Consider the following 103,310-nt stretch of genomic DNA (forward strand, 5'->3'; position numbering starts at 1 on the left):
TTTCATCTTTTGAGCCTTTAACTTGTAACTGTTTTTATTTCACTTTATCCTTTTCATCTTACTTTAGCTCAAACTTTATTTTTCATCTTTAGCCTTTAACTTGTAACTCTTTTTATTTGACTTTATCTTTTTCATCTCACTTTAGGCTTTTAACTTTTATCTCTTTTTCACTTTACTTTCTTCTTTTTCATCTTTATTCATATCATTTTATTTTGAGTCAATTCCCCTGGCCAGGGTTATTTCCCCTGGTTTTTTCCTACCTAGATTTGACTATATTATATCTTCATTCGGCCAACTTTCACACAGCATTTAATGTACACATGTCTTACTGTTTAACGAGATACGGGCCCTGTCTTCGTTTATCTTGCATGGTTATTTAAATAACTTTTGGCTACTAGTTCTGCCATTCTACAATTACTTTTTATTTCTACTTTCTCCACATCTTTTAAGCCTTTAACTTTTACTTTTAACTTCATTTTTCATTTCTCTCATCCCTATTCTCTATTTCAACTTTTAACTTTTAGCTTTTATTTCTCTCGTCTCTATTCTCTATTTCAACTTCTAACTTTTATTTCTCTTGTCTCTATTCTCTATTTCAACTTAATTCTCTTTTTCTTCACTTATTATTCTCTTATTCCCCTTATTTACGTCTTTTACATCTTAATTAACCCCAATTTAGACGGAAACTCACTTCAAACATCAACACATCATCTCCATCTCCGCATAATCTCAGTGTAGTCTCCCTGCCAAAAACATACTGCTCCAGCCCACATAACAGCTCAATTTTGTGAGAGGTCACTCACCCTGAGAGCGGCAGTTCGCTGGAGCAGGCAGCATCGGCAGATGAGGCCCAACAGATCCTGTTCGTGACGCCACTTTGTAGTTTAGTTTCTAGATGGGTGTGATGTGTTGAAGAATGAAGGAGTGACTGCTGACACTGACTCGAATAAAATAATGATTTTATTACACAAATCAGCATCAAACCAGACTTGCCATGGATGTCCTGGGAGAGACCCGAGCCGGATGGAATCTCTCCCAAGTGACGCTCTGCACTCGCTTTTAAAGCTGTACAAAGATAACATACCACATCTGGTTCCAATCCATAGGTGCCCGCTCAGCCTATATCCTGTCCTAAATGTAAACCTTTCCTCCTCTGGTCGAGCTGGAAGAATCAACAAAATTCCTCTCCCATAGGACCTCTCAATAGACCCATTGTTGTTTTCGTTCTTCGTATGACATCGAGGCAATAAATCTAATACTAACATAGTTAATATTATGACCGCACTATATCTCAGCTTTGGGAGCTCAGTAACCTATTCACCTCAAACCTTCCAGACACCTCACTACCTAATAGAATCTAACACGAGAAATAAAATATAAAACATTGAACTTCTTCCCAGCCATGACATTGTGCCATGACATTGTGCCGGTTGCTTATCCATTTCGTAAGCTTAAATCCACCCTTAGCACAGATGGCGATAAGTTCCTCCGTGCTGCATTCCGGGAAATCTGTCTTAAACTGCTGCTGCCAAAGTTCATCCAGGTTCACGACAGACACCCTGTTCACACATACCTCTGCCTGCTGACAATCAATTGCATCATCACCCAGCATTGTCCTGATTGCATAAGGACCATTATTGACACTGCGAATCACTTGCAATGGCTCTAATGCTGCTGGAACGTTTGTGCCTATCAATAGCCCAATGTCAGCGTCAATCTCCGGCAGGTGAACATGTCTCAAGTGAGGCCATCTCTGAAGATCCTTCTGTCTCGGGATATTTCCCTTGTAAACAGGCATACACGCCTGTGTGTAAGCCTTGGGAAGTTCACAGAAGTGCTCCTCATTCAATCCGGCCACTTCCAGTCCTGGCACACTGTAGCTAGGAACAACTTTCTCTTGGCCCATTGTCCGCAGGAGAATATGTACCTTCCTTCCTGTAAGGTTAAGTTTGTGCATTAAAGCTTCGGTACAGAACACAGCGGAACTTCCTGGGTCCAAGAAAGCATATGTGGTGACAATTTTACTGCCCTTCTTGGATTTCACATGTACTGGTACAATAGGGAATTTACAATCGTCACCAGCCCCAGTAAGGCCACTTGATACTAGCGTACTGTCCACTGATATCCCTGGTTCTCTCACAGATTGGTCAGAGTCTTTGTCCTTCTCTCTCGGAGTGATGTGAAGTACGGTAGGATGTCTTAGACCACATGTTCCACAGGCAATGTCAGTTTACGGCAATGTTTGCTTAAATGACCAATACATAAACAGCCGAAACATACCCCCTTTTCTCTCAAGAAGCCAATCTTCTCTTTATGAGGTCTTTTACCCAACTGGGGGCACGAATCCAACACATGTCGTTCTCCACAGCAAAGACATTCTTTCCTTACTGAAACATGTTCCTTCTCTTTAGTTTCAAACTGAGTTGTGGACTTCACAGGGCTCACAGTAGTGACAAAGCTAGTTCCTTTCATTCCCGTTTGTGGTGGTGGTGTATATTTGCTCCCACTTTTAGTTATGATTGGTGGTGGAGCATCCTGTATGTTTCCAAAGATTGGGTCGGTCAAGATCTTCACTTGTTTCCCAATAAAACTTGTGATATCCATAAATGTAGCTCTGCACTTTTGTTTTTCCTGTAACTCGCATGCTGCGTTCCTCCACTTGTCGCGGTATTTGTATGGCAGTTTCCTTATGATGGTCAGCATGTTTTCAGCCATGTTCAGCTCATGCAAATACTCCACCTCTTCCATGGCGTTAGAGCAGCCCTTAAGGAAAAGGCTGTACTCTTGAAGAGCTTTCACATCTTCATTCTTAATAGGCGGCCATGACAGGGCCTTGTCCATGTATGCTGATGCAATTTTTTGCTCATTTCCAAATTGCTCTCTCACTAGAGCTTTTGCTTTTGCATACCCTCTTGCAGGGTCCAGTTGCTGGCAGCTCCTTACCAGTTCCATAGGAAGACCTTTTGTGTGCTGCTCCAGGTAATATAAACGATCACTGAAATTCTTGGTATTGTTTTCCACTCCGTTTTCGAAAGCCTTCATAAAAGCATGGTATTTTAATGGATCTCCATCAAAGATGGGTACCTCCCTTTTAGGCAATGATGACATGCATTGTTGCTGTATCAATAGGGTTGTGATTTCATTTTGTTGCCGCATAATGCCCAGCATGTCATTTTGGTAGTCATTTGCATATTCAGAATCAACATTTGCATGGTAAGTATTGGCAGTTGACACACATTGCATTGGTGCATATTCATGAGAGCTTTGCTGAAGTGCGCGTGACTTAGGATCCGAGCGCATAGCTGTCAGAGGCTGTGATTTTGAATGAATGAGCTGAGAGTCTTTAGGCTTTGTTCCTGTGTTTGCATGATTTTGTGACATTTTTGGTGTGAATGGATTTGCATTGGCACTGAGGGTTTGTGGTTTTCCTTGTGCCTTTTCCACATAAGAAGTCATTCCATCCCCATGATTTGCTTTAGAAGATTTTCCACTAATGACACTTTGCGTTTTCAACACATTTAATTTGGCCATTTGTACTGCAATCCCCTCATCCAGTTGCTGTTGCTCTTTCCTTTTTCGCAACATTTCCTCCTCGGCTTCCAGCGCATGTTTGTCCTTTAACAGTTTCTGTTTGATCTGTAATGCTGCCAAGTCAGCTTGAGCCTTTAAACATGCAGATGAAACTTTTGAGACAGATGAAACTTTAGAGGCAGTAGATTTTCTCCCGACATTTGACACTGTCATTTGGGTGCACATCATCATCATCATGCATTATGATTACTGATGCCGCTGATGCGGGCCTGGCCTGTTCATTCACACTTTCAGGTTCCAACTGTGCACTCGTTTTTCCTTTCCAATTTAGGCTATTTGTGCCATTAAACAACACATCCACATTCCACAGAGAAAGGACACTTATTCAGAAATCATCATCATTTTCGGTGTTCACACATCAGCGCAGCAGCGCAGTTAAAGAGACCAGCGGAGTTAAAGAGACCAGCGGAGTTAAAGAGACCAGCGGAGTTAAAGAGACCAGCGGAGTTAAAGAGACCAGCGGAGTTAAAGAGACCAGCGGAGATTCCTTTGTTATAGCTGCAGCAGAGTATCTTAGCCAACTTTAACTCTCTGAGCGTCAACTCAACCCTTGATCAGGTATTCACTTCGTCCCCAATGGACTATATATGCAGTGTTCCTTCCATTAAACAGCTTACAATTGTACCTGACTTTCAAGGATGACTTTGACCGTGGGCTCAGGAAAGTTTGTGGTCAGCTGTTCCTCTGTCTGTATCGCCGCCCGGCTTTCGTTCATTCCTGTCCGCTTGATCCGTGTTTGATTTCTTCTGCTGATGTTGCCTTGATGCCGTCGATAATACTGTACATTTTCGTTGACAATTGTATGCGACTCCAAAACGAACTAAATAAGCCGCTGAGAGGCGATGATAAGGGGCCTATTGTCCGACGCGCTTCTAAACAAACAAATGTCGATGCGCTGAATCCAACGAATGCGTTTAAGGGTGTTTATTAAATCAACATAAGGAAACTTAAATAAACGGTGCCTTTAACTCGTAATACAGCGATCAAAACAAATAAACGAAATCAAACTAAAGCGGTCAAGGAAAGTGTGGGTTCCCCAAACACCCCCTCTCACTCTGATTCTCAGCAGGAGATCAGCTGGTGCCTTTTAAAGTGACGCCCATATGCCTGTCAATCATTCATCCCACACACGTGATAGTAAACTCATTCATTGACCAAATAAAACCCAAAACATAATCATAATAACTCATAATAAATTCATATACAATAAACCTGATAATAATAAATCAATTAATAGCAAACCAATGCATGGCTCCTACACATTCTCTTTTATTATGTTTCATTATGTTTTTATACAATATTTGTTATTTACAAATATATTTTTCTTATTTAAAAACACGGGGTTTGGGGCTGGAACGGATTAATGGACTTTCAATTAATTTCCATGGGGAAAATGGATTTGCTGTACGAGCAGATTGAATTACGAGCTCTGTCACGGAACGAATTCAACTCGTAAGTCAAGGTACCACCGTGTAGCTTTTTGCTGTCATACGTTTCACCGCCACAACAACCCCGTCGCGTAGTGAAGAGCGTGGGCCCGTGTTCTCCCCTTCGGCCCCGCTGGTGTCTTCGCAGAACACCAACGCGTTCCGGGGAGTGAGACGCCTGATCCCGGGTAGCTCGGCCGAGTTTGTCCCCGTCGGTGTCGCCGATCTCCAGCGAAACGTGAGTCGTATCCCGACGCACTTTGACCAATTCAGCCGCAGCGTCAGAAGAACCGGGCGGGAAGTATTGACACGTATCACGGAAGGTTTTAATTTATTTATCTATTTATTTATTTAGAGAGCTATTCTTAAAGATGTGCAAACACAGGTCATTCCAAAATGTCGTTGTTACTAAACAATTATATGAAAGAAAGTGATGAATCAATGTTTCGACACTATTCATACAAAAAAAAACCTTCAAGAACTATTGGAAAATTTGGATGGAATTGAATTTACAGGGTAAACATTTTGAAGTGGACTTGTGCTTTATGTGAAATGCAACACTTATAATGTAGCAATCACGCCTTTCTCCAGGATAAGTCCTCAATATGTGTTCTCCAGGTAAATGTACCTTTTGGGGTTATTTTATTAATATTTAAAAAAAATTGGTGTACATGTTTATTATTACATTTTCTGTCAGATATTTCACATCCATCTAGCTGTAATTAGGGTGAGGTTGGAATTTGGCCAAGATGAGAGGGAGTTTATTTGGTAAGTTATTACATTTCAAAAGAAAATGAAGGCCACTGGCGAAAACAAATTGTATTTATCTCCTTTGCGGTTTGCTCGGGCAAACAGGTTTTGTTTAAACAAAGAGCGAAATGCGTAAACAAAACCTGTTTGCCCGGTTTTGTTTACATGTTTCCCTCTTAATAATTACCTCATTACCTCATTACAAAACATGTAAACAATACCGGGTAAACAAAACGAGAGGCCTTTCTGCCGGAGAAGAAGTGTACTGGTACCCATCTTCAAGAATAAGGGAGATGTACAGAGCTGTAGTAACTACAGGGGAATAAAGTTGACCAGCCACAGCATGAAGCTATGGGAAAGGGTAGTGGAGGCTAGGTTAAGAGGAGAGGTGGGGATCAGCGAGCAGCAGTATGGTTTCATGCCAGGAAAGAGTACTACGGATGCAATGTTTGCTTTAAGAATGCTGATGGAAAAGTACAGGGAAGGCCAGAGGGAGTTGCACTGCGTCTTTGTAGATTTATAGAACGCATATGATTGGGTGCTGAGAGAGGAAGTGTGGTATTGCATGAGGAAGTCAGGGTGGCAGAGAAGTACGTTAGAGTGGTACAGGATATGTATGAGGACAGACAGTAGTAAGGTGCGCAGTAGGCGTGATGAAGGCATTCAAAGTGGAGGTGGGATTGCATCAAGGATCAGCTCTGAGCCCTTTCCTGTTTGCAATGGTGATGGACAGGTTAACGGATTAAATCAGGCAGGAGTCTCTGTGGACTATGATGTTCGCGGATGACATTATGATCTGTAGTGAAAGTAGGGAGCAGGTTGAGGAGAGCTTGCAGAAGTGGAGGCATGCATTAGAGAGAAGAGGAATGAATGAGAGTACATGTAGGGTGGAGCGGGTGGAGAAGAGTGTCCAGAGTGATCTGTGACAGAAGGTTCCAGCAAGAGTGAAAGGGAAGGTCTAAATGACGGTAGTGAGACCAGCTATGTTGTACGGTTTAGAGGCGGTGGGACTGACAATAAGACAGGTGGCTGGACTGGAGGTGGCAGACTTGAGGATGTTGAGATTTTCATTGGGAGAGACAAGGATGGACAGGATTAAGAATGAGTACATTAGAGGGACAGCACAGGTTGGACAGTTTGGTGGAAAAGTGAGAGAGGCCAGATTGAGATGGTTTGGACACATACAGTATGTAGGAGAGATGAGAGTTACATTGAGAGAAGGATGCTGAGGATGGAGCTGACAGGCAAGAGGAAAAGAGGAAGGGCGAAGAGAAGGTTTATGGATGTGGTGAGGAAGGACATGCAGGCGGTTGGTATAAGGGAGGAAGATGCACAGAACAGAAGGTATTGGAGGCAGATGATCCGCTGTGGCGACCCCTAATGGGAGCAGCCGAAAGAGAAAGAAGATCCATGTATCATTCGACAATTTCATATCCGATTTAGAATCCAAAATCAGACGTTATTGATTTTTTTCCGCATGGAAGACCATGAAATGTTTGTGAGACGAGTGTAGAGATGCTCCGTGGAGAGCACAGTGGCGAACCTCCATGCTCCCCACCCGGCTCTGAGCCGCTCCCCACTGCTGAAGGACCAGTGCGCGCACCGGGTGGTGCACAGTTGCACATGCTGCCGGTGCTCCATGCTGGTTCTCCTGTAGTTTTGGGTCGTTAATGAACGATCTGTTTCTTTTGAACGGCTCAAAACACTTTTGTTTCAAGTTTTACAGTTTAATGTCACTGTTTGTTTCTACTGTGTTGTTCCCAATCACACTGGCATCATGACACGCCCCTTCAATAGCCCAATGTCAGCGTCAATCTCCGGCAGGTGAACATGTCTCAAGTGAGGCCATCTCTGAAGATCCTTCTGTCTCGGGATATTTCCATTGTAAACAGGCATACACGCCTGTGTGTAAGCCTTGGGAAGTTCACAGAAGTGCTCCTCATTCAATCCGGCCACTTCCAGTCCTGGCACACTGTAGCTAGGAACAACTTTCTCTTGGCCCATTGTCCGCAGGAGAATATGTACCTTCCTTCCTGTAAGGTTAAGTTTGTGCATTAAAGCTTCGGTACAGAACACAGCGGAACTTCCTGGGTCCAAGAAAGCATATGTGGTGACAATTTTACTGCCCTTCTTGGATTTCACATGTACTGGTACAATAGGGAATTTACAATCGTCACCAGCCCCAGTAAGGCCACTTGATACTAGCGTACTGTCCACTGATATCCCTGGTTCTCTCACAGATTGGTCAGAGTCTTTGTCCTTCTCTCTCGGAGTGATGTGAAGTACGGTAGGATGTCTTAGACCACATGTTCCACAGGCAATGTCAGTTTACGGCAATGTTTGCTTAAATGACCAATACATAAACAGCCGAAACATACCCCCTTTTCTCTCAAGAAGCCAATCTTCTCTTTATGAAGTCTTTTACCCAACTGGGGGCACGAATCCAATACATGTCGTTCTCCACAGCAAAGACATTCTTTCCTTACTGAAACATGTTCCTTCTCTTTAGTTTCAAACTGAGTTGTGGACTTCACAGGGCTCACAGTAGTGACAAAGCTAGTTCCTTTCATTCCCGTTTGTGGTGGTGGTGTATATTTGCTCCCACTTTTAGTTATGATTGGTGGTGGAGCATCCTGTATGTTTCCAAAGATTGGGTCGGTCAAGATCTTCACTTGTTTCCCAATAAAACTTGTGATATCCATAAATGTAGCTCTGCACTTTTGTTTTTCCTGTAACTCGCATGCTGCGTTCCTCCACTTGTCGCCGTATTTGTATGGCAGTTTCCTTATGATGGTCAGCATGTTTTCAGCCATGTTCAGCTCATGCAAATACTCCACCTCTTCCATGGCGTTAGAGCAGCCCTTAAGGAAAAGGCTGTACTCTTGAAGAGCTTTCACATCTTCATTCTTAATAGGCGGCCATGACAGGGCCTTGTCCATGTATGCTGATGCAATTTTTTGCTCATTTCCAAATTGCTCTCTCACTAGAGCTTTTGCTTTTGCATACCCTCTTGCAGGGTCCAGTTGCTGGCAGCTCCTTACCAGTTCCATAGGAAGACCTTTTGTGTGCTGCTCCAGGTAATATAAACGATCACTGAAATTCTTGGTATTGTTTTCCACTCCGTTTTCGAAAGCCTTCATAAAAGCATGGTATTTTAATGGATCTCCATTAAAGATGGGTACCTCCCTTTTAGGCAATGATGACATGCATTGTTGCTGTATCAATAGGGTTGTGATTTCATTTTGTTGCCGCATAATGCCCAGCATGTCATTTTGGTAGTCATTTGCATATTCAGAATCAACATTTGCATGGTAAGTATTGGCAGTTGACACACATTGCATTGGTGCATATTCATGAGAGCTTTGCTGAAGTGCGCGTGACTTAGGATCCGAGCGCATAGCTGTCAGAGGCTGTGATTTTGAATGAATGAGCTGAGAGTCTTTAGGCTTTGTTCCTGTGTTTGCATGATTTTGTGACATTTTTGGTGTGAATGGATTTGCATTGGCACTGAGGGTTTGTGGTTTTCCTTGTGCCTTTTCCACATAAGAAGTCATTCCATCCCCATGATTTGCTTTAGAAGATTTTCCACTAATGACACTTTGCGTTTTCAACACATTTGATTTGGCCATTTGTACTGCAATCCCCTCATCCAGTTGCTGTTGCTCTTTCCTTTTTCGCAACATTTCCTCCTCGGCTTCCAGCGCATGTTTGTCCTTTAACAGTTTCTGTTTGATCTGTAATGCTGCCAAATCAGCTTGAGCCTTTAAACATGCAGATGAAACTTTTGAGACAGATGAAACTTTAGAGGCAGTAGATTTTCTCCCGACATTTGACACTGTCATTTGGGTGCACATCATCATCATGCATTATGATTACTGATGCCGCTGATGCGGGCCTGGCCTGTCCATTCACACTTTCAGGTTCCAACTGTGCACTCGTTTTTCCTTTCCAATTTAGGCTATTTGTGCCATTAAACAACACATCCACATTCCACAGTGAAAGGACACTTATTCAGAAATCATCATCATTTTCGGTATTCACACATCAGCGCAGCAGCGCAGTTAAAGAGACCAGCGGAGTTAAAGAGACCAGCGGAGTTAAAGAGACCAGCGGAGTTAAAGAGACCAGCGGAGATTCCTTTGTTATAGCTGCAGCAGAGTATCTTAGCCAACTTTAACTCTCTGAGCGTCAACTCAACCCTTGATCAGGTATTCACTTCGTCCCCAATGGACTATATATGCAGTGTTCCTTCCATTAAACAGCTTACAATTGTACCTGACTTTCAAGGATGACTTTGACCGTGGGCTCAGGAAAGTTTGTTGTCAGCTGTTCCTCTGTCTGTATCGCCGCCCGGCTTTCGTTCATTCCTGTCCGCTTGATCCGTGTTTGATTTCTTCTGCTGATGTTGCCTTGATGCCGTCGATAATACCGTACATTTTCGTTGACAATTGTATGCGACTCCAAAACGAACTAAATAAGCCGCTGAGAGGCGATGATAAGGGGCCTATTGTCCGACGCGCTTCTAAACAAACAAATGTCGATGCGCTGAATCCAACGAATGCGTTTAAGGGTGTTTATTAAATCAACATAAGGAAACTTAAATAAACGGTGCCTTTAACTCGTAATACAGCGATCAAAACAAATAAACGAAATCAAACTAAAGCGGTCAAGGAAAGTGTGGGTTCCCCAAACACCCCCTCTCACTCTGATTCTCAGCAGGAGATCAGCTGGTGCCTTTTAAAGTGACGCCCATATGCCTGTCAATCATTCATCCCACACCCGTGATAGTAAACTCATTCATTGACCAAATACAACCCAAAACATAATCATAATAACTCATAATAAATTCATATACAATAAACCTGATAATAATAAATCAATTAATAGCAAACCAATTCATGGCTCCTACACATTCTCTTTTATTATGTTTCATTATGTTTTTATACAATATTTGTTATTTACAAATATATTTTTCTTATTTAAAAACACGGGGTTTGGGGCTGGAACGGATTAATGGACTTTCAATTAATTTCCATGGGGAAAATTGATTTGCTGTACGAGCAGATTGAATTACGAGCTCTGTCACGGAACGAATTCAACTCGTAAGTCAAGGTACCACCGTGTAGCTTTTTGCTGTCATACGTTTCACCGCCACAACAACCCCGTCGCGTAGTGAAGAGCGTGGGCCCGTGTCCTCCCCTTCGGCCCCCGCTGGTGTCTTCGCAGAACACCAACGCGTTCCGGGGAGTGAGACGCCTGATCCCGGGTAGCTCGGCCGAGTTTGTCCCCGTCGGTGTCGCCGATCTCCAGCGAAACGTGAGTCGTATCCCGACGCACTTTGACCAATTCAGCCGCAGCGTCAGAAGAACCGGGCGGGAAGTATTGACACGTATCACGGAAGGTTTTAAATTATTTATCTATTTATTTATTTAGAGAGCTATTCTTAAAGATGTGCAAACACAGGTCATTCCAAAATGTCGTTGTTACTAAACAATTATATGAAAGAAAGTGATGAATCAATGTTTCGACACTATTCATACAAAAAAAAACCTTCAAGAACTATTGGAAAATTTGGATGGAATTGAATTTACAGGGTAAACATTTTGAAGTGGACTTGTGCTATATGTGAAATGCAACACTTATAATGCAGCAATCACGCCTTTCTCCAGGATAAGTCCTCAATATGTGTTCTCCAGGTAAATGTACCTTTTGGGGTTATTTTATTAATATTTAAAAAAAATTGGTGTACATGTTTATTATTACATTTTCTGTCAGATATTTCACATCCATCTAGCTGTAATTAGGGTGAGGTTGGAATTTGGCCAAGATGAGAGGGAGTTTATTTGGTAAGTTATTACATTTCAAAAGAAAATGAAGGCCACTGGCGAAAACAAATTGTATTTATCTCCTTTGCGGTTTGCTCGGGCAAACAGGTTTTGTTTAAACAAAGAGCGAAATGCGTAAACAAAACCTGTTTGCCCGGTTTTGTTTACATGTTTCACTCTTAATAATTACCTCATTACCTCATTACAAAACATGTAAACAATACCGGGTAAAAAAAACGAGAGGCCTTTCTGCCGGAGAAGAAGTGTACTGGTATGCATCTTCAAGAATAAGGGAGATGTACAGAGCTGTAGTAACTACAGGGGAATAAAGTTGACCAGCCACAGCATGAAGCTATGGGAAAGGGTAGTGGAGGCTAGGTTAAGAGGAGAGGTGGGGATCAGCGAGCAGCAGTATGGTTTCATGCCAGGAAAGAGTACTACAGTTGCAATGTTTGCTATAAGAATACTGATGGAAAAATAGAGGGAAGGCCAGAGGGAGTTGCACTGCGTCTTTGTAGATTTATAGAACGCATATGATTGGGTGCTGAGAGAGGAAGTGTGGTATTGCATGAGGAAGTCAGGGTGGCAGAGAAGTACGTTAGAGTGGTACAGGATATGTATGAGGGCAGTCAGACAGTAGTAAGGTGCGCAGTAGGCGTGATGAAGGCATTCAAAGTGGAGGTGGGATTGCATCAAGGATCAGCTCTGAACCCTTTTCTGTTTGCAATGGTGATGGACAGGTTAACAGATGAAATCAGGCAGGAGTCTCTGTGGACTATGATGTTCGCGGATGACATTATGATCTGTAGTGAAAGTAGGGAGCAGGTTGAGGAGAGCTTGCAGAAGTGGAGGCATGCATTAGAGAGAAGAGGAATGAATGAGAGTACATGTAGGGTGGAGTGGGTGGAGAAGAGTGTCCAGAGTGATCTGTGACAGAAGGTTCCAGCAAGAGTGAAAGGGAAGGTCTAAATGACGGTAGTGAGACCAGCTATGTTGTACGGTTTAGAGGCGGTGGGACTGACAGTAAGACAGGTGGCTGGAGACTTGAGGTGGCAGACTTGAGGATGTTGAGATTTTCATTGGGAGTGACAAGGATGGACAGGATTAAGAATGAGTACATTAGAGGGACAGCACAGGTTGTACAGTTTGGTGGAAAAGTGAGAGAGGCCAGATTGAGATGGTTTGGACACATACAGTATGTAGGAGAGATGAGAGTTACATTGAGAGAAGGATGCTGAGGATGGAGCTGACAGGCAAGAGGAAAAGAGGAAGGGCGAAGAGAAGGTTTATGGATGTGGTGAGGAAGGACATGCAGGCGGTTGGTATAAGGGAGGAAGATGCACAGAACAGAAGGTATTGGAGGCAGATGATCCGCTGTGGCGTCCCCTAATGGGAGCAGCCGAAAGAGAAAGAAGATCCATGTATCATTCGACAATTTCATATCCGATTTAGAATCCAAAATCAGACGTTATTGATTTTTTTCCGCATGGAAGACCATGAAATGTTTGTGAGACGAGTGTAGAGATGCTCCGTGGAAAGCACAGTGGCGAACCTCCATGCTCCCCACCCGGCTCTGAGCCGCTCCCCACTGCTGAAGGACCAGTGCGCACACCGGGTGGTGCACAGTTGCACATGCTGCCGGTGCGCCATGCTGGTTCTCCTGTAGTTTTGGGTCGTTAATGAACGATCTGTTTCTTTTGAACGGCTCAAAACACTTTTGTTTCAAGTTTTACAGTTTAATGTCACTGTTTGTTTCTACTGTGTTGTTCCCAATCACACTGGCATCATGACACGCCCCTTTTCCAACGGTTAGGTATGTCTCTCAAAACTGTGTGTAATATATTAATCCACATATGCCAGTTCGTTCACAACTTCAAATTGGATTCTTAAATACCAATTTGAAAGCTGTATGTTTTTCACTTATTTATAAATTAATTGAATGTGTTCATGGACCTTTTATAGTATAATGTGAGTTTTTTTTTGTGTAATGTGTGGTGGTCTACCATATGGCAAGAATGCTGGTTTATTAATTGTGCTTTAATTAAGATGATACAAAGAGCGTTTTTTTTTGTCTTGCAGAATAAGTGCCTTGGAATCCAATAAGCCATCATGAGCATTCCTAGCCACACCCCAGTGAACCCAGATGAAACTAAAAAGAAGGACGACCTTGTGCCTGACCTTCCCAGCGGGCCCCTCGACACATACAGACAAAAAGCATCTTTTAATTGGAAGGATATGGTCTTATTCCTCGAGGGAGAGGACCAGCTGCTGTTCAAGGTAGCCATAATACTAACTTTCAAATAACCTGTTTACCCGCGCTTATTTTAGTGTGTGTGTGTGTGTGTGTGTGTGTGTGTGTGTGTGTGTGTTCTAATAATAGAATACAGAATACAAATAATTAATAATAAAAGAATGGCGTTAAGCGTAGTGAAGATGGTACGGTAGTGGAAAAACTTTGTGCGTGTATTTGTGTTCCCACATGGCTGCAGCAACGTGTATTCACAGCCCTGGAGAATGATCCACTTTTTGCCCGTCAACCTGGAGAAGACCTACTCCTGGAGCAAACCAGAGAACTCACTTTCCTGAGGTAACTGCAGAAGCAAACAGCCCTCAAGTGTTTATATTTCACAAATCTTATTCACAAATATAATTTCAACAACTTGTGATCTTTTCATTTGCATAAAATATTTTTTTAGAATTTTAAACTTTTATATGAATTATTCACAGGGTCAAACAGCTATTCCGTTACAACTTTGTAAGTCGCGATGAAGCCATGATGAACCCGTGGAAGACTGTTGCCCTCATGAATTGTCTGGGAATGTATGACTGGTCTTTGACCAACAAGTCCTTCCTCAACCTTGGGGTAAGAGTTTCTGGAACAGGATGCCCAGGATGTGTCTGGGTCTTGGTTTGAGAATCACTCAGAGGAACAGCGCTGAAAGTTTGACTAGGACTTAAAATATTCCTACCTCAGCAGAGGAATATTCACAGGTCTGAGCTGCAAAATTGAAATATTGATGGCATCTTGTATTTTTTATTTGTTTATTTTGCTTTTATTTTTTTAGAACATATGCATGCTGCGCCGATGGGGCAGTGATCTTAAAAACGTGACACCTACAGTTCAACGCAGCAATGCAAAAATATGTGTTATGTAATAATATGCTTGTTGTAATGGGCATGAACCATCACTGACGCAAAATTACATCTTCCATGTCTACCCCAAAATGTAAAGTTACAAGAACTTTTGTTTCTGCAGAATTGGAACTTGATCTTGGTAGGTGGGGTAATCACTTCCCATGCAAGATGGTCACAAAAATCATTCCATCGCTATTCTAATGTGACTTTTAATAAGTTGATAATTGTCAAGCTTTCCCAACACATCTCTGCTGACTCGGAATGTATGTGCTCGTCTGTGACCTAACGCCATCTGTGGGAAACTTCTCACCGCTGAGGAGAATTCTGTGCTTTTTTTTTGTCACATGCCAATTTTGATCAAAATATATTTTCCAAGTCACTTCCTAGTCTGTGAACAAGTTTGCATTTCATGCCTTTTGTTTTTTGTTTAGATGTTTAGTCAAATGGTCGCCGTGTCAGGGTCAGAGAGACAGAGCAAGTTGTTGCAGGACGTTGAGGATATGAAGGTAAGTCTTCATCACAACATCCCACTGCTACCTGGTGTGTCTGGCTAATCCCTCAGTGTGAGGTAGAGTGGGACTCATTTATTTTTACTTTGCTTGCTTAATTACATTACATTTAGCAGACGCTTTTATCCAAAGCGACTCACAATTATTCAAACACCGACAGACGCAGCCATCAGGAGCTAAGTGTCTTGCTCAAGGACACTACAGCATGCTAGCAGGAGGAGCCTGGGATCGAACCAGCAACCTTTAGATTACTAGACAACCAGCTCTCCCTTCCTTAATGTATTAATATTTTGATTTTATTGGATACTCTGTTTTTTTTTTCGTAGACAGCACGTCCATCATTGTACTTGAAACCTCGAGCACAGTTACCATGACAACCTATGTCCTATTTCGACATTACTCCTCACATTTTGCCAAAATCAACCAAGTAAACAAACTTCCCTTACAATTGCCCCACAAGTTTTTGTTTTTTTCTTAAGATATTCGGAAGCTTTGCATTGACGGAGCTGAGCCATGGCAGCAACACCAGGGCCATGAGGACAACTGCCACCTATGACCCCAGCACCCAGGTGAGTTGAACGAATAGGACCCACATGGGGGCTGGTGCGCACTGTCCCATACAAGTAAAAACACAATTCCTAGCATGTGTGTGAAAATGTTCTGCCTTTGCGTGCAGAAAAGGTAGTTATGAAAAGCCTGTGCTGAAGTAAAGACGCGTGTGTACCAGCCAGATTTGTTCTTTCCCATGTGTGTAAGTTGATAAATCCCAATAAATCTAAATGTGACAGCCGTGTGTCTTCAGTTAATTACTATCAAAGTAAGAACAAATTCAAATGACAATATGTAGATGAATCCTGATTTTCTTTTCTCAAACGTGCGTGACACTGGGGCACTTGTTCTTGAATGAGGCCCATTCTAATTGCATCTTTGAGCTCAAATGTTTCATTGTCAGTATAACATACCTGAGCCCTGGAGAATAAGCCTGAAAATGTTGGTTCCCATCATTTATAACTATTGTTCTTAAAGCCGCAGTGTTAGGAATTTAGAGGCATCTAGCCGTGAGGTTGCAAATCTCAACCAACTGAATACCCCTCCCCATGGAGGTGCAACAGAGATCGTGGCTGAAAAAATTCTCGAAAAACGCGACAGGCCCTCTCTAGAGCCAGTGTTTGGTTTGTCCGTTTTGGGTTACAGTAGAAGAAACATGACGGCCTCCATGAAGCGTACTTACGCCCTGTGCAGTCATTCTAAGGTCAGGTAGTAGAGGGGGCCGTGTAGTAATCGGAAGATTGACGGTTGGATCCCCGGCTCCTGATGTGTCCTTGAGCCAAACACTTAACCCCTTAACTGCTCTCCGGGCGCCATATTCAATTCGTTGAATCGAATCTAATTATACACTAATTAAAACATTGTTATGAATATAATATTATTTTCTGCCAATTCTGTTCTGTAAATTCTGCAGACTGCACTTTTTTTTTTTCTCGGTAGTAGAAGAAGGATCTTTATTCGTCATGTGACACACCGCACATATAACAGATGATAACACATGCATATACACACACTTTTTTTTTGGGTGGTGGCCAGTGAAATGTGGCCTGTGCATTTCTCCCATCCTGGCTTGTCCTTCCTCCGGGGGGGTTCCTTCAGTTCACAGTTGAAAGCATGAAACAAATGCAACATTTTGTTCAATAAAAAAACCCTAAGCGTTAAAAACAGACTGGGAATACAAGTTGTCTTCCATCAGCGAGCAGATGATGTCATTGAAACACCACAGTTTGATAAAAACATCCAGACTCTTCATCAGTTTGTGAAAAGTTAAATCAATTGAGACTGTCGCTCTGACTAATGCAACAAACACTTTTTTAAAAATACCTTATTTTCCTCTCAGTTTGTTTCTTCTTGTGATGTAAATTGCCTTTGCTTCTCTTAGTAAAAAGTTTAACAGTCGCCATTTCTCTGCGTTGGTTTTGTAATATTTTACCCCAAGAATAAAAGCATTTTTTGACCACTCGTCTTTAAAGAGATTAGAAGTGAGATTAACAGTGAAAAATTGACTCTGGCAGCTTACAAAAGGGACATTCATTTTTGACCATGTGATTAAAAACAGAAACAAAACTATTTACTGCTATTCACTGCGACAAACGCTCACATACGCCGCTCGCTCACGCCACGCGAGAGAGCGAGAGAGAGAGAGAGAGAGAGAGAGAGAGAGAGAGAGAGAGCGAGAGAGAGAGAGAGAGCGAAGGGGAGAGAGAGAGAGAGAGAGAGAGAGAGGGGGAGAGAGAGAGAGAGAGAGAGATTTTTAAAGCATCTTTATTTTAACATTTTCTCTAGTTCACAGTTACAGACAATACAACAAACACACTTGGTTCACTAACAGAGCCCTACACATTAAAAACAGACTGGAAGCACAGGTCGTCCTCCACCAGGGAACAGATGGCGTCATTAAAACACCACAGCTTGATGAAGACGTCCAGACTCTTCATCAGGCTGTGAAAGTTAAAATCAATCAAGACTCTGGCCCTGACCAACGCTACAAACACTCTTCCTAAACCACTTTCCTTTCCCCTCAGTTTGTTCCTCCTCGTGAGGTAGATGGCCATCGCTTCCCCTACTAGAAAATGAAGCAGTCGCCATTTCTCTGCGTTGGCCCTGTAGTATCTCACCCCAAAAATAAAAACGTTTCTGGACCACTCCTCCTTAAAGAGCTTAAAACTTTCCTTTAAAAGACTAAAAAGCTCTAAAAGTCTGTCGCACTCTGCAAAACAGTGAAACACGGACTCTGGCAGTTTGCAGAATGGACATTCATTTGCGACCGTGAGATTAAAAACAGAAACAAAGCTGTTGACAGCTATGGCTCCATGTAGGACTCTCCATTGGAGGTCCCCCGTCCTTTTCTTGGAGGGAGCTTTGTAAAAACTCCTCCAACATGGCTCCTCCTGTCCCCCCATCTGGAGCTGTCCTCTCCAGACAGTGTCCTGCCGCCCCTCCAGTCCCTTCCTATTTAAAACAACCACACACTCTTTGTAAAAAGCCTTCCCGCTGGCTGTGTGCAGGTCCAGTTCTGCATAACGTGCCCTGTGCAGCAGCTTCCCGGAGGACCCCTCCAGGTTGGGGGTCAGGGTCATCTCCGGGAAGGGATCCTCCGAGTTTGGCTCCTCCGCGCCTTCGCCGTACTCCTTCAGCAGGGCCAGCTCCTCCTCCGTGAGCCTCTCCCTCCACCTCTTGAGCACCAGGTGTACGATCCTGGTGGACCTCACCCCCAGCCGCTCCGCCATGGCCTCGCCGTCCTGCAAGGTCGCTCCCCGCCGCCGCCACCACCTGCCTCAGGGTCAGGACCCCCACCTCCCTCAGGATACTCCTCAGTCCTGGAGTGGCCCCGTCCTGCACATCCAGCCTGGCTCCTCTGATCACCGGCTCCTCCAGGAGCCAGTGGAGGGAATCTGCGGCCTCCCTTTTCCTGTTCTTAAAAAACCCCCATGCTTTAAAAAGCTCCTGATAAAACCGGGGTAAGCTCGACGTGTTTAGAAGACTCGTGTCCATTAAAAACAACGAGCGGTCAAGTCCCATCCTCCCAGTCCTCTTTAAGACCAAGCCCGCCACGTCCTTCCAAACGTTAAAGTACCCCGTTAAAAACTTCTGCACAAACTGTAACCTAAAAGTTGCCACCCTGCTTCTGATGTCCACCACACTGTGCCCCCCTTTCTCTTTAGGCAGAAAGACCTTTTCCTTCCTGACCCAGTGGAAATTCCGCCCCCAAAAGAAATCCATCAGCTCGGCCTGTATCTTCCTTAATAGCAGGTCTGGTGGTTGGACGCAGGCCACTCTGTGCCACAGCTGTGAGGCCACCAGGTTGTAAATGATGAGCGTCCTGCCCCTGTAGGACAGCTGTGGCAGTGCCCACCTCCATTTTCTTAGCTTGCCCTGTATCTTTCCTAAAAGTCCTTCCCAATTCTTCCCCACCATACTTTCACTCCCTAAAAACACTCCCAAATACTTAAAACCATCCCTTCGCCACCGTAAGCCTCCTGGCAGTTTTAAAAGTCCCCCCCTCCATCCGCCCACAGCCAGCGCTTCGCTTTTGCCCCAGTTGACTTTCGCTGCTGATAGCAGCCCAAAGTCCCTGACGATCCCCTCCAGTTTGCTGATTTCATCCTGTTTCTTTATTAAAACAATGACGTTGTCCGCGTAGGCTGATAAAATGTGGCTTCTCTCAAGACCGTTTAAAAACACACCCTCGATGTTCGTCCTTAATTGACACAGCAATGGTTCTATGGCCAGAGAGCACAACATCCCTGAGCGGGAGCAGCCCTGTCTCACCCCTCTACGCACTTTAAAAGGGCCGCTCAGCCCTCCATTAATCTTCAGTACACTCTCGATGTCCTGGTACAAAACCTGGATCATGGCTATCAGACCAGGGCTGAGGCCGAAATCCTCCAGAGTTTTCCAGAGGTAAGGGTGCTCAACCCGGTCAAACGCCTTTTCCTGGTCTAGCGAAATGAGTCCAGTTTCAATGCCCAAAGAACTAGAGACGTCCAAAATATCCCGAATTAAGGACACATTGTCCAGAATAGACCTACCAGGCACACAGTACGTTTGGTCCTGATGGACTACCAGGTCCATCACCTCCCTCAGCCTGTTGGCCAGCGCCCTCGACAGGATTTTGTAGTCCGTGCACAGAAGGGACACAGGACGCCAGTTCTTTATCTCCTGCAGGTCTCCTTTCTTGGGTAGGAGAGTGATGAATGCCCTCCTGCAGCTGACTGGCAATAACTTATCTTTAAAAACTTCATTAAAAACCATTAAAAGGTCCTCCCGTAACTCCTCCCAGAACTCCTTGTAAAACTCCGCAGGAATCCCGTCGATGCCGGGGGCCTTACCCCCCTTCATGCTCTGCAGGGCCGTGGAAAGATCCTGCAGGGTCAGAGGTTCCCCCAGCACCGCACTGACGTCTTCTGGGACCCTGGGCAGATTTCCACAAAAGGAGTAAAACAGTTATTTTTGGTCCTTGTACTCACTTCTGTACAGTTCTGTGTAAAAGTCCACGGCTCTCGTCCGGATCTCCTCCGGCCTCCTGAGCTCCTGTCCTGTGTCTGATCTCAGGGCGTGGATGAACCTGCTCTGCCCGTTCCTCTTCTCCAGGCTAAAAAAGAAACTAGATGGTGCGCCCATCAGTGCTGCGCTCTGGAAGCGAGAGCGGACCAGCGCCCCCTGCGCCTTGGTGCCTAGTAGGTCTGCGAGAGCAGCTCTTTTAGACTTGAGATCCTTAATATGATCTCGATTTCCAGTGGGTTCCACTACACCCTGTAACTCCACAATGTCAGTCTCCAGATCCCTCATAGATCTGGTGATGTCCCGTGTGACATTGAGAGTGTACTGTCGACAGAGCTGCTCTATCTCCCTCTTCCCATAGTCCCACCACAGTCTTAAGGAAATAGAATCCTGCTTTCTGTTTCTAAAACCTTCCCAAAAAAACCTAAAAGCATCCTTAAAGTTGGAGTCACATAGTAGGGTGGTGTTAAAATGCCAATATGCGCTTTTGGGCTTTACATTGGCGATAAAAACACGGCAAACAACCAGGGAGTGATCGGTAAAACCAACAGGCACCATTCTACATTCCTTAAAAATGTTAAAATGGTGCTTAAAACAGTAAAACCGGTCTAGTCTGGCCAACGATAAAAAGGTGCCTCTGCAGTGCACCCAGGTGTACTGCCTTCCATCCCCGTTGGTTCTCCTCCACACGTCCGTTAGCTCGTTCTCGCTTGAGAGCAGCCTCATCGCGTTCTGCGATGCTCTGTGAGGCTCACAGTGGTTCTTGTCTAAAAGGTCGTTCTCGGTGCAGTTAAAGTCTCCTCCTAAAAACAAAAACTCCCCTGAACGAACTTTGCCTAAAACCCCATTTAAAACTTGCAAAAAAGTGACTCTGTGTGGTCCTGTGGTGGGAGCGTACACATTTATAAAGACAAACTTATAATGCTCAACTGCTGCCCTCACCACCATCAGTCTGCCCTCCACCACCTCCTCCACCTCAAAGGATGCTGGGGCAAAGCTCTTAGAAAAGAGAAGAGCCACCCCCCCGCTGGTGGTGCTCTTGTGGCTTAGCACCACCAACCCCCCCCACTCCCTCTTTCAGTCAGCCTCATTGCCAGAGTCACTGTGGGTCTCCTGCACCAACAGCACATTCAGCCTCTTCTGCTCCATCAGCTCGTACAGCAGAGACCTCTTCGCTGCGTCTCTAGCCCCGTTCGCGTTCAGCGTGCTGATGTTAAAATCACTCATTGTAACGGAAAAGGGATTCAGCCCGAACAGCGGCACCCGCCTCCACCTCCTCTCCATCCTCTCTGTTGTTCAGCTCCTTCCTGATCTTTTGCACTATTTTCTTGAGCCTGTACACCTCCTGGTCCGTGAACCCTCCTCTCCCCTTACCCCTCATCTGTTGCTGGGCTGCGTTTGCCAGCAACTCCTTATCTGAGAAGAAGTCCTCCACTTTTATCCCTTTCACGTTCTTCGTTCTGTGCAAAAACGCTTTTATTTTGCCCACACTGTAGCTTTTTTTTGCCCTTTTTCTTCTTGACGCCTAGAAAAACTTGCCCCTCACTGTCTGCAGCAGAGTCCTCCTCCATCCAGGACTCTGATTCCGAGCCTCCCTGCTCCACCCCCTGACTTGCCTTCCCCTGGCTTGCTGTCCCTCTTTTCGCCTGAGAGTCTCCCCCCATTTTGTTTGACTTCCTTTTGAGGCGAGGGACTCTCAACCGATCGTCCTCATCCCCCATCTCAAAGTCACTTCCTTCCAGTGCCTCCTCCTCCCTAGCTACGTCACCTGCACTCCTTTGACTTTGTTCTGTAGCTTCCTTTCCTTCACCAGTCCCCTCCTGTCCCCCCCGCACCCACCTGCCTGTCTTCGGACCCTCCTCCTTCCCCTCCTGTCCTCCCACCCTTACCTGCCTGCTTTCCAGACCCTCGCCTGCCTCCCCTGGTGTTTCCACGCTCACCTGGCTGCACTGTCTACCTCCACCCGTTCCCTCCTGCGGCTCCACATTCCCTTGCCCCCCCCCCCCCCCCCCCTTTTTCCCCTGCCCTTCACCTGCCCCCTCCTGTGCCCCCACCTCCACCTGTCTTTCCCCTGCCTCCTTCTGGCCCTCACCTGCCTCTCCCTGTGCCCCCACCTTCACCTGCTTTTCCCCTCTTTCCTTCTGGCCCTCCCCCGCCTCCTCCTGTGCCCCCTTCTTTGCCTGTTTTCCCCCCTCTTGACCCCCCCCGCCCCCTCCTGTGCCCCCACCTTCGCCTGCTTTTCCCCTTCCTGACCCTCACCTGCCCCCTCCTGTGCTCCCTCCTTGTCCTGTCCACCCTTCTGCCCCTCACCTGTCTCGCCGTCTGCCTTCTTCCCTGGGCATGCCCTGACCTGGTGTCCCTCCCCACTGCACCCAAAGCACTTGTTGGTGTCAGTATTGACAAACACCACGTAGTCAAACTCGTCTGCCCTGATTTTAAAAGCTACGTTCAGCTCCGCAGCCCTGTTGTTTAACACCATCAGGACGTGCCTCCTGTGCGACACCACATGCTTAAGCAGCGGCGACTTGCACCCCGACGGGACTTTTTTAACTGGCAACGCCACCTTCCCGTGCCTCGCCAGTTCCCTAGTGAGGGTCTCGTTCTTAATGAACGGCGGAACATTCGCCAGGTTCACCCTCCTCGCCGGTGTGGAGAGAGGCAGGACGGGAACAAACATTTGGTTCACCGTGACGCCGCTCGCCACCACCGCGTTCACCTTGTCCACACTATCCAGGAAGATGACCACCACGCTGTTCATCTGCGCTGCGGACACAACGCTGCTGTAGCCGACAGCCTTCCCCATTGCCAGGCTGCAGTCCTCCACCGAGACCGAGGAAGACACAGGCAACTTAATGCCGTGCTTCCTCGTTAGCTTGGTGAGGTCCGACATGGTTGCGGACCTGCACCACCACCACCACCACTCCCCACCCGCTGTGCGCACACCCTACAACCAATAGAAAACAAAAAACTAACACCGTCACCAACAAATAATTATAAACATACAATTGATAGAAAAGTTAGAGAGAAATCACTCTCTACCAAACGCTCGCACGCTCCGCTCGCTCACGCCTCCAATCACTCAGAGAGAGAGAGAGAGAGAGAGAGAGAGAGAGAGAGAGAATTGGGGGGTCTGACCCTGCTAATGAAGACTTGGAAGCGGTAAATATTGGGAGGTTGAAAATATTTATCCTGTCATTACATGTAATCGTAAATATTACAATATATTTCCATATTTATGCCTGAAAGAATCTTGTAGTACGATTTCAGACACCCATATAGTGTACCATACCATTACGCTGAGCATGCGTATTGACTGAATGATTGCACAGGTGAGATGGAGAAAGGACGCAGCGCGCACGCCGCAGTATTGTACACAGTGTACAATACCGACTGGTCAGAGAGCTGGTCGTAAGTCCGAACAGTCGTTAAACAGGTAGGTCGTTAAGTGAAGAGTACCTGTACTCACTTAAAAATGCGCAAGAATACATAAGTAACACCATAGTTTTGTGATAGAACTTTCACCTCAGTGATTTTGTTTCGCCAATAGTCCTTAATTTGAAATATTGGATCCGGCACCTCAGCACCCCGCAAGCTCCGCCCTGCCCGGCCTTAAATGCACCCCCCCCCACCATGTGAATTATGGGAATACCTGTTTCTCCAAACAAAACAAATAGTGTGTTTTTATTTGAAATTATTATTTTTTATTTCCTAATTGAAAGAAACAAAAAAAAAGCTGTGTGTCCCCTGCCATCTTCTAATTACCTTAATCCTCACCTGCAGATGGTACCAGAACCACACCCACTACCACTGACTGCCTTTAGGGAAGTTCCATTACTCATTTTTAATTCAAATTGCATAAGTGAACTCATTTGGTTGTGAGAGCCACCGTTTAACACACAAGAAGAAGAAGAGAACTCTGAATATGGTTTCTCCCAAGAATCCTTAAAGGCAGGTTCTTCAAGAACCCTCAATGGCTATTCTTCCGAGAACCCTTAAAGGCAGGTTCTTCAAGAACCCTCAGAAGGGATTTCCTCAAGAACCCTTAAAGACAGGATCTTTGTAGAGCTCGTAAAGGAACTTGACCTGGAAACTGTTTCCTCTATCGCCCTTGATGCAGTTTTCTTCCATGACCTCCAGTGTATGAGGGTTTCCCCCTTGAACCTGCTTTGGTTTAAGGGGTAAAGCTATTTTCAGAGCCCTAGAGCCAGGGGTTTTCTTGGAAGCCTTTTGGTTTTTCAAAGGTTGCTCCAACAACATTTATGAACTCTTCTGTGGTTGAACAATTCTTCCGCAAGCCCTCAAAAGGGTTCCATCTGGAAATATTCTACATTAAAGGGATTTGTCCTCAAAGCCACAATAAGGGTCACTTGTGAAGATGCACGTTGAGATTCTTGCCGCTGCGACGCCGCGCACCCAGCGCGCACGCCGCATTATTGTACGCAGCGCACAATACAGACTGGTCGGAGAGCTGGTCGTAAGTCGGTTTAACGGTTGTTAAACAGGTAGGTCGGTACAGGGTACAAGGTACAGGATTACCTGTAATATAATAGGCAGATTAAAGATTCATCTAGTTGTGGTTTTCTTTCAAGCCACTGGCACACCACATTGCATATCCACATTTTGTAACCCAACCCTCTCTCTATAAGGGTCAAGACAAGACAGGAACAGGAACTCTTTTTCAAAAACACAGAAATTAATGAAGGTTACTGGTCAAAAATCCCACCATTTATCAAAGAAATTGATAAAGACCTCTTAGTGCAAGTTACGCTAAGTGTTTTCAGTTGTTTGTAAGATCCATGGTTGAAGGCAGCAACTATGCTCAATTGGCTTCCAAAAAATAACAAAAGAACCTTATATCTTATATTATCTCATATCCCAAAAACAGTTTGTGGGTGCAAAGGGTTCTAGATGAAACCTTTTTCCTTTTTATGTAAAACAACTCTTGAAGGATTTTTTTCGTGGGGGGGGGGCACAGTTCAGGCAACGGACGCCAGCAAACACCAAAGAGAAACAGACTTTATTTATCACGCAACACACCACACTACAACACATGCTTGCACACACACACACACATGCACATGCTTTGATTGTGGCCGGTGAAATGGATTCTCTGCTTTTGACCCCTCGGGGGGCACAGCCAGGAGCAGTGGGCAGCATACGTGGACGTGCCCAGGGACCAGGTGATAAATGTCCATCGCTGGTCAGACGATGATGGGTGCATGTTTTTGGTGGGGGTCCTTACTGACGTGAGGTGGAGGAAACCCCATGTGAGCATGGAGAGAACATGCAAACTCCACACAGAAAGGCTCCTATTTGGGAGATAACCCGCCGGAGCACGGTGCCAACAGCGCCCCAGGCGGGAATCGAACCCAGGACCTTCTGTGAGGCAGCAGTGCAATGCACTGCGCCACCGTGCCACGTAGAGAGAGAACAAATAGATTCAGTGTTTTGCAGTCTTGGTCCAAATATCAAATGGTTGTTGGCATGGTGTAAAATCACATTTTGTATAATTTTCTATTGAATATAGTGACAATGGTGTCTGCAGACACATCGCAGTATTTCTGGCCTAGAATTATCAGGTCATACATAACGTACTTTGGTGCATACCAGATACCCTACATGTAAGAGTGTCTTTGCACAAAAAGTTAGGATCCACCGCAAGCATCACATTAACGTTGACTTGCCCACTGTCATAAAAGGTGATTTAAAAACTCCCCTGATGGATTCTCCTGACAATGACTTACCTGTAACTTTTAACCGAGCTCCCTTTCAAACTCTGGAACGAATGACGGGAGAACTATACCACCTGAGAAACTTAAATTAGTAAACAAGTAAGCTGTACTCTGAAAAATTTAAAACTTAACCTAGAAATGCCGGCAAAACACAACCTGAGACAATGACTGTTTCTACCTAGCAAATGGTCAAAGCCGTCTCCCAAAAAAGCGGGAGCTTTTTTCTTCTTCTTTTTTAAAGGGGATATTTTATGAAAAACTCACCTTTATTAGTGCTTGTGCACATACATTTGGACCTCTAATGGGTCTACTAAAACACAAACTGTGAAATAAGACAACCCAATCAGTTTTTTGTAGGCTCCCTATTTCAGAAAACGTGCCGTTCAGATTTGCCTCACCTTCCTACGTCAAGTGGTGGCTTATTAGAATTAGAACTGCCCCCCATTTGAGTAACTCCAATCTCGGCTTGAGAAATACCTAGTGCCAGACCGCTAGAATTATGCTGAAGCTAAGAGCTAAGAATGGGAACAGCTGTTGTTGGTTGCACAGACCAGCACAAATCTTCTAAAATAAATCAATAGGAACTGTCTGTGACAAAACTGCAGATGAGGGAAATTGTAAGTATTTTAAAGATAATTCTGCTGTGTGTCTTTTGCTGTTTTTGAGGAATACCTGTCAACCCTCCTGTTTTTCCTGGAATTCGCCCATATTTTACCCCTCTCTCCCACTGTCCTCCCGTTTAAACATTTTCTTGTAAATCTCCCGTATTTTAAACCTTTCTGGAAATAAAAAGAATAATAAAAAAAAAAAAAAGGTTTGCCGGTAACGTTGACAGTAGGCAGCACTACGTGATCCGCTGCGTGTTTCTCCAAACAAAACCAATAAGAGCAGTATGTTTATTGTATATGTATTTTTTATTTTCCTCCGTATCCTAATTGAATAAAACAAAAACAAAAAAAAGCCCTGTGCGTAATGGGGTGATATAGAGAGCGCCCCCCTAGTTCTGGAGTGGGGCATGGGCAGCAGCAGCTCATTTGCAATTAAAGTGATACACAGGAAACAGCAGGAACAGAGGGGGTATAGAGGCATGTTATAATGTCTAGAATACATTATCTGAGTGGTATTTTCAGCAAAAAACTTCAGAGACATGTTTTGGGGACCTCAGAGACCTATATGTGTCAGTTTCTCCTACCACACGCCACCCGAGTGGCATTTTCAGGGCCCTCTGGCACAGAGACACAAAACACGATGGGTTGAAGACACCAGTTTATTGTAGAGAGGAGGCTCGGTGGAATTAGCCGGGAGCAGATCGAACATGTCATGACAGGGCTCCCATCCTGAGTGTGTGTGAGGATGGCAGTGTTACCTGTTACTCGTTATTTGGTCTAACGAGCAACAGGTATGCAGCCATCTGAGCCAATCACCTACATCCAGGTCAGGTGTGGCTGCTCAGCCAGACCACCCCCAACACCACACTATATTAACTGGTTGAAAAGGAGTATAATACGGGACCTCATTGTTTCCCCTAGCGCTGCGCAGCAGATGGACTGCAATAATGTTTGCATTAAAACTTTTGTTCCCTTGGTATATTCAAGACTTAGAACAAAGTGATCACAAGGAGAGGATGGCTGAATAAGCCACATTTATTGCATTAAAATAAGCTGTGTAACCAATGACCTTTGCAAAACATTAGCACATCATGAACACAGTGTGCATTCATTGCTGCATCTTCATCTTCCTTGGCTTGGAGAAAATGCCACCATGGCATCAGGATGTGGAAATTTTGCCATAGGAGGCCCATTTATTGAAGTCGTTGTTCACACTGCTCACAGGAACGGTGAGTGCAGTAATTTAAAGGTGCAGTGCGTAGAATTTAGTGGCATCTAGCTGTGAGGTTGCAGATCGAGACCAACTATGGTGGCACATACACACACTCACACATACACAGGTAGACTCATCACAGGCGCAAACACACAACCAGCACCTGCTTTGAACACACCCCCGAACACCCTCCTGATTACATCCCTTTCCTCTTCCTCATTTACTGCCATAGACACCACAGGAAGAGGCCACATGCTGAATTGATGTTCCTATTTTCCTGGGCTTAATGAACTCTTTGTCGATACAATGTTTTGTCGTCTGATGTTTCTATGTTTACGGTTTTCCATGTAGTTGTTTGGTTTTATGTTTATTTGTCCCACCCGTGGCGATTCTCCCCTCTTGGAGTAGTAGCGATTAGTTGTTTATAGATGGTGGTAAGATGGTTCTTCAAAGAAGGGGATTGGTGTCAAAAAAGCTGTGCTCTTGTCTTCCCACAGGTCGTCCACAGGACAGAGCATTTGCAGCAGTTCTTGATGATTTAAGAATTAATAAAGAGTTGCATTGCAGGTTGAGAAGTTGAACTCTACTTGCAGACTAACTCTGGTTTAGATGCAATGGCGTACAAATACTCTGTGCATGCCCAGCATGCTGACAGCACAGGTTAAAAAAAACAACAATCCACTTTGTCAAATTGCAATATCGTCCACCCAATAGGAGTTTGTGATCAACTCCCCCGACTTTGAGGCCGCCAAGTTCTGGGTGGGCAACATGGGAAAGACCGCCACACACACCATCGTGTTCGCCCAGCTGTACACTCCGGACGGGGTGTGCCACGGCCTCCACTCGTTCATTGTCCAGGTGCTTGTATTTTCTGTTAACTAACTGTTGACGGCAGCAATGCAATTCCTTCTACTGATTGTCTTGCCCAAAAAACTGCTGCTCTTTAAAGTGAGCGACTTGGACAGTGGCAAAACAACAAATGACTTATTATCAAACTGTTGGCTGAACAGTAAAGCAAGATGTATGTTTTCTACAATTTACATTCAGCTCAGAGATCCCAAAACCTTGCTCTCCCTGCCTGGCGTCATGGTGGGTGATATGGGCAAGAAGCTGGGACAGAACGGGCTGGATAATGGGTAAGTGCTTAAGGAATTTTTTGATAAGGAACAATTTGTGTGTTGTCTTTTTTTGGCGAGAGACAGAGAAATTATGAGAAAAATGATGGTTGTAAAAATGCTATTGGAATTCTTTCTTCATTTCACTGCAGTGTGTGCTAGACATTTACTTACAAAGAACAAATCTAAATCAAACAAACTATCTGAACTCGCCTGTCTGATTTCATTATAGAGTATTATCAATATTGTTTACCATAGATACATAGACAGGAAGGCTCTGAAGATAGAACAGAGCCAGGACAGTCCCCGGGGGGGTGTCAGTGCTGCACACCACCAAGTCTGATAAGACACCCCTGACAAATTTGATGTGTGGTGTGTGTGTATTGGTCAGATAGTCTGTAATCCAGGAAACAATGAGGGAGCCCACCTACATCTTATAGCTTCCTTGTTAAATGTCTTCAGCTCCTTCTGCATCCGCGTTAGTTTGACCTGATTGGTTCTGAGTGCTGTTTGTGCTCTCTCGTTTGGCAGGTTTGCAATGTTCACCAATGTAAGGATCCCTAGGGAAAACTTGCTAAATCAAACAGGTGATGTCACGCCGGAGGGAGTCTACGTAACGCCTATCAAGGTTTGTCGACACGTTCGATGCTGTTTCAACTCTAGCAGATTTGTAATCTCAATTTGGGCATGTCTCCATCTTAACGGAGCTTTTTTCTTTTATTTTTTTTATTTTTATTTTTTCCAGATTACCGTATTTTCCGGACTATAGAGCGCACCTGTATATAAGCCGCATCCGCTCTATTTAAAAAAAAAAGAGATATATAAGCCGCAGATATCTATGTTGAAAAATTAGATATTTACTGCATGTACAGAACGATTTTGAACTGTAAATGTACATGTATGTACCTGAACAGATTCTTTCCGAACAGTGCCTTTTAACACGGCAGCAACTTTGCTGATTATTTATTTACCTTCATTTCTCCTGTGTTTGAAACCACAAGTCACTTTAATCATCTTCGCTGAAACCCATGAAGTCGTCTTCTTCAGTGTCGGAGTTGAACAGCCTCAGAAGCGCTTCGTCACATCTGTCTCCATCAGTCTCGCTAGCAGTCCAGCCTTTTGGAACCCGTTGGTGATGGTGGATTTTTTCACAGCACTCCACGCTGTTAGGGTCCACTGACAGACATCAGAAAAAGATACTTTTCGCATGGGGCCAGTTTTTGTGAATGACTTCTCACCACTTGTCATCCAAGCCTCCCACTCAACCCGGAATGCAGCTTTAAATGCCCGATTCACACTGATGTCGATGGCCTTCAACTTAAAACTTGCATCATACGAACTTCTTCGTGTGGGTTCCATGATGAAGGGGCGAGGATTTGAAAATAAGTACCAGTTGGTAATTTATCGTCCGCGTTCTATCTGCTATAGAAAAAGTAGTATAAGCCGCATGGTTCAAAACCTAGGAAAAAAGTAGCGGCTTATAGTCCGGAAAATACGGTAGGTAACTAGGTGTTATGTTAGCTGTCGGGTCAGTCCATTTACAATGCAAAACAAAAAGATGTCCTGTCCATTTAGAATGGTTCAGATTTATCAACATACACAGGTGTTTAGGAACAAATGTAGCCGGTGCTCACGCATCATAAATGCAGTGCTGACTTTGCATATCCAGCTCTTTTGCGCACAAAGTCAGAACATTTCTATGCACAAATTCATGAATGAGGCCCAATGTAGTCCGTAAGTCTTTATATGTTATGCATTTGATCATGTTCCTCAGGGTTTTATTGAGTCTTTTGTAGGGCTGGGTATAAGTACTCAATACCTTTACGGTATCGACCGAAATAACCCAATACCAACTAGTATCGATACTTCTCCAGTCAAACAATACCTGCATTGTCCTTACCTTTTGTCCCCAGATCTAGAAAAAAATGGCTATTTGTATAGTTTTGCTCGCAGCCAATCACGGCAAGCTTTTTTCGATTTTATGTAACGTGTTTGACGGGCTCATGGCAGCAGCAGCTACAACAGTCTTTTAAAGGATAACAGGGCTGCCCCCTGAAAGTCAACGATTTGAATCATCATTCAGAAACCCGTTAGTCGACTGTGATTCTTCAAGTTGATCAGTCGTTTTTTTGTTTTGATCCGGTCATTCAGTGTGCATTACAGTAACAGGATAAAACAGAAGCTTAAAAAATGCATTGGGATAACATTTCAATGAGGAATTTAAAAAAGGGGAGTCATAAATATATTTTTAACTATGTGAACACGGCTCTCCATGGCCCTGATCACTGTGCCCTGTTCCTCCACATAAATCAACTAAAACCTTAATGATACTGGCATTGATACTTGTATCATCATTTTTAAACAATACCTATCTCTAATATTTGTACATCTGCGAATCAGCTGACATCCATTAAAAAAAAACCATTAAAAAACAAAAGACAACTGAAATTTGTACCAGTTGTTGGGCAGCACATGTACTCTCAGTGGTGGTAAGATGAAGAAAATCCATGTAATTTTTTCTTTAAGTTATAAAGTTGAAGGTTTATTAGATTTCCCACATGGAACTTATAAAGTTGGTGGTCTAGTAATCTAAAGGTTGCTGGTTCGATCCCAGGCTCCTGCTAGCATGCTGTAGTGTCCTTGAGCAAGACACTTAACCCCTAATTGCTCCTGATGGCTGCATCGTTGGTGTTTGAATAATTGCAAGTCACTTTGGATAAAAGCATCTGCTAAATGTAAATAACATATTGATGGTTTTTTATGTGGGGTGACTAGATTTAATCATAACAGGTTACTAATTAAACCACAACACACGTGTAGTGTCATTTTTAAGAAGAAAAATAATAACATTTAAGAATATAAAGACCTGCTTCCGTAGAGACTGGAAGTGTTTCAGTTAAAAAATGGTGAGTTGGATCAGACTCGCCATATTTCCGAATGTTTTTTTTTTTTTTGTTTGTTTGTTTTTTGGCTTCCGAAAACAAATAACATTTGTTCGACCAGAAATGATACTAGCTCAAGAGTGGGGAAAAATGTCCAACATGATGCCAATATGGAACATTGCCGGGAGATTTATGGCTTTCGGTGCAAGTGGGAAAGGGGCTTATGGTGAAGATTACAGGGTATGAAAAATCTGACTAAATTACCTAAAATAAAAATGAATTGAGGTAATAGGGGGGCATGGGTGGATACTAAAAATCTTAAAGATGGTCTAGAAAAATGCATCTTAATGTGGCTTAATGTAGTTTCATTCATATATCAATTAAAAAATGTCTCTTATACCCGTCTACTTTGGTTCATATCTAAATCATATGACCTGAAGTTTCTGGTACAACTTTGAAATGTTGTTTTTTTTTCTTCTGTCCAGTAGTAGCTCATTAAGCGACATTAAGCTGCCTATTTTGACATATGCAGCCTAATAAAATCAAAATTTGATAATAAAATAATTTATTGTCATTTTCTTGACAATAAGTGGTAATAAGATCATTTTGATCAGTGTTAAAGGTGTTTTTTTTAACCTCATTAAGCTTTTTTAGAATGTCCCCAAATCGCCAAAATGATTGCTTGAACTTTAATTTTCGTGAAAGTTGGGGGTTGTTGGTTGGCTTGTTGAAATTACCAACACAATGTGTTTACACCTTCAAGCCACATGAGGGAGCAAACATTTTGTTTGTCTTAGAAATGGTCGGTTCACCTATTCAAGCTACAACATCAGTGCTAAATGCAGAAATGGCTATGAAAAATGTGGGTTGTGTGGCCTGGTGCTGCTGTGAGAGTTATTACTCTAATGTTACAATATCAGTTTTGACAGTTTATTTGCCCCGTTTTCCAGGAGGCTGAAGAGAGAGAGGCTTGTCAGCAAATGACTCTTTGCCACAGTCAGAGATGGAAAATTCCACATTTCTCCCAGAGATGTAAATAACTAAGACAGCAGTGTTCTTGGCGAGGGGGGGATTCCAGTAACATCGTAGTATCTATGTACCACTTAAGAACAAAATGATTCACCATTTTTACAAAGGAAAGCAAAACACATTTATCAAAGTTTGTGTTTCTTTCTTTCTTTCTTTCTTTCTTTCTTTTAATCTATCAATTATTCCTCTCCATCCTCTTTTCTTTAGGATCCCAGAAAGCGGTTCGGGGAGTCCCTTGGCGCCCTATCTGGAGGCAGGCTAAGCATCTCCAGGATGTCCTGCATCAACCTGCAGCTGGCCCTTACTGTGGCTTTGCGGTTCTCTGCTGTGAGGCGTCAGTTCGGACCCAAGAACGGAGAGGAGGTCCCTCTCCTGGAGTACCAGCTGCAGGTACCACATGAAGATCGGAAGTTTTCTTGCGGGCAGGGCAGGCTAGACTGGGCTAGTACAGTGGTGGTGTATCATTTTCCAACCTTTTTTAGAATTTAATATATGGGCTTGAAGAAACGTCGGCCCATTGCTCCTTGCAAAGTTGCTTCATCTCAGTGACGTTAGTGATGAGCTCCTCAGTTCCTCAGTTCCCAGTTCTGTTGGATAAGGGTTTGGACTTTGGCTGGCTATTTCTGAAACACTGAATTTCTTCTCCTTTAACCGTTCTTTGGTAGACCGACTTGTGTGTTTAAGGTCGCGTTGCTGCTTGAACCACATCCGTCCAGAGAAAATTCTTCCAATAACCTTCTGGTTCAGCCAAGTGATCTTTAGCAAACTTAAGACGGGCAGCAATGTTCTTTTGGAGAGCAGTGGCTACCTCCTTGCCCTTGTTCCATGTTTGCTTGATGGTGGACCCATGAACAGTGACATTAGCCCATGCAAGAAAGGCCTGCAGATCTCAAGACTTTAGCCTGGGGTTCTTTGTGACCTGGAATCTTCTACGCCTTGCTTTTTGTGATTTTTTGTTTGACCACCACTCCAAGGGAGGGCAACAATTGTGTTGTATTTTCTCAACTTCTACACTATCTGCCTGACAGCGGACTGGTGGAGCCCAAACTCTTTAGAAATTATTCTTTAACCTTTTCCAGCCTGTTGAGCAACGATGACTCTTTTTCTAAGGTCCTCAGGTCCTCCTTTGAGGCATGGTGTGCTCTGGTATACATTTAATATTTCTATTAATAATAAATGACCACACTTTTGTAGGAAAGACTCATCTTTACTTTTTTTAAGTAAGGTAGTGCCAGCCAAGCTTACACCTTATTGTCATCCCATTGTTTGAAACACATGACTCTAATTATCACTTACGTGAATGAGTAATACAACAGGTTCACATACTTTGTACGACATTTAATGTTGGTTCATAATTGGGGATTCAAGCTCCTGGGGCTTCTTGTAAAATTCCCAGAAATGTTTGTTTCCTAGAATGTTTTGTTCTACAGAAATGCTTGCGCAATTACCCGTGAGATGGTAAATGATAGCAACATGAAATTTGGCACATGCACAGATATTCTCTTGCAAATGGTTCACAAACTAAAATGATCCAGATCGGTCAAATGGTGGCACTATAATTAAAAGTCAAGTCAAGTCACACTTTATTTATAAAGTGCATTTCATATCACAATGTGCTTTACAGAGAAATACAATCAAAGAAAATATACAGTATAACATGTCTGTGCAATCATAAGAACAGTCAGTGCAGAATAAACAAATCACAGACACACGGACACACACACACACACACACACACACACACACACACACACAGAATTTTGTCAGAGACTGTAATGAACAGCAAGGTTTTTAACCTGGTTTTAAAAGTGGTCAGTGTGGGGGCCTCTTTCAGGTCCTCAGGCAGGATGTTCTTTCTACTTGGGGCATAGATACAGAAGGCAGCCTCCCCTGCTCTAGAGTTAGTACGAGGGATGGTAAAAAGACCACTGCCTGTGGACCTGAGAGTTCTTGCTGGTTTGTGTGTAATGAGCATTTATTTTATATACTGAGGTGCAAGGCCATTTATAGCTTTATATACAAGTAGCAGAACCTTATAATCAATCCTAGTTTTAACAGGGAGCCAATGTAGAGATCTAAGAAAAGGTGTGATGTGTTCAAACTTTTTTGTCCCAGTGAGAACGTGTGCAGTCGCATTTTGGATTAACTGTAGCCGAGGCACAGCTGATTTTGGGAGGCGGGTGAATAGGCCATTACAGTAGTCTAATCTACTTGTTATGAATGCGTAGATTAATTGGAGTCTGCTTTTGACAGGAAGCCTCTTAATTTTGAAATGTTTTTAGATGGTAGAAGGCTGATTTTGTCATGTGATTGATATAGCTCTTAAAATTTGGATCACCGTCTATGATTACACAAAGATTTCTGGCTTAATTCTTGCTCTCCAGAGACAGTGATCTGAGATGAGCTGCAATTTTCTGTCCCTGAGCTTTTGCACCAAAGATGAGTATTTCTGTTTTATCTTTGTTCAGTTGTAAAAAGTTCTGTGACATCCATACATTAATATCATAAATACACTGAGTGAGGTAGTGTATGGGGAGAATGTCATCAGGGGATATGTACAGTTGTGAATCATCTGCATAATTATAGTAATTTAGTTTGTGTTTCTTTATAATACGTGCAAGTGGGAGCATATAGAGATTAAACAAGAATGGTCCAAAAATCGAACCTTGGGACACTCCACATAATAATATCCACTATGTTCAAGACAAAATCTCCAATGGACACAAATAACTGCATGTCCTGTAGGTAGGTTCTGAACCAGTTTAGAACCGGCCAGGTAGGCCAACCCATTTTTTTAATCTCTCCAATAAAATATGATGGTCAACAGTGTCAAAGGCAGCGCTGAGATCCAGGAGCAGAAGAACAGATAGTTTTTTAGAAACAGTATTTATATGCAGATCATTCACAACTTTAGTGCTGTGTCTGTGTTCTATGGTGAGTTTGAAAACCAGATTGATCAACAGTGGAAAAGAGGACTTTACCATTGTTGATATTTTCATGAATGTTTTTTGAGAAGAAGGACTGTCTGGCCTGTTTAATTTCTATGTCGTATTGATTGAGTCTATCCTTGTAAATTTCATGGTGAACCTAAAGTTTTGTTTTTCTCCATTTTGGTTCTGCTTGGCGACACTCTCTCTTAAGCTGCCTAACAACTGCTCAATTTCTCCACGGAGCTTTTTGTTTTTCTGTTTTGAGTTTTAACAGGTGCAATGTTATCAATGATATTTTGTATTTTTGAGTTTAAGTTGTTCACAGGATCCTCAGTTGATGATGCCATGAACAGCGATAACTCATTTACAATTCTCTTAAAGGTTTCAATGGTTTTATCGTTAATGATGTGTTTTTTTAATTGTCCCCCTCTGTTGTACAGGAAAGCAGACACGTCAAAAAATATGCAATAGTGATCTGAAATAGCAACATCCATGACACAGCGTACAGTGATATCAAGTCCTTTTGATATTTTGATAAGTCCAGAGGATGCCCCTTATTGTGGGTGGGTCCAGAAAAACATGCTGAGTGAGGTCAAATGCCTCCAACAGGCCAATGAAGTGTTGAGCATCTGGGCCTGTTTGATTGTCAACACGAATATTAAAATCACCTGAGATTATTACACAATCATAATCAGTGGAGACCTTGGATACTATTTCAGAGAATTCATCAAGAAAGCCACATTTAGATTTTGGTGGCCAATGGGCTGTGATGATTTATAAAAACAGAGCACTGCAGTTTATGGACAAAGCAATGTGTTCAAAAGACGTGAATTCCCGAAGGGGGATTTCCTTGCAGCTGTAACTATCAGAGAAGACAGCAGCTATTCCACCACCTCTCTTATCAGTTCTAGTGGTTTGGATGAATTTGAAATTAGGAGGTGTTGTCTCAATGAGTGAGACTTTGCCATTTCTGTCCAGCCAGTCTCAGTCAGTAGAGTGAAATCCAGGTTATGGGCACTTCTCAGAACATTAACTAAAAATGATTTATTTGTTATGATCTGACATTTAATAAAGCCATTTTTATTGTTCTGGGTTCATGGCTTTGTGGGGGACTGAAAGTTGAAGTTCAAACTGGTAATAAATTGTTTAGATTCCTGTATGTTACAGGGAAGTTACGTGATTTGGGTCTATAGTTTATAATTACAGGAATTTGTAAAGCAGATTGACAGTCATTAATGTTCGTAGAGTACCACTACCACTACCAAATATCAGTAGTGAAGACAAGATTTCAACGTAAGTTCCATGTTCATGGCGAGGAGAAATCAAAAATTTGATATTTAACAAGGCCATAACGAGGGCTGTGACAATATGAAAAAATTAAATATTGTGCTCTTTTTTTTAATTGGAATTTAAAGTCAATTTATGCTATTTAAAAACATGTACAAACAACATCAACTGTATGGGCATTAATTAATCTAACTCCCAACTGCTTACTTCACGCTTCTTTCTTTAAGTCTGTGTATTGTGTGTGTGTATGTATTCAATTGAACGCTATCTTTAGATATCACAAGTACTGAAGCCTAGAAATAATTAGTCAACTCGGATTTTTCAAGTCGAATAGTCTTTTTAGTTTTGTTTTGTTTGGCCTTTCAGTGTGCGTTACAATAGCAGGATAAAACAGAAAGAACCTTCCAAAAATGTACAGGGATAACATTTCAACAAGAAATTAGAAATTAGGGGAGTCATAAATACATTTTTTATGTGTGAATCCTCCCCCATTTATTTAATATGGGGGATGCGTGCGGTGCACAAAGCTGAAGTTACAAGCAGAGCGACTCAAAAGTTTTGTTGCTCCAGAAGGCCTTGAACATAGGATGGAAGACAGTTAATGAGGATAACTCAACAATGATGATCATGTTTATATTTCACATCACACACCATATTCACTCCTGTAACTTTCACCAGCAAAAAAATGAAATACAAAAAAATATATTATTTTATTTATTACGCCAGCTGCAGGTACTCCCTGGGAAAAACGAAACAAACCTGATGAATGAAACAACCAGGGAGATTCCGGTTGTTTCATTTATCATGTTGAAACTTATCGGCCCGTGATCGGAAATTACAATAGGGTGGATTTCAGGATTAGTGATTCGCTAGAAACTTTGGTGGGGTGGTGAATAATATGTGTATTCTCTAAAATGTGGGTTATTTGATCGCCAACAATCCCCAAGAGCAAGATCACTCATGTATTGTTTTATAGTGTCCGACGAATGCCAGGATCTGTGAATATTTCTGGCTTGAGAACGGTCTAAATTTAGATCCAGTACAGTGTTGAAGTCTCCTTCCAATATGATAATTGATTCAGAGAATTCTAAGAGTTTTGAAAATATATTGTGAAAGAAATTTGGGTCATCCTCATTGGGGCCATAAATATTAGCTATGGGTAATTTGATGTTACCTAAAATCCCATTAATCATTATGAAACGCCCTTCTAGGTCTGATATTGTGGTTTCATTTTGATATGGGATACTTTTATTGATCAATATAGAGACGCCTCTTTTTTTTGAGTTGTATGATGCGGAAAAAATCTGATTAATCCATTTAGCTTTGAGTTTGAGGTGCTCAGATGCAGTGAGGTGGGTTTCTTGCAGTAGACAGAAGCTGGGGTTCATCTTGGTGAAGTGAGTTAGGATTTTGCTATGTTTAGCAGGTGAGCCCAAGCCTCTCACATTCCAACTAACAAACTTAATGGGTGTCATTGAAGCTAGTTAGGGGGTGATGGCACAGTGCATCCAAGGCAATAGCTATACTACCGTTCCCATGCTTTTAGATTAGTCGGAAATGTCCTCCTTTACATTCCTTTTCACTGCCATAGTATTGTAGGAAGTTTGTAGGGATACATAACTACACAAACACATGACAAGTAGACAAAGATAAACACAGAACATCGCCGGATTAGACATACATAAAGTGAAAGACAGTATAGAGTGAGAGTGATAGGAGAAGTAAGGAGAGAGGAATTAGGGAGGTGAGATGATGAGAGAAGTATGGAGGGGGAATTAGGAAGGTGAAGCGATATTTTAAATCTGGGAGTTTCAGGGTGGTGTGGAGAAAGTCTTTCATCATATTATCTGGGGACTCGGTGTTGTTCTCTGGGATCCCAGAAAAGATGAGGTTGTCCCGCATTCCTGCAGGATTGTATATCCAGGATTTACATTTACATTTACATTTAGTCATTTAGCAGACGCTTTTATCCAAAGCGACTTACAAGGGAGAATAACATTCAAGCTACATTGCGATAGTCTCTTTCATTATTTTATTAGATTTTTTTTACAACTTCCATCTCCGCTGTGATGCGCTTCGTGGAGGTTTTTAGATCTGCGTTGTCTTTTTGCATCCCGCCGACTGTGCGGTGCAGGAAATCAAGACTAGCTTTGATCTTGGTAACGTCTCGGAGAAGTGGACCAAGCATGTCCAGCTTCCTGTTAATCTCATCCAAGACACTCACCTCTACAGCACCCGGTATGAGATCGTCTGTGTCCGTTGCTGAGTCAGTCTTCTTCCTTTTCGTGGTTGCTCCCCGGCCTGCTGCGCCCCTGGATCAATCCGGTCGCAACTCGCCTATCTCTCCCAGTGCCAACACTCATACTCAGCACATACACCACACAATAGACCGAGGGCTTGCGGGATGGCGGGGTGCAGGCTATGTGTGTGGGGGTGCGGCGGGCAGCTGCCATCTTGCCTGTCACGCTCCTGCCCAAGCGTGCTTCTCGTCCGTCCCAAAATTTTAATTCCACTCACATTAGCTTCGAACGCACGCGCATTGGCACACCAATCCTACTCCAAACAACACTCCATCGTACCAGGGTCTGTGAGACAGGAGGGGTGCGAGGGATTTGGGTTCGACCTGCCTGAAGGACTCGCACCCCCAGCCCCGCAATTTTAACTGCAGTTACCAACAGCACACATTGAGCACTGGGGTTTTCCGGGGTGGCCGGTCGCTGGCAGGTCGGTGTGGGGGCGTGGTTGGCCAGGGGGCGGTCGAGTGATCCCCGCCTCCCGGCCTGGCTGGAGTCCTGACGGCTTGCGCCTGGTGGCTTGGGATGTGCTGCGACCTGGTGGGGCTGCGGAGAGCACCGCCGGGTGCCTTCTGGTGCCCCTGGGGGGACTGCTTGTCGTTGGGGGTGTGGGTTGAGGTGTGGGGGGCGGCTGTTGGACTTTTGCTTCTGCGGCGGGGCTTCTCTGCGAAAGGGGCCCCTGGTGCTGGGGGTGGCGAAGGGCCTGTATACCTGGTGGCCTGCCGGCATCGCCGGGGGGGGTGTAACATCGAGGTGCCCCGCCCTGGACACTTGCTGCTACGTGTATGGTCACTTGGCACTCACGCCGGGCGGGGCGCCTGGTCGGCTGCGGTGGGGCGGGAACCCCGGCCTTGTGCGGGGCGTGGGTGTTCGTGGGGGTCTTGCCAGCCTGCCCATGGGGCGGGCTGCTCGGGCGGGGTGTCGGTCTGTCACCACGGGGCCGTGATCTGGGCCTGCAGTCTGTGCCTTGCGCCCGTGGCCCGATTTCTGTGCCGGCGACTGCGTCTTGTGCCTGCGCCCGGGGGTTCAAGATTCAAGATTTTTATTTGTCACATTGGTTGGTTGTATGTGTGCGCCCCTTGGGTGCAGGGCCTCCTCGTGCTCCCTGGGACTTGGTCATGGTCCACGGCCCTCTGGCTTCTCTGGGGGCCCGGGGGTCTTCCGTGGACGCAGGGCGGGGTACCCGGGGATCTCCTGCAGCCCGGGGTTGTGGAGTTCGGGGGGCTTCGGGGCCCCTTGCGCTGCTTGGAGGTGCCACAACATAATACCGACCTTCTACACCAGTACCAATGGGGATCATGTACGGGTCATGTACACTCACCGGTGGACATCTTACACACACACACACCCACGCACGCATGCACACACGCACACATGCACACACGCACCCCTGCTTGGAGTGCACCCCAGCAACTGGGGGTGCTTTATTTACTGCCACGGGACCAGTTGTAGTTCCAGTTTTCCTGAACCTAATTCAGTTTTTCAATACATGTTGTTGTCAAATGTTCATGTTTTTGTGTAAATGTTGTTTGTTTCTATGTTTATTTGTCTCACCGTGGTGATTCTCCCCCTCTTGGAGTAGTGATCAGTTGTTTATAAACCCAAACATGATCTACCAACCCCCAACCACCACCAACCCCCCCCAAAGAGGGGGGTTGGTGGTGGCTCTCCATTACCAAAACTGTGCTCTTGTCATTCTACAGGGCATCCACAGGACAGAGTTATTGCAGCAGTTCTCGATGATTTAAGAATTAATAAAGAGTTGCATTGCAGGTTGAGAACTTGAACTCCACTTGCAGACTAACTCTGTCCTGGATGCAAATGGCATTCAAATACCCTGTGTTGTATGCCCAGCATGCTGACAGCACAGGTAAAACAAATGTGATTAGTGGAATTTCACGAAACTTGCTGTACATGCTTTATAGACTATTATAAGTCGAAATATGCGGTTTAGTTGTTATCGTTAAATACCTGGGCATATTTACGTATGGCCAATCACATGATGGCTTATAACTCAAGTTGGGTTAAGGCAATAATCATGACACGAGGGTAACATGTTAAGACTTCTATGTGTTAGTGACTGTTTAGTGACTGACTGTTAGTGTAAATATTACATGTCTGTGGACACCTTTAATATTTATCCAGCATGTGGCAGTATTGTGGTGATCACTCTAATCCTTTGACCAGTCATCTCAATTCTTGGAACCCTTTAGGACTAACCCTTTGGAACTTCCCTCACAGCTTGCACCATAAGATCTAAATGAGCTATATTTTATAATGTTTTTTTGTGTTTTTGGAGTTTATGAAAATCTGATCCCAGGTTATTGTCAAATGTATGAAGCAATTCAGAGAATTCTAGAGGGTTCACAATCTTTCCAGCACACTGTAGATGAGCAGTTGCCTTAGGGGGTACTCGACTAACTACTGCGGACTTGTAGCTTTATTTTTTTTTATTCAGTATTGAAGAAAAATGGATGAAATCTGGAATGCTTTTAAAACTGGATTTTGTTTAAAGCAATTTGGAAAGTTTCAAATAATATTTAGATGTGTGTGTGTCTTTCACCTCAATTCATATTAACTTCAGATGACAATAATTGACTGCAAGGAATAGTTCAAAGTGCAAGTCTGTCTTTCTTGTGAGCAAGGAAGGGGTATAAGGAGAGAACAGAAGAAGCATTCACCTAGAGATGTCTGTAAACAGCAGTGTATCTCAAAAGTCCCATATACCTTATTTCCTCAAGTAGTGACTGGGGCCTTTATTTACCTCTTCTGCAGAGGGTACAAGGCCTTTATTTGAAGCAGGTTTATATTAAAGGTAGGCTTTAAAAAAAATCGAATTCCCTCCGTTTAACAAGTCTGTTGATTTATATTTTTGTATGAATTTCAAATACATTTTCTGTCTGGGTGGCATGCCATGCAAACACACGTATGTTGAAAAAAGAGAGAGCATGTAGCTACCTTAATGTGGCACTAGCTGACTGGGGAAATTGTTTTCCAAGTTCGCCTTAAACACACCACTTCCTGCTTGGAACAGTGGAGAGCGAGCGCACTCAGAGCGGGGCTTTTGCCCCATGAAGCGATCTGCGATCTGCTATGCATCAGTAGGGAATGATGTAAATCTACAATAAAAACACACTGTTTTTATTTGCTTTGTTTGGGAGTAGAGCACCGCACTGGAACAGCACTGCAGCTCCATTCAGTTTTTGCCCCGGTCTTTATTTGAGGCAGGCTTTTATTTGATCATGTAGACCACGCCCCTAGCGGTTATTTGAGGCCCGGTTTTTATTTGACTAATGGATTATATTTTAGGAACTACAGTAATTAATATAAATCCATAATCTGCCACTGACTTTGAACAGTGGAGTAGGTTGAAACATTGCATGCAAGTATATTAAAAAAAAAAGGGGCTTGGTACACTGTAGGCTATGACTTAAGTAAAGTCCATATATATCGCTTACCTCAACAATGAACTAGCTTTTAGCTAGCTAGCCTAGAACAATACTCTGTTTATCGATAATTTATAGCCTTAACTAGTCGTTTTATTGAGCACTTTTTATTTCAAGCAAATTTGCATCTGTAGTCCCTGGACAGGGAGTGCAAACAAGACATACAGTCACAATCGAATATGATACAATACAGTACATAATGCAATGCAATAATACACACATGCAAATCCAACAGTGTACAATAGTTGATTTACAAGATTATAGCTAAACAAGGCACTTGTGTTGTACATTTCAATTTGCTACTTATTTAGCCAGGAAAGCAATGAAAGTCGCTGGAGAGTGGGTAAATGATCTATGATTATAGAAGCTACCGCTGAAAATGAGTGGCATTGTGAGTAATTAGAGGTATTGCGGCGGGGAACATAAACATTCTATGTTGGGTGAAACATTTCCCTATCCCTTTAAAAAGGAAAGCAGCTAGATAGACATGGGTTAATTCTGTGTGTGTGTGTGTGTGTGTGTGTGTGTGTGTGTGTGTTTACAGCAATGGCGGCTACTCCCCTATCTTGCGGCAGTGTATGCCATAAATAGCTACTTCAAATTCTCCTTCACAAAATTTGGGGAATTCTCGAGTGGACAGATGATGAAGAACAAGGACCAGAGCCACGTGAGTAAGCCAAAGGTTGAGAAGACAAAACCAAGATGGCTGTGGGGGCTTCATAGTCCCACTTACACTGTGAACCGTAGAACAACTTGTACTTTTCATTAAAAAAAAAGCCTGTTTCCTCGCCAGCATGATGGTTGAGGTCGTCAAATGGGAGCAGACTCCATTCGTCCATGGAAATGAATTGGGTTGAAAGTGTTTCCTGTGTCCAGGCGGAGCTGGGGCGTGAGATCCACGCAGTGTCCTGCGCTATAAAGCCTCTGGGATCCTGGACCGCTCAGAAGGGGATTCAAGAGTGCAGAGAGGCATGCGGTGGACACGGATACCTTTCCAGTAAGCCTCACTTTCTCTCTCTCTTACACACACGCACGCATGCACGCACGGACACGCATATATATACAGTATATATATACTTTCATGCGCACTTTTCTACAATAACTTTTGAAAGCGCTCCACTCTAGCAAAAAAAAGCAGCCAGACTGCAGCTGCCTTTTAAGACTTACGCTGTGTCCAGAATGGTATACTACAAATAACATTCTACATACATTCTCTTACATAATACATACTATTTTGTGTGAGTAAAAAAACTCCTTAGACACGCTGCACCGTAACTTTCAGCCATTTGCGGGTTGATGGCGACACTCTATAGAGTTACTGAAGCTATGTAACTCCAGTTCTATGAAGGAGGCATAGCCCTTGAGGGGTATGGTGGTGGTATATATCCAATCCTGCATAGTGGAACTACTGAAATTCATCATGTGCACTTGCATCAGCCAATCAGGATGGAGCAGCATAGCCTATATAAAGCACCTTTGTCCTCTAAAACCAATTCAGCAAGACTGCCAGCAGCCCAAACAGTTTCATGATGGTCAGTGCTGTCTTTGGCCCAACCGGACAAGTCCGAGGACGGAAATAAAGTCCACGCTCCGTTGTTTGGACAACCGGGCCCTCATCTGCATGGTGTCTAACTGTAGACCCAGATAGACCACCTGCTGACTGGGTGTGGGAGTGCTCTTCTCCCAGTTTATCGGGAACCCCAAGTCTGTGAGGTGTTCGATCACAAGCTTGACCGCGAGCGACTGCTAGTGCCACAGAGGGAGCCAGGATCAGGATGTCGTCCAGATATATCAGAATTCGGACCCCTTGACGACACAGTGGCAAAAGTGCTGCCTCGACACAGCAGGAAAACGCAGGGAGCGAGCTTGTAGCTGAACGGTACCCTGGTGTACTTGTAGGGTATTATATAGAAATGGAGAAACCTTTTGTGTTTCGGCGCTGTCGAGATGTGGAAGAAGGGGTCGTTCACGTCGATGCTTGAAGAGTAATTACCCCCTTGGATCGCCTGCAGCAGCACTTTCACGGTGAGCATGCAAAATGGATGAGTTGTTATGTGGCAATTCAGTGTGCGTAGGAGGTGGAAGTAGTTTGAATAGAACCCCCTGTTCCGAAGCTCCGTGGGCACCACTCTCACGGCTCCCTTGCTGAGTGGAACTGCTATCTCTGCGCTCAGAGCTGCAGCCTTCTCCGGTGACATCATCATTGTCCACACAACGTCGGGGTTGGACGAAATTGCAGCACGTAACCCCCTCGCAGTGTCCTCTGCAGAACACAGCCGGGGCATATTGGCAAAGCACTCCGCCGCTGGTCGAAGCCTGACTGCAGGGACACAACCCAAGGGGGCCCCGTCATAAAAGGGATTATTGTGTGCTCCCAGGAACGTGTGCATCTCCGTGGAGTGCGATGCAGCCATAGACATGGCACGCATAGCCATGCACCCGGACCCTGGTCTCGTCGGTGGACCAGGGGTTCAGGTGCTTGTTGTGTTCTGCCAACTGAGGGGCAGTGTGTCCCGTGAGGGGCGCTGCCCTCATGCAGCTGTGGGAGTCCCACGAGGGCACGGCACGCGCACCCGGTGAGGTACTGTGTGCAAGCAGCCTTCAGTTACATTCACCTCCTTGTGCAAGCGAAGTGAAGGATGATAGACAGTGTTTCCCCTGGGGGTTTTTTCAGGCCTGGAGGTACGCACCGAAAAAACCCTAAACAGACGAGGCATGCAGGATGGCATATTGACGCGGTCAGCTTCAGTCAGATGGCGCAGCAGGCGTTCTGCCAAGGGATCACAAGGAGAGGATGACTTAATAAGTTTCATTTATTGCACAAAAATAAGGAGGAGGCCCATTTATTAAAATCTTCATGCAGGCCCCCAAGTGCTCTCCTTGCAGCCTGTTCCTGAAGTCTGTTTTCACCTACCCAAAGTGAAGATTTGTCATTATTTAGAAAATTCTTAAATTTAAAGATAATAGTAATTTCAAGTCACTGATAGCGGTGGCACTCACATGACGTCAAAAGTTGTGGGTATGTGTGTTAACTTGCTGTCAAGCTCAGCTGGTACCGGTTAATAAATCGATATTTGGCGTCATTTTTGGTGTTAATTTTATTTTATTTTTTTCTCGTTGGCCTAGAGGCCCAATATTTATTTATTTCATGAAGGAAAGGCTCCATGCTTCCTCCATGGAGGCGGGTGGGGGTGTGAAGCGACTTGCCTTAATGCATGCTTTTAAGGGCATGGATCAGAGGACTCAGAGCTCACCGTGTGTGTGGGAGAGAGTCTGGAGTCACTCGCTTTGTTGTGTGCCCCAGGCGCTGTTGGCGAGAGGTGTCAGTTACTCAGTTACTCCCCGGCGTCACGGACGGACAACTCTAGGGCTACCGCACACAATCTGTGCCAGAGCCCCTCGTGTCAGCACGCTGAGGAAAAGCAGAGAGGGAAGAGACCTGACCATCATTTGAAGAATACTCCTAAACAACTGGATTGGAAACAAATAACAGTGTTTTTTTAACACACACTCCCTGTCAGTCCGAGAGGAGGAAACAGCCAGAATGGCTTGCATCTGGGTGAGCACCTGGGTGCACCTCAATCACGTGCTGGTGCGACAGAGGCCTGGTCCTCGTTGAACTGCTTGCAGCCAATGCCCGAAGAGAGGTGGGGACGTCCTTCCCCTCGGTGGCGTTGGGTGGTGACGGTGACGCCATCATCTCTACAGTAGCCTAGCACGTCGGCACGAGATCCATGAAGAATTCACTCCGACAGACCAGCTCGACAGCCAAGACGGAACAGAAGACGTCATGCCGGAGGCAGCATGCTCGGCTCCCAGACAGATGAGGCATTTGTCGTGGGCGTCGCCCACTACTGTCAGCCCCATGCATAAGCAGGTGGTTCTACTCGGTAGAAGAGAAACCTTCAAGACGCTGACTAAAAATCTACTCTGTGACGTTATCTTGAACTTGAACTGTAATTAGAAGGAGAGTACTCATGTATCAGTCGCTGCTGAATTGGAAAAGAGGACAAAGGGGGGCACTTCTAGGGTTGATATAGGCTGTGCTGCTCATGGGCTGAAGTGAGTGACCGTGATGAATTTCAATAGTTTGCTATGCGAGGTTGAATGTAAACCAATCGGAGCATAGCCCCAGAGGGGCAGAACTTCCTGTCATTGAACCTTTGCCGCTGTGTCCATTTTGGATGTATTTTGTACATTTAGACTCGTGAAACCGGTTGCAGTCTTGTTTTTGGCACACACTACTTCAACAATCCAGATGGCGTGGAGACTCACTCGCTGTCATTGCTTACGTGGGTTGATTTTCTGGTTTTATCTCCTTTTTCAGTGAACCGCTTGGGCGACCTCCGAGATGATAATGACCCCAACTGTACGTATGAGGGGGACAACAATGTGCTACTGCAGCAGACCAGCAAATACCTACTGTCTCTTTTTCAGGCCAAGGAGCACGGTGGGTCCCAAATCCCTTTTGTTTTTTTTCTGAACTATTTAATGCTTTTCTAGGCTGTCTGGTGCAATATAGCTATTGCAGCAAATTAACCATCTCTGGATGTGTGTGCTGCTGACATGAACCCTAATAGACGAATAATGATCACTACCTGCAGAGGGCGGCAGTGTTCAACTGTTACCACTATAGCGTTTTGACGAGGGGTTGATAGTGTGGCTCTCATGGAGTGAGAGACAGCACAAGAATATCTTCTAGATAGAACAATATTATCATACCTCTCCTTCGAAGTCCATTCAGTGCCGTATCCACCCACTTCGAAAAGGTGCATGGGGCTAGGGAACAACTGAACGGTATCAGCTGGTACTCGTAGGTTATTCCCATAATGGCAAAGCAAAGAAACCACTTGTGTGCCGGTAGGATGGGTATTTGAAAATACGCATCCTTGAGATCGACTGAAGTAAACCAATCCCCTGGCATGATGTTACGCAGCAGACACTGTTGTCGGCATGCGGAACAGTCTCTTCACAATCAGTTTGTTGAGAGCTCGTAAATCCAGGTCTTTTTGGGAACCAAGAAGTATTGGAAATAAATGCCGGTCTGACTGTTTACTGGCGGAACAACTGATATTGCCCCCTTTCTTACTGGTGGTGCAATCTCCACTGATAAGGCAGACGCTGCCATGGTATTTGACAACACCATCTGTCTGATCCCGTCTCAGTGTTCTGTCTAGCCATAGCGGTTTGAGCACCTGAGACACCACTCGGGTAGTATAGGGAGAGGGTGGATGCTGCCAGCGTTTCCCATAAAGTCCTCGTAACTCTCCTTAGCCCTCACGGCCGCAGACAGGTAATGTGCCTGTCCTGCCTAAAAGCGTGGGAGAACAGCGTTGATAGTCCATCACACGGTTCCTTATCTCACTCAGACGGAAGGGTGGGAGGGCATGCTTATCAGCAGAGATTCTGTTTGCGAGACCTGCCTAGTTTTCCAACTTCCTGAGTTTCTCATCTGTCTATACCGTCAGGATCTCAAGCGCTAGAAGCCCTCCCCGTGGGAATCAGCATAGAAACGCGCGGGGGCTGTTGATGTCGCAGGAGTGGGTAGCCCCGTTTGGGTCTAGCGGGGAAGCCAACTTGGAGAACTGGCCCAAGTACCTCTATTTATCACATCGCCACTTCCTTTTTCTGTAAAGGAAGAGGCAGTAAAGTCACAAGGCAAGCAGTAAGCCGCACAGCAGAATCATTGACTGCTGTGAAGACCCCCGGTGGCTTGAAGGGGATGCTCTTCCTCACTGCTGATGAGCGAATGAGCCTGTGGAGTTGTCGCGGAGCAGTTAAAGCGGGGCCACACTGACCTCCAACGCCAGGGAGATTACAGAGGCTCTGGGTGAACCCACCTTCTCATACTCATCCATGGTGTACTCCATCTGGGTTATGATGGATGAGCCGGTGGGGGTTTCACCTCGTGGAGGATGAACAGAAGGGCGGAGCAGATCCTGCTCCGGCTCCTCATCCCCTGCTCAGTACAAGGCAAGAGCCTCCTCCTGTGGAACGCTGTCATTGAAGTACAAGTGAGTGAGACGGTGGTCTCGTTGACCCTGCGGCAAGGCTGCGCACGATGTGTAGACCGCCGGATCTCCGGCTCCCTGTTTGGCGTGGAGGGAGCCCAGGCACTCGCAGCAGCGGATGTGCTGGTCTCCTGGTGGCATGTATGCTGGACAACTATCCCTCCACCCAAGGGAAGCCTGGCCATGAAAAGGGCCGCTCATGGTTGAAAGCTAATCTTCGGGTACTTCTTAGCTTCGTTATTTAGCGAATGGTCACTGAGGAAAATGGGGAGGATAACTGCTGGCACAGGGCCCTTTATATACCTGCTGCTATATTTATAGCAGCAGGTCACAACTGGTAGGCTGTGACCTGCTGGGGGAAAAAAATAAAAATAAAATGGCAGGGCGAGCACATGTGCTGCAGAAGCAAAGAAGGACAAAGCTAGAGGGCAGAGCCTATCTGAAATAGAACAATGCGTTGAGTTTCACAGGTGGCGCACAGCTGATAGTCACTGCGCCCAGTGGTGTTTAACAGACAACACGCAAATACATTCAATGTATTTGCGAAAGAAAACATTTTATTCTTTCATTATTGTATCCAGATGTTTTTTGGATGTATCTATGGATGTAATGCATCCACCTCAGTGGGGTCTCCATAAGAAATTGTGCATCTCCGGTTGTAGATGGAGTTCCCATCAGGTCTCCGATGCAATCTGTGAATTTCTTGGACGATTACGACAGGATCATGAAGAACAGACTCACGGCGGTCACCATCGATGAGTTTCAGGACTCGGCTGGTAAGTCGCACTGCAAATATTCCACATACACAGCGATGTAGTGATTTGTTTTTTTTTTGGCTTATCTGCCTAATAACAACTCAGTGTATACAACCTTTTTGAACCCTCCCCCAGAACTGATTCCCTGATTGTATGTGTATATACTGTATATGTATGTATGTATGTGTGTGTGTTTGTGTGTGTGTGTGTGTGTGTGTGTGTATACACATATATATATATATATATATATATATATTGCATCCTTTGAAAGTGGAGAATCAGAGCTTCCAAACAAGGTGTCACTTGTGCAAATCAAGCAAATATTTTTAAAGCTATGACTATGACGTTAATGACAAGGGTGTGGCAAACTGTGTTTCTGAGATAATCACCTCCAAAGTTTTACCCACACCAGGTTCATTCAGCCAGCTCCCAGAATGCAAATGGGGTTGGCGGACAAACAAAGCCTCATGGCTAATTAACATACCGCTCAATGGGCCAATCAAAAACAGCTCAACGACACCCAACTAATTTTGCTTTTAAAAAATGCTTGTATTTTACAGTAAGAATACACATGTTTTATAAAAGTGGAATTATTTTGGAGTTTAAAAGTACGGACAACACAACAAAATGTAGAGTCTATCAATATTATGAGTCTGTCACCAACCTCAACGGACTTCATCACGTCATCTACAGATGATACAGAATGCGGCGACGCGACTGGTGTTCAACCAGCCAAAGAGGGCACATGTTACTCCGCTGCTCATCGAGCTCCACTGGTTACCTGTAGCCGCTCGCATCAAGTTCAAGTCTCTTATGCTGGCCTACAGAGTGATTGCTGGGAATGCTCCCGCCTACTTAAATGCTCTTGTAAAAGCACGTTACTCCGCTGCTTATCGAGCTCCACTGGTTACCTGTAGCCGCTCGCATCAAGTTCCAGTCTGTGATGCTTGCCTATAGAGTGATTGCTGGGAATGCTCCCATTTACTTAAATGCTCTTGTAAGAGCACGTTACCCCCCGATGCTGCGTTCGTCAAATGAGCATCGCCTGGCTCTGCCGGCCATACAGCCACGGCAATCCAGGCTATTCTCAATTGTAGTTCCACGTTGGTGGAACGAACTGCCAAAAACCACCAGAGCAGGGACCTCCCTCTCTGTCTTTAAGAAGCACTTGAAGACCTAGCTCTTCAGAGAGCACCTCCTCTCCTAACTTACAATTACTTAGCACTACTTAGCAGTATTTATTTATTGTTACACTAATGTTTCTGTTGCAATGTAGCTTGAATGTTATTCTCCCTTGTAAGTCGCTTTGGATAAAAGCGTCTGATAAATGACAAAATGTCAATGTAATGTAATGTACTATTTATAAATCAAACTCTGTTTTGAAAATATGTTGAGAGATAAAAAAACACAAAGCAAAACGAATCTGGAAAAATCTAATTTTCCTTCAAGAAAGGTTTTTTCAACTTATTTGGCTGCTCCTGGCGATTTTAGAAATGCGCGAGGTGGTGGCTTTTGCTATGGTGAGACACAAATATTTAAGCTGCCCCGTTTGTCCCCCATGTGTTCCCTGTTTCCCGCCTTGAAGCATAAACCGTATTTGGTAAATGCACTACATTTGATCATATAGTCACCAACCTGCTTATCGAGAGCATTTCTGTCTGTTTGTAAACAGTTGTTAACTAGATTAAATAATGTGATGGTAAATAATTATCAAATTTTCCATTAGTGTGCGTCTCTTTTCAGCTATGAAAAACATTTTCTCCCCTCCAGCCACCGCACCATCGTATGTTTGTCATTACTCCTGATTCTAACATCTCTAGTGCTTCCCGCTTTAGGCCCTGAAAGCCCTTCAAACACAGCTGCTCCCCTGCCTAAATTAGCCCTCGTAAACATACATTTTTGACAATGACTGATCTTGGCAACAAAAGTTCCAAAATTTAGGCTTTTTGCGAAAATGGTACTTTGCAAAAAGGGACATGATCATCCAGATGTAATTCTGCCTCTTTGAGATTGAGCGAGTGTGTGTGTGTGTGTGTGTGTGTGTGTGTGTGTGTGTGTGTGTGTGTGTATGTGTGTGTGTGTGTGTGTGTGTGTGTGTGTGTACAGTATATCTTGAATCTTGATATCTTGAATCAGTATATCAAAAATCTTGAATCTTGAATATATAACTCCATTAACAGTATGTTGCGATGTCACAAGAAGGTCCATAGAGGGATGGCACATTCTCCTCCTGCTAGTTGTGCAACTACAAAACAACATTTATTCCCTATACTGGACTCCAAGAGCAGGGAAAGGGAGAACTGTTTTGAGTTTTTGTTGGAGAAAGAGACACCAACCCCTTAGTTTTATTATTACTAATCTCTACTAAAGGTGAAGTCCTTCAATTTTGAGTTTGCTTCATTTTGATAGTTGGAATACCTGTAAGAGAAATAAACTGACTTTTTTTTCCCCTCTGAACCTTCATTTTGCCTCCTCTTTGCTGTACCCACTTCAGAAGACATTACTAGCAGTTTTCCATAGAGGGGCAACAGCCAGCCATGTGCCTGTTAGCATCTTTCTATTCTGTCCCAACCAAATTTTCATCTACGTCTTTTTCTCTGTTAGTGCCATTGGCGGCCTTTAAGTGGCTGGTGTGCTTCCTCCTGGATAAGAGCCGGAAGACATTGGCCAAGATGAAGGCTTCTGGAAAGGATGACTTTGAAGTACACAATGAAAGCCAGGTAAATCAAATACAAACGCAGACTCAGAAATGACACAGACTCGTAGATGGGGATGTTTAGATTACTTTTTGACTATTGATCACACTGGAAAAAACATTGTTATCGAAACCATAACAATTTCAGAAGCTAACATGTCTCTCTATGGTTATCAACCTTGTGTATGAAAATGTTATGAATGTGAATGAACATGAATATGTTGTGTGTGCCCTTTTGAAAACTTCTCTCGCATTCTAACTGTTGTTAGTGTAACTGGCTGACGTGTGAGGCCAAATGGCAGTGGCTTAACACCAACAATATGGTTGTATGTGCAGTCTTAAGACAACCGTTGTGCCTCAGCATCTGTAAGCCTAAGTCTGGGTAAAAAAAAAAGAATTCTAAGCAGCCAATCTTAGCTAAGTTTTGATCTGCCCCCAAAGTTAAAAACACTGTTCAGCTCACCCTGAAGCAATTCACAGTTACCTGCTTTTGCATTTCAGTTTTGTGGGGATAGGGCATTGTTTTCAGAGATACAGTTCATCCAATGGCATCAAAAGAAGATCCACCTTCACCTTACATCAAGCACCCGATCTAAACCTTCCCTACCCCTCATCTCAGATCCTTCTGGAAGGAAGCCCTTGCAAGTTTGCAGTGGAAAGGTTTCCCGCCCTGTGGGGCTATAGTACCGAAAAGAAACTCCTTTGCGAGTGACAAGCTGGAGCTTACAGATGAGAATTGTATTTCTCATCTGCATTGTATTTCTGCAGTGGCTAATCAACACGGTGTTCACCTTTTACAGAAACTTTTGTCAAAGAAAATTGGTGTCCGGACAGGGTGTTTTAACTTGTCTTCCCAATGGCTACAGGAAAAGGTTGATTTATCAGTGTTGACTGAGTTTGTGTTCGGTATTAGACAAGGAGTAAATCTTGGATCCCAGCGGCCCTATTCTAAAAGTGTTTTAAGTCCCTGGCAATTGACGGAAAGTCGTGTCACATTTCGATGAGCATGTTATTGTTATGGTTTCGCTGGTTAGGTTGTTTCCAGTAGGAACACATTCCACGTAAAGCATGCTAACAGAGCCCCGACCCCAGCACCATGATTGGTCGAAACATATAGGAAACGAAAGAAAGTGAAATGCCCCATTTACACGAATTGATTTGTGAGACTACCCTAACCCGAACCCTTAATAATCGTAAAATCTTAAATTGGGACGTATGACTCACTTACCAGGACATTCCTACTGACAGCAAAGTGCACTCACTTTTCTGAGAACTTGATACTATCGCATAGTGCAGTAAAAAGTATTTCCCCACTTCCTGCTTACCTCAAATATACCTTTATTACAAAGGGAACTTGAGTAAACAGATTCCAATTATTATTTCATTTGTTTAATGAGATAGTTACGAAAGTTATCCTAGTTATTAGTTTGAACACAAAAGCTAGTCCACATCTGAATGGCTGAAAAAAAACAAAATCAAAGGAGTTGCCAAGTGTCCTGGCTTCAATCCAATTGAGATTTTGTGACAGTACCTGAAACAAGCAATCTCTCTCTCTCTCTCTCTCTCTCTCTCTCTCTCTCTCTCTCTCTCTCTCTCTCTCTCTCAGGTGTATAACTGCCGTTCCTTGTCCATTGCCTACATCGAGCACACTGTCCTCCAACACTTCCATGACTTCACCCACAGTCCAGGGGTACCAGTTGGACTCAGAGCAGTCCTGAAGAAGCTCTGCGCCCTCTATGGACTCTGGACCCTCAGCAACCACATGACAACACTCTATCAGGGTAAGTTCTATCACCTGACATGACATGAGATCACATCACACTACATCAACCTTGCCGAAACCATGCCAACTATCTGCTTCAGTTTCAGTGTTTAAATTTAGTCCAGTGGGGCAAACAACAATAGGTTGGCATGAGGAAGTGCCACAATTTACAGAAACCAAAAAATTGTGTCTTCTATGCCCCCTGTTAGCCCCAGGCCCCTGGCCCTGGGGTGGGAAGGGAGGTGAGGGTTCTGCGGAAGAGTAACCAAGCAGAGATCATGTGGCGAAATGGCTAACAGACAACCAACAACTAAAGGCTGCTTTATAGTTCTGCGTTGAATAGCTGCTGATGGTATGGCGTTGGTGTCTATGCCGGTGCTTGGTTTATGGTTCTGCGTTGGTGATTACGCACGTAGCCCACTGAAATGCGAGAGGGCAGTGTCGAGCCTATTTTAGCACAGACGTAATAAAAACGGAACATGCTGTCACATCCGATGTTTGCAGATATTTCACACCACAAATTATAACTAAATATAATTAGAAATATAGCCGCAAGCAGCAATTCACAGGTTCAAACCTGTTTGCGCCCAACAGAAGGAAGCAGCTCAATCGGCCAAAATTAAAGCGGTGAGCAGCAACTGGCGGGTTTGGAGTTGGGACTAGTGCAGGTTAGACTATGGAGCTAGTTGAAAATAAATGAAGCACACATAACGGTGTTTAACGGTTGTATTGCATATTCAGGGACAGAACAAAAAACAATTCAAATAAATCAAGGGGAAAAAAAACTAACAAAGAAAATATAAGGAATAAGGCTTCTCAAAACAGGAAGGTTGTGGTATTACAAGCTAAGGTATATTGTATGTTCAGCTTCTATCAGTTATAACAATTCTCTTGAAGGTACACTTGTAAAATATCACAGCACCCAATACTCAATCAGTCCATCAATTGATATATTCAAATTCCTCTCAATCAGTGATTTCGGTTAGATAAATCCATCAATACCGACATTACCATAATTGCACAATCCCATTCAATTCTTCAGTTCAATACACTTAGTGTTTTACGTGACTATAGTGTAAGTCACTTAAAAGTGATCACAGCGCAGACATTTGTTTCCAGAGTGGCAGTCCCATTAAAGTTGAATTCATTATTTTAAAGTGCAAAAGTTGGTTTTAGTAATTGTCAGTAATGTCAGTAATTGCACAGTCCCATACAAGTTCTTAGCTCACTGTAAAGTGAATATGTGACCCACCGCATACTTTAGGGTCATTTGGCACCTTTTGACTTTTTTTGCATCATTTGAAAGAGGAGAATCAGAGCTTCCAAACAAGGTGTCACTTGTGCAGATCAAGCAAATATTTTCAAAGCTATGACTTGTTAATGACAAGGCAGTGGCAAACCGTGTTTCTGAGATAATCACCTTAAAAGTTTCGCCGAGAGTTGGCTTCATTCACCTAGCTCACAGAATGCAAATAGGGGAGCCAAAGCCACATGGCTACTTAACATATGGGCCAATCACTGCTTTGTTCTTGTGTTTTGAGGGAACGTTGAACGTATTTTTGTTCTGAGAAAAGCTTTTATTTAACAGTAAGAATATTCATGTTTTATAAAAGTGGAATTTAGTGGTTCTTGAAAATATTCAGTTTCATAGTCACATTCAGGTTGAAATCCGCTGTTTAAAATGTTCTCCATGTCCAGAGTAATATCAGATTCCGTCTTGTTGACGGAAGTGACGGTGACGTCAGTGACACGCCCCCTCCACAACGTTGTCTCCGTGTGTGTATAAAACACGTAATATTTAAAGGCTCAACTCTATCAAAACAGTTTCACATTGTGACTTCACATCACATGGAATATGGATGATCTTCACCTTGACGGTCGCTTTAAACGATCGATCTGCGTCGTTCAGCGCTGTTCACTCGGTAAGTGAACTGCGTTTCCCTCTGTAATCTAACGGGAATATTTAACTCCACGGTTTAACATTTTTCTACTATTTATAAATCAAACTCGGTTTTGAAAATACGTTGAGAATTTAAAAAAAATAATAATGAAACATGAATCTGGAAAAATCACATTTTCCTTCAAGAATGTTTTTTTCAACTTATTTGGGTGCTTCTGGCGATTAGGAACGAGTAGGTTCAGGACATAGTGTGGGAGTTCAATCAGGATAGCTTTAAGACAGCTTGAGTTATGGCCTATTTCCTGCTAAGCCGCACCCTGTGCAAATATATTTTGATGATAATGTTTTTCGATCGATCTTGCTCATTTATAATAGTTGTATCTATCAATCCTACAATGTTGTATACCAAATTCTGGTGTTGATACAGTCAAAAACAAAATGCCTCTTGTACCATAAAAGTCTGTCATGATGGATTTTTTGCAAATTTACATAAACTGAAAAAGATATTTGGATTTTGACTATATCAACACCAAATTTGGTATACAGCACAGTGGGATTGAGATACACATTTCTATTAGAAATGAGAAAGCTCGGTCCAAAAACCTGGCCACCCTCCACCAAAAAAGATGTGTACGCCCACATGCACTAATCAATATGGCAGCTCAGATTTTGGTTAATCCTTGACCTCAGAGCGTGTGCACCAAATTTGGTGGTGGGCATTTGTCGTGCCCCCTATGGGTCAGGCTCAAAATGTTTTGCTAAACCTATTCCCAATCACGGACTGAAGATATCTACCAAGATTTCTGATGATTGGGGAAATGGTTAATGAGTTATGGCCAATTGTCTGCTAAGCCCCACCTTTCGCAACGTTTTTTTGGTTGATGATCTTGCACATTTCTAATAGAAATGTGTATCTCAGAGCCGCAATGCTGTATACCAAATTTGGTGTTGATACAGTCAAAATGTAGATGTGACGTTACTGTTTTTCACATGATGTAAATTGGCAAAAAATCCATCATTACGGACTTTAATGGTCCAAGAGGCTTTTTTGGAGAGCACATTGAGCTGTACCCTTGTGTTTCAAATCAATCATAGTCACAGTGTGAGGGGCGTGGCCTTTCCAAAATTGTGCTTTTGATCCTTAATTACCGTGTCACCATCTGGCCAGTTGGTATATTGAGAAAAGAACATGTGAGAAATGTTTCTTGGGAAGTATTTGCACGTCATTTCCAGTTATTTGGCCAAGTTTCATGGTTCTAGCTAATTCCAGATCACAGCAATTTGAGACGCGGCATAAGTGAACAAAGGATAATAAACCGGCAGAAAAACAAGACACCCACAGTGTACTTATGGTGGCTATTTCAGGCAGAACTATAAAGCAGCCCCCAGCCTGTGGTTTGTTTAATGGAGAGTGAAGACAAGTTAATATCAATTAAATATTCAGCTGAACCAAAGTAATCCAAGGAAAGTGGTGTACAACAAATCCTGTTGTCGTTTCAATATTGGAGGGAATGTTGAAAAGTGCAGAGTTGTGAAAGCATCAAAACATTTAGAGAGTGGTGTAGGTAACACGGATTGATATACTAAGAAACACCAGAAAATGGCCTGAGCTTGTGTGGTGGCCTCAGTGGAAGGAAGGGGGCCAAAATAATTTTATAGAATTTTTAGAATTACATTTTAGAATACAACATTTGCTACGATTCTATGACTTGAATGCGGTTTCATTGCCGTGCACAAACGCCAAAGGGCACTCGTGTCTCGTTTTGACAAAATTGTATTATTTATTTGAGAAACACTGTCCCTTTCCAAAAGCACATACTGTACGTTTGTTCTAGGAGGAACAAACTTGTAAGGTTTCCCAAAACTGAATGCTGGGATAACTAAGCACACAAGTCTATTCATGAATGGCTCCCTCGTATTTTGGGCAGAGCAGCAACAAATCGGGGCGTTCGAGGCATAAATTGGATTTGGGCAAATTTCAGTTCGAAACAGTACTTAGGCCGCGAAAAATCTTGTCAACCATATCCACAAGAAAGCACAGACATGTGATGATATTGATGGTCAGTCACTGTTTTAATTGGATAATAGATACATACTTAATGGGACAATCTTTAAACCAGTGAACAATAAAATAATGATATTCATTTTAGTGATAATAATAATTTTGCTTGTTTGAAAAATCACACTTTATCTGTAAATGTACTATTCTCCTTAACTTAACATCTCGCAAGCAAGTCATTTCTATTCTTGGCTATTGTGGCGGACAGGTGGATACTTCTATGGAAGAGAGCATGCGGAGTTGGTCCAGACAGCCATTCTCACTCTTTGCTCTCAGGTACGTGTGTGTGTGTGTGTGTGTGCGTGTGAATCAGAACAGCAAATTCATCCTGATTTTCTTTTCTAAATTCATCTGACAGTCTTCTCCTACAACAGTGTATTTTTCAATCCTCTGTCTCTGCAGTTGAAGAATGATGCTGTTGCACTGGTGGATGTTTTTGCACCCCCCGATTTCATCCTTAACTCCTCTATTGGCAAGGCCGATGGTCAGGTAAGGCCCTAAGGAGTGTTTGCGGAAACCAGGAGGACTGGTTTGCGCTCTGGGGTGTGAGTGGGTGTTGCTCTTTGTGCTCTTTGCTTCACTGTGGGTTAGGGGTTCTTCTGCAGCTGTAATGCTTTGTCTTGGGGTGTTCTTGGAGCCTTGGGATGTCTCCGGGGCAGGAGAAAGGCTTTTTTTTTTTCTGTCAGCAGGCTGGACATATAGCACAGGGTATATCTATGACATTGCATCCAAGACAGTCTCAACCTGGAAAGCCAATCTTTATTCATCAAGAGCTGCATACAATAACTCATTTGGATGACCTGTGGGATGACAAGAGCACAGCTGTTCTGTTTCTGTTGTACATTTATGACCGGCACCAATCCCCCTCTTTGGAGAAGAGTCCACCCTTGGGTGCACAGGATTGGTCCCAATTAGTTCTGGTGTATGAGTTTCGAATTATAGAATTATATACTTATTTATACTGGTGTCCCAATCCTCTCTACATATATCTGTCTGTACTTCAGACTTCTATCTCCATTCCTTCTTCCACCCCTTGTTTACGGTAGGGATCAGTCTCTAAGTTGGAAGATGACTTGCTCTGTCTGTTCCAGGAAAGCAACACGCTTACACTACTTAACACAACATACACCACAGACACTACAGACACACTCTCACACTCAAACTCTACACCCCCCCCCCAACACATTCATGTGGAGTCTAAACAAAGCAAAAGGCTCTGAACAATTGATGTATGGTGTGTACGATGCCAATTGATTTTAATCAGAGCTGTGAACTCATATCACCTGTAGAATGTGGTTTTAATGATCCTGATCCGTACATGGCATTCAGTACCTCGCTCTTGGCTCGAGCAAACACTCTTAACTGATTTAGGCCTATGTTCCCTATTGACACTGTCATACCTGTACTGCTCCACACTGATGCCTTGCCTTTATCTCTCATTCCATCTATTATTACTGTGCAGAAAAAATGTAGGCCTGGGCCTAACGCTGGTTGCAATTTCAGTAAATTATCTAACATCTAAGTAATAACCTTGATCCATACAAAGTTAGACATGAATATCAAAATGGCACTTTCAAATGTAAGATCACTCACAAATAAGAGTTTTTTTAAATACATATTTATCTCTGATTTTATCTCTTAAAAAAAATCATAACTATAATAAACGAAAAGTTCTTTCAATCAGTAAGACGGGACAAAGGGGGGGTGGTAGCTGCTATCTTCTCCAATCAGTTCTGTTTTACTGAGATTGATTTTGGAAAATCTTCATCTTTTTAATATCTTGCCATTGTGCTCAAAGCTGAATCAGATGTGCTTATTTTAACTCTATACAGACCACTTAAGCAATCCTCAGTATTTCTTCCTGAATTTTCTGAGCTTATGTCTATTACTCTTATTAGTTACCAAATAACCCTCACTGGCGATATGAATTTTGATATCAGTGATAATACTGACTCGAAGACTATGGGATTTCTGAATCTCTTAGATAGCCTAGGATTACCACAACACGTTACTGAAGCTACCCATCGACTGGTTAATGTACTTAACCTCGTAGTATCACAAGGGATAAGAATCAGTAATATTTCTGACATTACTTATCATAACTCTGTGTTCTTTGATGCTCTGTTTAATACATCTAGTTACAAAAGAGAATTTACAATTCAAAAACGGTTCTTAGGATGCCACAGCAAAACGATTTTCTGAACCTCCAGTTTTCTGAACCTACAAACTCCTTTAATCCCTATAATGTACACTGTTCGATAAATAAAATTGTTGACGGCTTAAACAGTAACTTAAGTAACGCATCGGACAGCATTCCACTATTGCAATATCACCATGGATAAATAGCACTATTCGTGAGTTTAAGAAATTGTGTAGCTGAACAGGCATGGAGAATAACTAAACTAGAGATCCACTGTAACATTTTGAAGGAGCACATTTCTACTTATGGCAATGCTGTCTGTACCGAGAGAAGAACCCACTTTTCAAAGATCATTGCAGACAATTGCAGCAATCCTCGGAAACTGTTCTCAACTACTGACCGATTATTAAATCCCACTCCAGCCTCTAACATTCTTAGCCTGGCTTCTGCCTTCAAATGTGAAGAATTTGCACAATTCTTTAACAACAAAATGAAAACGGTTTTACCTTTTAATCAACTACAATCAACGTTTTAAATGAAAACAGTATGCTAGAGAAGTTAGTCCGGTTTTAAATCTAATCTAAACTATCAAAGTACAGAGACTGCTCTAACTAAAATAGTCAGTTATCTTAGATTCAGTGCTGCTGCAAACAAGGTCTCAGTTCTTATTCACTTAGATTTGAGTACTGCATTTGACACAATTGGCCCCAGCATTCTCATCAATCGTCTAGAACAGGCCTGGCCAACCCGCGGCTCGCGAGCCTCATGCGGCTCTTTGGCTGGTTTCATGCAGCTCTTAAGGGGCTTTCACATGACAAGCGTCAAAAACGCAGAAAAAAAAAAAGCGCAGCCATTCATTCCCTATTATGATTATAAAATCGCTACGATGTATCACTCGTTTTCCACCGCGGATCACTTCCTCATTTACTCAAAGCGGACAGCAGCAGGAGTCATGTCCCATTAACGCCTGTTTTATTAGTCCTAATGCCGCGTTTACACCAAAAGCGCCGGGGCGGCGCGCCTCCATACAAAGTCAACGTAAAGACGCATTCCAGGCGACTGGAATGCGTCTAACACGGCATTAGGACTAATAAATCACCAAATAAGATTCTAAAAGCTTTGGAAGTTTATTTTCAACACTATTGACATGGTTAGTAGTCAACATATAAGATGGATCGGCCGGTGAATTGCGTTGCGTATACGACATCCCCGATGGAGAACTGTGAAGGCTGGAGGGGTGTGTGTGTGTGTGTGTGTGTGTGTGTGTGTGTGTGTGTGTGTGTGTGTGTGTGTGTGTGTGTGTGTGTGTGTGTGTGTGTGTGTGTGTGTGTGTGTGTGTGTGTGTGTGTGTGTGTGTGTGTGTGTGTGTCGATGTCGCGACTCGCGAGCGACACGCGAGCTGCAGCCAGTGTTGCCAGATTGGGCCAATCTGACAACACTGATTTCTACGGTCGCAAGCGGACCACGAGATCATTTCAGTAGTAAACAATGTGTCAAGTTCGCTCTCATAATGGCAGGGAGAAAAAGCACAGCAAAACGAAAATATGAAGATGAACACAGGACGTTTTTGACAGAGTGGGAGAGTTTATATTTTTTTGTTGAACGTAATGGCAAGCCATTCTGCCTTATATGTCAGGCGTCATTAGCGCATTTCAAAACTTCAAATCTTCAGCGCCACTTCAGCTCACTCCATGCTAACATCGACCAGGAATTTCCAAAAGGGACTGAACTTCGCAAGCACAAGTTGGTCACTTTGAAAAATCAGGCAGAAAAGCAGATACAGTTTTTCCAAAAATTTACAAAGCACTCAGAGACCGTAACGCTTGCATCATATCAACTGGCTTGGAACATTGCAAAGGCTAAACAGCCATACAATGAAGGGGACTTCGTTAAAAAATGCCTCAGTGACGCTGTTGAAATCATGTCTCCTGAAGACCACAAACTAAAACGAAGTGTATCAGACATCCAACTGTCCCGCCACACTGTTGAACGCAGAATATCGGACATTCACACGGCTATTGAATCACAGTTGATCTGACCTTCAAGCATGTGAGTATTTTAGTGTCGCATTGGATGAGAGTTGTGACATACAAGACAAGCCTCAGTTGGCAATATTTGTACGGTCTGTGTCAAACGATTGTGTGATCAAAGAAGAACTCCTTGATATAGTGCCATTAAAAGACAGATCCCGTGGCATTGATGTGAAAGAAACAATGATGGCTGCATTTACAAAAGCAAATCTGCCCATACAGAAACTAACTGCAATAGCCACGGATGGAGCGCCAGCCATGATCGGATCTGTGAATGGGCTTGTGCGGCTGTGCAAAGCTGACCAAACATTTCCAGTGTTTTGGAATTTCCACTGCATCATCCGCAGGGAGCAACTCGTGTCTAAATCATTGAATTTAGACAACGTCATGAAGCCCGTGATGGAAATCGTCAACTACATCCGCACACATGCGCTTAACCACAGGTAATTCAGGAATCTTATCGCTGAGCTGGACCAAGGGCTTCCAGGTGACCTGCCGCTGCACTGCACTGTGAGGTGGCTGTCAAAAGGCAAGGTACTCTCTCGCTTCTTTGAGCTTTTGGATGCCGTGAAACTGTTCATGGAAGAGAAGGACAAGGACTATCCTGAGCTCTCGGACCTCGAGTGGATTATGGATCTGGCTTTTTTGGTCGACTTGCTGTGTCACTTGGACAGACTGAACCTGACCCTGCAGGGTAAGTTAACCCTGACCTGATGCAAAGTGTGTTTGCGTTTGTCAACAAACTGAAGCTGTTCAAGACGCATTTTCAAAAGGGAGATTTAACGCATTTTCCCACTCTGCTAAAAGCCAGCGGGCAAGTCACCAGCGCCGCCCTGAAAAAGAAAAGAGACAGATATGCAACACTGGTTGAAAACCTGCACGAAAGCTTTGTGACCCGGTTCCGTGATCTATAACTGAAAAGGCCACAGATTACGTTCCTCGTCGACCCATTTAATGCGGATACGGACTGTTTGAAAGCCTCGCTCGTCACAGATGAGGCTACGGCTGAGTTGGAGATGATCGATTTTTGTGAGGAGGACCGACTGAAAGCTGCTTTAAGGGAAGGGACCATTGAGTTCTGGAAAAGTGTGCCAATGGAAAAATACCCCAATGTCAAACGGGCTGCGCTTAAGATACTTTCAATGTTTGGGTCAACATACGTCTGCGAGTCTGTGTTTTCTACCCTAAAACATGTGAAATCAAAGCATCGATCTGTTCTGACTGACACCCATGTGAAAGAATTGCTTCGAGTGGCAACAACGGAATACAAGATTTGACGAGGATTCTTCAAGACAAGGAATGCCAGAAGTCCCACTAAGCAACATGCATAGTCAGAGAAAAACGCTGTTGTTAATTATTATATTTTTGTTTGTGGACTTGGTTGAACTGAGAGGTATACCGCGGAAACGCAGTACTTTCATTTAGGAGTCCTGGCTCAATGGTAGCGGCTTTGAACTCGAGATCCGATAGCGATCCTCGTAACCACACATTTTCAAAAATGTGGCTAGGGCTCCGGAACACCTAGTCCCAGGTATATGTGGATGGCCAAAGCATCGGATCGTGTATGGTAGGCAAGAGCCAAAACTGATTCTTAAAGGTTAGGGTTTAAGGGACACTATTGAATAAATTGACCCAACATGAAAAAAATACATCCTTATCATTAAACTCGAAGTCCATTTCCCCCCTCTATGAATAAATAAACAACAGTACTTTTTGAACTGAGAGTTTGTGTGTGTGAGACAGTAACTAACTGGCCTGTGGTCTTAGTAATCCATCCATCCATCCATCTTCAACCGATTATCCTTAGTCGGGTCGCGGGGGCTAGGAGTCAATTTCTGTCATTATCATGTTGGTGTGTGACATTTACAATAAATCTGGCTGAGCAGAGGTCTGTGTGTGTGTGTGTGTGTGTGTGTGTGTGTGTGTGTGTGTGTGTGTGTGTGTGTGTGTGTGTGTGTGTGTGTGTGTGTGTGTGTGTGAGTGTGTGTGTGTGTGTGTGTGTGTGTGTGTGTGTGTGTGTGTGTGTGTGTGTGTGTGTGTGTGTGTGTGTGTGTGTGTGTGTGTGTGTGTGTGTGTGTGTGTGTGTGTGTGTGTGTGTTCATGTGTGCCCATGTGTATGATGTGGCTCTTTGCAGTAACAGTAAAAAAAAGTGGCTCTTAGTCTCTGACTGGTTGGCCACCCCTGGTCTAGAAAACTGGGTTGGTCTCTGAGAATGTGCTCTTTGTATCAAAGAAATATGACATTTATTTTGGTGTTGCACAAGGAAGATGTCTTGGTCCCCTTCTTTTCTCACTATATTGTTATATATATATATACTGCAAGGTAATATCATCAGAGAACACAATGTTAATTTTCATAGCTATGCTGATGATACACAATTATACATTTCTGTCAAGCCAAATTACATAAATGCCTTATGCTCTGTGATTATCTGTCAGGCCGCAATGAGTGAATGAATGATCAATACGTTTTTTTTTAATAAAATGAAGATCAGACTGAAGATTCAAGATTCAAGATTTTTATTCAAGATTCAAGATTTTTATTTGTCACATACATATAAATACTTTCATACATATATGCAGTGAAATGTAATGCAACGCACCCGGTAATAGCACACAATATGTCCTAGGAAAAAATAAAAATAAAAAAATGTCTTTCTATAGGCCGACTAACTGACTCCTAAAACGTAATACAGTAAGTTGAATACTTATAGAATAAAATAAAAATATATAGAATAAAATACAATAAAAATAAAAAGAAATAAAATTGATATAGTAGTATACATATAGTACAGTAGGTAGTGGAGCCTATGTGTGTGGCTCAGTTAGGACCCCTGGTGAGGTCAGCATTGACAGTTCTAATGGCTTGCGGAAAAAAACTCCGTCTCAGTCTCTCTGTTCTAGCTGTGTGACTACGGAGGCGCATGTCTGACCGCAGCAGCTGGAAAAGTCGTTGTTGGGGTGATGAGGATCCTTCATGATCCTGCGGTCTCTGCTAATACACCTACTGGTGTATAAGTCCTGCAGGGAGGGGAGGGTAGTTCCAGTGGTACGGTGGGCTGAATGCATCCCCCTCTGCCTGTCCTGAGCAGTACAGTTCCCAAACCAGGCAGTGATGTTGCCTGTCAGGATGTTCTCCACTGCTCCAGAGTAGAAGGACTTGGGGATCCTCACCGAGACCCGGAATTTCCTCAGCTGCCTGAGGTGGTAAAGACGCTGCCTCGCCTTTCTCACCAGAGTGTCTGTGTGTACAGTCCATGTTAAGTCCTCTGTGATGTGGACTCCCAGATATCTGAAGCTGCTCAGCCTGTCGACAGAAGTCCCATTAATCCACAAGGGCGCGTGCGTCCTGAAATACTCTTAGTTGGTCCCAAAGCCAAAAGAGATGCACTTTCTAATGGTTAAGGAAGTTTTGGTCATCAGAATAAAATGGAAGTAACAAATCTAGGTGTCGTTTCAGACTGATTCAAGTTTGAAATCCTACATACAGTAAACAGGGTGACCAAAACAGCATTTTTCCACCTTTTCCAGAAATATTGCCAATTCAACTGGATGCTGAGAAGCTCATTCATGCATTTATTTCAAGTAGACTGGACCACTGTAATGCTCTTTTTATCACAGCAAATTATTTTTATTGAGTTATCTACAGACATGGAGAAGTCAGTACATTAAATCCAAGACAAGGTAAGGTGTCTGCAACAGAAAAAGCAAAGAAAAAGAACCACCCCAATAAATAAACATATGTAGTAAATGCGATTAACTGTAGCGAATAACAAATTGATAAATGAAAAGTGAATAGTAATAGTTATAATAATAATAATAATAATAATTTGAATTAAAGTAGGTGAAATGGAAAATGCATATAGTAGAACAGGCAATAGATAAAGAGGATCCCTCTCTCCCACTCTGGCGAGCTCCAACTCTGAAACACCATCAGCATCAGAAGAGATAGTGAGGTCCCTGATAAAGAATAGTAGGGGACTCAAGGTCTTGTGGAAGGATTTCAGAGATCCTTTCAGTGAGAATTATAACTTTTCCAGTTGTATGCATTGTAAGACATCCTGTATCCACCTGTCTTGTGTTTGGGGTGGGTGGACATGTTTCCATTTAGGAGGGATGGAACGTCTGGCTAACAAAGTGGTGAAGGCCATGACACGCTGTAATGTAGTGGGCATATTCTGAGTTTGGGGGAGGCCGAACAAAGCAGTCAGGGGGTTAGGGTGTTATTTGTGTTGAAGGCCTGTTCAATAGTTTTAAAATGGAACAAAAGTCAGTCAGCCCCGGGCATGTCCAAAACATATGTATAGTCAGCTGGAGATTGCTGACATCTATTAGAGGCATTCTTTCTATCTGCATATATTTTTGCCAATTTAGCGTTGGTAAAGTGGGCTCTGTGGGGCACCTTGCACTGCAGTAGGCCATGCCTGGCCCACTTAGATGACGAGTGCACAAGACCGAAAATGTCACTCCACTGGCCGTCTGAGATATTGATACCTACAGTAAGTTGCTCCCCCAGGAGTACTTGAGAGGTGCAGTAGTGGGGTGGGATTCATGGAGTCGATTTTGCCATAGATAATAGATATCAGCAGCTCAAAATAAAGGGTGAGAAACTAGTAAATGTTCGATTCAGTTGGCGGTTGGGGAAATGGGGGAACTGCTTTTGAACAAATGCCTTATTTGGAAAAAATGGAAGAGAGGCTATTGGGCAAGTTAAATTTAACTGACAGGGATGCAAAGGATGAAAAGACCCCATCCTCATATACTGTAGGTCATTAAGTGTTAAAAGACCATTGACCAACTGGAAGGCGGGGTCAGAGCAGGACAGGGAGAATAGGTGATTATTTAAAATCGGCCCATGAATAGAAGCTCTATGTAGACTGTTTCCTGAATTAGAGCCAAGTCTTAATAGTACGATTGAAAACTGGGTTGTTTGAAATTTTGTAGGCCACTATGGGAAGCTGAGAGCAAATGATGGAGTATAAAAAAAAATAAGATGATATCTCAGTATGAACCCAGGGCGGGCAGGGGTCAGAAAGTTTGCAGTTGGCCCAATAAAGGAGTTTAATGTTACAGGCCCAAAAGTGGTGTCAGAGATTCGGAAGTGCAAGGCCCTCTTCAGACTTGCGGAGCTGGAGAATTTATCTCTTAAAATGGACAGGCTTGTTATTCCAGATGAACGCATTCAGCTGCCGATCAAAACTAGTGAAAAAGGATTTTGTGGGAGTCTCTGCCCACAGGTACGGGTTTAGGGAGGGATACTCTTTCAGGCAGTGGGGCACCAACATGGAGAGTGTTTTATTCACAACCATAAACAAAAAAAGCCTTAAATAATTGTATAATAAAATAATCAGAGTCTGGGTTTCCTTGGTCTGGTCTGCAGGCGTGGCAGCGTCCTGCCCCACGCCATCTCTACTGTAAGACAAGACAACACATAAGAAAGCTATCCCAGCTGGGTCCAACCAATCATGGCGGGAAAACACCAGCGCCGTCTGTGGCTTAACCACCACCACCCCCCACAGCCACTACCATCTGCGCCATACCATCTCCGACATATGGAACAAAAAGGGAGAGAAAAGTTAGGTGTACACAGCACTGGCTTCCCACAAAGAGCTGTTTTTACTTTATCAAATGTCTGCTGGTATTTCTCCGTCCACTGGCCGGGATCTGACACACAACAGGATGGTCAGCTTCAAATAGTCGGCTACAAACCTCCTGTAGTGACTGGAAAGCCCCAAGAACTGCGAGCTGCGATAACCAACTCCGACCACCCCAACTGCGAGCTGCGATGAAAAAGGAGGTAAACTCCTTTTTCATCTTAGGTCTCAGACTGTTCGCGACTGTGGCAGTTTAATCTGTCCGGGGTCGGACCAGTACTCCACCAATGTGGTACCCCAGATACTGTACCTCCTCCGCCCAACCACACACTTCTTAGGGTTGGCAGTGAGCCCTGCCAGCCTCAGGGACTCAAAGCACTGCACCCACTTGCTGCATGTGCCTCCCCCAGGTGTCACTGTGAATAATTACGTCACCTAAGTAGACAGCGTGTATGCTGCATGCGGACGCAGGACCTGGTCCATGAGTCTCTGTATGTGGCTGGGGCCCGGAACAACCTGAACCGAAGGGTTACAAATTGGTCCAATCCCCGCGGAGTGGAGAAAGCCTATCTTTACTTGAGCTATGGCGAAATGTGAATATGCCATCCGCCCTTTGTTAAATCCAATGTCATAAAAAATGGAGCCATGCCTAGCCTGTCAAGGAGTTTGTCGAGCCAGGCCATTGGATATGCATCAAATTAGAACACCGCATTGACTTTTCGGTAGTCTACACAGTAGTGGACCGACCCATCAGGCTTACCTACCAGCACAATGGGACTACACCAGTCGCTCGTAGACTCCTCTATCACCTATGTCCAGTGTGGCCTTCAATTCTACCTGCACGACTTTGCGTTCATGTTCAGGCAGGCGGTACGGCCGAGGGCCTACTTTCACTTTCACCATGTTGGCGTTGGACTTGAGCGAAGCAATCTTCTGAACATGGTCCTACACTATAATTCGAATGAGTTCTAGCTTTGCTTGGAGTGTCGAGATGGTTGCCCAAAAGTCAGGGGAGAAGGCTTTTTGGTGTTCTTCTAGGAGGCTAGCTATGGTCGCCATGTTGAGTTTGTTGCTGGCTTTCCCGGAGAGATTGGATTTTACGGTTTGTTATTCTTCGCTTTGTTTGGTTGATTGGGCTGCCATATTTCGGTGATATGTTGCTCAAAATAACAATATCATCCACTTGGTGGCAAGTCAAAGTGAAATTACGGGGTTTTGCAAGGTTAGACAAATAAAAGTTCCAGGATCGATACTCAGCGTGTCTACTCCATCCGGAAGTCAATGCTCTTTTAACTGGTCTTCCAAAACAGTAAGTTGAGAAACTACAGCTAATTCAGAACACTGTCACTTGACTTTAAACGAAAACAAGGAAGAGAGCAAATTACTCCTGTTTTAGCTACATTGCACTGGCTGCCTTTATCTTTTAGAATTGATTCCTTCTTCCTTCTTCTACTTCCTTGAGACCTTCTTCTCTTATGCAGAGCTCTTCATGGTTCAGCTCCCTCTTACGTGTCTTCATGTCTTTTAAACATTCCAAAAAACCCCCAAAATAAAATTGGGGAATCTGCCTTCTTCCACGATGCAGCTAAATTGTGGAACACGGTACCGAAAAAGTATTAGAGAGGTGGGCTCAGTGGACATTTTTAAACAGCAACGGAAAATATACATTTTTAATTTATCTTATAATCATCAACAAGCTTTTTATTATTTTAAATTATTTATATCTTTAAATGTAATTATTTTACTTATATGATCTTCCCTGTTTTATGCCCCTTGGATTGTATTTTTTAGTCTTTTCTATTATTGTGTATTATTGTATTTATATTTTTGGTGTTTGCTGAAACAAAAAACACTTTGTGAGCTGCATTCTCTGCATGAAAACTGCTATACAAATGTTTATTTTTACGATTAAACGCTAGGCCACAACTGTGTGTCATGGATCTCCTTCACTTTTTCAACCTCTCCAGCATGACTAGAGCAGGGGTGGGCAAACTTTTTGACTCAGGGGCCACAATGGGTTTTAAAATTTGACAGACGGGCCGGGCCAGTAGCAGATAGATGGAGAGTGTTTGTGTGAACTAATATAAATTCCATGTCAAATTCATTACATAAAAAGTTTCGCCCTTTAAAGGGCAGCCAAAGCACGCAAGTGTAGAACCAGGGGTGCCAAACATGAATAGTAAGATGTTTTTACGCAAGGTTTTTCAAATTTGTTATTTATTAAATGCTTTTGGGGTTTTTTCCCCGTTGTGACATTGGCAAGTTGACACCAAGGTAGCTTCAGCCTCTCGATGACACCAGACACGCTGTCATACAAATCCTCTCCTCGTGTTTTCCCCTTTAGGGACTCCATGGTCAAAAATTCCACTGTTATCTCAGAATTGTCATTAATCCCTCTGATAAAAATTAAGAGCGGAGCAGTGTCTTTTAGGTCGTTACTTTCATCCAGTGCTAACAAATATAACTTAAATGACTCAGCTTTTTTGTTTAACTCGCTGGCTATGTCTTCCTCAATTAGTTCTACACGGCAAGTCACTGTCCTGTGTGATAAACACATTTTTCCAAAATTGTTTTTGCTCTCTGGACACAAGAGACCTGTTGTCTCTACCATGCATTCTTTCAAAAACTCCCCTTCGGAGAAAGGCTTGCTGCCCTTTGCTAATTTGAATGCCAGCAAATAACTTGCCTTGGTACTTGACTCTTGAATAGTAGTTTGTCGCTGAAAAATCTTTTACTGAGTCTGTAAATTGGCTGCCAACCTCTGAGCAGTAGCCGCCCGTTCTTGCGTTGACTGCTTGCTAGCGTAGTTAGCATGCTTGGTGGAAAAGTGGCGGCTGATATTGTATTTTTTGAAAACCGCAACGGTTTCTTGGCAATAAGACATACAGCCGTTGTTCGGACTTCAGTGAAAAAATATTTAGGTTTCCACTCCTGATTAAACACACTGTCAACTTTTCTTTTGTCCACTAATTTTTACAGAAGGGCTCAAAGCCTTTGCCCTTTGACTTCACCTTTGCCGCAAAGGTGAAGTAGAGCAGACAGACCAGACTCCAACAGAGGACAATTGTGTCTGGAGTGCACCATCTAGTGGGATCAACTGAAACACTGGGCATTGCAGGAAAAAGGCTAAATGAATGTGGTCTTTACTATAATATGATACTAATAATATTAGTACCAAATTATGGTAAAGACCGCATTCATTTTGCCTGTTTGGGGCCTCTTTTCATTTTCTTTTGGCCCCTGGCTGCATTTGCAGGTAAACTTGAGAATCTTGTGCATTACTACTTGTTCATAATCTGCATCACCACCCTCAACGGACTTCATCACGTCATCAACTTCTTCCGTTGTCACAACAACAGGCGTATCGTCGGTCTCCTCTGGTGGTTCTTGAAAATATTCAGTTTCATCATCACAATGAGGTTGAAATCCACTGTTTGTAATGTTGTCCAAGTCCGGGATAACGCCGGTATCACTGTCATTCTCTGCGTTGCTGTCGGAGAACTGACTATCATAGTAGAAAATTAAGTCCAGTCCTGCTTACACTGACTTAGATCTATTGCACTAGTCAGATAAAGGTCCGCGATATGATTTAGAACCTCCTCCACCCGCTTCTCGTAAACCATACAAACACGGAGACTAAAGTTTTCACAGACAAGTAAAACCGTATCCTCGGCTTGTCCACGGGAGTGACGTCAGCCTGACTTCTTCAGTGGTATGCGTTGGTACAGGTCCCCTACACAACAATGTCTCACTGTGTGTGTAAAAGTAGTACAATTTAAAAGTTTAAACTCTCTCAAAATGGTCACATCACATGGCATTTGGAGGAATGATCTTCACCTGGACGTTAGCTTTAAAGAAAACGATCGATCAGCGTTGTTCAGCGCTATTCAGCGTCTCAGTAAGTGAACCGTGTTTCCCCAGTATATATCAACTTTCTATGAATTTCCCTCTGAGTCAAGGGTGATGCAGATCCATGAATTGAATGGCTTCCCTGTATAAATGCCCAGCAGCTGGTGGGGTAAAGTCTGACAGAGAGACCTTGTATTTTCTCCTCTCACTGAAAGCATATCCCAGCAGTCAGTTTTTCCACCGTTACCTGTGGAAAAAAGTGGTACAATGACATCATGCTTAAGGGTGTGGCCTGACATGCAACCTTGCTGATTATTTTAATCCATAGAGACCAGGTTGCGTTTATCCCGTTGTGGTAGCTGCAGTGTATTCTGTGCAGCATTTTTCAAGGATAGGTTGGCTATTTTTCAACCCAGGCCTGATAAGGAGGTTGGTCCCGATCTATTCAAAGCACAACCTCCCAACTGGCATTATAGTTACTTAAGTGACTTATGTCATTTTTAAGATGTTTAGAATAACCTTATATCACAATTAATTTAAAACTGCTTGCACCGCAAGTGGTGCAAGGTTTTAGCTATAACATAAAAAGACATAAAGTGACTGTCTGACTTATATTAAAAAAGGAGATTTAACCAGTTTTTTTTAAAAGGCTTAAGGATTGCACTGTGTTTAAGCACAGCAAAAAGCTGCAGCAGAGTATAAGTATAAGTGAGTTGCCTGGGTTGAAAAACGGCCTATCCTTTAAGGTTTTAATTCTAACGCCTAAACTTATAACAATTAATAGTTTGTAATTTTTTTTATTTTTTTTCTATAAAGTCACCACATGTAGCTCTAAATAAAAGCAAATTCATTCTAACATTTTATTAATCTGTATTTTAAACACTGTTTTTTAATAATTACTTGAACACAAGCCAGACACTTGAAGAATGTCGACATCATGTATGACTAACAACACCCTAGGTGGGTGTGGGCATGTGGGCGCAATATGAGTGTGTTATGAACGGAGCTTTGGGGTAATGAGAAGGACAGCCTGCACCTGGTATATGATGTACAGTATATGTATATAAATATAATTTAAATATATAAAGGTATAACTGTTTTAAATGTATTATTGAATGATTGCCCATCCCTAATTTGTGATATGGACCTTAAGTACAGCTCATGTTCTTTGTATTTGTTTTTGTTCAGTCAGGAAAAATAAATTCATCCTCCCAGTAAACTCTAATCCAATGAGGCCATTAAAAGTAACTGTTTAAAATATACTGTGGAGAGTCACCCATACTCATATTCTCAGAACCCCCTTCGTCAGCAGCATGATTCTAAACTCACCAGAATCTTCCTAGACCCGAAGGAATTAAGCTGTTACCACATAAACAAGCATGCTGGCGCGTGGGACCTGAGGCTACAGTCTGAGTCACACAGGCAATTATTCTGACTGTTCACTGTCTTTAATTTCAAGTTCTGCTTCTTAAACGTTGTTCATGTTCTGGCATAGCTAAATGCTGCCGCTAGTGACTCCCCTAATGCTGTCGCCGAAGAATGACAATAACAATCAAAGAGACTGGTATCTAATCTTCATCTAGCGTGATCTTTGTGACAGAAACACAAAAAGTGGGCAATGTCAAGAAACCGAGAGTAAACTAAGGTCATGTGTTTGCAATGCAAATCAACTATTTGAATTGCAAACACATGAACTCTATTTAGCTTCACTTTCATACTTTTTGGAAAATTCCGATAAACAGCCGTTTTTGCGTCTTTCCATTTGTTTGATATCAGTACACTGTTTTGATGGTGTAAGTTTTTGTACCCTATGTATTTTTTCTATCTTAAGTCCTGGAGGGTGACACCGTCAATGACAAGCCCCCGATGAAATGATCAGACTGCCAAATCTACACGATCTGACGACTAGCAGCTGATTCTGCCCTGACAAAACATAGGCAGATGATTGCTTACTGTCAAAGCATTCAGTCTATTTAAATGCTTTACTAATCCATGAATACGTATAGCGTAATCCCCGCATCTAATGTCATTGTCGCAGTCGCTTCTGTTCCGTTCAGTTATTTACCCCTAGGTTTAATGAGGAGGTGTACTGGACCCAAGTGCAGAAGAAGATAATCTGAGGCAGAAGTTAAACATAAACCTGGTTAAATTAAACAGAAAAAAGAAAAACACAACAAAAACACTGCTGCCAGCGGTCAGAACCTTAACTAAGCTGTCACTGCTTCCAGAACTGAACCATATTAACACCTATAAGTGTTTTGTTTGCTCTCCAGGTAATAAACTTTGATGAAAGCAGTCCGAGCCGAACGAATGTGATAGTTTATACAGAAGAAAATTGTGAGGGCAATCTTCCCTAAACTCAACCCGACTAATCATGTCTTCTCCTCCTTTCCGCCCTGTGTAGCTGTATAGTAACATCTGGGCAACAATTCTCCGAGGCAACAAGGTGTTGGAACGCCCGTCCTGGTGGAAGGAGTTCTGTTGGGACAAACCCGAGGTTGGATCCCTCCAAGCCAAACTCTAAGAATTCTCAAAGCACCTCTCCATGTTGGTCTACGAACACATCATACAGCAGGGAACCAAACTAGAATGTCCCTCTCTGTCAAGGCAACACAATGTTATAATGTTATCAACATAATTATTCAATTCCCCGCTGTTGCTTGTGCAGGGATTACCTGTCACGTGCCAAATGCTGTGACAGTCTTTTCATCTACAAATATTGTTAACACAAAGTCTGATGCAAATCGATGGTTGTATGTTGAGTTGAATGTATATGAAAATTGTTTCAAAATCAATTCAAGAGGTATATTTAAAGTCAAATCATGTGAATATACTTGGTTATTTAATCACAGTGGGCCTCATTCAAGAATGTGCATAGAAATGTTCTTAGTTTGTGCGCAGACTCATGTGACACATTTGTTCTTACCCAAATGCATATGTTAATGGTTCTCAACCATTCTAAATAGACAGGCGCAGCTTCTACACAACATAAGCCACGGCTCCAAATACAGAACTTGGGGCTGCTCCTCAGAGGTAAAGAAAGAGGAGGAGCCGAGTAGTGCACCATTTAGAGCTGACTGGTGCACGAGGTTTGCGCCGTAATGGAGGCAGTAATGGAGGCAACCGATGCCATCTCCCATTAGATTGCTCTTTGGTAGAAATTTAAAATCAATTTATAAAAAATCAATTTATATAAAAGCCGTTTTTCCTCTCTTTCCCCCTCCTTTTCTTTATAAATTGGAGGCTGTTTGTAGCCATGAAGCTGATGGTGCGATGACTTGGACTGGCTGGCTGTGGTTGACCCGTTGATTGAGTCCAGATTATTACATATTTAATGATTAAATGAAAATATCAATAATTCATAATATGAGAAGGTGCTTTCTCTTGCCAGTGGAAACCGGGTGATGAGCTGCCTAATGTAGCTGGGGGAAAATCTGGGGAAATAAACTGGTGTGGTTTATCAGTAACTTTGTATGAGTGAGGTTCAGATCAACAAGGATCAATCAGGAATATTTTAGACACACAAGCTAACTGGTGCTAGCATTTCCTTTTGGATGCTATAACAACATACCAAATTCCTAACATTCTTCAATTTGACTTCCTGTACAAATCTTCTGTCAGTGTGTGGGTTAACATTTGATCGCTAGCAAAGGGATATATGTATTACATTTTAACTTGATATTATTGATATTGAAATTTCACAATATTTGTCCTGTTTTAAATGTGTCTGCAATTACATGTGATCATGCAATAAATTTTGCATTCTTCTAGTCTTTTTGTGATCCTTATTTCCCCTCATTTTTGTGTTTTAACCCATTCTAGTATCTTAGACATCTAGTTTGTCCTTCTATGGAATTCGGCATGTCATACCGTTTGGCTGATCAACTTTGATGTTGGGGTTGAGTTAGTGTTGCTTTTGCGTGCTGAAAAAGAGGGGCATTTTTACAAATGATTCCGCAAAACACTGTGATCGCAAAATGAAGAAAGATGCCTTGAAATTTCTCATTTCATATTCTGTTGTTCAATATTTCAATTGAAGGAATCCCATGAATAAGTTACTTATTTCTTTGAGATAGATGAAAACAGGTTTTTCCTAAAAGTCAGCTAACTAATCTTACACACCAGCCAAGTTGATCTCAAAAACATTAGATTGGCTGTTTTAGCTCCTCCAAGATATATAATGACATATGCTGTACATTGGATGTGACACAAATATATTCCACTAGACTTAATATGAAGCACTCCATCTTCATACAGCCTTTACACACACACACAAACAACAGCCTTTGTACATACAGACGATATGAATCAGTCTATTTCATGGGCCAAAAAGGTATTGTTCAATGTACATCTCAAGTTTGAGTAGTTACCATCAATGTCATCCCCTGACAGCACATCTGAGATAGTAAGATAAACCTTGCTAATGAAACTTCAACCTTTCCCCAAATTGGGATCTAGCTAGGTATTTTTTTTACCCAGCAAATCTTGCTTCCTTCAGATCAGCCCCCCGGAACACACATCCTCTCTTAAGACTTTACTATGAGAAACTTACCACTTATTAAAACAAAACCACTGGAGGTCACAAGGACATGAGTGAGATTTGAGACACAAACTCTCAACAAACCCTTTGGCCTCAACCAGATCTGATAGCTGTGTCTGCAAAACATCCTATCTATATACAGCAGTTATGGTACAACAAAGACAAATGAACAGCCCAGAAAATGTAAGTAATGTCTTGGACTTTGGTCTTGCTTAACACACACATGCACGCACGCACACACACACACACGCACACATGCAAACACATGCCCTCTCGCCATGAAATAAAACCATTTCCACTAGTTCTGCGTCTTTGTGACAACAGCTTTGTGACATTTTGTTGATGAAAACCTGTTTCACCAGTCTCTAAGTTCACTTTTACTAGTTACAGTAGCAGTGTTGGAGAATCTGCTTTGTTTATAACTTGTTGCCATGGTGACACCAAGGGGAAAGGAAAACAGCAGTTAAAGTGGCTGGAGGTGGCCTTTATATCATTTAGATAAAGCCAAAGCCCAAAAATGTTTATATATATTCTCTACAAAAGGATTATATTACCAGGACTCACTTGAATCGTCGTGTTGAAATCAATTTGTGTTGTGCTTGGCTAAGATGGTCGTAACTCCCTTTGAGGGGAACGGGATATCAGCGTATCACCGTGTGAAATGGCTGCATAAACACAACAAACACACACCTACATAGACACGTGTTCGACTGACCTCACTTCTCGGCGACGTTGAGGCTGTGGCAACACCCTAATTAAAATGATGTCTGTGATATATGAGAAATTTCACAAAATACAAATGTTGATGGATGAATGACTTAGCCCCCCACTCCCCACCCCCCATTTAAAATAAAAAATCTCTGTCCACAGGAGAACCGAAAAATTATTTACATCGCCAATGTGTTTCCAAAAGTTGGAGAGACTTTTAATGGCGACACCTGATGGTCATCGGCCATCGCTTGTAGGTTGTAAGAACAGAGAGACTGAGACAGAGTTTCTTCCCTCAAGCCATTAGAACTGTCAACGCTGACCTCACCAGGGGTCCTAACTGAGCCATGCACTAGGCTCCACTACCTACTGTACTGTATGTAGCATACTGTACCGCATATTGTGTCACTGTTCAGGGTTGTTCGTGATGCCGTATTGCTGCGCCGTACTGTTGTATACTGTGCTGTATTATCCCTAACACTACTCCCTTTATTCACATTCACATGCCACTTTAATTCACATGCCACTTTAAATGCACATATCTGTATATACATAGGCTTATTCCTTCTATCTATTCCATTTTATTTCAATTCATTTTTATTGTATTTTATTCTATATATTTTTATCTTATTCTATAAGTATTCCACTTACTGTATTACGTTTTAGGAGTCAGTTAGTCGGTCTATTAGAAAGGAATCTTCTACTTTTTATTTTATTTTCTATTTTTTCCTAGGACATATTGTGTGCTATCACCGGGTGCATTGCATTACATTTCACTGCATATATGTATGGAAGTATGTATATGTATGTGACAAATAAAAAATCTTGAATCTTGAATCTTGAGGTTCCTGACGCAAGCCAAATGTAAAAGTTGAGGTCATGACGTCAGGGTTTTCGAGAAGCTCCGTTTTAACTGTCCACACGAGTACACACACGTTTTGTGTTAGTCCTAGTGGATAATGCAACCTGGTACCCCAAAGCAGTGCAGTATTATGGCCAAAAGTGTGGCGTAGGCTCTGTTTCAGATCATCTCCCGAGTTGGGATTCTGAAGGACATCCTGACCAACCAGGGCACTACCTTTATGTCACGTACTCGGAAACTATGTGTTACTGGGCGTGCGCTCAATTCGGACCAGCGTTTACCATCCCCTGACCGACGGTCTGTTGGAACGCTTTAATAAAACGCTGAAAACATGATTCCAAAGTTTGTTCATGACAATAGCCATAATTGGGACAAGTGGTTGGACCCCCTGTTTGCGGTGCGGGAGGTTACCCAGACCTCCTCTGGATTTCTCCCTTTGAACTTCTCTTTGGCAGGAGACCCCGGGGGGTGCTAGACCTAATTAAAGAAAACTTGGAGGAAGGTCCTAGCACCAGTAGGAAGGAAATACAATATGTTATGGAACTGAGAGCAAAATTACACGTGCTGCTTCGGCGGTTACCACGGGAGGATGTGCTCCAGGCTCAGGAACATCAGTGCCTCTTATACGACCCCCATTGCTACCCGCGCCCTGTGCAAGGGCAAGGCCCGCCCCACCACAGCCGACACCCCACCTGGCCGTGAGATCCGAATGCAGTGCCCATCCACGTAGCAGCGGGGACCTGCGGCAGAGAAGCTGCACGGTGGGAGCAATGGCCGACAGCTGCCCCAAACACCACAACCCACACCAGCAAGCAGCCCCCCCATGGGCCCCGGCACTCTCCGCAGCACTGCCAGGTCGCAGCACACCTTAAGCCACCAGGCCCAAGGCACCAGGACTCCCGCCCAGCCTGCGGAGGTCCCACCCGGCCACCCTCCGGCCAACCACGCCCCCACACCCACCCAACGGCGACCCGCCACCCAGGAAAACCCCAGTGCTCAATGTGTGCTGATGACAATTGCAGTTTAAATTGCGGGATGTGGGGGTGCGAGTCCTTCAGGGAAGTCAAACCCGAATAACTCGCACCCCTCCTGCCCCGCAGACCCTGGTCTAGTGGAGTGTTGTTCGGAGTAGGATTGGTGTGCAAGTGTATGTGTTCTAAGCTAATATGAGTGGGATTAAAATTTCAGAATGTATGAGAAGCAGCTGGGGCAGGAGCGTGGCAGGCAAGATAGCAGCTGCCTGCCGCATCCCCACCCACATAGCTCGCATCCCAACCACCTCATCCTTGTTAATTTTCTGCACTTCTTGATCCACTATCCCCACATCATCCACTCTTCTCTCCCTCTCATTTTCTTCATTCATCAACTCCTCAAAGTACTCCTTCCACCTTCTCAACACACCCTCCTTACTAGTCAGCACATTCCCATCATTATCCTTCATCACCCTAACCTGCTGTACATTGTTGGAGAAAAATATAGTACTCGAGGATCACCAAGTTGTTCAGTTGTTGGAGAAAACCTTTCTTACCTGTTTTAATCAATTACTGAACTTCTGTTGATCAATTAAAGTATTATAATAATTACAACCTGTTTTAATCAATTACTGAACTTCTGTTGATCAATTCAAGTATAACAATTACCTTCGAGGTTCTCCACGTGTTCGTTGATGGGTAGGAGCGTGAATCAGAGGACGTAACACGACTTTACATTTACATTACATTACATTTAGTCATTTAGCAGACGCTTTTATCCAAAGCGACTTACAATTGTTCAAACACCGACGGACGCAGCCATCAGAAGCAATTAGGGGTTAAGTGTCTTGCTCAAGGACACTACAGCATGCTAGCAGGAGGAGCCTGGGATCGAACCAGCAACCTTTAGATCACTAGACCACCAGCTCTACCGCCTGAGCTACCACCCCCCACTTTAGGAGTTGGTCATATTTATTGTCAGGCAGAATCAACAAGTGCAGGCTCAGTTCCAGTTCGTAAAGTCTGAGCATCGTGGGGGCGACACACACACGTAAGTCTCAGCCGCCCCCCGAAGTCTGAGCCCCGATCCTTCTTCCCTGGATCCGAACACCATGAACAACATGTACGCAAGCGGAAAAGTACAGGAACAACATGTGCGCGACTGGTCACAAAAGGACATTTTCAACCAGAGGCGCCATATTATTTCAGTCCCCTAACAGTCTTTTGACCTCATCACACATGAGGTCAATCTAAAACAGTCCACAAAATATGTATGAATAAAGGGGAAGAAGATAAATAAAACATAAAAGTGTCCAACACAGACTGGTCGACCCATCGGATCCTACAGCTGGACCTTTCCCTACTGTTGTTTAGTTTCTAGATGGGTGTGATGTGTTGAAGAATGAAGGAGTGACCGCTGACACTGACTCGAATAAAATAATGATTTTATTACACAAATCAGCATCAAACCAGACTTGCCATGGATGTCCTGGGAGAGACCCGAGCCAGAAGGAATCTCTCCCAAGTGACGCTCTGCACTCGCTTTTAAAGCTGTACAAAGATAACATACCACATCTGGTTCCAATCCATAGGTGCCCGCTCAGCCTGTCCTAAATGTAAACCTTTCCTCCTCTGGTCGAGCTGGAAGAATCAACAAAATTCCTCTCCCATAGGACCTCTCAATAGACCCATTGTTGTTTTCGTTCTTCGTATGACATCGAGGCAATAAATCTAATACTAACATAGTTAATATTATGACCGCACTATATCTCAGCTTTGGGAGCTCAGTAACCTATTCACCTCAAACCTTCCAGACACCTCATATTCCCCCCTTCGAGACTACACAAAGTCTCGACAGAGAGAAGAGTAATTGAACATACGATGTTAATTGGCTTAACAGAAATCACTTAATAACAAACACAATTGGTTATAATATACCCCTCTGACCATGCTTAGTCATAGCAATACAGCAAATTTGTGGAGTGTGAGAGCGAAAAACCCATCTGGCAGCTTCATTTCTTAGAACATCCATCAATCAATCAAGACAGGAAAATTCTCTCACGGTCCCTCTGCCCCAGGCAACCACCTAAGGTGCTCCAAATCAATTAACAGAAAATGACGAAGGGTTTAGACTACTGTATAGGATGTTACATATAATTGCATACATTAAGAGCCTCAGAAATAAATCAAAAATTTGTCCAAAGTCAGGCTGGTCGACCCATCGGACCTTCCAGTGGACCTTTCCCTGCCTAGCACCAATGTCCCTCAAAAACAGCAAAAAAAAGAAAATACCTGAGGTCTCAATGTATTCACTTCATCCTACTACAGACAACTCAAAGAAAACAATAGCAAATCAAAGTAATATGTCTTGCTAAAAATATCTAGCGTAGAGTACAGGATATTTATCAATAATACAGGTTACATTGTAGTAAACAAACTCCAATATTATAAAAACATTCAGGACAAATATGTATGTACTGAACTGTTGCTTTTAAACACCATCAACTTTTAATGATATTTCACTCGACACTCCTGATCATGATGTCTTCATTCAGGGTCCGCCGTCCATTTTCGAGTGTCCATGTTTGAATGTTCAAGTCCATTAGGCTGTTAGGATCTCTGGACACAGCCATCCTCTGACTGGTTCTGAAAGAAAGAATCACCAGCCAGTATCTTGCACAAACATCAAATACAGTATAATAATTTCACTTTTGCATTATACTTTAACATTATTCCAACATATGATTAACTTTTTCCTTTCCCCCCTTTGTCCATGTATTTCCCTTGTTAACAATAGTGTTGAGTAAATGATGGAATCAGATATTCAAAATGGGTATTTCTCTGCTAGTGTTAGCTCCTCCTTTATCACTATTTCCTCCTCATCTTCCCCGACGTCCTTACCACCCAAGAGTGGCATCTGAACACTTTCTCCCGGCATTACAACTCCTACCCATCTCAATATCATGGCCTTAGCAAAGGTCAACACCACCGTACAAAAACAAAACATCACACAGTGATAAAAGAGCAGCTCCCATAACCTGAGCTACTATAGCTCCTAATGGTCCTAATTTGTCTTGCAGCCAAGCATTAGCTGACCACCCAGCTCCTTTTGATGGCCCAAACGCATCCCGTATATGTTTTAACGCATCTATGATGTTAGTCATATTGTCAGAGCCATCAGGAATCAACGTATAACAGTCATCTCCGGTTAGATTTCAAGCCACGCAAAGGCCACCTTGTTTGGCCAAAATATAATCAAGAGCCATGTCGTGTTTCATCAACGTCAATCGATGACTCCTCTGTGCGTTTGACAAATAATCAAAACCTCTTATGGTCTCATTTGCAAACCCTTGTAGAGTATACGTGATATTATCAATATGATCAGCTAAGAATGTAACCCCGTACCATGGAAACAATCCTATAGCCCATTTTTCTCCTAAAGATATCCTCCAATGATAAGACTCCAAATTGTGAAATTGTGCCAACTCTCTTTTCTTCCTACTTTTGGCAGTCTTTGCAGAATCACCCTCATCTGTCTTTTGTCCCTTCTGAAGGACAAAAACATCATAAGGAAGTTTCAACTGTGCCATATAGCAACATCCAGTCCATCCATACGGCAGAAATAAGTATGCTTTATCTCCACATACCCACCAAATATCTTTGAATGTTCCTATAGTCACATTACCCGGTAAAGTTTGATTCTTTATGCTCAATGTTTTACTGTGACGACTATTTGGCGCATGAAAGGTCACTATAAATTTCACCAGTTGTTCTTTCTATACCTTTTCCAAATTCCATCATGTAGATTTCACATTCTGATATCCCCATAAACATACCATCTCCTTCATGAGTGTCATTAGAACAAAAGCAGTCCATACCTTTTGCAGGTGTCACTTCCATCGCTTCAGGTGTTGCTGTTCTAATATCTTCATACTTATCAAGAAGATTTAAATATGGCAATTCTCTCAACCAGGAACACTTACGTTCAGGTCTAAATAGCTTAACCGACAGAGCCATCCATACATCATTGGCTGCTTTTTGTCTGAATAGCAGCCACGATAATGCATTACTTTGACATTCAGACGTCAAAGGTTCCGGTACTGTCTCTAGAATTGATGGCCATGTGCCCGGAGCTGGAACTTTCACTACACACGGACAATTGGAATTAGTAGTTATTCTAACGGAGTGAGTTATCTGTTGGAACCACAGATTTCTCTTAGCCCATGGGTCTGTTATTTGCATCGCCGAGGAATCAAACCCATATGCTTTCCACTGGGTTTCTCGCTTCTTTAAAGCATGAAGATGATCAGTCATGTCTTCTGATGTCCACTCTGGTTCAAGAAAATCATTGACCACTTTTGTCATCGTCATCTGAGCTTTTTCTCCTGAATTACTATCAATCTCCTCAGCAATTGGCTCTCTAATTACAGAGCTCTCCTTGCTATTATTTAACTTAATTTCCAACTTCGCCATAGTCTTCTGGGTTATATTTATCCACTTCTCAGATGATGGGGATGTAGCGATAGTTGTCAGTGTCTTATCTACAGACATTTTAGATACCAAAGAGGTCATCAGTGTTTTATAGGTGGTGGATCTCATCCTCACAACCTCTCTTGTATGATTACCGAGAGTTACAGAAGTAGAAGTTGTCATCATCGTAGTAGTAACATCATTTTCTGCCAATGTTGGGGCTAGAGTGGTAACTGACAATGATACGTTAATACTACTAGTTATTCCCCGAGCTAAGGAAGTAGATGTCCTCGGTCCAACAGTCACCCTTGGTGTGACTAGTTGTTTTTGGGTTTCATTAGCAATCATGCTTACTTCTTTAGTAACCAGACCTTTTACTACCAGCAATATCTTACGAGTTCTGTATCCCGCTTCCCAATAATTTTGTCTTGGGACGTATTTAAACTCTGGATCCAAATATGTGCATGTATATTCTCCTTGATCTTCCCATAGTACATTATGTACTACTAGTGAACAGTCATTTTTAACTTTAACCCCTCTCCTGTCATTCATCAACACAAACTTTCGTTGATTGCGAGGCACACTGCTAACCTCAGGTACTGCTAGCACTATGTCTTCACCGCGTGCATTTTTCCATTTGGGGGAGATATTTCCACCAGTATTCCATTTACTACATTTACATGGAAGGTTAGCTGTATTTCCTAATTTAGTTCTAATCACTGTATTCACTGAAATTGAAGTTGTTGGAATCATCTGAGGCACAGCAGTAGTTAACTGCAATTCCTCTGTAACATTGGTGAATTTCAAACCTAACAAGGCAGACGTCTGCTTTGTCTCTTCAGTTGGTGGGGGAGTTGATACTTCAGTTATTAATTTTCCTATTTCTTCAAAAACTGTGGGCTCTACAATTTTACTTTCATTCAAAACCACAAGAGTCACAATTTTATATCTGTAGTCAGGCTTTCTTTGCACTCCATCTTCTCTCACAATCACAAATTTAGGATCAAAATAAGAACACTTGTAGTCTCCTTGATCTTCAATCTGGGGTCTACGTAGATAAAGACTACAGTCATCCTTCATCTTCAGCCTTCTTCGATCATTTAGCAACACATACTTCTGTAGCGGTGACGTTCCCGACAAGTCAATTACCTTCCCACGGTTATCTTCCCACTGGACTTGAACTTCCCCTTTTTCATAATTTTCTTTGGTACACTGACATGGCAGCTGAACTGACTTTCCCAAAATCACTTCAACTCTAGTCCTCGTATCGTTTTGGTTTAACCCTTTTTCGAGATTGTCTTGGACTCCTGGGTCCAACTGGGTTGGTACACTTTCCTGGAGAGGTGTCACAGCCCTCTGGAGTCTTTGACAATTCATTTTTCTCTGGGATTAGACTCTGTTGTGTCTGGGACATGTTGTAAATCAATGTCACCGAAGTGTCTTTCTTGCTCAGGGACTGACAATTCATACCTGGGATCATCAAAAGTGTGCTCATCAACATTAAGCACACCCACATCATCGCCAATCCCTTCTTCTGGGTCTTGACCTCTGAGGTCCTCATGAACCTCTGTTTTTTCAGCAGCTTCTGTTGGCTCTCTTGAGCTTTCAACATTTCTGCTCAGGGATCGTGGCGCCTCTTCGTTTGGCGCTCTAACACAATGCGATAAATGGTACCATGTAGGAGAACCTTCAACCTGAACCGCAGTTCCTGTACTGCGAACAACTTTGAATGGTCCTTCGCGGCGTTCGTTAAACCATTTCCTCCTAAACACTTTCACGAATACCTTGTCTCCAGGTTGCACCGCGTTCCTCTTTTGCTCATCAAGTCTCTCTAGCACCTCCTCTTGTTTTTGCCTGTCAGAGACATATGTGTGTATTTTCTTATGCAGTGTAGCCATGTAGTTAACATACACTCGCATTTCATCTTCTAAAAGGGCTAAGCTTGGACCCTTTCCACTTGTGCGCAAACATGGTGTTGGCATCCGTCTACCCGTGGCTAACTCATGGGGTGTCATGCGCAAATCACGGAGCCCACTTGAACGGCACACCATTAATGCCAACGGAAGCGCCTCTACCCAATTCAGACCTGTGTGCTGACAGATTTTAACAATGCGATTTTTCAGCACACCATTCATTTTTTCACAAACTCCTTGGCTTTGTGGATGATAAACAGCTCCTAAACGTTGTTTAATTCCCAATTTTTGCAGAATTAATTTTACTGTTCTATCCACAAACTCTTTCCCATTATCTGAGGATATCCGATCTGGAAGTCCCCACCTGCTTATGACCTCACGACACAAGAACTTGGCAACCGACTGAGCATCTTTACGCTTGGTTGGACATGCCTCAGGCCACCGTGAAAATCTATCCACGACGACTAGCATGTATCTTTTACCTCCTATTGGTCTTATCATGTCAACAAAATCCACAACCAACTCACGCATAGGACCTGTCGGAGTTGGAATGTGACCGAGTGGACTCAACACACCCCTCCGAACGTTATTTTTAAGACAGATTGTGCATCTGCCTATGACATAATCAATTTGCTCAAGCAAGTACGGTGCCCAAAAACCATACTCTTTCGTGATCTTTCTCCTTACCTCCCCCCTTGCAACATGGGCTAACCCATGTGCTTCCTGAATCATCAGACCTAGTAGGTCAGGGGGTGCTACCATCAGTCCTTCATGATTTCTCCACAGACCAGTAGAATCTTGTGTGGCCCCTCGGGCCAACCATAATTGTTTATCGATGGCTGACGCCGCCTCTTGCATCGCGATCACATCTCTGAGCGTGATTTTATCTTCCAAGTCCACTTCATGAGTGACCAGAAGAACCTTGCCTGCTTTGTTTGCTCCTGTAACTGCTTTAGCAGTCTCATCAGCCGCTTTGTTACCTTGTGTGACCCTTGACGTGTCCATTTTGTGTGCTGCACACTTAGCTACAGCTATTTCCTTTGGTTTCATCATTGCATGCAACAATTTCATTATTTGGGCATGATGCTGTATCGAAGAACCATCGGTTTTCTTAAATCCTCGATTTTTCCACACTGATCCAAATAAATGACACACATTATGTGCATATGCCGAATCTGTATATATTGTCACTCGCTTGCCTTCGGCCAATAGACAAGCTTCAGTCAGGCCCACAAGCTCAGCAAGCTGTGCAGAAGCAGGTTGTGGTATTACTTCTGCTTTCTCAACAACAAATTCAGTTCCCTGGGCTTTGACTACTGCATAACCAGCACTCAATGTGTCTCCTATTCGATAGCAGGACCCGTCAGTCCAATACTCCACATCTGACACATGAAGTGGGAAAGCTTGCAAGTCTGATCTGAGCTTTGCATATCTCTCTACTTCCTGAATACAATCATGTGGCTCTCCATCCCCTGGTGTTGGTAAATTATCAGCTGGATTTACCGTGACGCATCTTACTAAGGTGACATCTTCCTGCTCGAAGAGCCTATGATAGTCTCTTAGCCTAGACATAGTCAATGTACATTTACCGAAGTTCAAAAGATTTCTGAGACTATGATGGGTAAGAATTGTCACTGGGTAACCCATAGTTACTGATGATGCTTTCTCATACATTAGATAAACTCCCACCATTGCTCTGTAGCACAGTGGTAGCCCCAATTCTACTTCTGAATAGGCAGTAGAATAATACGACACAGGTTGAGGACTTGTCCCTGTACCTCTTGGCTGACAAAGAACTGCACATGCATATTTGCCTCCAGTGGACGTAGCCACATACAGCAAAAAGTTCCTAGAGTAGTCTGGCAGCGCTAGTGCTGGAGCTTCTTGTAGCCTCTGTTTGATCGTTTCAAATGCCATAAGACCTTCCTGGGTCCAGGTGAGGTTACAATGGAGTTGAGCATTCCCAGTTTCTTTTATCATGGCTCTCAAAGGCCCTGTTAGGCAGGCATAATATTCTACCCAGGCTGAAGAATATCCCGCAATGCCAAGAAATGTCATCATCTCTCTGACTGTTCTAGGCTTTGGTGCCGTTCGAATGGCTTCCAAATGACTCTCAGAGATGCTTCTGTGTCCATGGGTTATTGTTTGACCCAAATAAACAACTTTTTCTTGACAATACTGTAGCTTCTTCTGAGAGGCCTTGTGACCTTTGTCTGCCAATTGCTGTAACAGTTTGATTGAATCCTCATGGCATGTTTCCTTATCCGGTGAACAGATGACGATGTCGTCCACATACTGAATGACAGTACTTTTCAAGATCTGATCAATTCCAGCCAAGTCATCCTGCAATACTTTATTGAAAATGTGAGGGCTGTGTTTGAATCCTTGAGGGAGCCTCTTGTACTTGAAGGTTTGTCCTTTGTACGTGAACCCAAACAATCCTTGACTTTCTTCGCTCAATGGAACACTGAAAAATGCTCCACACAAATCCAACACTGTGAAGTGTGTAGCCTCTGGAGGAATTTGGGCTAACAAGGTATGTGGATCTGGTACATCTGCTGGAAAATCCTGCACCACTTCATTTATCGCTCTTAAATCATGTACCAAGCGATAGGACTCATCTGGTTTCTTTAAAGGCAATATAGGCGTATTGCTCTGAGGATCTAAACATATTTCCACTACACCTGCTTTTAACAGTCCTTCAATTTGTGGTTCAATCCCTTTGATTGCCTCCTCCTTTAGTGGATATTGGTTCTTCCAAGGAGGTTTGGTTCCTGGTCTCAGTTCAACTCTCACCGGTTGGGCTGACTTCACAAGTCCGATGTCCGTACTATGTCGTGACCACAAACATTCTGGAATTTGTTGCAGCATCTCCTCTCTCATGCTGTCTGAGTCCAATTTAGCGCTGAACATTGACTCATGTGTCATCTGTATCACTTGTGGTTGTCCTGTCCTTGAGCTGAAATCATGATTTTCATGAACTTCTGTTCTTCACTTATCCAGATAGCAAGATACTCCTTTATTGGTGAAAAAATGGCTTCCTCAGCTTCTGCCATCATTTCTCCTATTTGCTTCTGCTCAAATCCTTCAGCCACCATTAAAGTCACATGTGGCACACTTTTCACAATGTCAAACTCTTTCTCAAGATATTCATTGATGTTTATCTTCATAGCTGCTCCTTGCGGTCCCACAATTATGCAGCATGAGGTCAGCTGAACATGCTTCGGTTGACTACTCAACCATTCTTCTGGATCCAATTGGTCAGCTTTCTTGAAATATTTCAACGTGCAATGATGTGGATACTCAGGGGGCTTAGCATCAGGCATATTTGCCACAATGAACTTCTCCCACAGCTTGGCTGGCTCTAATATCTCTGGACTAAGATTTCCAATCCAATATACTGAAGAAGTCTCGGTCTCTGGTGCGCTAAATAATTGGTGGTAGTCATCAGGTGGCACATCCACCAGACAGCCGTCCGGTGTACACCGTATTGTGCAATTTAGTTTGCACATAGCATCTCTTCCCAAGAGTGCAATGGGCGTATGTTCTGACACCAAAATAGGTAGTGTGATTTTCCGATTTCTACAGCAGAGCTCAATTGGTTTTGTGAGAGGAATCAGCTGTTTCACACCCTCAAACCCGATTGTCCGTACCAATTGGTAAGACATGGGGAGATGTATAGCATCTTCAGGCCGAACACAGGTGAAAGCTGCTCCGCAATCTGCCATTACTTCCAATGACTTATCATTTATTTTCACCTCTATTTTTGGATCTTGCTCCGGCCCTGATACTACCAGCTGACACCTCCCTTTTGAGTCTTCTGGGCACCCCTAGAAACCAGGTTCCGGACCCCTGTAAGGGTTCGCTGGTCCTCTGGGTGGCTGTGGTTGTCCTCTGAAGCCTCCTCTGAAGCCTCCTCTGAAGCCTCCTCTGAAGCCTCCTCTGAAGCCTCCTCTGAACCTGTAGCAGTCACGTACAAAATGACCTTGTTGTCCACAATTATGACACGCTCCTTGAGACTGTTGGCTATTTCCTCCTCTTCCTCTTCCTAAATTTCCTTGGCCTCTTCCTCTCCATGTTTGTGGTTGGTCAAAAACTGGCTGTGGAAAGGAGACAGTGGGGACCACAGGTGGTAGAACCTGAATCTGTTCTTGCTGTGGTTGTGGTGGTACTTGATTTGATTGTGACTGGCTCTGCATAACCACAGCTTGTTTCTTTTCCTTCTTCTTGTTATCCACCAACTGTATTTGGTTGAGTTTTCTGAGAGTCTCCTGGTCCTGTTCCTTCTGGTCATGCTCCTTTTTCCGATATAGCTCTACTTGATGTGCTATGTGGTCCGTATAAACACTTTTGGTCATGCTTCCAAGACCAACCACTTCGGCCAATTTGCTCCTCACTTGTAGAGGCAGCCCCTTCTGTATTTTAGCTCGGAGAATCGATTTCTCCATTTGATTCAGTTCTGGATCATTTCCTGTGACATTTCTCCACACTTGATGAGTTCTTGACACATAAGCTCTTGGATTTTCCTGTGGGCCCAATGCCTCGATAAAGATGTTGTCCGGGTGTACGTTTGCTGGAAAAGCATCTTTCAATGCTCTCCACATCCGACCTCTGCTTGCAGCAAACAATTCTGGGTCATATACAGCAGTTGCCACGTATCTGTTAAAGCCTGCCGTCTGCAGGATCTCTTCCATAGCTGGGACTCCAATGAGGCTAGCCAGAAGTCTCTTAATATCTCCCATGGCAGGCTGTGTTCCCACCAAAACCTCTTCCAGCTTTGAGATCCATGGATGTGCTCCATCTTGAAGAGTGGGTAACTTTTCAAGTATGTTAGACATATCTGTATTCTGCCAAGGCTTGTATTCTAAATTTTGTCCTCGAATTATCACTGGACACATTTTGTTGGGTCTCTTTCCTTTTCTTGGACGTAACCCATACCTCAACGTGTCTGGCTTTTGAGGCTTTTTCTTCTGGAGTTTCTTCTCTGTTATTTGCAATTCGTGTAATTGCCTTTCCAATACTTGTTGAACTTCTGGACAGGTGGAGTCACTTATGTCCTCCAGGCATCTGTCTATACTCCTCTCAATCTCTCTTAAAATCATGCGTCTGTCATCTCCTACCACAGTGCTGGCTGCTAATGGTTGAAAACAGGAAGGACCTTCTTTCTCCGATTCTTCATCGCTTTCACCCTGTTCACTTTCATCAGTGTCGTCCGTTCCTGGTGACATTTTCCTCACTGGTCGATCTCCCTTTTTCTCTGCTTTAGCCAACATCCGTCTGACTGCTGGGTCGTATCCTCCAATAGCTTCGTCAGAGTCACTCCCAATCTTTTCTCCTATTTCCAGACTTCTGACTCGTTGTTGGCTTCCCAGACGGTTCCTTCTCTTGGTATTGTTGGAGCTTGGATACATCTTTATGGTTGTTGTAGCCTTGCCCATTTCTATTATTTGCTCATCTTCATCTTTGCAGAGATAGTTGCCTTCCTGTGTAATCACTGGGAGCTGGGGATAAACATCAGTAAACTTCACCTCCTTCTCATAAGGCAGGGGCTTCTGTAAAGATGCTGTATGTGAGAAGGGCGTGGTAATCTTCTCCATCAATTTTTCTGTTTCCTTTTCATTCTTCTTTATTTCTTGTCTACTTTGTTCTCTTTTTTCCTTTGCAGCTTCGAACCATGTCTGTCCCTCCTTTGCAAACAGTTGCAGAACGCCAAGTTCTGTTTGTCTTTTCTCCGTGCGTCTCTTTCCTTTCTTGCCTTTCTTTTGATTTACCTTATATGTGGACACAAGCACCTGCATTGTTTTAATCACATCCGGGTTAAGAGTTCCTTCAACTGGCCATGGTTGTTCAATGTCCGGCCAACGCTTGCTCCATTTTCCTGATATTTTTGCAATATCTTTAATAAGGGGATTGTTCTTTTGCACTACGTCAATAGGAGTGATTACTTTTGTAATTTTAGTATCCATTTTTGACATCCTAATGACTCTCTTATTTTCTTTTATTGTAAATGCAATTGAATTATTTTAAAAATGTCTTTATAAAGCACCGTGTAATCACACTAAACCAACAACAGCTGAATTTGCCAACCCCAAAGGAGACCAATCGCTTCCCACTTGTGAAAGCCAATTCACTTGTTCACCATCTGATGCATCTGATCACCCTCATTTATGTTCAATTATCAAAATTACATCAGTGTTCATTCTCAAAACAGCATAGATAAATCATACCCAGATAATGAAACCAATATTCACCGAACAGTATTTAAATCAAATCAGCTTTTCCATATGTGATCAATCAATTAATCAATAATACTCCATTAATTAGGCAAATGCCTTAATTGGTCAGTCTGTTGCCAAGTCTCTCACTAAATAATTGCAAATGCAATGTATGAAAAAGAACTACTACAAACCCATATGTGAAGACAAGCTAAACACATTTATTGTAACTAAATTTATAGGCATATAGGTAAATGCAGGTGAGGTCTGTTGAAAGAGTTTGTTGATAAAACCGTACTGGCCTTTAATTGATTTGGATGGATTCAGGATTCCAGAACGTTGTCATCCGCAAGCCTCAGTGTCTGTGAAGATCTGCCAGATGTCTTGTCATCTGCCCTATGGATGATTCAGTTCAGACTCATTCCATCTTTTCTGTCTTTCCCCAGCTTTCACTCAGCATAGTAAAAGAGAGAAAGAAAGAAAGAAAAAGAACGACAGAAGAGTTCAATGCCTTAGGCTCACTCTAAATTCTTATACACACTGTGAAACAATTCATTGTGACATACATTATCAGCTTTTTTATTTTGCGCACACTTGAAATAAAGCAATGGTTACTTTTAATCATGCAATGCATTTAAAGTCCAAAGAGTATATTAGTCAATCTGATATCACCTTTAATTAGTTATTTTTATTCTATTTATCTATTTATTTTTATTTTATTTAATTATTTTTATTCTATTTATCTATTTATTTGTATTTTATCCTTTTTATTCTTTCTTCTAACTACTGAGAGAAAAGAGTAGAGAGGGGGCTCACCAGCCCCTCTTGTCAGGAGGAGTTAACTAAATTCCACTCTTGTGTGAAGCACCACCCCTTGCTCCACCTCTTATGTTTAGCAAAGACTTCCAGTATGGACTGGTCGTCAGCGAGTGAACATCCTGTTTTGGCTCCCGTAGGGACAGCCCAGCTCAATGCAGTTACGCACAGTCGTAAATCAAAGCTGTTTTCTCTCAGCAGTCGAAACACAAAACCTCTTTTCTTGCATCAAGAACCAGAGTCTCCCTTCACCCCAACAAGACCATCTGCTCTTTTAACCAGACAGGACTCACAAAAATCACCACCACACACACCCCAAGCACAAAAAGAAAAAGAAAAAACCCACACGCCAATCAAACAAATCACAAATCCCACTTCCAATCCAGAGCAGGAGATTTTCTTTTCTTTTCTGGATGTGTTCATGTATGTGTAGGCAGACTGTGGCTCTAGTCCTTCAGAAGGCTCATTTTGTTATCAACTATATAAAGTCCTGTAAAGGTTCATATCCTTTATCAAATGCACAAACGTCCTTGGAAAAAAGGCTCATACATATTTATCAAACGTCCTTAGAGAAAAAGGCTCATATATATTTATAAAAAGTCCTTAGAGAAAAAGGCTCATATATTTTTATCAAAAGTCCTTAAAGAAAGGCTCATATATTTTTATCAACTTTACAAAGTCCGTATACAGGCTCATATATATTTATCACTAAAGGGGCAAGAAATGTTTTTCTTTATGTATTATTCAACTGCTCACCACATATGTATACCTATTAATAACACATATATTCTATATCACTTATACATACACAAAACATTACACAAAACTCTTCACACATGTGGCAACTTCACACTCACACACACAAAAAGAAAAAAAGAAAAAGATATGTCTGACCAGCAGAACATCTAATCCCCCAGAGACTTTAACAGCGCTTAGCTTTATGTTTTACGTCGACTCATTTATACTTTTCTAATTTCATCAAAATTTTCACTTTGGCCAGACTTTTAAAATTTTACTTTGGCCACACTTTTAACAAATTCTTTTTAATCAGATTCTCTCATCATGCATGTTCACTAGTTCTCCAGAGCAGGTTCTGCCCTGTTTTTCCTCACTTTTCTTTACAAACTTTATTATTATTTTTTTTTTCATCTTTTGAGCCTTTAACTTGTAACTGTTTTTATTTCACTTTATCCTTTTCATCTTTCTTTAGCTCAAACTTTATTTTTCATCTTTAGCCTTTAACTTGTAACTCTTTTTATTTGACTTTATCTTTTTCATCTCACTTTAGGCTTTTAACTTTTATCTCTTTTTCACTTTACTTTCTTCTTTTTCATCTTTATTCATATCATTTTATTTTGAGTCAATTCCCCTGGCCAGGGTTATTTCCCCTGGTTTTTTCCTACCTAGATTTGACTATATTATATCTTCATTCGGCCAACTTTCACACAGCATTTAATGTACACATGTCTTACTGTTTAACGAGATACGGGCCCTGTCTTCGTTTATCTTGCATGGTTATTTAAATAACTTTTGGCTACTAGTTCTGCCATTCTACAATTACTTTTTATTTCTACTTTCTCCACATCTTTTAAGCCTTTAACTTTTACTTTTAACTTCATTTTTCATTTCTCTCATCCCTATTCTCTATTTCAACTTTTAACTTTTAGCTTTTATTTCTCTCGTCTCTATTCTCTATTTCAACTTCTAACTTTTATTTCTCTTGTCTCTATTCTCTATTTCAACTTAATTCTCTTTTTCTTCACTTATTATTCTCTTATTCCCCTTATTTACGTCTTTTACATCTTAATTAACCCCAATTTAGACGGAAACTCACTTCAAACATCAACACATCATCTCCATCTCCGCATAATCTCAGTGTAGTCTCCCTGCCAAAAACATACTGCTCCAGCCCACATAACAGCTCAATTTTGTGAGAGGTCACTCACCCTGAGAGCGGCAGTTCGCTGGAGCAGGCAGCATCGGCAGATGAGGCCCAACAGATCCTGTTCGTGACGCCACTTTGTAGTTTAGTTTCTAGATGGGTGTGATGTGTTGAAGAATGAAGGAGTGACTGCTGACACTGACTCGAATAAAATAATGATTTTATTACACAAATCAGCATCAAACCAGACTTGCCATGGATGTCCTGGGAGAGACCCGAGCCGGATGGAATCTCTCCCAAGTGACGCTCTGCACTCGCTTTTAAAGCTGTACAAAGATAACATACCACATCTGGTTCCAATCCATAGGTGCCCGCTCAGCCTATATCCTGTCCTAAATGTAAACCTTTCCTCCTCTGGTCGAGCTGGAAGAATCAACAAAATTCCTCTCCCATAGGACCTCTCAATAGACCCATTGTTGTTTTCGTTCTTCGTATGACATCGAGGCAATAAATCTAATACTAACATAGTTAATATTATGACCGCACTATATCTCAGCTTTGGGAGCTCAGTAACCTATTCACCTCAAACCTTCCAGACACCTCACTACCTAATAGAATCTAACACGAGAAATAAAATATAAAACATTGAACTTCTTCCCAGCCATGACATTGTGCCATGACATTGTGCCGGTTGCTTATCCATTTCGTAAGCTTAAATCCACCCTTAGCACAGATGGCGATAAGTTCCTCCGTGCTGCATTCCGGGAAATCTGTCTTAAACTGCTGCTGCCAAAGTTCATCCAGGTTCACGACAGACACCCTGTTCACACATACCTCTGCCTGCTGACAATCAATTGCATCATCACCCAGCATTGTCCTGATTGCATAAGGACCATTATTGACACTGCGAATCACTTGCAATGGCTCTAATGCTGCTGGAACGTTTGTGCCTATCAATAGCCCAATGTCAGCGTCAATCTCCGGCAGGTGAACATGTCTCAAGTGAGGCCATCTCTGAAGATCCTTCTGTCTCGGGATATTTCCCTTGTAAACAGGCATACACGCCTGTGTGTAAGCCTTGGGAAGTTCACAGAAGTGCTCCTCATTCAATCCGGCCACTTCCAGTCCTGGCACACTGTAGCTAGGAACAACTTTCTCTTGGCCCATTGTCCGCAGGAGAATATGTACCTTCCTTCCTGTAAGGTTAAGTTTGTGCATTAAAGCTTCGGTACAGAACACAGCGGAACTTCCTGGGTCCAAGAAAGCATATGTGGTGACAATTTTACTGCCCTTCTTGGATTTCACATGTACTGGTACAATAGGGAATTTACAATCGTCACCAGCCCCAGTAAGGCCACTTGATACTAGCGTACTGTCCACTGATATCCCTGGTTCTCTCACAGATTGGTCAGAGTCTTTGTCCTTCTCTCTCGGAGTGATGTGAAGTACGGTAGGATGTCTTAGACCACATGTTCCACAGGCAATGTCAGTTTACGGCAATGTTTGCTTAAATGACCAATACATAAACAGCCGAAACATACCCCCTTTTCTCTCAAGAAGCCAATCTTCTCTTTATGAGGTCTTTTACCCAACTGGGGGCACGAATCCAACACATGTCGTTCTCCACAGCAAAGACATTCTTTCCTTACTGAAACATGTTCCTTCTCTTTAGTTTCAAACTGAGTTGTGGACTTCACAGGGCTCACAGTAGTGACAAAGCTAGTTCCTTTCATTCCCGTTTGTGGTGGTGGTGTATATTTGCTCCCACTTTTAGTTATGATTGGTGGTGGAGCATCCTGTATGTTTCCAAAGATTGGGTCGGTCAAGATCTTCACTTGTTTCCCAATAAAACTTGTGATATCCATAAATGTAGCTCTGCACTTTTGTTTTTCCTGTAACTCGCATGCTGCGTTCCTCCACTTGTCGCGGTATTTGTATGGCAGTTTCCTTATGATGGTCAGCATGTTTTCAGCCATGTTCAGCTCATGCAAATACTCCACCTCTTCCATGGCGTTAGAGCAGCCCTTAAGGAAAAGGCTGTACTCTTGAAGAGCTTTCACATCTTCATTCTTAATAGGCGGCCATGACAGGGCCTTGTCCATGTATGCTGATGCAATTTTTTGCTCATTTCCAAATTGCTCTCTCACTAGAGCTTTTGCTTTTGCATACCCTCTTGCAGGGTCCAGTTGCTGGCAGCTCCTTACCAGTTCCATAGGAAGACCTTTTGTGTGCTGCTCCAGGTAATATAAACGATCACTGAAATTCTTGGTATTGTTTTCCACTCCGTTTTCGAAAGCCTTCATAAAAGCATGGTATTTTAATGGATCTCCATCAAAGATGGGTACCTCCCTTTTAGGCAATGATGACATGCATTGTTGCTGTATCAATAGGGTTGTGATTTCATTTTGTTGCCGCATAATGCCCAGCATGTCATTTTGGTAGTCATTTGCATATTCAGAGTCAACATTTGCATGGTAAGTATTGGCAGTTGACACACATTGCATTGGTGCATATTCATGAGAGCTTTGCTGAAGTGCGCGTGACTTAGGATCCGAGCGCATAGCTGTCAGAGGCTGTGATTTTGAATGAATGAGCTGAGAGTCTTTAGGCTTTGTTCCTGTGTTTGCATGATTTTGTGACATTTTTGGTGTGAATGGATTTGCATTGGCACTGAGGGTTTGTGGTTTTCCTTGTGCCTTTTCCACATAAGAAGTCATTCCATCCCCATGATTTGCTTTAGAAGATTTTCCACTAATGAAACTTTGCGTTTTCAACACATTTAATTTGGCCATTTGTACTGCAATCCCCTCATCCAGTTGCTGTTGCTCTTTCCTTTTTCCTCCTCGGCTTCCAGCGCATGTTTGTCCTTTAACAGTTTCTGTTTGATCTGTAATGCTGCCAAGTCAGCTTGAGCCTTTAAACATGCAGATGAAACTTTTGAGACAGATGAAACTTTAGAGGCAGTAGATTTTCTCCCGACATTTGACACTGTCATTTGGGTGCACATCATCATCATCATGCATTATGATTACTGATGCCGCTGATGCGGGCCTGGCCTGTTCATTCACACTTTCAGGTTCCAACTGTGCACTCGTTTTTCCTTTCCAATTTAGGCTATTTGTGCCATTAAACAACACATCCACATTCCACAGAGAAAGGACACTTATTCAGAAATCATCATCATTTTCGGTGTTCACACATCAGCGCAGCAGCGCAGTTAAAGAGACCAGCGGAGTTAAAGAGACCAGCGGAGTTAAAGAGACCAGCGGAGTTAAAGAGACCAGCGGAGTTAAAGAGACCAGCGGAGTTAAAGAGACCAGCGGAGATTCCTTTGTTATAGCTGCAGCAGAGTATCTTAGCCAACTTTAACTCTCTGAGCGTCAACTCAACCCTTGATCAGGTATTCACTTCGTCCCCAATGGACTATATATGCAGTGTTCCTTCCATTAAACAGCTTACAATTGTACCTGACTTTCAAGGATGACTTAGACCGTGGGCTCAGGAAAGTTTGTGGTCAGCTGTTCCTCTGTCTGTATCGCCGCCCGGCTTTCGTTCATTCCTGTCCGCTTGATCCGTGTTTGATTTCTTCTGCTGATGTTGCCTTGATGCCGTCGATAATACTGTACATTTTCGTTGACAATTGTATGCGACTCCAAAACGAACTAAATAAGCCGCTGAGAGGCGATGATAAGGGGCCTATTGTCCGACGCGCTTCTAAACAAACAAATGTCGATGCGCTGAATCCAACGAATGCGTTTAAGGGTGTTTATTAAATCAACATAAGGAAACTTAAATAAACGGTGCCTTTAACTCGTAATACAGCGATCAAAACAAATAAACGAAATCAAACTAAAGCGGTCAAGGAAAGTGTGGGTTCCCCAAACACCCCCTCTCACTCTGATTCTCAGCAGGAGATCAGCTGGTGCCTTTTAAAGTGACGCCCATATGCCTGTCAATCATTCATCCCACACACGTGATAGTAAACTCATTCATTGACCAAATAAAACCCAAAACATAATCATAATAACTCATAATAAATTCATATACAATAAACCTGATAATAATAAATCAATTAATAGCAAACCAATGCATGGCTCCTACACATTCTCTTTTATTATGTTTCATTATGTTTTTATACAATATTTGTTATTTACAAATATATTTTTCTTATTTAAAAACACGGGGTTTGGGGCTGGAACGGATTAATGGACTTTCAATTAATTTCCATGGGGAAAATGGATTTGCTGTACGAGCAGATTGAATTACGAGCTCTGTCACGGAACGAATTCAACTCGTAAGTCAAGGTACCACCGTGTAGCTTTTTGCTGTCATACGTTTCACCGCCACAACAACCCCGTCGCGTAGTGAAGAGCGTGGGCCCGTGTTCTCCCCTTCGGCCCCCGCTGGTGTCTTCGCAGAACACCAACGCGTTCCGGGGAGTGAGACGCCTGATCCCGGGTAGCTCGGCCGAGTTTGTCCCCGTCGGTTTCGCCGATCTCCAGCGAAACGTGAGTCGTATCCCGACGCACTTTGACCAATTCAGCCGCAGCGTCAGAAGAACCGGGCGGGAAGTATTGACACGTATCACGGAAGGTTTTAATTTATTTATCTATTTATTTATTTAGAGAGCTATTCTTAAAGATGTGCAAACACAGGTCATTCCAAAATGTCGTTGTTACTAAACAATTATATGAAAGAAAGTGATGAATCAATGTTTCGACACTATTCATACAAAAAAAACCCTTCAAGAACTATTGGAAAATTTGGATGGAATTGAATTTACAGGGTAAACATTTTGAAGTGGACTTGTGCTTTATGTGAAATGCAACACTTATAATGTAGCAATCACGCCTTTCTCCAGGATAAGTCCTCAATATGTGTTCTCCAGGTAAATGTACCTTTTGGGGTTATTTTATTAATATTTAAAAAAAATTGGTGTACATGTTTATTATTACATTTTCTGTCAGATATTTCACATCCATCTAGCTGTAATTAGGGTGAGGTTGGAATTTGGCCAAGATGAGAGGGAGTTTATTTGGTAAGTTATTACATTTCAAAAGAAAATGAAGGCCACTGGCGAAAACAAATTGTATTTATCTCCTTTGCGGTTTGCTCGGGCAAACAGGTTTTGTTTAAACAAAGAGCGAAATGCGTAAACAAAACCTGTTTGCCCGGTTTTGTTTACATGTTTCACTCTTAATAATTACCTCATTACCTCATTACAAAACATGTAAACAATACCGGGTAAACAAAACGAGAGGCCTTTCTGCCGGAGAAGAAGTGTACTGGTACCCATCTTCAAGAATAAGGGAGATGTACAGAGCTGTAGTAACTACAGGGGAATAAAGTTGACCAGCCACAGCATGAAGCTATGGGAAAGGGTAGTGGAGGCTAGGTTAAGAGGAGAGGTGGGGATCAGCGAGCAGCAGTATGGTTTCATGCCAGGAAAGAGTACTACGGATGCAATGTTTGCTTTAAGAATGCTGATGGAAAAGTACAGGGAAGGCCAGAGGGAGTTGCACTGCGTCTTTGTAGATTTATAGAACGCATATGATTGGGTGCTGAGAGAGGAAGTGTGGTATTGCATGAGGAAGTCAGGGTGGCAGAGAAGTACGTTAGAGTGGTACAGGATATGTATGAGGACAGACAGTAGTAAGGTGCGCAGTAGGCGTGATGAAGGCATTCAAAGTGGAGGTGGGATTGCATCAAGGATCAGCTCTGAGCCCTTTCCTGTTTGCAATGGTGATGGACAGGTTAACGGATTAAATCAGGCAGGAGTCTCTGTGGACTATGATGTTCGCGGATGACATTATGATCTGTAGTGAAAGTAGGGAGCAGGTTGAGGAGAGCTTGCAGAAGTGGAGGCATGCATTAGAGAGAAGAGGAATGAATGAGAGTACATGTAGGGTGGAGCGGGTGGAGAAGAGTGTCCAGAGTGATCTGTGACAGAAGGTTCCAGCAAGAGTGAAAGGGAAGGTCTAAATGACGGTAGTGAGACCAGCTATGTTGTACGGTTTAGAGGCGGTGGGACTGACAATAAGACAGGTGGCTGGACTGGAGGTGGCAGACTTGAGGATGTTGAGATTTTCATTGGGAGAGACAAGGATGGACAGGATTAAGAATGAGTACATTAGAGGGACAGCACAGGTTGGACAGTTTGGTGGAAAAGTGAGAGAGGCCAGATTGAGATGGTTTGGACACATACAGTATGTAGGAGAGATGAGAGTTACATTGAGAGAAGGATGCTGAGGATGGAGCTGACAGGCAAGAGGAAAAGAGGAAGGGCGAAGAGAAGGTTTATGGATGTGGTGAGGAAGGACATGCAGGCGGTTGGTATAAGGGAGGAAGATGCACAGAACAGAAGGTATTGGAGGCAGATGATCCGCTGTGGCGACCCCTAATGGGAGCAGCCGAAAGAGAAAGAAGATCCATGTATCATTCGACAATTTCATATCCGATTTAGAATCCAAAATCAGACGTTATTGATTTTTTTCCGCATGGAAGACCATGAAATGTTTGTGAGACGAGTGTAGAGATGCTCCGTGGAGAGCACAGTGGCGAACCTCCATGCTCCCCACCCGGCTCTGAGCCGCTCCCCACTGCTGAAGGACCAGTGCGCGCACCGGGTGGTGCACAGTTGCACATGCTGCCGGTGCTCCATGCTGGTTCTCCTGTAGTTTTGGGTCGTTAATGAACGATCTGTTTCTTTTGAACGGCTCAAAACACTTTTGTTTCAAGTTTTACAGTTTAATGTCACTGTTTGTTTCTACTGTGTTGTTCCCAATCACACTGGCATCATGACACGCCCCTTCAATAGCCCAATGTCAGCGTCAATCTCCGGCAGGTGAACATGTCTCAAGTGAGGCCATCTCTGAAGATCCTTCTGTCTCGGGATATTTCCATTGTAAACAGGCATACACGCCTGTGTGTAAGCCTTGGGAAGTTCACAGAAGTGCTCCTCATTCAATCCGGCCACTTCCAGTCCTGGCACACTGTAGCTAGGAACAACTTTCTCTTGGCCCATTGTCCGCAGGAGAATATGTACCTTCCTTCCTGTAAGGTTAAGTTTGTGCATTAAAGCTTCGGTACAGAACACAGCGGAACTTCCTGGGTCCAAGAAAGCATATGTGGTGACAATTTTACTGCCCTTCTTGGATTTCACATGTACTGGTACAATAGGGAATTTACAATCGTCACCAGCCCCAGTAAGGCCACTTGATACTAGCGTACTGTCCACTGATATCCCTGGTTCTCTCACAGATTGGTCAGAGTCTTTGTCCTTCTCTCTCGGAGTGATGTGAAGTACGGTAGGATGTCTTAGACCACATGTTCCACAGGCAATGTCAGTTTACGGCAATGTTTGCTTAAATGACCAATACATAAACAGCCGAAACATACCCCCTTTTCTCTCAAGAAGCCAATCTTCTCTTTATGAAGTCTTTTACCCAACTGGGGGCACGAATCCAATACATGTCGTTCTCCACAGCAAAGACATTCTTTCCTTACTGAAACATGTTCCTTCTCTTTAGTTTCAAACTGAGTTGTGGACTTCACAGGGCTCACAGTAGTGACAAAGCTAGTTCCTTTCATTCCCGTTTGTGGTGGTGGTGTATATTTGCTCCCACTTTTAGTTATGATTGGTGGTGGAGCATCCTGTATGTTTCCAAAGATTGGGTCGGTCAAGATCTTCACTTGTTTCCCAATAAAACTTGTGATATCCATAAATGTAGCTCTGCACTTTTGTTTTTCCTGTAACTCGCATGCTGCGTTCCTCCACTTGTCGCCGTATTTGTATGGCAGTTTCCTTATGATGGTCAGCATGTTTTCAGCCATGTTCAGCTCATGCAAATACTCCACCTCTTCCATGGCGTTAGAGCAGCCCTTAAGGAAAAGGCTGTACTCTTGAAGAGCTTTCACATCTTCATTCTTAATAGGCGGCCATGACAGGGCCTTGTCCATGTATGCTGATGCAATTTTTTGCTCATTTCCAAATTGCTCTCTCACTAGAGCTTTTGCTTTTGCATACCCTCTTGCAGGGTCCAGTTGCTGGCAGCTCCTTACCAGTTCCATAGGAAGACCTTTTGTGTGCTGCTCCAGGTAATATAAACGATCACTGAAATTCTTGGTATTGTTTTCCACTCCGTTTTCGAAAGCCTTCATAAAAGCATGGTATTTTAATGGATCTCCATTAAAGATGGGTACCTCCCTTTTAGGCAATGATGACATGCATTGTTGCTGTATCAATAGGGTTGTGATTTCATTTTGTTGCCGCATAATGCCCAGCATGTCATTTTGGTAGTCATTTGCATATTCAGAATCAACATTTGCATGGTAAGTATTGGCAGTTGACACACATTGCATTGGTGCATATTCATGAGAGCTTTGCTGAAGTGCGCGTGACTTAGGATCCGAGCGCATAGCTGTCAGAGGCTGTGATTTTGAATGAATGAGCTGAGAGTCTTTAGGCTTTGTTCCTGTGTTTGCATGATTTTGTGACATTTTTGGTGTGAATGGATTTGCATTGGCACTGAGGGTTTGTGGTTTTCCTTGTGCCTTTTCCACATAAGAAGTCATTCCATCCCCATGATTTGCTTTAGAAGATTTTCCACTAATGACACTTTGCGTTTTCAACACATTTGATTTGGCCATTTGTACTGCAATCCCCTCATCCAGTTGCTGTTGCTCTTTCCTTTTTCGCAACATTTCCTCCTCGGCTTCCAGCGCATGTTTGTCCTTTAACAGTTTCTGTTTGATCTGTAATGCTGCCAAATCAGCTTGAGCCTTTAAACATGCAGATGAAACTTTTGAGACAGATGAAACTTTAGAGGCAGTAGATTTTCTCCCGACATTTGACACTGTCATTTGGGTGCACATCATCATCATGCATTATGATTACTGATGCCGCTGATGCGGGCCTGGCCTGTCCATTCACACTTTCAGGTTCCAACTGTGCACTCGTTTTTCCTTTCCAATTTAGGCTATTTGTGCCATTAAACAACACATCCACATTCCACAGTGAAAGGACACTTATTCAGAAATCATCATCATTTTCGGTATTCACACATCAGCGCAGCAGCGCAGTTAAAGAGACCAGCGGAGTTAAAGAGACCAGCGGAGTTAAAGAGACCAGCGGAGTTAAAGAGACCAGCGGAGATTCCTTTGTTATAGCTGCAGCAGAGTATCTTAGCCAACTTTAACTCTCTGAGCGTCAACTCAACCCTTGATCAGGTATTCACTTCGTCCCCAATGGACTATATATGCAGTGTTCCTTCCATTAAACAGCTTACAATTGTACCTGACTTTCAAGGATGAC

At 43.2% G+C, this 103,310-nt stretch overlaps 1 protein-coding gene across 1 annotated transcript; it reads left to right on the forward strand.

Annotated features, from left to right (window-relative positions):
• Positions 1 to 11,097: 11,097 nt before the first annotated feature.
• On the forward strand, positions 11,098 to 74,323 carry LOC307246886 (peroxisomal acyl-coenzyme A oxidase 3-like). Its single transcript, XM_080022924.1, has 19 exons — positions 11,098 to 11,169; positions 13,673 to 13,870; positions 14,083 to 14,180; positions 14,321 to 14,456; positions 15,160 to 15,234; positions 15,717 to 15,806; positions 28,557 to 28,700; positions 28,890 to 28,978; positions 29,489 to 29,585; positions 33,076 to 33,258; positions 43,370 to 43,492; positions 43,702 to 43,822; positions 47,153 to 47,275; positions 49,499 to 49,612; positions 52,196 to 52,311; positions 53,893 to 54,067; positions 58,216 to 58,283; positions 58,410 to 58,496; positions 74,025 to 74,323. The coding sequence occupies exons 2-19, from the start codon at positions 13,703 to 13,705 to the stop codon at positions 74,142 to 74,144; spliced, it is 2,127 nt and encodes a 708-aa protein (XP_079879050.1). The 5' UTR covers positions 11,098 to 11,169; positions 13,673 to 13,702; the 3' UTR covers positions 74,145 to 74,323.
• The last annotated feature ends 28,987 nt before the right edge of the window (positions 74,324 to 103,310 follow it).

Source organism: Zeus faber, assembly GCF_960531495.2.
Source record: "Zeus faber genome assembly, chromosome: 22".
Taxonomy (NCBI): Eukaryota; Metazoa; Chordata; class Actinopteri; order Zeiformes; family Zeidae; genus Zeus; species Zeus faber.

Coding starts and splice junctions, on each gene's coding strand:
- LOC307246886 (XM_080022924.1), top strand. CDS start 13,703: ATGAGCATTCCTAGCCACACCCCAGTGAACCCAGATGAAACTAAAAAG. Junction 15,235..15,716: donor AGGACGTTGAGGATATGAAG/GTAAGTCTTCAT, acceptor TTTTTTCTTAAG/ATATTCGGAAGCTTTGCATT. Junction 43,493..43,701: donor AGAACAAGGACCAGAGCCAC/GTGAGTAAGCCA, acceptor TCCTGTGTCCAG/GCGGAGCTGGGGCGTGAGAT.